The 144,179-nt window shown below is 40.8% G+C and overlaps 3 protein-coding genes across 6 annotated transcripts; all 3 read left to right on the plus strand.

Annotated features, from left to right (window-relative positions):
* Window positions 1-5,147: 5,147 nt before the first annotated feature.
* On the plus strand, window positions 5,148-21,050 carry CPB2 (carboxypeptidase B2). Its single transcript, XM_027720342.2, has 11 exons — window positions 5,148-5,225; window positions 8,915-8,990; window positions 11,627-11,751; window positions 11,839-11,947; window positions 12,475-12,576; window positions 13,111-13,215; window positions 15,773-15,889; window positions 16,832-16,922; window positions 18,110-18,312; window positions 20,138-20,222; window positions 20,350-21,050. Exons 1-11 carry the CDS (start codon window positions 5,149-5,151, stop codon window positions 20,532-20,534), a joined length of 1,275 nt encoding a protein of 424 aa, XP_027576143.1. The 5' UTR covers window position 5,148; the 3' UTR covers window positions 20,535-21,050.
* Window positions 21,051-21,809: 759 nt separating this feature from the next.
* On the plus strand, window positions 21,810-68,149 carry ZC3H13 (zinc finger CCCH-type containing 13). Of its 4 annotated transcripts, none has more exons than XM_027720252.2 (20): window positions 21,810-22,205; window positions 28,043-28,165; window positions 28,602-28,711; window positions 34,165-34,276; window positions 40,883-40,991; window positions 43,151-43,290; window positions 44,033-44,187; window positions 45,511-45,708; window positions 47,083-47,256; window positions 50,238-50,548; window positions 51,535-51,999; window positions 52,883-53,065; window positions 55,167-55,710; window positions 56,774-56,877; window positions 57,285-58,301; window positions 59,272-59,781; window positions 62,802-62,957; window positions 63,639-63,839; window positions 66,907-67,070; window positions 67,658-68,149. In XM_027720252.2, the coding sequence occupies exons 1-20, from the start codon at window positions 21,825-21,827 to the stop codon at window positions 67,826-67,828; spliced, it is 5,328 nt and encodes a 1,775-aa protein (XP_027576053.2). In that variant the 5' UTR covers window positions 21,810-21,824; the 3' UTR covers window positions 67,829-68,149. The 4 variants fall into 4 exon arrangements, with proteins under 4 accessions (XP_027576053.2, XP_027576056.2, XP_039238833.1 ...); XM_027720255.2 differs by having other exon boundaries at window positions 62,802-62,951; XM_039382900.1 differs by having other exon boundaries at window positions 22,126-22,205; window positions 28,040-28,165.
* A 30,429-nt stretch (window positions 68,150-98,578) lies between these two features.
* On the plus strand, window positions 98,579-144,083 carry SIAH3 (siah E3 ubiquitin protein ligase family member 3). Its single transcript, XM_027720322.2, has 2 exons — window positions 98,579-98,970; window positions 143,278-144,083. The coding sequence occupies exons 1-2, from the start codon at window positions 98,836-98,838 to the stop codon at window positions 143,869-143,871; spliced, it is 729 nt and encodes a 242-aa protein (XP_027576123.2). The 5' UTR covers window positions 98,579-98,835; the 3' UTR covers window positions 143,872-144,083.
* The last annotated feature ends 96 nt before the right edge of the window (window positions 144,084-144,179 follow it).

The following is a 144,179-nucleotide window of genomic DNA, read 5'->3' on the forward strand; positions in this document are numbered from 1 at the left end:
GTTAGATTTTAGTCATCTTTTGCTTTATGTGGGAGGGATGCTAAGTGGTTACCTTTGGCCTCATCAGTAATGATAACACACAAAAAAAAGGCAAGGGCCTATAAATGGTTTTCAGATTATTTTGCTTTTGGATCTGAATTTAAAGAAGCAAGAAGGACAGCACAGACTCACTTGGCTTCTGTGTTCTGCTTCAGTCCCATGGATGCATCAGCATGATTACCCATCCCTGAAAGGACTCCCTGATCAGCTGGAAACGAGAGGATTCTGGAGGATCAAAACAATAACAGACCATTCTAATCCCAAACAAGGAAAAGGCTCTGAGGGATGTGACTGCTGATAACATCTGACCTCCCCTCCTTCTGCCCCTTCTGTATGCTTGTTAACAGGTTTACTATTACAAAGAGACAGCAGCAACCTAGCATGTGCTTTAGCACACGCTGAAATACAGACTCAGATCTGAGAATCTTCATGCAGGATGTGACTTGTTGTTTAAAATCTTGCTGCTGGAAACTGTGTAAGCCCCAGGATCAAAGAAGATAGCCACATTTAGGTCCTGGTTGAGTTTAAAGGAAATCCTGTGATGCTTAGTTGCTGAAAACCAAAGGTGCCACTAATAGGAGTCACTGAGATTACTCAATGGCAGTGCTCCAACTGCTTGAGACCATCTGGCTGCAGCAGTTCAAGAAGTTTCTGCTTTATATGTTTCACATAACAGCTTTCTGAGCTCTGGTGCTTTTTCCCCAGAAAGAGCAGCTGCAGGAGCCCAGAATGACAGCCAGGCACAGCCCAGCATCTCAGCATATGCTGATGCAGAGGGTGCTTGAGCAATGATAGATATCCTGGCTTAGCAGGGACACAGGTGCCTGGCCTTCTGCTGCCACCTTTTTGAGCACTGACATCTTAAGCCACCACAAAAAGATGTGCCAGAGCCTGGTCTGGCATGCTGTGTCCAGGGGACACTGGTGTTACATGTGAATGTGCAGAGGGAGAGGAGAGACAGCATCCAGCCAAAAGAGTGAAAAAAATCTCTTTAGAATTGCTTTTCAAGAGTGATTATATTTTAAAAAACAATATAATAATGGCATCAGAAGGCTACATATACTGCCAGTCCTAATTCCCAGATGCATAATTTCAACCAAGAAATCAAGAGAATACTGTGTTTACTATCTGCTCTGAAAGCTAAGACCTGCTCATCCTTTTTAAATAAAAGCCTATGCATTTCCCAAAGCTACACTAAAAGTTAACAGAAACCAACACAAATGGAACCGTTTCCCATTACTGCAAGGCTTCTGGTCACATCTGCTGTGGTAACACTTGCAAGTACCAGGCCACCATAGCCCATGGTCTACCCAGTGGAGAAGGAATAATTAATCCCTGTGCAGGAAAACCTTTGAACTCAGACAGAATTTTTGATCAAGCAGCTCTTCACCAGGGAATGCTGACTCAGCAGAAGCAAAAAGGGTTCCTGGAAAGGATCAGTTTTGATGAATTTCCCAACTAGAGAAAAATAAATTTGTTCAAGAAAGGAAGATTTTAAATCTTCTCAAATTCAACTAAAATCTCCCCTTGCAAGAGTTTCTAAATTCAATCTTATTTCCTCCAAGTCTTAAAAAATAGAGCACTGAAATGCAAGTTAGTTCACGATAAAATTATTTTAAAAGCCTTGGAAAAATCAAACAACAGTTGAAATTACCAAAATGAAATGTTTTTTTAACTCAATTGTTTTTATAGTTGTCCTTCACAGTCTTTTTTAAGACTGCATTTTTCTTGCCAGAAATACTTCCCAGGTTCTCAGAAAATCTTGAAGGCTATTATTACCTACTGCTGCAGGTAGAGCAAGTAAATCTTAATTTATGACTTTGCTAGCCTGGAACATTGCATATTGCTTATGACCATAATAAGGACCTGAAGTGTTCAAGCTAAGGGAGGGAGGTAGACAGAATCTATGGGATACACTGGAACAAATACAGCCTCCTACCTCCAAGTGAGTCACCCCAGTTCCAGTGGCCATGAATAAGACCAGATGCTTCATTACCCTCTGAGATGTCTACAAGAGGTCACAGATGAATTGCTCCCAAAAAATTCCTATTTCTCTGCAGTGTCTATATAAGCAGCATGAAATGGCTTGCTCAGGTGTAGTAATCTGCAGTGGGAAGGGCTAATGATAGAGAAGATGATTCTCTCTTCCTAAAGGATGAGACAAGGGAATGTTGACATAAGTCAAAGCACAAATGATAACCCCTAACAGCTGGGTGGAAGCAGGGCAGTTAATGCTTAAATTTGGTGCCTGAATACATTCCCACCCCATTCTATTATGTTGGTAGTTTTTTAACTGATTCTGGCTGGGCACACCTGGAACGCTCCTTTAGCAGCTCACAAGGATTTGGGGGTAATCAGTGTGCATCTGGTTGTTCGTTAGAGCAAATCACATCAACACAGTATAAATAGATACGACCAGGAAAGGAAATCTGACCCGCTTAAAGACAGAACTGTCATAGAAATTGCCTTTGTGTGTGGAGTGTGCCACAGCACAGATATCTTTGCAATGGGAAATCAGCTCAATTTATGGAGCTCCTTGATGACCAGGAACCTCATTTTAGGCAAGCAGATTCAAACATTTTGGCTTCTGGTGCTGGGGTGGTGGTGCTGGGATGGAGCTAGAGGCTCTAGTGAGTGCAAAGCTGCCATTTAGTCACCCAAGGACAACGACCAGAGATGGTGAGGAGGATAGTGACTGCATTGTTTAAATACTAATGGAAAGGTAAAAAAAGGAGGAAGATGACAGATCCAAATAAACAATGTCCAGCGCACACTTGAGAGAAAGCGGGTTTGTGTCCTACTTTGAGTTATGAGAACTCTGAGGCTTTCAGACAAGCAAGAGGCCTGGGGATATACATTTCTTCCTCCTGCCCAGTCACACCTTCCATTTTATTTTTTGTTTATTTTTAGATCTTTCATTCTACATTTACTGTTTATTGTGTTTTAACCTCTGTAGAGCCTTAGCTACCACAAGACTCTGATTTGTCCTTCCCTCAGAATTTCCTCTATTGCCATCAGTTTCCTCAAAGACCCATTTTTCATTTTTTTTGGCAATAAATATTTCCAGTGCATTCCAGATACCAAAAGCAAGTTGGAAATCAGCAGCTTTCAAACTCCATGTGAACTGTCACTTTACAACAAGCTGGAGAACCCACTGGAAAAGCAACCAACATTCAAAAATACCTTACACCTACCATTTGTCCAAAACTTTCTTCTCAGATAGATAGGAGAAAGTGTTCCCTTCTCCCACTTAATTATCACTTTAAGACATGTAGAGATATGATCCTTTTACTTCCTTCAATACCAGCAGCCCAGCTCCATCAGCTTTTCAATCTTTCTGCTAAATCTATCTCAGTAGGTCAAATTTTTCTTCATATCTATGCATCAGACATTTCCAGAAAAAACAGGGTCTGGATGACCAAGTTTCCTGTCTTTTATCCTATGTTGGCAGATTCCTTTTGCCTATGTGAGGAAAGAGTATCTGAACCTTTGGTTTAAATATCAACCTTCATGGCAGAGCACTGCCCACTGCCCTTTCTGGGAATGCCCTCTGTACCCTACCAGAACTTTTTGTTTGTTTGAACAACATCTAGAAAAGATCAAATAGGAACTACAAAATCTAGGTAAGGTGTTAGTGGTATAGCTTCCCATGAGCCTTTTTCTTCCCTTTCCCTTTGGTATCTGATTTTTGCACAGCTCTAGTTTGGGCATTTTCAGTGTTGGTGTATTTCCAGAGACATTAACTCCAGGGTACTCATTGGGGAGCATGATTCACCTCTGCTGTCATCTTAAACTTAGCTGTCTGGCTTCTTAGAACAGATCTGCTGCCCCTCCCCTCCCCCGAATAAAAAAAAAAAAAAAAAAAAGCCAGGACTGCATTTGAGTTCCAAAGTCCTGATTGCCTGCCTATCTGGAGAACTGGCTCTGATCCAGACGACTCCAGAGCTGTTTTAGAGGATGCTGATGGATGAAATTTAGTTCACATAACCTCAGCTCCAGGGCTTGTTCCCAGGCATTTTTCACCCAGGTATACAGCTATAACCCCATTGTGTGCATATTGATTCACTCTTCAGTCCTCTTCTGGAATGAATTCCCTCTGGCAGAAAGCCATATTGTGTTTCTGGGGACCACTCACCTGAAAAACCTGAAAATCGACAACCAGTTTTATTCCTTCATTCTGCACCTGTACAACATACTCAGCCAAGAGCTAACATCAGGTTGGGTCTGATGCTGAAGATGTAAAGTTTCCTCCTTGTAAGGCTGCTATTGGGGTGTTTTCTAAACAGTGCCATGCCTGGAACTGTTATGTTGGTGCATGGAAGAAGAGGACTTGGACCATGATAATAAGCTGTGTCCTAGTCAAGTTTGGATTTACTGTTCAAGAACAGAGTATAGATGGAAATCATTTATTCTGGACATGTCAAATTCATACAGCTTTTGAGCATGTCCTGTCTGGACAACTGTGGATACAGATATGGGAAGCAAATCTTGAGGTATGCAAAAATTAATAATGAGATGAAGAGTCATTTGTATTTTTTCTTGAGAAGCTAACCTAGTGTGACATATGGAAAATACGTGGATATCAGACCACCACAGAAACATATGTCCCACTTGCTCCTTGTTTTCTCTGCTAGCAAATACCAGCAGAAGAAGGTTACCTGCTCAGGATTTTTCTATTTGGATTTAATAATCTCATTCCCACTGCTCTGACCCAGCTTCATGCTTAGCTGTGATGTCTTATAGGAGTGCTAGATGCAGAGCACGCTGCTGGACTTCCACAAATATTAGAGGTTCACAAAAGCTTTGTGCTTGGTGTTCTTTCTTATGTCTGTGATTCTAGCCACAATGAAGTAACACAAAGACTGAAATGACAAAGTGACTTGTCAATATGAAAATGTCCAAAATGTATTTTATACTCTCTTATGTGAATGACATCAACACAAGCAGGACCTCCTTAGGGAGCCCTGCCATATTGACTTAGCCACCAGGAGCTTGGAGTTGAGGTGAGAAGCAGTATTAAATTTTAACTACTCTTTAAATAACGTTTTTAAAATCAATAATGTGGGTCCTGAACCCTTTGCTTTCCAATTGCATTTAATTGTGGATGCCATGAAGATGAAGTTTTACCTGCTCTTTTTTACCCTATTTATCTGGATTCAAGAGAAGCATGTCTTCACTCTTCCAAGGTAAATATCTGCTAATTGTGCCGAGCTTTTAGTGTGTGGTGAGAAGGACAGGGAAAGTATTGAGGAAAAATAATTCCAACTTGCATAAGAAAACATTTGGCAAAGGCTGACATTTATTTATGACCCTTGTAATTGGATATGTAGTTCAATTTAACATATAGATGGTGGAGGAAATGGAATTATTTTAAGTCTTCTTTGCATCCATAAATCCCATGTTTTTAATCATATTAAAATTATTCTTTTTGGTCTCAGTCCAAATCATTTCTGTTCATTAAGTGCTTTTGAATTATCAGTAAAGGGAATTCTGAAACTTAATGGGAAAAAATAATTTGCTTCATTTGCCTTAAAACAAGTTCTTAAATGGATTACTTCTTGAAGTAGAAAGGGAAACCATTTCAGAAAGTGCTAACAATCTGTTTTCTTTTCAAAGTAGCTTTTATGATTGTTTTTCCAAGCATAAATCATTTTTGAATAACCATTTGGTATTTGTACAATGTTTCAGAAACACTTTATCGTTACCTATTGGTAAACTTCAGAAATGCCCTGAAACCAAATGCTTTCTTAAAACACAAGAACATACGTCAGAGATGAAGACAGGCAAAATGTTTTTATTTTCTGCACGTACAACATTTTTTAATAGGCAAAACTAAAAGTATAAGTTCTTCATGTGGTGATATTAAGCAAAGCTGAACAACCTATGATTAAATATAACCCGCTCCCAGGACTGAAATACCTACACAAAAACTAGTGAATTGCGACTCACAGCCCTTCTGTGACTCTGCACCACATGCCAGTGGCAGACCTGAACACCACTAAGTTCATGCCTTAAAAAGAAGACCTTTCACCCCTATGTTGCAATCATATTTTCTTGTGGATTGCTATGGAGGTGTGAGGATTACAGTGGGGGGACACTTAAATATGGTTTTAGGTGAATTCACTGGAACAGTATTGCTCTGTGCTACTTGAAGGTTCATTTATTTAATGTTTAAATAAAACACCATCTGACCCTCACAGAAGAATATGACATTTCCCATTGGAAAGCATGAGTCTAATCCTCCCAGCCCCAGTTATGAAAATGGCTAAAACAATGAGATTTAAAGGTGATGCATTCTATCTGACTTTTATTTGAATGCTAGTGTCGGAGGATTTCCCAGGAATGTATTAAAGCCTCCCTTGCAAGGTTATAGTGTGATTACCGCATTTGGACTTCTATAACAAATACTCAACATTGTGAGACTTGTGGAGAAGTTAATAACACTGGAAAGGCACCTACCTCACGTGTAGGAAAAGGGACAAGGCTAGAGGCTGAGAGTCAGCAAGGTGGGAGTAGAGAGAGCCCACAAAAAGACATCTGTGCTCCACGCAGATGAACATCTTACATGGTCCAGGAGAACAGGAGAAGATGCTGGCAGCACTCCTCTACTGACACTGCCCCTTAGAGCCAGGGTAAGACATTCAGCTGAAGACAATTAGGGAGGCCTCTCTTCTGGAGATGTTAGTCAGAAAGAATATGCAAGGTTTAAATGAAGCCATGTTATGAGGACAGAGAGACACATCCATGCTGATGCCTTGTTTTTGTGGGCCTGTGTAATGTGATGCTGACAGCCTTTCTAGCAACTAGAAATGCAATGGAGATGAGGGATGAAGAGCCCGAGATTCCTGCAGAAAGCTGGCACAGATTTATACCTATGTATGAGGTGTGGCCCCTGGGTGGGATTCATATGACTGTATGGGATTTCTACATAGTTCTGCATGGGAACAAGTCTACTTCACCTCACTGTACAGTTAGAGGAGAAAAATACGTGTATTTAGGTGACAGTTCATTCCAGGTTTGCACACACACCTAAATTAGCTCCGTTTAACCTGACTCCAAAATGCCTGTTCCTTTATTAAGACAGTGCCTAGCTCAGGTGAAGATATCAAATCCATCTAAACTAAACAGTAATGCATCCCACTCACTTTGTCATAGTTACAGGGTAAGACCTGAGCATTGTAGTGTGGGGATGGCAGTGGGACTTTTATTTTCCCAGAGGTAAAAAGGAGAAGAGAAAGAAACGGGGAATAGCGTCAGAGCCCAGTGGAACCCTGGCAGGAAGCTGGAGAAGAACAAGAGGGATCCTTTTAAGGACAAACTCAAAGAGCAACCAGGGAAGCAGGATGTGAGAACAGAAAGGGAAAGAAAAGAGGTGTGTTTAAGATGACCATGTCCAGCTGTACGGGTGCAGCAGGCAGGGCAAGGAAGCTGAGGGTGGAGGGTTGTTTCTGAGATCGGTATAAAGGCAGTAATTAAAGCTTTTGTCTGAGTGTTAACAAGAGGGGGGCAGAATACAGATGAAAGGGTATAATGCCAAATCAAAGCAGAGGAACTGAGAAACCCAACAACTACAATTTTGGCTGTTAATATTCCCCATGTTAAAGATGACTACAAGTGCAAGGACAGAATTTTAATCATCTTGTTCAGTGTATTCAGGGCCTATTATGAGAGCTATAGAGGAATTGTACCAGCTGAAATATTTGTGCAACAAACAGTGGAGTACAAACACATACCAGCTTTCTCATTTTGGTACTCTCAGGTTATGGGAATCATAGGATGAAACCAGATCCAGCAGGCCTTTTCTGGTCTCCCTGTGAAAAGACTTCCCCAGCTCTGAGAAGACAAATTCACTTTTAACGTAGCCTCAAACACAGACTTCAGAGTGGACTTACCTAAAGAAATAGGCAAACTGCCAACCTTGCCTATCCCTGATTGCTTCTTGATGCTCTGTCAAATGATGATGGAGGCAAAAACAGGGTTGGCATATTGGTTCTGCATGAGAAACAACAGTGATTGCTTGGAGCCTGGCTAAAAGCAAAGCTGAATCTGCTTGCCAGATGCTGTCAGGTTTCTGCTTGAAATCAGTCACAACAATGAGCTGTGACAATCACGTTCTGCTGCTTGAAAACACTAGTTTTGAGACCCCTTCCTGTTTTCTTTTCAGGACAGTTTTTGCAGATAGGGGTCTGACATTCCGTGGAGTCTCCTTCTTCTACATACAGTAATTATTTTAATGATCTATCCAGTGCAATTTTGAACTACATGGTTTGCAGGGCACTGAAGATCAAGGCTCAATTTACAATGCAGAGTGGTATTTTTTCTTTCCAGAAAGTGAATTCCATTTCTGTCACCAACAGTGGGATCAAGCATGGAGTAGCTGGGAAGCACCATGTCATGTACAGCACATTCGGACCACGGTTTTCAAGTAGAAAGGGAATATAAGTTATCAGGCAAAGATGGGGAGGACAGTGGTACAGACCAGCTGAAATGTTACTTGGCAGAGATACACAAATAGGGAATCAGAAAAACTTGACCAGAGTAGGAATGCACATCTACAAAACAAAGTCCACCAGCACTGTCGCACTATGGGGGGTGGGGCTTGTGGCTGTTACGCTGGTGCCAGCTTTTAGTAGCAATCTCAGCATCCAGCAGTAGATATTGGCTACCACAGCCCTGTACCACCTCTGTCATGGATTTTACCGATTTACAGAAGCAGAGGCTGGAACAGGGTCCAGCATCTTCACTCTTGAATCGTCTTTGAGTTCATGGCAGCCAAGCCAGGGAAGATGAGAAAGGCCAAGCCTGCTTCTCTACGTTTGCATAAACTGGAGCTTTTCCAAATACCTGTGTTTTACTAAATACCCTTATTTTTCAGGGATGAAGTTTTGTGGGCTCTCCCACAAACAGATGAACAAGTTGAAGACCTTCAGAATTTACTGAACACGACTGAGGTAAACAGATTCTTCTGTCTCTCCGGTCTCTAGGCCAAACTTTTCCCTCAAGTGCCCTAATACTGCTTCTCCTCCAAAAGAAAGATTTAGCCCACTTTCATTCATTTGTTCTAGTACAGCAACTCAATAAATGTTTGGTTTTCATTGCTCCACTACCTCCTGATTTACACGAGGAGACCCCTCCAAAATGTTACAGTAATGAATTATATCACAGCTCATATTTCTGCAATTGATTTTGTATATTAAGACACTGCCAAATTGGCAAAGCACCAGCACACAGTAAATAGAAATACATTTGCTAGGCAACCTCAGCACTTTTGACCAATGCAATCCTGACCCATGTGTCTTGCAGACCTTTGAAGATTAGGACTGCATTTTTGTGGTATTTTTCTTCAAGTAGCATTTAGAATATAAAAATATCTTAAACAATACTTTTTATTATTCTTACTTCTGTCTTTCATTAGATAAAAGAGTATTTCATTAAATTGAGACATCTCTTCATTTGCCCAATCACACCCTCCCACCGGTTTGAAGCCAACACTCTGCAACAAAGGTGTAACCATTCCTTCAGAATGATTGAGGATGTGTTTCAGACGACTGAGAGCTTTCAATGGTGTCAATACCCTGTCTTATTTTGTCTTTCTTGGCTCCTATTCATTCTATGTCCATCCCAAAATCCCACTAGTCTTCTGTTGTCCCTACTACCATCTTCTAATCCTTCCCTTAAGTTCTTAAAAACCTTTTGATAGCCTTCCTTGCTCTTTTCCATCTCCAGAAGTCAACTCACATATCCATATCTTTTGCTGTACAAATATAAATCTCCCCTCCTCCAACTTTTCCTTACTACTGTAATTCTTCACTTTCTTGTTCACAGGAGCCCCAGGAAGTCAGGAAGAACAACCGCACCACAGTCAGTGCAGAGAGGGCATGTGATGGTTCCTACCAAGTCACTTATGTGAATATACAAAACAAACATTTTTCATGGGTTATAAATTGGGCAATTTTTTTCCCACGGCTATAAATTGGGCAAGTTATAGAGGAAAACAGAAAGGGGGGAATAGGAAAGGGAAAGGGTAAGGGAAAGGGAAAGGGAAGACACAAACAATACCTCCCAACAAATTGCAACGTCTACAATTTAGCAAAAAAGAAGCAACACAAAATTATCATCTTACAGGAGGAATTATCAGGCTAATTATAGGTGCTACTCCTGCAAAAGTTGGGAAGTAAAAACATAAGCCAAAAGAAATGCTTTGTTCTTACAGCACACACATTGCATGCAGCATTCATCAGAAGACCCAGACACAGGAGCACCTACAGGAGCCTTTTGTAGCTGCCCGTGGGGCAGAATTGACCATTGCTGATGATGGGTAAAGAGAACAATAATCATATGCATTACCAAAGTTTCCCATTTACCCCCATTCATTGCTCCTCTGCCACCTCAGCTGTGTTAATCCAGAGTTGCTTAGTTTTCCTTACTCTCAATTCAAAGAATGTCTATGCCAAAGAGAAACTACACCTGAACTGGTGCACATCAGTGCACACAGCAGGCTAGCCAGGGCAACAGGGACAGCAACATCCAGCTTGCTTCTTGGATGGGTTTTCCAAACAATGCTGATCCATGTGATGCTGCCGCTACTCTGCCAATAATGTTTCAGATGACTACACTAACTCAACCATTTGTATAGCACCTTGCAGTAACACATCCAGGGGCAAAATGTTTTACCATTTATTGCTCCAAAGTCTTGATCAAACACATGGATGAGTTTCCTGTATGACTTTGCAGACACGTTCTCTCTGAGAAATGAGGTCAACAGCTGACAGGTGATACATGCCTGGAAACATGGTGCCCTAAGTTGGATACAATATTCCCGGTGCAACTGCACCAGGAAGGAAACAAAATAAACCCTATTGTCTGGTGACTCCATTCTGTATGATGCCATAAAAACGGATCCAAGAGTTATGCTGATTTTTTTCACACTCTAATTTTATGCCTAATTTTCTGCTGTCACCCTTAGATCTTTTTGTATTATTAGTTCTAAAGTTTCAGTCTTTTATCGAATATGTTGGCTTCAGATTTTATTATTGTAAAATATTTAATTTTACCAAGAAGAATCTCATTTTCTTATTTTCCTCCCATGTCTAATCTCTGTATTGCTGCCTCAACTTGACTTATATTCCCTTCTTATATTGCCCTTCTGGCATTTATTTCCTCCCTGATCAAAGTCATCAGAGAATACAATAACTACAAAGACTGGTCTGATCTTCATTAATTCTCCAAATACCCTCAGGGAAAATAACTCTCAGCAGACTTGAAAACATGTAACATAATAACTAGCTAAATATATCTATTATACTAGAAATACTATCTCACCAAAGGTTATGTTCCCGTCTTTGTTCTTGATTTATGAATTTATGCGCAGAAGTCACTATAAACATTTCTTAAATACACGCATTTCATTTCCAGCAGTAGCAGAATGCTATAACACATCACAGGCAACATTAAACTGCTCGTTTCGAGGGGTCTCTTAAATTGCAAACATATGCTTTCATTATTTTCAAAATGCTTATTAAATGTTAGTAAGAATATTTTTTCTTTCTTCAGTTAAAAAAATGAAATGTTTTTGGAAAATTTGTAGGTCATTCTCTGGCAACCTGTTGTGGCTGAAAACATTAAGAAGGACAGAGAAGTCCATTTCTATGTCAGAGCATCCAACATAAATAGCACAAAAGCCCAGTTAAGGCAACTGGCCATCCAACACAAGTATGTATTTTTTATTTGTTGTCATGAATGTTTCTGTAAAGTTGTCATTTATTTAACAGGAGGTTGTGCTTTTCCTTTGTTATTCAGAGTCTTGATAGGAGATGTTCAAGGATTTATTGAAAAACAGACTGTCAATGACACAGTCAACCCACGCAGATCTTCTTCTTATTATGAAAACTACCATTCAATGAAAGAAGTAAGATATTTTTGTTGTAAACATCTGTAGATTCAAAGGGTGAAATTTGTGTCATGATTGAGAATAGAGATAAAGGGAAAGAAAACATCAACAGGTAATAATTATCATCGTATTTCTCAACAATTTAGAGTTTTATTTCTTGCAATGCTTTCATAAAGAAAGAAATAAGCACCAGACAAAATCTCTCATACATGTATTGTCCCAAACTGCCATTCAAAGGCAGTCAATACAGAAGAAAAACGAAGTCAAAAACAAACATGTAAATATTTGAAACATGAAATGAATAATAATTAACCAAATAGAACTAAAGAGGAATTTCAGGCCTATACTTGGACAGTGTTGTGATTGTATCTTACTGTTTGTTTTAAGAGAAATTAGAGTCAGGCAAGTAGTAAGTGGGCTGAATTATTCGTTTTTCTTTCCCATTATGTAAAGAGGCAGGATTTTGAAAGGTAGAATGAATTTAAGTCACTTTCAGAGATGAAGGAAAACAACAGAGTATCTATATACTAACTCCACCCTTGCAGATATACCGTTGGATGGAAGAAGTAGTCAAAGTCCACTCTGATCTCCTACAGAAAATATATATTGGATCATCATATGAAAAGAGACCGCTTTATGTCCTGAAGGTACAGCTGTGACTTACTGCAAAAACTTGCTAAGTAATAATGTAAGCAAGTGATGGGGCTTGGCCAGAACACTTCCTTAAATCTATACTTAAATGCATATTTTTTGTGGTTTTTAGAAGTTTCCTGAGTTGTTCTAGTAAGGTGCATTACTGCTGCAAATGCATTTGATGACATCAGGTTCCTTGTTGGGTCACATTTGGCCATCATCCAAAGGCATGAAATACTGGCACAGTGGATACCCTCCTCTGTTGACTATGAAGCCAATCTAGTTTGCTGCTCTGCATAGCTGATGACAGACTCTCTTGACCTCAGGTCTTGCTGTAATCTTGGTGTTTATGTTAGGACCTTGCAAGCAGACTGAATGTGGTTGTCTGTATGTGAACATAACTGGTGGCTGCGTCCTGGCCCAGGATCAGTCTGAGCTCTCCCTACAAGACAGATGCTTCTTCTTCCATCTTATTTACCCTTTCACTTCCACTTTTCTGTGGGACCTTTTACAATGGTGACATTGTAATACAATTTCTCTTTTGTCAGATTTCTAAAAGCCAGGAAAAATCCAAAAGTGCCATATGGATTGACTGTGGTATCCATGCTAGAGAATGGATTTCTCCTGCTTTTTGCCTGTGGTTCATAGGCCACGTGAGTAGATAATCACATCTGATTACTGTTGTCAAAGCAAAGCAAAAAATCCTGATGCCATTTACCTTTGTCCAATTGCGCTCTAAGCTCCATAAAACCTTAATCCATTTACTTCCACAACACCAACACATGACATTTGTGTCTAAGTTGCATACATAACAGTGAGTGAGTGTGCGCATGTGTGTTCGTGTCAGTAGATAGGAGGGGGTGTGTGTGAGAGAGAGACACAAAGTCACAGGGATTAAATGCAAATGAGCTCAAATGTACTTTCAAGTATGAAAAAAACGTGTGCAGAAAATTCAACAGAGACATTTATACTTAAGAATGGTCAGGGAAGGAGATGCCATGCCAGCAAAAGCACATTTTGATAATCTGCTAGGGTTAAGTCTTCACTGCCATGTGGATTCAAGGAATGGTCTTGGCTATGGATCATGCAGCACACAGTGATTCATGTCCATATTACTGCATCTGGCACTGCCTGGAGTGGATCGGAAGACATCCAGGGTGAGCTCAAGCTGTCCTACAACTCTTGGCTCTCTCCCTAGATGCCCTTCTAGAGCAATAGGTACCCCACACTTGCCTGCTCCAGGCATGGCATAGCTCAACACCAGCATGCACACCAGCAATCTCTGCTAATCACTTGCTGTGATGCATCACCTGCTGCTACTGCTCCTCCTGCCTCTGCGTTTTTTATTTGCGCTCCTGCTTTTTTCTGGATCTGCCTTATGCAGAGAATAAAGCCACACAAGCCACCTTCCAGCCCTCCTAGAGATACCCTCATTTCAGACCTCCAGAACATGACCAACAACATCAGCCACGCACAGAGTTCATGGGAACCAGAAAATCACTGATGGGATGAGCCTGTAGAACAGTCTTAGATCGACCAGTCTTGATGTGCAGCTGCAGACCAATAGTCACATCTATCTTTATATTTTTGATATCTATACTGCTCAGGATAGTGAACAAAGGTACACCAAAAGATATAATACCTACAATTTTCACCTGGATTTTAACATACATTGCCTTAGTCTTGTTGAACCTAAGGCATCTCTGCTCTACTTTTTATGCTGAGCTGCAGGTCCAGTTCCTGTTATGAACTAGGTAAAGGTTCCTAAGGCCTTTCTGGCCCAGACAAGGTTGTCCATCTTGCTCAGTCAATATTCTGAGATATTATTTATTGTTACTTTTTTACAAAAGCAAAGCTCACAGAAAAAATAAGCTAGATGAGATTGAGACTTCACAATCACCAGTACTGTAGTTAGAAAAAACAACATAGATGAGTCCTTGAACATGAATTGTGGTCTGGTTGTGATGGAACTAAATGTTAATGTTAATAATAATAATAATAATAATAATAAAGGAGAAGAAGTATTTATTCCTGTCATCAGTCACAACTATAAAGCCTCAATAACTATAACATTTGAAAGGATATTACAGGAGTTAGGGACAGATACAGCTGAATGTACCTTGTGACACACTGATAATTCCAGCCTTCAAGGTTCCATTTGAGAGAAATGCATTTGCCCTTTTCATGCTGCTCCAAATAATTACCATCTGTGCTGTCACTTTGCCAGTGACACGTCCCTGCAGCAATTTTCAGAAGTAACAAGCTGAACATTTAGGTTCTCCATACCTTTGATCTAATTTACATGTTTTAAATTAAAATTTTATTTCCATATCACTCCATGAAGTAACATTTTAAAATCTGACATCAATACAGATCTGCACACATACATTAAACCCACCATCTCTCTCTAGCAAATCCTAGGCATTGTTTATAATGGGTCCACTCTTTATCATTTAATTTTGTCGTTAAGATTGCAGAAAGATTGACATTTCTCATTTAGACAAAAGAAGACCATTGCCTGAGGAAAACCGAGAAGGATTTAAAATGAAAGAAGGTGGTTTAAGTAAGGTGTAAAGAAAAAAAGAAGAAAATATATGACTAAGGACTTAGTCTATTCTAATAGTAACAATCCCACTTATTTAGGTTAAAATTTATTCCTGCGTCATGGACCAACAACCAGGGTAGGTATCACTAAAGCCTTCAAAATAAGCTGTGAGACAAAATTAGCAAAGTAGATCTTACTGGCTCTTGTCATATGATTGCATTAAACTCATGACACAACCAGAGAAATAATGTTATATACAGAAGCCATTTGAAATGTTACTTGTTATTTTCAGGCTTGCTATACTTTGTGCTACTTTTGTGGTATTTTGGGTGGAAGGGAGGGTTCCTATTATTTATAGAAGCAGCAAAAGCTCAAACCTTCCTATTAATAGGCTTCAATTCTATCTCATGACCACCTATTAACACTAAAGGACTGGAGTGTATCTGATTGACTGTATCAATTCAATTCCTACCCTCTCCACGGCAGTTCCAAGCAAAGAGCTGCTTTGCTATTCAGCAATTTCCGTGATGTGATGTGCCTTATCAGGAGGCAGACTTGTCTGATAATTGTACAATTATTTTAAGCATGTCACCAGGTGCCTTTCTAGGAAGGCAAGAAAAACACTATTATGAATGCTTTTAATAAGTTTCCCCTGTGCTTTATAGGTAATCCATGTGCGTGAGAGAGACCCAACCATGACAATGCTTCTGGAGCACTTTGATTTCTACGTCATGCCTGTGATAAATGTGGATGGCTATGAGTACACATGGAGCCATCCCTCTGTATGTAGACCTTTTTTGACAGATTGTACTGTGCATGCTTAGAACATCATTTTCATCCTGGAACTGCATACCCCAAACTCTAAACCCGTGCTTGGAATTTCCGTATCTTTGCCCCATTTAAATCACAACAAATACTGCAACTATTTGGCATTTTCTCCACAGTACCTTTATGTTTTCCAGTCTGCTAGAAATGCATTTGGAAATGACAGAATCTCATCGTGGTATTTTAATACTTCCAGATGTCAGGAAACACCTGTGTCAGCCTTCAGGAGCAAGGTTATAAATACCAGCACAATCTATCACAAGCTGGAGAGTGTCCTGCATCACCTACAGCACAGCCAATAACTCACTCTTTACTCCTGCAAGGCTGCTCTCTTCTCTGAGTACTTTTTGTTTGAGATAAATGAAGGTACAACAGGTACCTTTCGTCCAGGGTTTTATTTGTTGGCTAGAAATCCCAAGCTGTTGAGATGGTTCTTCAATTTTTTAAATCCTTCACTCAAGTTATAAAAGAAAATAAATCTCCTTCTCCACTCTTACTCATTTAATCTCCAACAGAGCTTGGCTCACACTTGTATAACTATGCACCATCACCTCAACAGCTGCACAACAAATTTCCAACTTTCCATGTGTTCGCAGCAATGCCTATGCGAACTCTTAAACTCACATACCTGGCCAAACTGTATGTCTTCTCCTCTCCTTCCACAGTTCAAATTACATTGAAATCAGACAAGATATGACCACTTCTTATCCTACCCAAACATTTCCTTTTATCATCCAGCCTTGCTGGCAAACAGACTGTGGTTTTAGAATCTTCCTTGGCCTTCATTGGCACATTACTGTGAAACACAAGTGGGAAGTCACAGTTAACCAACCAGGGAGATGGTGCATTGATTTTTCCAGTTTTTTTCCTGAACACGGCTTGTGTGTCTCTTTCATTAGAATCGCCTCTGGAGAAAAAGCCGCTCAAAGCATGGTAACAGCAAGTGCATTGGTACTGACATGAACCGGAATTTTGATGCGCACTGGTGTGGTAGGACATAATTTTCTTCCTATTGTATCCCTGCCTCACTTTTAGCCTTTAAAATTCTTTATTTTGAAAACGTTTTCATTTACCATTTCACAAAGTTAATATAAAGACAAATGTAGCTAAGTACGTGTTACAAACCGGTGAAAACTTTCCTAGCTTTAGATACTTTTTATTGGGACTCTGGATTTTTTTCTCCCCAGATGACAAACCAGGGAATAGCCTCTTCCCAGCACAATAGAGATCCAGGTTCCTGTATCCCGCCCCTTGCATCACACCATGACACATTGGTGGAGGCTGCTAGTGGGAAGGAGGAAAGAGGGAAGAGATGGCCCTTGCCATGTCCCCCAAGGCCTGTTGCACTATCCAGTTGAGTGCTCCACCATGGTGTACAAACTGATCACCTCAGTCATCCTTCCACAATGCCTAGCAGACCAAGATTTTTTGGGTCTTAGTGTTTCTTGTGAAGGCTATATCGCATTTATTTACTCCAGGCACTTTAGTACTTAACAAGTTTTCAATAGTCTGTAGAATAGCTATCTTAAAACGTTACCTTATAGATCAGATCTGGCTTCACTCAGAGCTGACATTAACGTTCTATATGGTTTTCAGTCATTTTAGTCCATTGCTATACTGTCCATGGCTATTACAGGAAAACATGCATTTTTTCACTATACACTAAAGATCCTGACTGCTTCCAGAAAGTTATTTGGTCTTATTCAGAAGACAGCAGAAGTAGTGAATCCTAGTTGTCTTCTTGATAACTTGTTCCAGCGTTTTCTTAAAAATTTTGATTTGTGTTTCTTCAGCTCCCCATTGAGAGCTTGCTTCCCCCCAAGATTAAATAATCACTTAGAACCGCCCTTTTCCTGTAGTTCTCTTAAATTTTAAGACGTGATCTCACAATCATGTGATGATTTTAAATTAAGCATATTATTCCTCTCTTCTTAGACTTTTTATCCAGTCTTTGAACATTTTTTTTTCTACCTTCTCCAACTGTTTCCAAGAGCATAGTAGATGAGAAATCCCAGTAGGTTTGCACAGATTTCTATAAGCATGCAAGTTCTTTCCACAGCATGGCAGAATCCATGATGTCTTGTGTATTTGCATCATACACTGCTCTTTTATTAGATGAACAGAAATGAAGAAGGAAAGAAGTAAAGGGGTAAAACTGTGCATCTTTTTTGCTACAGGTCAAGGAGCATCTCCCTATGAATGTCAGGAGACATACTGTGGACCCTACCCGGAGTCTGAGCCTGAAGTGAAAGCAGTGGCTCGCTTTGTCAGAGACCACAAAAACACCATTAAAGCCTACATAACCATGCACTCTTACTCCCAGTTGGTATTGTTTCCATATTCTTACACTACGAACAGAAGCAAAGACCATGACGAGCTGGTAAGTCTTCCCAGCTCCTGAAGTTTCACATTATTTCAGAACTACTTACCCTGCTTGGTTAGCCTTGTAGTGAGGAAGTCACAGTTTTCTGAGGATCAAGAATTAGAAAACGAGATTTTTCTTGATGCTCTTAACAAATTAGTCTGGGCTAGTCTAGTAGTGCGTAAGTCAGCAATCTGCTTCTGAAGACTATGGAAAAATGAAAATATTTATTCCAGATTGATAACACGTCAACAACACCTGATATGTTGAAGCTGCTGTTAAAAGAGCAGAGTCATGTTGTTTTGGACACCTTGAAAAGACATATATGTGCAAATTCCTCATTATGTTGTACGGTTTACACAAATTCTGAAATTACTTGGGTGTGTAACTCTGAAAAACACCCTTCACATACCTAAGCAATGAGGTGTTCTGGTGGACCCTTGCTACTTTTGTTACGGTTTTTGCTAGGTATACTTCTTAAGATAGTCTTAATGGTAGGATGGAACACATACTCTGCTTATGTAGAATTTTACATTCTTGAGCCACCAAATCATAGAGTAAAAACTCTCCCTGAAGACAGACTGCATTCAAAGCAGAAAAAGTAGCTGCTGTTTTTTCCCACTGATGATAAAACTCTGGGTTTGTCTGGATGTGGAAAAAATATCCAGGCTAAACTGGGATGTGCTAACACAGAGTAATCAAGCCATAGGAGTAGGTGGACAGCTTAGTTATATTCTTCTTATGTAAAGATGTCAAAATCCCCAGAGCAAGGGATTCCCTTTCCAGTACTTCCTAGCCCACTTTCAGTGTTTCCTAAGCTCCAAGTGCGGAGGCAATGAATTCTGCTATTTGCAGCAAGGGCTTCTGCCTCAAAGTAAGAAAGGAGCAGAAATCATGGGAAGGCAATTAGAAAGCAGGTGACAGCTTTGGGATTTGGTCGACAGGTAATTTCATACACTGACAGGTAATTTCATGTATGACATAAGGACAGACAGTAGGAGAGTTTATAGAGGATTGACATTTGCACACACTGCTGTCATCTCAACACTGCTTTTCAATGTCCGCATCTACCATGTCACTTAACATACTTTATTTTTTAAAATAATATTTTAAAAAACATTTTATTTTTTAAAAAGAAATGTTGTATATATAAGAGGACTGTAAAAAGTACACAATTAACTCTTTGGAAGCATCCTACTTCAAAATCCCATACAGTCCAATATAGCATTTCCACTGGTAACTAAGGCCAGTGTGTTCAGGAGACATGAAAAAAATGCAGTAATGTAAATATAGAACAAACTAACTCCTAATAACATATATATTCTGTGATGTCTTGGTTACCAATTAATTTCCTGAAATGAACTGTTTTATATACCACAATTTAAAAAGTGAAGTTTTGAGTAAACAGTAATAATGCATTTGTGACTCTTTCCCTGTAAAGTAGAAAGAGGTGCCCTAATTCTGGGCATTTAAGTTTTCTTTATGGTTTAAGGGTAGGGTTCTCTCAATTAAAATATTTTCCTGCTGTTTTTGTCAATACCACGTAAATTGTCAATGACTTAAATACTGCGGCAGAAAAGAAAAAATTTGAGACAAATGAGAACAAATGGTTTGACAACAGTTTACTGCTATCTATATTTTTTCATCTGTCTACAGCAGAAAGGCAATCTGCAGCATGGGCATATGCTGAAAATTTTTACACATTGTGTGGGTTTTCTAGAACTTTTTATAAAAGTATTTAACTAATGCAAGATCCAGAGCACAGTGTAAATAAATTCTAACTCAATACATACTAACTATTATCACAAGGCCTTAAAGCTAATAATGTTTTCTTTAATTTCAGGACAGTCTGGCAAAGAAAGCAGCTAAAGCTATAAGGAGGACAACAAAGGAAATTTATAGACCTGGTCCTGGGGCACAGACAATCTGTAAGTACGACTTTCCTGCAATGACAGGCATTACAGCATGTCCTTGCTGGCAACAGAAGACAGCTTTTGAACAGAAGACTGAAGTTCTGGCTTCAGGTAATTTATCTATTTTCCCTTCCTGACATAGATTTAGCTCCTGGAGGGTCCGACGACTGGGCTTATGATCTTGGCATTAAATATTCTTTTACCTTTGAGCTACGAGACACGGGAACTTATGGATTTTTGCTTCCTTCTCGAGAAATTAAGCCAACTTGCTTAGAAGCACTTTCTGCTGTGAAAGAGATAGCTAAACATGTTCTCCAAAATTTGTGACGCTGAATATAATTTATTCCAGCATTACTGCACTTAGTTATAAAAGTAATAAAAAAGCTTGCTGCTTTATTATTTCCACATAGGCAGAAAAAAAAAAGAATGACTGCACCTCCTATATTTTAGGATACATCAGTCATTTTCAACCATACCTATATACCTATACCTGCAGTGGTAGCTCAGTGCACCACATATAGAGAGAGCACTCTATAAGAGGAAAATAGCACAGATGTACTACCAGATAGTGGGAGGTCCAGGTGATGTAGCCTCGAATGGGCCTCTGACCAACTACTGGGCAGACTCCATTCATAGAAGAGGTTCCTCCATTTCGGTCATTTGAGCTACTAAAGGATTTCCTTCCAGGAAAACAACCCTACTCATCGTTTCTGCTGTCAAATAAAAAGGATGTTCACATGAGAACTTGCTGCACGTTTTAATAAAGGCAAGGACACACAGGTGGCCAAACCACCAAGGGGCAGCTGCCCACAGGCGCCTCCACTACAATTAGCCAAGTTCATTTATCCTGCAGCCAAGGGGTTTTGTGGCAAAACACGGGCCTTTAGGCTTTATAAGATGTTATAAGGCCCTTATAAGGTAACAGGACAAGGAACAATGGTTTTAAACTGAAACAGGGCAGGTTGAGATTAAGGAAAAAGTTTTTTACAATCCAAGCGGTGCAGCACTGGCACAAGTTGCCCACAGAGGTGGTGGATGTCCCATCCCTGGAAACACTGAAAGCCATGTTGTATGGGGCTCTGAGCAATGTTGTATGGGGCCCCATGTTGTATGGGGCTCTGGTTTAATTGAAGATCACAGAATTACAAAATCGGTTAGGTTGGAGAAGATCTGAGATCATCCAGCCTAACCTATGACTGGACAACACCACCATGTCAACTAGACCATGGTGCAAAGTGCCACATCCGTCTGTTCTTAAACACCTACAGGGATGGTGACTCCACCACCTCCCCGAGGTTCATTACAGTTCATTACAATGTCTAATCGCCCTTTTTGTGGAGAAATTCCTCCTAATGTCCAACCTAAACCTCCACGACGCAGTTTAAACCCATGTCCTCTTGTCCTGTCACCTAGGAGAAGAGACGGACCCCCACCTGGCTACAACCTCCTTTCAGGCAGCTGTAGAGAGTGATAAGTCCCGCTGAGTCTCCTTTTCTCCCAGCTTAATCACTCCCAGCCCCCTCAGCGGCTCCCCACAGCACTCAAACTCCAGACCCTTCACCATCTCCGTTGCCTCCCTCTGAGGCGGAGCCAGGCGCCTCCCCCGCCCTCCCCAAGATGGCGGCACAGCCGCTTCCGCCCTTCCCGCCGCCGCCATCGTCATCGGCGTCACCGTCACCGCCATCACCATCGTCATCACATCGTCATCACCCTCGGCGGTGGCGGCGGCGGCGGCGCGGGCGGCGCGAGGGCCGCCGGGAAGGGCGCGCGGAGGCGGTGGCGGCGGCGGCGGTCCCTCGGCGGCTGTCCCGGCGCGCGGGGCGGGAGCGGCGGGTCCGCGGGGGCGCGCGCCGCTCCGCGCGCTCCTCCCCCTCCTGCCCGCGCCGCTCTGCGCTCAGGCCCGGGAGGACGGACCCCCCCCTCGCCCCCTCCCACCCTCTCCGCCCCGGGCGGCGGCGGAGGAGGCGGCGGGGAGCGGCGCGGCAGCGCAAGGAGCAGGTGAGTGCGGCGGCACGGCCGCGGGCGCGGAAGGTGGGGGCCGGGAGGCGGGACGGGTCCCCCGCCCCTTTCCCACCCGGCCAGGCCTGGCGCGGGGCCGCCGGGCCTCGGGGGCGTTGGGCCCGCGGAGCGCGGCGGCGGGGAAGGGCCGCGCTTCCACCCAGCGCCGTGCGTGGCCTCGGGCCGCCCGGGGGCTCCCCGGGAGCGGCGGCGGTGGGTGCCCGGCGGGGCCATGCCGCTCTGTGCCCGGGGTGCCGTCCCGCCGGCCGGGGCCGTGCTGCAGACTCCTTCCCACGTACTCGGATCTTCGTTGTTCGTGATTTGTTTGGTTTGGGTTTTGTTTTTTTCCCCACTGGAGTAGGGCTCTTCTCCCACTTTCTGGCAGTAAAATAGTTTCTGCTTTTTACGCTCAAGAGGGACTACTAATTTCGCTCGTATAAATTCTGCTATCACCACTCCTTCAGGTAGCGGCTACGGCTAACTCCCATCCGTTCCAGAAGTAGCCTGGGTGTGTTGGGTTAGTGTGTTAGGGATAGTCTGCTTCGGTCCTCACCTTTGATTTCTCAATGGATTCTCACTCCACCGTTGATTTCTTGTCAACCTTCTGCAAGAGGAACAGGCTTTTGGCATATAGTGGGTTAGTGGCCAGGACCGTGAGGGATCTTGGGCCGGTGGTGAAACACTCACGGTGCTTCTGTGCAGACGGGAGTGGACAGACTCGGCCCATGAACGAAGTATCTGAAAAGTGTGGCTCTGTGTGGCTGTGCCCGAGATCATACACACTGCTTCTCAGCATGTTTGCTGAGAAGTGACAGCTTGCTAATGTGGTGATCCAACTCACAGATTGGAGGTAACACGTATCCAGCAAGCTTCACGTGAAAGCTGAGTGAACTTGGACCTGTCCACACCAGTCTGCGTAGACTCTCTCTCAGTCTGGAGAAACATCTTCTTTGAGTATGAGGACTTTGTTAGACATGGAACACTATATACTTCCTAATGCGATACTGGGGCCTAATATTTTTATTTATTCACTCGTAGAAAGCCAACCATGACTGTATGCTTTCCAAACATAGTTAGCAGTTCCTTGTCTCTACCAATGGAGAAATATCATATGTTAAATTAGAGGAACAGGTTCAAGTTAATATGGTGATGGGTTATCAGCAAGGAGTTGTTGAAGTAAGTTTAGAATGCTATTGTTTTGTCAAACAGGCTTTGTGTGAGTATTTGACTGGTTTTTTAGAAGGTTCAACACCAACACAAATTACCATTTTTAGTATTATTTTTAGGCAGTAAACCTGTGGAGTTCCTTCAAATATCACTATTTTATTTGTATTGTGACACGGAAATGTTAACATTGTAATCGGAACCAAAACCTTGTCAGGTAAAAGCTCTTCATTTTGAAAAGTGCGGGGAACCATTCTCAAAGCTGTTATTAAGTTTTCAACACATATTTAGTTTCTCATAGAGTGTTATAATCAGCTTGTATCTGAACTTCTGTAGGACTTTAAAATAATTTTGCTTGTTATTTTAAAAGTCATATTATTTATCTCTTCACAGGTAGGATTTTCTAAAGTGACATAATGTTTAGCTTCTGTGTGGTGTGTGCATGCACAGACATTGACATGCTTACGAGTGATGTCTTGGACTTCTTAAAGAGATTTTATCTCTTATTTTTTTTTTAATTTGCTTTTGTTCTGTTACATCTCAGTTTTTAGTTTTCTGGTAGAATCCTTTAGGATTCATTTTTTTCAGGGGGCTAGATTAGGGTTTTCTACTGGAAAAGTAGGTGTTTCAGATGTGTCTTGATTGTGGCTTATGCAATATCACACTAATATGGAAGAAAAATCTTAAGCATGCTTGACACCAAAATGCAGGAGTACTAGTAATAAAAATGTAACATTTCAGTGAGTACTGTGTCAATTTTACATCATGCTTCATTGATTTCAGGTCCTTGGTTAGTGCCCACTAGGTGCACTCACTTCTCTCAAGTCTGTTTACATTTTAGGTTTATTCATGTGAGTAATACTCTGAAATATATTTTCCTTCAAATGGTAGTATAATTAATGTTATTAACAGATTCTCTCAGTCTGGGAAAGTTACTTCCTTTAAAAAGTAACATAGACCATCTGTGTGTAAGTTATCATAGCGTTATAATATTTCTAATTTATTGCTACAGGTTGTCATGGATCTTATTTATGTGTGGAAAAGTGATACTTTACAGTTAAAATCTTAGTTATAGAATTTATTTTAGGAGGATGAAGTTAATTTCACTTAGTGGTAGTTAGCTGTTTCAGAAGTTGCAGATACTTCAGGGCCCCGAAGTAGATTTGGTAATGCAATATCACGTACCTAAAGTGCATAAATTTCGACTTAGAAATTTTTAAAATTTTTTTTAAATCGTAGTAGTAATTATTTGAACTGTCGAGAATGCTCAAGGCTCGGTCCACACTGATACTCAGTGCTGTCTAACCCACGTGAGTGTTTATTACGGAGATGGTAATCCAGAGGCAGACATTTGATGGAAAGTCATTGTGCTGGCTGTCAGTGTGGGATTGATAGCAGGACTGTGATCATGAGTGCTAAAACAACGTAAGGTGAAAATGTGTGAGAACTGAGCGAGTTATGGGAATCTTTATGGGATGTTCCATTTAAAGGGTTCTTGATTGTCCATTGATGTGCACACTGAGAAATTTGGAAATTAAACATGTAATTTTTTCACCTCACAGTACTTGTTTATGAGCAAGGAAGCTTGTCAGAAACACAAAAACTGGCATTATACATCTGAAATTTTCAATATTGTTTTAATAGTCTATTTATTTTTTCAACTCAATCTTCAAAGAATGAAAATGCATCTGCATTTTCAGATGCAATCTCTCCAATATAATGTTTGACATAGCGAAAATTCCTCAGTTTGCCTCTGTCTGGACTCTAATCCTGCAGCCTTTGGTAACAGTTATATTCACTTAACAGTGAAATGTCTTGCAGTTCTTGTTGCATGAGTGAGATCCTCATGTGATATGTACATACAGAAGTGAATATGCTGTGCACTCACAGCATGCTGGTTTTGTTTGCTTGGAGTAATCTGTCATGAAATATCCCTTCTGTTAATAAAATATCTGTTGTTAACTGCAAACCGGTGGATATGGGCCAGAATAGAAGAATAGAATTGACACAATGCTACTGGAAATAGTATGTTTTTTCATTTCTAGTCTCAAGTCTTGTTTTGTTTGGGGTTTTTTTTAAATAGGGGATTTTGCAAAGATTAGAAGATTCAGGGTTGGATGGTATTCTTCTTAATTTCCCTGTGGGAAATTATTGTCCAAAATACGGGGAAGAATGCAGTTGGAATTAAATTATCTGTTCGGTTATGATGATGTTGCCCCCTTCATCCTCTTCATGCTTATAGCAATCCTTTTAAGCCTACTCATCATCATAACTTCCTATAGAAGTTAATTCCAAAAAGAAATTATATGCTGAGTAAAAAGTAACATTCAAACCAAAAGTTTTGCCTCTGTTTCTGTGAAAATCTAAGTACATTCAAATGGAAAGGCAAAATGAATATAATTTTTCTGTATACTACTACCATGTCAGCGTGTACTGTACTTACATATTAGGTGCACTCATCTGTTCTTCTTGTGTTGAATGCTCTCCTTATGCCATTGCTAGTGTCATTCTTCTAACCCTTTTTATTTCAGATATGGTTATTTTAACTGTAGATATTTAAACCAAATTCAGTAGTTGTTATATGATTGTCTTACTAAAAATGCTTTTGCATGTGTCAGTTGATTTTTATATCTTCTACTAAAGGGTGTGGCTGTGTGAAACTGTAGAAATTTAGTAGGTTTTTTCCTGAAATTCAGTGAGAATCCTGAAATGGAAGGGTGCTCAGCTAGGTGAGACATGGTATTGTTTTGCTTTCTAACTTTAATGGTTTATCCTGTCAGACTTTATAACTACTGCTGCACATTGAGCTGTCCACAATGACTTCTAATTATTTTTCTCAGAAGACTGGACTAATTTGATCTCATCAAATATTTAGATAAAATCATTTCTCCTTGTGTGCATTGCATTGTATTTATTTGCATTTCATCTGCTGTTGTATTACTCAATTCTCTAACTCAGTTAGATCTTTCTGGAAATTTCTGTTCTCCACAGTTTTTACTAACCCAAATAATTTCATACTACAGGCAAATTCTACTGTTTGACTGTCTGCTTCCACTAATTGATGTTAACCATTGTTTTTAATGTTTGGTATACACCATATGGTTAACTTTCACTTTCCCTGAGCATCTTGGTTAATGTCTTGGTTATCTGAACCTTACTTATGAGACAAAATTCTTCAGATAATCAGAGGCTTGGAGAAGCAGTCAGTAGAGTAGAGCTCTACTGAGAAATCTCAAGTACATGGTGTAAGCTTGCTTTCTTCTGTTGTTTATAAAGGAGCTAAAGTGCTTAGCAAGAGCTTCAGCACAACATTTTGTTTGTAGAAAGTGCACAGGTGTCAGACTCCTAAGGAAATATTGTCATAGAAGTAACTGTAGGGTTCAGATAATGAAGTGTCCATGTTTATGCATTGTAATATTTTTTTTCTGTGAAATGTAACCTTACAATCTGAATACTGTGGGAACACATTGCTGATCAGATGGTAAAAATGTGTATTAATCAACTCTGGTGGATGTTAGTTTAAATTTGTATTATTCTGGCTCTATGGATGAACTTCTTGACATTTGTAATCTGTTAGTGTATGAGAAATTAGCTTAAGAGTGTGTGTGTGTGTGTGTTCTAAATGCAGTGACGCATGGATAGGAGCAGAAGAGGCAGCAGCAGAAGGGTAGGAGGATTAGTGTTTGGCTAATCATGCTCTGCTGACTAATGAGAGTGATGGCACTTTGCACTTTAACAAAGAGGTGGTTTTCTGAGCTGTATCTAAATTGTCCAGCACCTGGCAGATGTTCCCAAATTGATTTTATTTCTGTGTAGATCAAGTAGCATGTAAAGAATGGACAATAGATGTTGGGGCCCATTCTGCCCTTTTTATACAACCTATTTCTAGTGCTTAATGTGTATCTTCCTTTTTTTTTTAATATGTTTTTCTTTCTATAAATAACTCCTTTTCTCAGGTAAGATAAATTGTGACTTCTTGTTATCGAAGTTATGCTGTATTTCCTTTAAAATCTGTTTTTCTTAATGAAAAAGAGCTAGTTTTTGAGAACTTTAAGAAATGTATCACTGTTGTGGAGTTTTTTGGTTTTTTTTCCTAAACTCATGTGGTTCCAAAGAGTTGTAGGAATCAAACCAGTAACAAACACAGACTGTGTTTGATATCAAGGTGATTTTCAGTAGGTTGTCATACACAACAAAGGAGGAAAAATGGAGCTCTAAGTTTTGGAAATTTGTTTCAAAAATGGCAGCCATTTTTAGTGGTTGGAACTGGTTTCTGAGAGGTTGGTACAATAAGATTAAAAGTTCTATTCACTTTAAGTCACTTGAGTTCATGCCCCAAAAATACATGATGAAAGAAAGCATCTGTTCTGAGTGGTGGTTGCTGCCCAAATGAATAACATGTCATGTGATCTTTCCCAAGGGGAAGCTGAAGAATACAAATCAGGTCATAAAATAAAAATTGTTATTACTGGTGTTCAGCTGACTAGTTCAAATCAGAGGCATTCCTTGTTATTAGATACATTTCACTCATTTATGACTTCTTTTTCTTTCTTCATCACCTCTGCAGCAACTCTTACAACGTATATCCATACTATTTTATTCATGTGAGTTCAGTGTCAATAGCCCCAAACTGAAGGATTTTACAGTTTTGCTTTTTTTTTTGGTTGAAGTAGTACAAAATGTCAAAAATTAGAAGGAAGGTCACAGTGGAAAATACCAAGACCATATCCGATAGCACATCCCGAAGACCCAGTGTGTTTGAAAGGCTTGGACCCAGCACTGGAAGTACTGCAGAGGTGAGTTGTAAAGTGTTCTTCTTTTCCTCCCCACCCCATCATCTTCTTTTCCAGGATTTATGTGGTGGGAAAGAGTAGCTCACAAGTACCAAATACTGAGATGTCACTGATGTTAAGTAAAGGTGAAAAGAACTCCTTAACGCATGGATGTTCAAGATACTAATACAAGAATTTTCAAATAACATGTGTTGTCCCAGCTTCTGGAGAGGAGCAGTAGTATTTTACATATTAATAGTATTTCCACCAACCTCAATTTTTCTTTGCCAGACCTGATGATCATTGTTGATTATTTTTTTTAATGAGTTATATTACTGGTGGACAGAAATTACAGATAAATGGGAGTTAATGTGGAGTCATTTGTTTGTTCTGCCACACTCACACCAATGGTATTTCCAGAAACGAGTGTGAAATTCACCCAGTAATGTCTGTCTCTTAGACACAGTGCCGTAACTGGCTGAAGACTGGCAACTGCCTCTATGGGAACACATGTAGATTCGTACATGGCCCTTCACCACGAGGTAAAGGCTATAGCAGCAGTTATAGAAGGTAAATCAAGAACTCACTTTGAATTCTTCACATGCTGTAGGAAAATAGCTTTTGCAACTATGTCTTTTGTTTTGTTTTGTTTTCTTTTTTAAGTGAAATGCTGTGGTGTGCCTAATCATATGTTTTATCAATAACCAATTGCCTTGTGAAACTGCTCAAAACAATTAATTTGGCAACGTGCAGGATTTTTGTGTGTATAGAGCTTTAAAAAAAGAGAGTCCACTGGATGCAGATTAACTACTTACATTACTTGAAATGGGAAGTTCAAGTACCTTAATACTTTTTTCTTTTGGCGTAGTGTCACTGCAGCTTTTTGGTATACTTGTCTGTCCTTTTCTCAAATGCTGGTTTGCAATTGCTTACAGCAGTACTCACACAGCCCTTCTGCCTTTGCTATGTTGTTTGATGAATAAGGTGTCTATCCTTTCTCTCCTGTTGTGAGAAAACACTTCTCTTCAAACATAGTTTTGTGACTTTATCTGTCAGATATAGAAAAAATATCCTGTGTCATAGAAGGAGATCCAGAGTTACTTCACTTTTCAAAAGAGAATATTTTTTTATTATCTGCTCTTCATATGTTACTACAGTTTAAATTTTTTTTCAACTGTCCTTTCTGTGACATAACACCTTGCTTAACTGAAACTGAATGTGGCAGTAAGTTTGTAATATTCTTGCTATAAAGGACAAAAATTATTATGGTTTTAGCATAGTACCTCTTTGCTTGAAGGCTTCACATTTTACAAAGAACTGTCCTTCATAATGCTATAATAATATAATGCCAATGCTACCTCTAGATTATGGATGGGCACACTGAAGCATCAAAGTATAAAGCAACAATGGGAAGTGTTGGCATGAGTTTAGGGGTCCGTTTCCAGTTCTTTTTCCTATTCCTCTGGCATCCTCTCAGGATGATATTGACTTTGCTTGTTTGATCTTCCACTGCTTCTAGGGTGGTGACTGCTGGGATACAAAATACATCACTGAGTTTAATATTTCTTTTGGTGTGTAAACAATTTTACTCTGTTCTGTACTGAATGTTCCAAATGGATGAAGTAAGTGATTTGCTGGTAGAGATTAAATTTTAAAACTGATAGAATGTCACTTTCTCCTTGCTTTCAGCGTTTGGAACACTCAGTGCTTAGTTCTGCTTGGTCATTTGAAGAAAGGTGACATTTCTTTTAATGATTAAAACTGTGTTTCTGCTTCACTCTCACCACTGACATTTAAGAATAACGTTGATTTGCTGCTTTTTATTGCTGACTTTTTTTACTAGGACTATATGAAAAAGTCAAAGGACAAATCCTCCTGCTTATTTGCCTGACACATTCAATGTTTAATAAAGGTGTTCTTAAAAGTAAAAAGGGGAAGGAAGCCCACCACCCCTACACACACCCCAAACCAGACAAATGAAAGAAGCCTGCTTGTCTTCAGAAGTTTCTACTGATAGCTCTTGGCCAGGCATAGAAAAAGCTGGTTTATGTACATAATAAAATATTGGCATTTTCATGCCATTTAACGTTAGAGAGATTTTCACAACTGTTATCCAGGCATTTTGAATGCAATTTACTGGCTTCATGCAAGCTGAGCTAATGCTGCTTCCACATCAGTTCAGTTAAAGCAATACTCTTGTTCAAGTATCTGGGATAACATAGTGGCAGCATGTCTACATGTGTTTAGCCAGGCCTGCCAGGGAAGTCACTTGTCTGCAGTTTGGTAGGACAAAGCATATCTTGCTGCCTTTCTCTATTGTTCCTTCTGTTTCATACCTGTCTGCAATAAATCTCATCGTTAATGGTTTTATCTGACTATAATGCGTCCCATAGTTCAGAACATCACCGGCCAGTAGGAAAACTTGACTATACAGTGTGAAAAAGATTCTTCCCTTTCAGCATTATTGCTGCCTCTCACAGCATGAATTTTAATCTTGTTATGAAAATAAAACCTAGCATGTTTATATATAAAGCTTGCCTGATGATAATATTAAGAATTCAGTAATAGACCTGCCAGTCTTCTAGGCATCTCAAGTAAGGAGAGTTAACAAGGAAAGAGCTGTGCGTAAACATGCTGTTCCACAAGGAATTTTGCTGTCTTGCTGCACTGGTACATTGTTGGTTAGCACGTTGGTTAGCAGGTAGATAGTTGCTGGTTCCTTTATACTGTTGTCAGGATCTGTGCCATCGCAGGGTCCCTTTCTTAGTCTGTCTGATCATCTTTATTCAAGATCGTTACGCTGCATTTAAAAACCAAACCAAGCCAGCAGTAATATTAGGAAAGAATGTATGGATTTTGCAAGGTTCAAATACTGTAGTATGGGAAACTGGAAAACAGGACAATGTTTCATGAGCAATTATAATATATACATGGTACACCAGTAATTGTCATCTGCCTGTACACACACGTGTGCTCTCACATGCATACACACGGATGCTCACAGGTGGGTGTGTTGCAAGGGGTGCCTATTCCTGGGTAATTGTTTCTGACACTGTAAGAGGTACAGAAGCAAATGGAGGCACAGTTATGAATGTGCATTTCCTAAATGTTGTTGAACATGGAGAACTGAACTGTTGCAGGAAGTAATGCTGTTTAAAATCATTTAATTGCACTGCTTAAAATTTGAAATGAGGAAATTCTGCATTTTAGGCCTTACTTAAAAGACGGGCCCAGCACGAACTATTAAGCCATTAAAGAGAAATTACATAATGTCTTTAGTGTGAAAGGTTCTACGAGTGTCAGTCTAGCCACATCATCTTAAACTGCAGAGGTAAATTATCATGATCTGTTGAAACTCAGCAGTGAGCATAACCTGGACTAACCAAAGATCCCTTTTGAAGGGGGCTGGTGGAAAGTTATGTAGAAAAGAAGCCGTTGTGTAAAAAATCAAAACTGTGGTATGCATAAAAGAAAAGTCAGCTACTAGACCAGCTTGTTTTTCTGTGCATTAAGCCAAGGCATCTGAAAACAGTCACGGCTTCCTGAGTAATTATTTCTTAAAATTTGGCAAACTTGGTCGTATTTTATTAAAATTTTTTGAGGGTTATGATGTTTTGGGGGAAGGAAAGATAAGGTTATTGCAATAACTTTGTGTTGGTGTTCTCCTAAAGCTGAAAAAAGCTGACTCAATAACAGAAAAAAAACAAAAAAAGAAGACCAACAAACCCCAACCCTGAACATGTAACTTTTTAAATTTCTATGGGCTTTTAGATAACTTTTATAATATTTAAATATATTTCAATGATGTTTTAGCAAAATACCTTTTTTCAGTATGGGAGGGAAGAAAAAAATTTATTCAGAGTGAAGTAGTTTGGATTTTTTATTCCAACCTATAACTTTTTTAAAAAAAGCATTAAAATATCAGTGTGACTCTACAAAGTTTCTCTTGCTTTCTCCTTCAGCTACTGGGATTTTTCCTGAAAGTGTTCCTCTTGAGGAACAATATTACTAGTACACTATTGATTATCTCTCTGCCTTTTAACTTAATTTTCAGTTTCACTAATCCAAATCCTTTGTATCATAGCTTAAATGTTATTAGAAATTAAGGCATTGAATTGCACTTTAATGTTGAAAGACAGTTTATTTGTTGAGGCAGCTGATGGTTGGAATGCTTCAGAGAGTTTTGGTAATGCAAAGGGATTATCTTTCTAATATGAGGGGAAAGGAAAAATACTTTGAATCATAACCTTTACTAAAGTGAGACACTTTAACAATTATATAGTCATGCATGCAAAGAAGATAACTTGTTTATATTTGTATGCTGGATATTATTTGATCCTTAGTGATGAAAGAAGCAGAGCTCTACTGTTTTGTACATTACCTCTGATCTAGGTTGACCTGTATTTACAACTCATGGAGAATTAAATGCATTTAAAACTGAGAGCAGTCACTGGTCTTTTTTTTGTAGATCTTCATACACTTAACCTTATGATGCAATTTAAATAAGTAAATACAGATAACAGTGCTGAGGAAGAAGTGAAAAAAAATTACTGTTCTTCAAATATGTGCAGGTTTAAAATGAAATTATATGAATTTAGATTTTTGTATGCATACTGTGAAAGACAGTTTACCCTTCGCATATTATGTGACAGAGGAAGAGTGAGAGAAACGGCTTTATAAGTGGAAATTTTGATTCAGTCTGAAAAACAAAAGAAATGCAAATTTTGTTATTCATATATTACATAAAACTCTTCTAATCAAATAAGACAGCATCAGTATCTTTTTGTGATTCTTTAGTGTAAACTGATGGGCACAGATCTAGTACTACAACCATTTCATGGAAGAATTTATATTTACAGCTGACAGCCATCACAGTAGTAAACTCAGTATCAAACCAGAAGTATATGAAGAGAAAATTTGTTTTCTTGAACTGAAAGATTATTTGAAACAGTTCCTTCATCCCATTATCTTAGGAACTTGTTTGAATTATAGAGTCATAGAATGGTTTGGGTTGGAAGGGACCTTAAAGATCATCTAGTTTCAACCCCCCTGCCATGGGCAGAGACACCTTCCAGTAGACCAGGTTGCTCAAAGCCCCACCAAACCTGGCTTGAACACTTCCAGGGATGGGGCATCCACAGCTTCTGTGGGCAACTTGTGACAACACCTCACCAATGCAAGGGTTGTTCTCTTTTAACCCGTAGGGAATAAATGAACTTGTGAATTCATACTAAGAGGTGGCAAAATTAAAGTAATGTAGAATGTTCCTCCTCCCATCCCATGTTGTGGTAATATCTTTTACAGAAAATATGTCTTAAAGTTGCATGACTATTAGAGTTCATCCAATATTTTGTAATTAAATAATGAAATAATTATATTGCTGAAAGATAATGGAGGAGACCTCCAAGAGTGAATTGCTGGTTTATGGTCTTGCAACAGTGTTTTTCTGTGTGGCAGCCTCATTGAGGCCATGGGAGGATGGTACCTAGGTCACGTTATCTCCGCTTGCAGACTTCATTCGCATTCAGAGTTGTGTTTCTCTGTGTCTGTCATTGCTAGTCTACAGTAGTTTGACTCTTCATTAATTCTGGTTTAAAATATATGTATATGTAAAACATACATAATATATAATACTTACCAAAATTGGTGCAAAATGTGGAGAAGGCTAAATCTTGAAGTACGTGGTAGGAGTGATTGTGAAACACATTTGCATGATGTCCAGAAAAAGATTATTTGTTCTGAAGAGGATCACCTGAACTGATCTAGAGTAGTAACTGAGTCATGCCATATATACAAATAATTTTTCTTCTTAGAGTCAAGTCTTCCTTGACATTCTGAGTTGGGGTTTTTTTAGAGTGTTTAAGCCCATTAGAACAGAATATTTTCTTACTCATCCACTTGGCTTCAGCGTGGGAGGTTTAGATCTTTCTGTATGTACTAATAAAAATAATAATTAAAAGAGATCATATTCCTTTAAAAATAGTCCCATAGAACTGGTTATATTATGTTTCTGTATTATACAGGTCACCAGAAAGACCGACTGGAGATCTTCGGGAAAGAATGAAGAACAAACGTCAAGATATTGAGGCAGAGCCACAGAAACGGAGTACAGAGGAATCATCCTCTCCTGTTAGGGTAAGAGTGGAGTTTGCAGAACTCCAGAATCCCTCGGTAGCAATCAGGCAGTGTGTCCTAGAAACCTTATCATGGTGACTTGTAATATTTAAAATGTTTTAATGAACTGCTCGTTTTGTACATAGCATATCGCATATTTTGTTATGAAATGTCTTAACCATTGTATTATTTTGCAATTTTATAGCACTTTCTGATCTTCTGGTTCCCAAAGATTTTATAAATCCCACAGATTAAAATATGTTATAAATACTGATAAAAACCAAATATTTAATAGTATTGATTATTACCAAGAAGGTGTATTAACCATTGTTCCAATGGTCTACTATTTTTCCCCAGCACATTCATATCCAGTGTTTACATGCATCCTGACTTAAGTTGTTCATCTCAAATTTGCTTTTGATGAGACCATGCGGTTACTGTGGTGCTGGTTCATTTTGCCTTCCTCCTCATGTACTCATCAGGCTTTCCAACTGCTCACCTTTGGATTTTGCAAAAAATTCATTCATTATTTTTCTCATTTTGTAATCATCCTTGTGCAACCGTTTGCCCCTCAAATATCAAAACTTTGTTATTTTTAAGTTGTGTTATGTGTTCCTGATGTTACAAATAAATAGGGGTAGAGTTGGTAGTGTGACACTGTATCTGTGTAGCGGTAGCACCGCTGTATTCCTGCATCATGTTTAAGACCATCTTCAGATGAATAATTATTAAAAGGTTTTATTTGTGAAAACTCAGTTTTGCTTCTGCAGGTATTAACAGTATTCTATCATTTCCTCTTGGTCTGTTCCTACTTGCTGTGTAAAATGAATTTTTTTATGTCAGCTGTAAATAAATAAACAGCAGCTGCTATCATTAAATTAACAGAATGGCTTACCTTCCAATCATGTTTTCAGTTGCTGTAAATTTGTGTAAGCTTTCAATCTTTTTTCCCAAGTGTGTTTCTTTTATTTTCTAATAGTTTGAATAAACTGTTCAGTTTATTGAGTATATGGTTAGTGGGAAAATTGTTTTTTCCAACCGTTATTAAAAATTTGCTGTAACTTCTGTCCTGATGCAACTCTAATTTTGATGTAATTCTTACTTTTGATTAGTTAACCTTGCTTTTTATAGTGTTCTATTAATGTAATAATAAAATACTTTTAAACAACTAAGCCCCAAGTAAAAGTGAACTGGAAGCAAACATCTAAAGGAATTGGAGAATTAGTGGGTCTGTTAAAGTACCAAAGAATTATTTACGGGTTAAGCACACTGCAGAGTAAGAAATACTCTGTTTCAATCTCATAAAACAGAAGGCTGACGAAAACACTGAGCTTTTGTATTATTAGACGGAGGCAACTCTCAAAATACAGGATGTCGAAAGAAAATTCTGGAACAAATAGATGAAAAGGGGGAATCGTCAAGAGTTGCTTTGCAAAGAACCAGGAGATCTAAAAGAACAGAAGACTCGAGTGACTGAACTACTAACAAAAATCTTGCTCCATCGTTAGAGCTACTGTTATGGTGGAGATCTAATATGTGATGTTTCCATTTCTTATTAAAGCTTTTGGGGAAACAGAGGAGCTGGATAAGAAAACTTGGAAATAATGAAAGGTAGCTTGTTCCGTTTTTAGAAGTTTCATAATTGTGGATTAAAAAGGAATAAAAAAAAAAAAGAGCAGCACTGTTCTGCAGTCAAAATTTGTGCTTCATCAGACTACTACCGTGAAACTTTGAAGATTAGTAGTTAAGAGAGAACTGTCTGACACAGGTAAAAACCTTAAATAACTCCTTTTGAAATAAGGCTTTTGAGGCATAGGCATATGTATAGATAGTCAAAGAATACCAAGCATAGTATTGTCAGGTTTAGAACCTAGCTAAGGGGAAAATTTTAGATTAATTTGAAGATTAATTTGAAATTAAGTTACAGAGAATGCTGTGGTGCTTCATCTAAAGAGCTATAACTTTAAAGAATGTAGAAAAAATGTTGGACATCTCAAATGTTGAACTTTGCAGGAGATATGAAAACAGTAGTTGAGATTACTGAAGTCTGAGGAATGCCATGGGAGTTTGGGAAGTTAGTTTTTTGCAGTACAATGGCAGATGAAACTTGATGTTGGCAAGTGCAAAGTAATACACAATGAAGAAAGTATAACTAAATCATGAATTAATTTTCTAAAAGTAACTGAAACCATGCAGTACAAAAATAAGTTATTGTGGACAGCTCAATGAAACCATCTGTTTAAAGTGAAGTCACAGTTTCAGAAGCAAACACTCAGGTATATAAAAATGGAATAGAAATTGTTACTCTGTAGAAATTCATGGTCCAGTTTTATTTGAAATGCTGTTCGGTTGTCATCATCTGTATGCAAGAAAATACTATGGTCAAAGGTCTTGAAGTGGGCAAAGAGGTGAGAAATAAACTGAAGAGAAGAAAGATCATGGGGTGAATGCATATAATGTATGTTTGGGAGAATGTAAGTTAGATGCGTCATGTTCATACTTTATCCAAGTAGAGAGGGTGGCAAATTTGAAAGTGACAAGGGGAAATGCTATTTACCTTATATATGACAATTTGCCAGAAGATACAGTCAAAACCCCGGATAAGTTCCACAAAAAGTTAAGACATTATAATGAGTATAAAACCTTTTTAGAAGAGATTTCTCGTTCCTTGGAGACATACATAAGTAGTACAATCTGTATGTATTTAGGAAGAAACTTCCTATATGGGCAGCTTACAGATCACATTCTTTATTATTTCTTCATGCTTTGTACTATTATTTTCAGAGAAAATATGCTGTGTTATGTGGATACTTACATTGAACTCAGTTGTGTCTGCGTTTCTCCGATTTGTGTTCAGAATTATTTCAGCACCGTATGTTAGTGCATCAGCTATTATACAAATAATTAGTTAAGGTTCCTGTATTGTTCCCGTTAATGTATTTAGTTGGAAATTTTTGTATTGAATTTTTCTCCATATTGTGAGAAGTCAGTTACATTGGTGTGTATGAAGTATAATTACTTAAAAGTCTTAACCTGGAAGGTGTGTGTGATTTGGGAGAAACAGTGGGAGGAACTTAATGTACATTTAGGAAAGGTTTTTATAGGGGTTGTATATTACTTATTTCATATCTATGCTTTTTGTCACTGTGGCTTTTGACTGTTTCCACTGGAAATGGAAGTCACTTTTGTCTTCCATCTCTGAAATGGAAACAATACCTGTTCCTGTCAAGGGAACTTCTGATTCACTGTCTTATGTGTTTCTGTAACACGGTAATAGTTAACACTAAAAAGGTATTATACCTACACCAAAACAGTACTGTCCTTGCCCAAAAGATTCTAGCTGTAATACATGTAGTTTAGTCTAGATTGGAAGGAATCTGTACTTTTGAATTAGTTTATTTTGCTGCTGCATGTACATGTGCTGATAAGGCTGAAACCAAAGTTTCTGCCATATAAGAGTTGTCAGTTTTAAGAGTCTTCTGTTTTCTTCATCGGTATTGGCCAAATAACACTTCTTGGCTAGAAATATGCTTTACAGACTGGATGAGTCCTTTTGTGCTTGGCCAGGCTTTTCTGGTGGTAGTGAGAACATTTATTCAAGTAGACATCAAATCTTGTGCTGTAGAGTGCTGATCACATAGGGTATGGAACTTCAAGTTAAGTAGGCATTAAATTAAAATAAAATCTCGCAGAAGTCAGCCATAATGTCATTTTTTTTTCCCTTTCTTATGTGGCATTTCTCCTGAACATCAACCTTAAACTGCAATCATCTATTTAACACATGTAAATAGTTTAGCTGGAAGCACATACTGAAAACAGCATGGACAAAGTCTACTAAGTTGTTTATTCTTAGGACAATCTACGATGTATTTTTTTAGTAAATAATTACATTATTATGAATGTTTAATGTTTCTTGACTAGTAAATGGCATTTTTTCAGAGTCTGCAGAGAAATAGTTTACAAGTGTGGCTGAAGTGGGTACAGCATCTTCAGGTACCAGTGAACGACATGCTATTGGCGTTCAAGAGCTTAAGTTGGCTTGTTAAGGGAGAGGAAAAACATGTAAAGTACAAGAAGGTCTATAAGGATATGAAGGAAATATTTAATCTCCATAGTATGAGGGAACTGAATGTGTTGTAAGTGTAACAAGTAAAAGAAAAGGAATATGTCGAAGACTTTTCGGTGAGAAAATTTTAAGTATATGTTCTAAACCATCATAACTTAAATGCTTGGTTTCTATGCCCCAGGAAAAATATACTCAGTTTCTGAACTGAGATTTGTTTTTCAAGATGCAATGTTGCCAGAATCTTTTTTCCTGACAACTAAATAGCATTTAGTGTAAAATACCATGCTTGCATAAAAATAGTCTATTCCCTTCCCCTATATTCAGTAATTCAGTTTGATAGCTGTTTTTGTTCTCAGTTCTTCTGTAGAAATATGATTGTGCCACTACTGAATCTTTCCACTGAAAGGAGAAAATACAGACTGTTTCAAGATGCTTACAATTTTGGGTTGTAAGTTTGAAGAGGTAGGCATGATACATACAGGTTGTGTAGTACTCTTAACATGGGTTATTAAATTGGTCTTGAAGCATTCTGACTTACTGCATGTTCTTTGCTGACAAGTTATTTGATGAGTTGGCTTTGAGAAGTTTTTTTAAATCAGTGTGGAGAGGTTGTCCTAACATTCATATTTCAGTTTGCTAGTAATAAGTAGTGTTGAATTAATAGAAACTAGTATTTGTATTTAGGAAATTATGGGTTTGTTAGTTAATGTTGTAGAAATTAGTTGAAGTGTACAGCAGAAGTACACAGTTTAGTAGAACAGATGCAGCCTTCGTGGAGGGCAGGCTAGAAAAAAAACAGTCTTAAGAAAAAAAAGTGATTGCAGGGGAGGCTTGGTTGCAGGGGAGGCTTGTTGATATACTTAGAGATTTTCAGATCTCATCAGAGTCATTTTCTTTTGAAGTAGTTTGCTTTGGAGCATAGTACAATACTGACTCTTACACTGAAATGCCTTCAGTACATGTTGCAATGATGGCTTAGTGGATGTAGACTTGTCTGCAGTTGATGTCAGCAACCAACTTGACTCGATAGGTTATGATCTTCTGCACCATTTTAGAGATCCTGTCATGAAATGGAGAAATTTATTTTTTTTTCTTATTCTACCAGCTGCTTTAAATTAAATGTGACACAAATTAGTTCTTCGGTGTGATGTTCCGTTGTGTTATGTAGCGAATGCTCAGTTTTTTCCAACCTTTCTAAGGCTTTGAATGTGTATGTGAATGCCTTTCTAAGGCATACTGAATGCGTCGAGGATAACTGTGTTGAAGCATCTGGTTTAGTTCTGTAGGTAAAATAAATGCAGTACTTGTTCTGTGAACATTTATGTCATTGAACTAGAGATAAGATTTTAACACTTAGTGAATAAAAAGGAATAGTTGAATTTTACTCTTTTCTAAGTGACTACCCACAATGTTATGTTATTTCCTTCCTGTGTTTCTAAGGTCATGTTAAGGTTTTAAATTAAGATCTAAGTCCCAATAAGGAATAGCTAGTGAAATTCTCAGGCATCTCATTTTCTTGGCATAAAACCAAAGGTTCCCACATATCAGCATGGAAGAATCCCCCCAGAAAAGAGAAGGCACTATGAAAGGTGAGAACAAAAGGGATATAGGACAGACTTTCATTATTTGCTCCTTCTGATTTACTACTTAGTAAATTAACCTGAGATACTTCTAAGCTTGAATGTTCTTTTTTTTGCTAGTAGCAAAGAAACTTTTTCCTCTATTCCACTTGAGCCCAGGTAGATTATTTAGAGAATGTCACTTCAGCAGATGCAGTGATGGAACACTGCAGCTTTATTACTGGAATTTGTCAGGGGGATAAGAGCAGCACAGCATCAGTTGACTTTTGAAATTCTTTTTTCCTGTAAGGATAGTCTCTGGCTTTCTTAGATGTCCACAGGACCATCTACCACCTAGAAAATGGGTGCTACTGCAGTAGTTAGACTTGTCTCAGGGACAGTGAAAGTCAAACACAAAACTGTCAACAAAACTTGATTCTAATGTGTTGCTTTAGACTTTTTTTCCCCTTCTGCCCGCCACGGGTCTCAGTTTTTTCTTATTTTATTGTCTCCTCCCCCACACTTTCTTTATCCTTTGGAGAGTTAAATAGTTCCACTTCTGAGTCTCATCTGCCTTGCATATAAATATTCTTATTTACAGCTGAGAACTCTTGCTTAAGCTGTTAAAATTATCCTCTTTAAATGTTCATTAAACTTCTGGTTGTAAGAACTTAATCTGTTCTTTCAGAGCCTATTTTAAACTTTATTCTCTGATACGTGCTCAACTCTTGCCCTGACTTTAAACCTTCTTATTTTATGAAAACTTTCTTCTCTTTTCCCCATCTGCTATTTGCATACTGATTATATGAAATCGCATTAGAACATGTTGCCTGTGGAGTCTTTGCTTGTTTAAGAAGGTATTTGTTCAACAGGCTGAAAGGGGAAATGCTTTTTGTACTATGAAAAAGAAACAACCAAAATACCATGTAAAATACACCTGCTTCTTCAGACTTCGTTTAGAGTAAAGTCGTTTACTCTAATGCAGCATTTTTCCCTTTATAGAAAGAATCTTCACGAGGAAGACATAGAGAAAAGGAGGATATCAAAATTACAAAGGAGCGAACACCAGAAAGTGAAGAGGAAAATGGGGATTGGGAAACAAATAGAGAAGGTAAGTATATAAAACTAACTACTGATGCTTCAAAGAATTATGAGATTACTGTACTGTATGTAAAGTGCTTAAAAATTTGGTTTCTAAGCAGAATACTTTCATGCAGCAGCCATTAATTATTAATTTAAATTTTTTTGGAGGTGAGCAAAGAAGTTATCTAAGTTGGAGTGCTACAATAGTTAAACCACCTTAGTTTAAAAACACTTGTATTTTTTTCATTTTGCTATTTTGACTCCTCAGACAAAAAAAAATTATGGGTTCTCCATGGCTGAATCTTTCACATTTAGATCACTAGTTGAATCCAGGTTGCATCCAAAGTAATTTTGAAACTGGTCAGTCTGATAGGGGAGTGTAACTCCTTTGAATTCAGAAGTCAGTAGGTTTTTTTGCATAATTTGTAATGATATGAACTGTCTCATTAACAAGGGCTCCATTAGAATAACAACAGTTGAAGGTAGCAATTGAACTATTTATATTCTGAAAACACTTGAAAAATGCTAAGGGTCTTGCATTACCTTCTGTGGTCCCTTTTGTATGGGTTGGTGGGGTTTTGGTTTTTTAATACTTACAAGGTGATTTCGTGGTCCTTGTTGATAATACTCGTCCCATTACTGTGTCAGCAGTTTTTGTCTTTACTAAGTTTCGCTTGAGTCCAAGTTCACCTCACAGTGAAGTTACAGCAGCTTCTAATAAATCGTGGCGTTGCTGTAGTTTTGTGTCAGTGTTTCACAAGTAGTTACAGTATTGCAAGAAAAGATGGCAGTTCTGCTCCCTTCTGAGGTAATTGAGATATAATGAATGTATTTGCAATAAAATATACTGCAAGTTGTAGGATGGAGCTCCCTGTAAATTTCATTAACTAGGTAGCTTTTCAATACTCTGTGCTATAACTGTTGCAAATAGTTTTACTGTGTCTTGAGCACAATACAACAATGGAAGAGTAGCCATAATAAATTTTCACTCCTTTGTAGATTTTTTTTTTTTGCATGATTTAATAAAAATTAATTTATGACATGTTTCCATGGAAAGTCAAAAAAGTTTGGAACATAAAAACAAGTTCTATATAAACATATAGTATGAATGTCTTAAGTCTTAGTGTTTAAGACTTTCTGCTTGAGAATTAAGCTTTTTTTCAAAGCAGTGATCAATCACTGGTATATGGATGAAGTAGAATTACTGTCTGTTAAGTTCTAGTGAGTGCTATATAAGAAGACAGATGGACTGGGAAAGAACCTGTACTGTTAGGAACTGCACCTTTCTCTAAACTGTTCCCGTTCATTCATGACACGTGAAGGGAATTTGTAGACTTAGTTTAGTTACTGCAAAACCTTTTGTATAGTTCCTGTGTGTAGGAAAGGAGTGAAAGCTAATAACTTTTTAATGAAGTAATTTTTTTTGACACATGTTCCCTAAGTGCTTTTTGAGCATTAGACTTAAATAGCCATAACCAAAACAAGAAATGTCAACAGAGTGAGTAAGCTCAATTTTCAGTAATATTTCGGTTACAAGCATATGATATTAACCGGCCATGACTTAATGAAAAAATGAGATTTTTTTGAGGTTTTTTTTGATGTGAAAACCGAACAGTGATAATATTTTAAAACCAGATACAAACTTCTTCAGTGTATATTTATCTGATGAAAGAGTTCATACAGACCTTATTTTAAAATCAATGTGTGATGTAATTAAATAAGTGTATCAATTGATTTGAAGATACTGTATTAAATAAAACCCTCTAGTATCATGCATCAATATTTATATCTCTTTCATGTAAGATTTCCCAGTTAAGTAGTGTTCTACATATTTTTTTGTCTTTGTGAAGACACACCGTTTTAGGGTTTTTTGTAATTTAAATATAAATAAGTGGTTTACTATGTTTACCTTGCTACCAGCCTCATAATGGATGAACATCCATGAAAGAAGTTGGATGAACATCCATGAAGTTAAAGAGTTTAACTGCAGGTTGTATGGAAGTAACTCAAGTTATTTCAGGTTTACACACATAATTGGAGAAGAGATGTGACTTTACTCCATTGATCCATTTGTGCAGTGCTTAAAAGTCATGGAAATATTTATACTTGGCATCCAGTATACTAAATACTTTTATTTATTTCAAATGAAATTGTTTGCTAATCTGTTCACTTTTTTTTTTAATAAAGACTCTGATAATGGAGATGTTAATTATGATTATGATCATGAGCTGTCTTTGGAAATGAAGCGCCAAAAGATTCAGAGAGAACTCATGAAATTGGAACAAGAAAACATGGAGAAACGAGAGGAAATAGTAATTAAAAAAGAGGTTTGTATTATGTAATGTGAAATAAAAAGGACAAGTCATCAGCCACTTCATAGACTTCTAACTGTTTCCTGGAAGACTTAAGCTTCCTGGGCTACAAATGCGCTGTTGTGTTACGTGATAATAAATAACTGGCACCTATGTAATTAGTAGGTGACTTAGGTATTAGTAGTGAGTATCTAGTCAATCATCCAGCACAATGACCATGTCTTCTCCTTTGTGAAGTCAACTGTTAAATAATACATAGGATTTAATGCATTTTAATATACAAAACTAGTAAGACCTTAAACAGAGAAGACATGTAAAAGAAAACACAAGGCATTTGCCAGTTTCCTTTTCCAGCATGCCTTGTAGTAACAGAGTAAAGTAGAGTGAGAGAGACAAAGCTGCAAGTGTTAGAAACCCTAAAATTTTGGGAAAGATTAAAAAAGATCCTCTAAGGGTATCTTTCTTTTTCAGGTAAATTTGAGTGTTTCTTGTAAGCATACTGATTTTAAACTTTTAATTACAGTGTTTGTAATGTATTGCAGAGTGCATCACCTCTTCCTCCACGCTTTATCTGTTGTCTTTCTTTTATGGGGTTTTTTGCAAACAATGTGGTTAGTTTATTTGAGGTAGAGGTGTACGTGGTTAAGGTCTCAGATATAAACTTTTACTGTATTTGTATATTTGACACATATATCAGCATACAGTTACACTTTGGAGCATCAATATCTTATCGGTTAATTATGTTCTTTTCCTCAAGATTTCTCCAGAGGTGGTTAGATCTAAATTATCACCATCACCACGAAAGTCTAGCAAATCTCCAAAACGAAGATCCAGTCCCAAATCATCCTCTTCAACTAGTAAGAAAGAGAAGAAAGCATCTACTGTATCTTCACCACTTTTGGATCAGCAGAGGTCAGTATGTAGATGCATCTTGCAAGAGAGTGAGAACAGAGAACCACACTAATAATTATTACCAGGATTTTCATAATCAGTGTGTTTTCCATTTTCCTTGCTTTCATTGCCCTTGATTATATAACTTTAGGGGAAGGTCTCTTAATTTTGTGTTGTGAATCATCTTATGCAGAAAACTGTTACATGGATGTTGTTGTCAGTTGATTAATTTCTTGGTTTACAAGCACATTTTTTTCTTTTTGAATGTCCAGAGTCTCTGGGAGGTGAGGGAGGTGATGAATATAAACCATTAAAAAGTGGGAAGCACTTTCATTTGAAATGCTGCAGCCTCTCTAGACTGAATGAAATGTTTAAAATTTGAGCAACTGCACATTCTGTTGGTATTGCATATTACTGGTCAAGAATAGTGTTTGACTTCCAAGGCAGGGAATTTCTCAGAATTCAGGAGGGGATAAGAAGTGATGGGTGTGTGGGGGAGGGAAAAATTAAGGATAAGATATGTAAAAACCACAGGATTTCAACTGTGTGCTGTGCTGCCAAAATCAATCTCTAAAACCTGTTTTTAAGTTCTTGCTTAGGAAGGCCACAGTACCTTTTGGATCATTGTTTGCAGCTTTTAGATAGGAAGGAAATTACTGAAGCAGTATAACCAGACGTCTGCATTTGCTAAGCAAAAATTCTTTTTAAAATAGGAGCAAAACAATTTTATTTCTGCTACAGGAATGTAATATCAGCATGTGCTGGTATGGTACTGACATTCAGTATGCAATGAGACCTAGTTGATAGGGGTTATATTAGGGGTAGATTTTATGAAAAATATACACTATTTCATATTGTGAGATGTGTATTCAAAAATATTTGGATGCTTTATCCTGTGTTGACATTAAATTGAACACAAAATTACTTGAACACCATGTATTATGTGGTTGGGGTATTGCATTGCAGAAATGGGAGACTAAACAGACAAGGTAGTCTACTGAGTTTTTGTTCTCTAATGTGTGCAGTTCGTGTAAGGGTATTTTGTCTTTGAAAATTGGTTCTGTCTGAATGGGAGCAATTCATCAATTCCTATTTTTGTTCACTTGCTTCAGAAGTAAAGACTATAAAATGGAAGAGGTCAACGTAAATTTTTACCATCACTATTCACTCTCCAGTCAAGTACAGCTATTGAACGCTGCTTGCTAATGGAGTTGGTGAATCCTATCCAAAAACTTCAAGGCCTTTTATGTTATAAGTTTCCTGCCAACATCTGAGAAATCATTGTTTGAAATAGTTGTCAGTTCTTTATTTTTTAACTCCTTCACTCTGTTAATTTATCTCTAGGAGTTCTAAAAGTAACCAAAGTAAAAAGAAAGGTCCTCGTACCCCTAGTCCTCCTCCTCCAGTGCAAGAGGAAACTCCCCTAGGGAAAAAACACAAAGAAAAACATAAAGCAAAAGAACGTTCAGAAGAAAAGGCAAGGGAGGTGAAAGAGAGAGGGCGTGACTTCGAAAGGCACAAGGAGAAAAAAGAGAAGCAGAGGTAAGTTATGTTGCATTATTAGCTTTTAATGTAACGTAAACCTTGCTTTTAAAGCTATCTTTTACAGAACACTGAATAATACGGGAGTTATACCTCTTTTGCCAACAACATTTTAGTACTCTAAGTGTTTTAAGTGCATTATGTAGATGAATTGATAGACTATAACTAACAGATGGGTAGATTTTAATTACATAACATAGTAAGTTTGTAAAATGCCCTTTGGAAAGATTCATTACTTCTCAGGAAGTTGGACCTTCACCAGTGGAGCAGGTCATTTGCCAAAATCTTTATCAAAGCCATCCACTTGTCTGATTGTCTGAAATCTTAGAGGACTATTATCTTTATAAATTGGCAGTGGTATGTTTAAACTCTCCGTAATCTTCAGTAGGTTAAAGCATTCCTGAAGTAGTCAAAGACTACTGGGATTTTAGAATTGCTTCACTTTTGCATATGTACATATCTATATATTAACAAAAATGGTGGACTGCTATGACTATTCCTATAATTTTCTGAAGCATAAGCATCCATTTAAGGTGAAAAATAAATAATCTGCATTTTTAAGTCTTGTGTTTTCTTGATGAAAATAGGGTACATGTTTGTAAGTCTTACTTGGTAACTGACGTAGCAAAGAGTGGATGAACAGTGAATTTTGTATTTTTAATTGATTAAATAAATTATACCATATTTACTTTAAAGTATATTATTTCCCTCATGCTTGCACACTCCATTACTGGAAGGAAGTCGCAAGCAGTAGAAAAGAACATTCTAGGACTGAGACAGTGCTTGGCTTGTCACTGTACTATAATCAGGTATTGCTGCGGTGACTACAGCCTTTTGTTTAAGTATTGGATTTTTGTCTTCTTTTTCCCCTACATAATAAAAATGAAGTAGTAATGTCAAATGTGCCTGAAGTCCAGTGAGTGAAATAGTTGAAGGTTCTGACAGATTGCTTTCATTCATTTGCAGCTGGGATTAGCCTTTAAAAATGCGAGTGAGATTGAGGCTTCTCAAAGTTCCCATATTACAGAAATTTTTAAATAAGTTAGCAATATATTTCTCCATTGATGGAATTTCTATTTCACTGTCACGTGAAATATTAGGTAAAATTACAAGAAGATATTTTTGGTTTTACCATATTCTAGTTTTATATTTCACAGTCCAGCATAGCAAGAAATTTAGTGCATATTTTGCCTTCTTGAGTTTTGCTAGCTTAAGTTAATTTCATATGTGAAATTATAGATGGAACAAGTGATTCTATAACATAGTTCTTGATAGCGCAGTCACGAATTCTGTCTTGGAGGTGTTTGTAGTTTCTCAGAAATGTACTAGTGCCATATTACACCTGTTAAACAAGCTGCTGTTTATGTTTCCCAGGGATCCCTCTGAAAACTCCCGTAGACAGAAGCGTTCTCCTAGTCCTGCAGATCATTCTGGCAGTAATTCTTCCCCTTCCAGGGAGTATTCACCACCTGCTGCAAGGCGAAGGCAAACCTCCCGAGCTCCAGCCAAGTCAACCACTCACAAACATAACTTCTCACCCTCTCGCAGGTGGGAGGTCAATTGCATGGATTTTATTACCCTTAGTACTAGTTTGGAGACTTCCTCTGTTGGTTTGACTACTTGTTTATACGTGTCTGTTGTGAATATGTTTGTACCTCAAACACTTGAACTCTGAGACTAGGTTTTTTTTGCCAAGTTACTACACTGAGGGTACCTGTCATGTCAAGAACACAAGTCATGGTGCGGGCTTCTATTTATGAGTTCCTCTCAAATGTTTTGTCTTCAGGTAAAATCTCAGAAGTCTGATGTGAGACAGAGTCTGCCTGTGATTCTTTGGGAACTTTTTTTTCCCTGCACCGTCCCCCTGGCTCTTCATATCTTTCTTGAGAAGCAGGCACAACTGGCTGAACAGTACAATATGAAGCTTCTTGCAGGAAGCTTTAAGGAAGATATCATGCTGCTAGTTCTAGGGACTTCAGAAAAAATTATTTACCACCCAATAAAAAGAATGGAGCAGGCTCCCTATTTTGATCTGAAGAGTGTTAGCTTAGGTTTAGAATGGCAATGCTAAATACTACTGTAGTCCTATGTTTGAATAATAGAAAGGGAGGCATTCTTGCTTTCTGCACTTCTGTTGAAGGGTGGGGGAGAAGCTCCAGATGTCCTATATATCTGCATGCAAATAAAACAAGCAAAATAAAACCCATCCATTAAGCAATCCTAAAGAGTTGTAAGCAGACTCTTTTGCTGCTGTGGTGACTCAATTCAGCTGGAACAACACTGAGTTGTTTTAAGCTAGATGTCACTGATGGACATGGATACTGATGGATTCTTTATAGGGAAGACAGTAGAGCAGCCCATTCCCCCTGCAACTGGCAGTAGTACAGAGTCTGAAAAATACCTCTTCAGTACTCTTTGCTCTGCTTTTTTGCTGACTCTAGGGTCTAACTGACTTATTCCACTGTCCTGTTTTCATCTGGGATAGAGTTAATTTTCATCCGGGTAGCTGCTTACAGTGCTGTATTTTGGATTTAGCATAAGAATAATAAACACACCAATGTTTTATTTGTTGCTAAGTAGTGCTCACTCTTCAGTTCCCCATGCCCTGCCAGTAAGCAGATGCACAAAACGCTGGTGGGGATCATGGCCAAGACAGCTGACCTGAACTGGCCAAAAAGATATTCCTTACCATAGAGTGTCATGGTCAGTATATGAACTGGAGGGAGTTGGTCAGTGCCAATCACTGCTCAGGGATGGACTGGGCATCAGTTCTGGTGGGCAAATGTATTTTGCATCACATTTTCTCTTGGATTTTGTTCTTCTCTCTCTTGTTATCTCCCCAATAGCAGTAAAATTGCTATTATTGTTATCGTCATTATTATGGTTTACTTTATTTCAATTTTTAAACTGTTCTTATCTTAACCCACAGGTTTTTTCAATTTTTTTCCAGTTTTCCTCCCCGTCCTCCTGGGGGTGGGAGTGGGAGTGGGAGTGAGTGAGCAGCTATGTGGTACTTAGTTGCCAGCTGTGGTTAAACCATGACATCCAGTATTTTGCTCATCATTACCTGCTTCTATCAAGTGTTGTGCAAGAGAGTGTTAAACAGGGAAGATAAATGGGCCTTCCACTAGAAGCAGGAAAGGATATTTTAAATATTTTGTCTTCTTACCATTGAAAGCCTTCCATGCAAGCCAATTTTGGTAACCCCCTATTTCAAAATAATGGTTTCACAGGGAAAAGCAAATGTAGTCTCAGTGTAAAGACAGTAAGTCATGATAGTCTGCTGGATTCTGTCAGTTATGACTGACCCTGACAAAATTTTACTCTGATTGCTTTGGAAAATTTTGTTTGACTTCTCTAAGTTGACAAGTCTGAAGTGCTTCAACAATCAAGTCAAGGTGCTTTCTTTAGTGAATATATCTGGTTTTGTAATGGAATCTATGTTGTCTTTTACATAAAAAGCACATCCTTACAGACTTGAGTTCCTACCTCAGTTTGCCACTGATTTCACTTGGTATTCTGTTCCCAAGGCTTTGCTCCTTGGATCTGGATGTTTATTTGAAGTTACCAAACTGTACAGGACATTCAAAAGCAGGGACTTAAAATTAAGCGGAATTTTTGGAGATGTGTTGTCCATGTGTGGCTTTTCTAACTCCTGCTCTTCTCTTTTTGGTCTCTGGAGTTTTGTGAAGTGGAAGGGGGAGTTGGGAGTTAAGGGCAATGAATATTTTATGAGAAAAAGATACTTGCAAGTTACTTTGATGCTGATACGGGGAAAAAAACCCACTGCTGAGCCCAAAGACTAGAAGCGTCTGTTTGTCCACATTAGACTGTGCATGGGATAACATGAAGAAATTTGTTTGCCGTTGTGTAAATGATATTTAATTAAGTGATGGGATTTTGAAGATCAGAGACATTCTGTGTACATTTTATTCTATCAGATATGAGTTTTCCCTGTTCGAGTAAACATCCACGTTTGCTAAAATTTTAAGTAGCTGCGTGTATGGTTTTTCTGGATCCAAGTCTGAATTGGTTAAAGATCGATGCATATAATAAAAGATGTTAAAAGTGTGTAAGAAGGAGACTACTGTTGCTTTCAAAAAAAATTCAGTGCTGTTGTAAACAAAAATTCCTCTTAGTAGCACTGTAAAAGTTATCTGCCTAATTTTACCATGACCTCCAAAAAGCATTTTATATTGAAGAAAACAGCGGTTCTTGATTTGGGGATGGGGGGGGAAATAATGGGTTTTTTTCTGACTCCTCCCTCTCTTCCCCAGGAAAGCATTCTGGTAGCTATGTAATATAATTTTGATTGGACAAATTTGAATATTAAATAATAATCGTTTAAAGATAAGCATATTTTGGAGGTGTATCTGTGGCAACCTAGAGGGAAAACTGGTTTGATGTTTTGTAGAAACATCAGAGGGTAGAGAATAGGCAAATTATTTTAATTGCTTTTTCGTATGGTATATTAAGAACCTATCAAGTCAAATTATTACACTCATGCCTGTTCTAACTCTTTCTTGCAGATCTGCTTCCCCGTCAGGTCAGCATCATTCTCCCATATCCTCCAGACATCATTCCTCTTCATCACAGTCAGGTTCCTCTGTTCAAAGACATTCTCCTTCCCCACACCGCAAAAGAACTCCTTCTCCATCCTATCAAAGGACAACTTCCCCACCTGCAAGGCGATCGTCTTCGCCCTATCCCCCACATTCTTCCTCCCCACCTCAGAGGAAGCGAAGTCCTTCAAGACACCGATCTCCTGGAAGAGAAAAGGGAAGACATGATCGCGATCGGACTTCACAGTCTCATGATAGGCGCCACGAAAGGCGGGATGGTATGAATAAAAAATGACACTTCAGAATAATTTTTATTTGTTGGTAAATTGCATTTTGAAATTCGATTTTCAAATAATTGAAAATGATTTGCCTGCACCCATCCCAATGTCTAGGGGTGAAGAAAATACCAACTGTATTTACTCTTCCTATGCTGTTGGTGCTGTTTTCAGGGACAGTGCATAGGAGTATTCCTGATAGGACTGCTTATGTAGGCTAGACTGATTGTAAAGATACTGTAGGTGTATATCTAGGTCGTTCTTATGTAGTGCAGTGATGGTGTCACTTTGGTAAGTAGTTTTCTCAGCAGGATACTCATAAGTAACTATTACTCTTTTCTGTGAGGTACCTAAATCCAGTCCTCACTGACTGCTCTGTCTATTGTCTTTTTAATTGACATTAAATGAGGTGCGTGCAAAGAAACAGTCATTCCCTCGAGAAATCTGTAGAACTGGTGGAGCAATATGTGATGAGCAAACATGCTGTTTCTCTCAGGAGACACATTACAAAGAGTACATATGTCAGCTTTATTTTATACTGGCTTATCTTGCTGTAGTAGTGGTATTATAAATATGTAATTACAAAAAAACCAAACAAACTTTAGCAGGGCATTGAGGCCTTGCAAGTGGTCTAAATACAGCACAAATTTTCTGGAAGCCTGTGTAGAAAATGAGAGGAACCTATGATTGGAAAAGTAATGATCCTACCTTAAAGTTATTGAAATGTACTTACTCTTTAGTATGTTTAGATTTTTTTTAATTACACTCACTGTCTTTTGAACAGTCAGATATTTGTACAGATTTGTATTCAGTAAGATCTTTAAAGCTTACTGAATGTGTAGATAGATTTCTAACACGATCTTCTCTGATTTACATATTAATTTTGATTCACTGTGTGTGATAAGTATTTTTTACTGTATTATTTTAGTGTTGTGTGCTAAATTTTTGCTTGCTCTGATCAAACTAACATTCTTTTAAACATTTTACAGAAACTAGAGGGAAAAGAGAAAAAGAAAGAGAAACAAGAGATGACCGCGATTATGACCAAGAGCAGAGTACCTCCAGGGATCATAGAGATGACAGAGAGTCTCGTGATGGAAGAGATCGGAGGGACACAAGAGATAACAGAGATCGGAGGGAGCCAAGGGAATCCAGAGATACTCGAGACTCCAGAGATACGAGGGATTATAGCAGAGATACCAAAGACAGTCGTGATCAGAGAGACTCACGCTCCACACGGGATTCTCATGACTACAGAGACAGAGAGAGTCGTGATGCCCATAAGAAGGATGACCAGTATCAAGAGGACTTGCGCAGCTATGGAAGATCCCATGGCAGAGAGGAGAGCTCTCGTGCTGAAACAAGGAATGATTCCAGAAGTGAGTCCAGAAATGAGAGCAGAAGTGATAGAACTGGCAGAAGTCGAGGCAGAGGGCCAGAATTATCTGACAAAGGTATTGTATAATTTTAAAAATTCACGTGTCCCTATCATTAGAGATTGAATATTTGCATTCATACTGCCTTTTTAATATTTGCTATAGAAGCCAGATAGTTCAAGCTTTTAAAATTATGTTCAGTTCTATTGCTGTTAAATTAAAAGTGCTTTTGAAATTATAGCACTTCTGTGTTCTCCATTCATTAAAGTAGCATAACATGGATTTTCTGCCATGCCATTTTAAAACAAACCCTAACCCTTACACCACTCTAATGTTTCTGCAACCCTGAGTTTTCCCCTGGGTAGTGAGGTTTTTGTCTTCTTTCAAAAGCAACCGCGTCTTAATACCTGAAAACCATCTTTCACACGCATCCACGTCTCTCCGCCACACCCCTCTGTCCCTTCTTGATTTATCCCCCGAAAAATGGGATTTTAATCTTTGGCAATATTTTTACAAGTCTGATGCACTTTAAAAAAAAGTTTTGCTTACCACCTTTTAATCATTCTGTAATACATTTTGCTTTTTCAGGCTTATTGTGACATTTTCATGAGGGAGATGACATGCTTTCTCTGATTATTCTTGCTGTGCTATCTGCAAGCTTACATCCTACTCAGAATAAATGTGAACTGGCTTTTGGACTGTTATATTTCTAGTCAGGAGACTTTGTACTATGACCAGGGGCTGGTGATTTAGAAAGTCTTGATTTTGCAGTTTGAAAATAAGAACTTTACGATTAAAACATGAAATTTGATTTCTTGGTTAAGTAGAATTTGACACTACAATCCCTGTCCATGAACTGCTAATTCAAGTTTATTAGATATTATTGCTTTGGTTGGTATAAATATCAGTGGATTTCCTTACATGTGGAAGCTCACGTTTTATGTTGCTACATCTCTATTAGGAAGTCGAGGGACTAGAGGATCCCAGGTTGATGGTCACAGCAGTAGTGGAAACTACCATGACAGCTGGGAATCAAGGAGTAGCTATGCTGATCGGGATCGTTATGACAGTCGAGATCAAGCAAGGGATTCCTCCTTTGAAAGAAGACATAGTGAAAGGGATAGGCGTGACAACAGAGAAAGAGGTATTCTAATATACATTTTTACATGTACATGTGTAGTCAAATGTATATGTATACATGTGTATGTTTCTCTCTCCCTCCTTTTTCCTTTCTTGTTCTTTCTCCACATCACCGATTCATAAATAACTCATTTGACAGCATACACCGACACTAGTCCTGTTCTTGATATAAGTTAACTTCTGTAGTAAGATCTTCCATTGGCAGTGTGTGCATGAATACTGTGTCCTTTCTCCGGATGGCTGGATTTTGGAACCATCTCTGATTATTCATCAAAGTAGTCTTTAAACAAACTATACTTCTTCAAGGAATTTCATTGCTTTCAATGGGTTGTGTTTCCCTTTGGGGGGAAAAATATAGAGAGCTTGAATTGAAAATTTATTGTCTTCTTCCTTAAAAATTTAGACCACTTCTGTAAGAGTAAATCCTTCACAGAATTGCAGTTCAAGACACAGTTTCCATAATTAGACCACAGTTCTAACATTCGTCATTCTGAGAAAAATTGAGATAGATTTGGATTGGTACTTAGTTCTCTGATATGTAAAGAATCTTTTCAGTGTGATTTTAAAATGCAAGCTTGCAAAATTGAGCTGTCTTTCTTCAACTAGGGCAAATATGTAAGTGTTCCAAACAACCACTGAAACAGCACTTCAAAAAGTGAAGTCATGTAAGAAGTGCTGACTATGCACATCTAATTGTCTAATACACTTGCAATATTTGATTCATATAAGACTTTCATATAGATGTTTTTTCAACAAAACTGACATAATGAATAAGAGTTACAGGACTTCTTTATAAAATCTAATACTTAGTATGCACAGTAAATCATGTTACAATGTTATAGGCACCATTAAAAGAATGTGAAACCTGTTCAATGAACCGATTGCATGGATTGATGATTTCCCTTTTTAAAAAAGAAGTGTTATATCCATGGCAGAAATGTCACTCAAGTTGGCTTTTAATTTTACCTGGTAACAGGGGAGCACTAAATCATTGTTAATTCACTCAGAGATTAAAATTGATTACACCAATGGAAATGCACACTTTATTGATTTAGTACTGTCCAGACTCCTCCTATTCCTGCCTGGTTGACATTGTCTCAGTTTACTGCAAAGTGCACTCTCAGCCTCAGAGTAATGGACCGAAAAATACCAACGTCATTCATGCCAATTTTTGCTCTTTTGTAAAGTGCTCTTAATATGTATTGTAGGAAAATAGTTTCACTGATTTGTTGTGGCTCAAATACTACTAACATGAGCATAGAAATTACTATGAAGTGGGCAAAACTTATAGAAAAACTCAAAAAATATCCAAAATGTAATTAATAATATGTAGGTAAGTCTGTGGAGAGTAAGTACAATTAGATTGCACCGTCCTTCTGGATCAGTAATTTTCTACATCTGTTTAGTTTTCCCTTTGACTCTAATCTACTGTTTGAAAAATGAAAAACTCAGATTCTAAAGCTGTTAAGACTCTGCAGTGAATATGTATGAAAAATTTTAGCACTTCTGCTTCCCATATCTCATCCTTGCTTCTCTCTTTCTTGTGGGTTGGTTGTGTATTTCTGTGCAGGGACCTCCTTCAGTGATGAGATGGGCCATTATTTCTTATTTTGCAGAAGCTTTTACTATGTATTATAAATAGTCTGAGTACTTGTAAAGCACATGACTCCTGATAGGTTTAGGAAGTCAGATTTTTGTGCATAAGTCTTAACATTTCGTATATATGTCATTCACAGCTTTTTGAGGTCTTATACCAGATTTGGAATCACTGAGTAATACAATAGTAATAGCTAGGCTCTTAAACATATATTTATATTCTGAAGCCATCCAGAAAAATCTGGTAGAAAATAAATTCCTTTTTTGGTAGAAAATAAAATAACTATCAGAAAGGAAAGCCTCATTCCCTAAATATTGAAAAATCTTTCACAATTAGTTCTGCTTTTTGTCTTCTTTCATCCCCAAAGGGAATTCTCAAGTTTCTGCAGGGAGTTTATGCAAACCAATATCTAGATTGCCAAAACAAAGGCTCTTGTGTTTTTATTAGTGTAGTGGAAGCAGTGTGTATCCCTTTAACACTTGGTAATCCAACCTGCTTCTCTTTGCAGACCAGAGGGCAAGCTCACCGGTACGACATCAAGGACGAAGTGATGATCTCGAGCGGGATGAACGAAGAGAAGAGCGAAGGGTGGATCGGTCTGATGATAGGAGAGATGAAAGGGCCCGGGAGAGGGAGCGAGAAAGGGAGAGGGACCGAGAAAGGGAAAGAGAAAGAGACCGGGAAAGAGAAAGGGAGAAAGAAAGAGAGTTGGAACGAGATCGTGCTCGGGAACGGGAGAGGGAGAGAGAGCGGGACAAAGACAGGGATCGCGAGCGGGACCGAGACAGGGACCATGACAGAGAAAGGGAACGAGAGAGGGAGAGGGAGAAGGAGCGGGAGCGGGAGCGTGAGGAACGTGAAAGGGAGCGAGAACGAGAAAGAGATCGGGAGCGGGAACGCGAAAGGGAGAGAGGTCGAGACAGAGATAAAGAAAGAGACCGCCAAAGAGACTGGGATGACAAGGAAAAAGGAAGGGAAGACCGCAGGGATAAGAGAGAAGATATCCGAGAAGAAAGAAGCTCAAGAGATGTCCATGAGGAAAGAAAATCCAAGTGAGTGGATCTAAGAGTTACTTCAGTCAAAGGAGAAAAAAAAAGGACAGTCTTTTACTGTTGAATTCTTTAAGTTAGTAAACAGGGGAGGGTCATAAGGAAGAAAACATCCTGTTTATGCAGAGGCCTGGTCTGGAGCCATGTCTCCCCTGCATCTGCGTGGCACATACTGGTGGCCCCCAAATCAGTACTATACTGGTGAAGTCAATCTGATGTTTTGTTAGTGCTGAATCATGGAGCTACTCAGGAGCTAACAATGGTGGCAGACGATGTCATTTTCCCTTCCAAGTCTGCTTGCATGGTCTTGTCTCTAGTAATGCTTGCATTCTTGGAAACATAATAGTAGACTGTGGTACCTTTTGAAGCCTGAAAGTCAAATAGCAGCTAACTAGGTCAGGGTTTGTGACTTTATTCATCAAATTTCTGTGGAACACGCATTACCCTTTGCACTACTATATTTTCAATACCAGAAGGCTACCAGTGAAGGCCTGAACAATATCCCAGGTTCATGTGTGGTGCTTCCTTTAAGTGTGTAGCACTGATTTGCTTTTTACTTTTTTTTGATTTAGTGCAATAAAATTCTCATTGTTCCATTAGTAATGAGCAAAACAGTGTAGCCCTTGTGATTGCTTTGCTTGGAAATAAGTAGTAGCTTTTGTGTGAGGGAACTGTGGATTCCTATAAATAATCTAATATGGATTCTCCCTCATTCCTCAGGGGGATGAAGTAAGCAAGCACCTGGGTGGGGACTTAGTTTCCAGCTGGGGTCAGCTTGCTGCAAGGATCATTGCCGCAGGAAAAATTGACCTTTATAGTCTTTTGTAACTTTTTGGCAAAAAGGTAGTTGCCTTAAATCTTTGAATTTTGGTTTAAGGTGTCTTACACTATGCTCAAAAAACTGATCATACTTTCAGTTTTGGAATAATAGCTTAAAAAACTACAAAACTTCCTAGCATCTTTAAATGTATTATCTGCTGTATGAGGTGCTTAGACTTCAGGGATTGTATTGATGATAAATTCAGAGATTCCTGAAGAACTTTGATGGTACATATTTGTTCTGCAGGAAGCGTCACAGAAACGAAAGCAGTCCAAGTCCTCGTCAGTCACCCAAACGTCGCCGTGATCACTCTCCTGATAGTGATGCTTACAACAGTGGAGATGATAAAAGTAAGTGGGAGTGGGCTGTCTCTGCAGCTGGATCCAGCTTCCCCTGTGTCTATGGAAAATAACTTGCAATCTGAAATAGAAAAACACGGGGAAAGTTTTTGTAAGTGTCCTCCCCGTATTTTTATGAGCACTGCCATTTGTCTGAATCCTTGTTTGTCTTCTATTTTGTCACTGTGTGTTGTGTCTGTCAGGTGATAGTGTCTTCCACATCTGCTGTTTAAGATGCATGTTTACCAAAATGGAAATAGCCTGTTACTGCTGCAGCAGTAGAAAAAATTTAGGAAATCTAACTGAAGTAATGGATTATATGTTTTAATTGACACTTTATTTGGCATGCAGAAGATACCAAATGCTCATACTTTCTCCTTGCTAAACAATAGAAGTACATTCTTTTTCACATTTTGTAGATGAAAAGCACAGACTGCTGAGCCAGGTTGTGCGGCCACAGGAATCCCGGTCACTGAGCCCCTCTCATGTTACAGAAGAGCGGCAGAGTCGCTGGAAAGAAGAAGAGCGAAAATCGGACAGAAAGGAAAGTTCCCGGCGTTATGAAGAACCGGAGTTTAAAGAGAGGGTTTCTTCAGCAGATAAGCAAAGAGAGCAACCAGATGCTTCAGAAGGCTCCCGGTCCAGGGTTCAGGAAAATCTTGGACACCGTCCCTCTGAAGAAAGAGATGCTTCTGATAGAATGCATGATGACAGCAAGAAGAAGTCTAAGGTACAGAAAAAGGCCACAAAGAAGAAGAAAGATGATGACAGTGGGGTGGAAAGGTATGCTAATGAATCGACAACTGAGGAAAGCCAGGTCTTTTCACCCAAGAAAGGTCAAAAAAGGAAAAATGTAGAGAAAAAACGGAAGAGATCCAAGGGTGATTCTGAAGTTTCTGATGAAGAAATTGTTCCACACCATAAAAAGAAAAAAGGCCCAAGAACCCCTCCTGTAACTAAAGATGAATTGGTTGAAGCACCACCTGAGAAAGCTGTGGCAGAAGTCCCCACAAAAAGAGAAGATACAACATTTAGTGACTGGTCAGATGAAGATGTTCCTGAACGTGGTGATATTGTTGTTCCAGAAAGAAGCACTGATGATTCCCATAGAAAAAGTCACAGGACAAGGGGAGAAAAGGTGGAAGCCCCTCACGTTACTATAGAGGATGGACCACACCGTAAACCTGTGGATCAGAAGCGCAGCAGCAGCCTTGGTAGCAATCGGAGCCATGCCTCGAGCAGACTTAGATCCCCTTCCAATGAGTCAGCACATCGCAGTGGAGATGACCAGACTGGACGGAAGAGGATCCTGCACAGTAGCTCTAGAGACAGGGATAGGGACAGGGACAGAGAGAAGAAAAGCTTAGAAATCACTGAACGGAAGTCCAGAATCGATCAGTTGAAACGAGGGGAACCCAGTCGCAGCACATCTTCAGGTAAAAAGATACATTTTAGTGAGACTGACTGTCATTCTGTGTACAAATCCCAGATCATGCTTGCATGGCTCTAATTAGCATGACAGGAGAGGGAGGTGCCATTCACTGTAAAACTGAATGAATTAAGAGTCCTGCAAGTGTTACCACACTTGAGAAGCTGATCCTCAGCGGGCAGGATTACCATTTTGTTTATACCAAAACATTGACTGGGATTCAGTTCATTCTGTCTGGGGAATAAAGTAATTTGTAGGACAAAAAACCTCATGGAAAGAGAAAATGCTTGTGCTAACAGAACACTGAGGTAGTTTTATCATCTAAATTATGTGCTTAAATTCATTATTAGCGTTACCTTTTATATGGAAATTCCTGAAATTATGCAAAATTAGGTAAATCTGTTGTGGTTCTTGTTAGGCATACTTTCAATGCACATGGAAATCATCTTTGTCCCAAATCAAAATAATGACAGTTGGCTTGTTTTATTTGTGCACTTCATGTATAAAAAATAGGTAAAATATTTTAAAATTTAAACAGCATCACTAGGGAAATATCTTCCTCCTAAAGCATTTCTGCTCTCTGTTCTCCTCATGGTTACATGCCTGAAATTATTTTTCTGAATTCATCATTTGCTAACTAAGGCATTCTTAGCTTTTAGGAAACATGTTTTGAAAAATATGACCTTTGAGGTGATTCTTTATTTTTTCCCTTGCCTAAATTTCTGAGTTAAGATTGTGTACCTTCAGTTTGGCTTCTGTCATAGTAAAAAGTAGTCACTGTAATTCTTTTTTGGAACTGGGAGAAGTTACCTCATGTTTAAGTGATTCTAAATCTATAGGGAGTTTGAAAGCATTATTTGTTTGAAGATGATGCTTTTGAGAAATATACTTTCATACTTGAATATTTAAAACGTTTTGGGTAGTAAAATTACATTTATGTGTCATAGTCATGCTTATATTTAAAATATTTTATCCAGATCGTCAAGATTCAAGAAGCCACAGTTCAAGAAGAAGTTCTCCTGAATCAGATCGTCAGGTCCATTCCAGATCTGGGTCCTTTGATAGCAGGGAAAGGCTTCAGGACCGAGATCGACATGACCATGATCGAGAACGAGAGAGAGACAGGAGAGAGGGAAGACAGAGAGACTGGGACCGAGATGTTGACAAAGACTGGCCAAGGAGCCGGGAACGAGAGAGACTCAGAGAGCGAGAGAGGGATAGGGAGAAAAGACGGGAGCTGGAGAGAGAGAGAGACAGACAACTACCTGATACTGCTGAAAGAGAGAGAGAGAGAACTCTTGACATCTCTTCTCAAAAGGAATCAACAAAGCATAGTGAAACAAAACTGGACAGAGATCATGAAAAGGAGTTTGATGGAGTTTGCCGGGATTCAGCAGCTTCAGAGAAGGAAAAAGCAGACAAGGATTTAGGACCTTTACAAGGTTTTGAAGATGGAAATGAGGCCGAAAAGGTAGAGAGTTTAGAAGGTGAGATATTCTGGGAAAGAACCCAGGCTGACAAATATTTTATTCTTTCTCTGTTAGCATTGTGCTGAACTGAGCTATATCAGAATAATTTTCTACTCAAAGTTTTGTTGGCTCCAGCTTCTCTACTGTGGAAGCAGACACAATAAGAGAAATCTGATGAGCATCTTCCATACTGTTAATTGTTGTTAGTGTTGTCTGTTAATTTCTAAAGAAGTCTTGAGGAAAAGAAGCATAAGTTATCTAAGATATAATTTCACCAAGGTGTAATGTTTCTGAATAGGCAGTTTGCTAAAGGATAACATGAACATTTGATTGCCTGGTTATCTATTGTAAGATCTATTTCTTATTTTGGAAGCGATAGGTAATGAGCGAAGGGAAAAAAAAAGTGTTGACTTGGAACTGTTCTTTGGGGTTTTTTTCTGCAGAACCCTATTATCGTAGAAATGGTTGTCTGATTAGTAGGTGAAACATATGTATGGCGTGGCACAACAGTCCAAAAATAGCTTTCCTGAGGTAAATGTGGCTTCAGTTTGCTGGCCCTACTGATCCTGGGGAAGATGAGTTTAGGATTGACAAATAAAGTAAGTAAGGGGCAAACAATTGACAGACTTTAAGAGTTTGTCACATGGATTAGAAGCTTGAGCTTTGCGTGGATAGGAAGTTGGGAAGTATTTCTAACCCATATCAACAACAAGAAAGAAATGAGTCTAAACCCAGAGTAACTGGTATATGGTATGGTTATGCTAATTGTGTTTGCATTCTTAATAAGAATTATCTGTAGTGTTAATTGTTAATTTGAGCAGTTAAATGCTGTCTCAAGAGGATGATGAGAAGTATTTGTTACTTGTGTCCCCTTTATGCTTACTCACAAAGTGGTCATTAGGGGTGACCAGTACAATAGAGAAAATTCCATTTATGGAGATTATCTGTGAAGTGGAAGCACTTGACAAAGATGGTATTTAGAGTGAACCTCAAAAGATATGCTCTGTCTTGCTATAATAGACAGATCAACTATTTTTAAGCTAGAGGAAAGGAGTGGTACATGAGTAAATCTGAGAGTACGGTGTGGTAGCTTCAGAAAAGAGATAATGAAAGGCTATTCTTAGATACATTACCTGTTTCCAAGAGGGCACCTGTAACTAAACAGGCTGTGGATGTTAAATGTGTTCTTAGGTTCAGCCTTTCAGCAGACTTCTGAGTATTTTAGTGTGTATTCTTTTGTCTGGTTTTCAAAGATTGTGTTCTAAATTCTCTGAAAATTATCATCTGTGGGAAGTTATGGTATATTTAGGATTTTTTTTTTTTAGAAAAATATCTCTTGTAAAGTATGAGATGGCATTCTATTTTATTAAAGCATGCTATATATAGCATGTTTATGATTTTCTAAGGTTTAGTGTATTTCATTGTCTTTCATTAGTTTGTAACTCCTGTTTACATCGTTCCTTTTAGCTGAGTAGTGTGTTGAGTGTTTAACGCAGAATTATTATGAAAGTATATCTCCACAAAAGAGTGGTAAAAGTAATGATAGGATTATAGTCCAGAAATTATCAAACTTTGACTCAAAGTTAAAATTTTTATGTATTTTACAATTATGAATTATTATTTTTAATTGCTTAATACACCAAATTTTTAATGGGTCCAAACAGGTAGTACTGGTGAGCTGGTGTATCTGGTAGATTGGTGTGGATGCAGAAGGTGGATCATACAGGCAGTGAATATTTCAAGTTGTAAGACACAAATTTAAATCTGGTGCAGAACACCTTACTTTCCTTTCTAAAAAGGAAAATCTTGTTAGAAAATTAAATACAATTTCCAAGTCTGATAATGTTAAGGAGGTATCTGGTATTTACTTGGATGAATTACTGTAGTATATATTCTAACAAAATGCATCAGGATATAATAAAATTATTGTAATGTTTTGAACCTTAATGTGTTTGCTCTAGGAGTGGGCTTTAATAATGAGTAAGATGCTATATGCTTCCTCCAAACCATTACCAGGTGGTCTGAGTAGTTAATTTATGTTCTGCTAACATGTATTTTATTTGCTTTTTCCATGCTGATTTTTAGGTTAATTGAGGTGATTTTATTTTTTTCTTCTCCCTCTGTAGCTTTTATGAAGGCAAGCCAAAAAAAAGTGAGGGAGGAACTTAAAATGGAAGCAGGTTCCCTTCTGGCTAAGGGAGCCGGAAGATATTAGAATAGCAGTAATCCACAGGGGAGGATCCTGGTAATTTCTGTCCAGTTTGTGTGGCACAACTCATTGCCAGTACCATGGTGCAGAACCATAGGAAAGCCTGAGTTTAGAACAATAGGATTTTTGAATGCTCGAGTCAGATCTTTCAGTCTTGGAGGTGACAGAATTCCTTCAGATGTTCCTTTCGTGAAAGGCAAAATACAATGTTTGAGTGCCTTGTGTTCACAAGTCTTAAGGAACGTTTCCACGTACAGCACTGGTATCTGTAATACGTATATACTGTCTGGATGGATGGGAGGGTAACAACAACTAGAGGAAGTTGACATGGCTTAAAAGCTCTTTTTGTGACTGCCACAAAGAGTCTAAAAACTTTGCATGATTTTTTCATTCAGGATATCTATTACCTTTTTGTAAAAGTTTGGAGTTTTGTTACTTCTCCTTGAGCCTTGGGACTGAATCTTGAATTTAGATTAATGTGCAAAAGCACATTAATCTAGACTTTGTGGCACTAACTTAGATTTGTATTATAAATTACTTGTCAGATACCAGATAATCAACATGTTTCTTGTGAATATGGCCATCTGTGTGCAGTTTGACTAGTACTGCACCAAAAAAAAATGACTGATGTATGTAAAATTCAAACTGTCACATTGTGTATGAGAGAAATAACTTCTGTGAGTTAATGCCTGGTTTTATGTTGAATATACTTGTCCCTAAAAGCTAACAGTTTAGTTTACTAAACCTTTTTTGTCTTCAGGCAGCTTAAAGTGTGTTTAGAAAACAAATATGATTGCTTTAAAGTGACAGTATATATCTGTCTCTGTAGGAGGAGAGGATGAAACAAAGACTAATGATGTACAGTCACTGGGTTCTGGTGCTGGAGAATATGAGCCAATCAGTGATGATGAACTGGATGAAATTCTGGCAGGTGATGCTGAAAAGCGTGAGGATCAACAGGAGGATGAGAAGATGCCTGGTAAAAGTATATCAACCCCCCTTTATGATTATTTGAATATAAAGAATAGATCAGTTTGTATATAATGCTGTTGTGGTGTTGACAGTATTTCTGAATTAGGAGTGCGGTTTATGATCAGATTCTATCTGTGCTTCAGTGTTTTCCAAATGGATCAGGAAGCATGGGATCTTCTAATTGTCTTAAGTTCAGTTGGGTAATCTGGGCTGTATGATCAGTGTTTGTATTTTCTATGATAAATGTACTAGAGAAACACAATAAATAGTATATCTTTCTTTTGAAAAAAAAAAAAATCCAGCATCCAGAGTTGAAGTAGTAACTAGTTTTTTAAGCATTTAATTTCAGTCTGTTTTAGCATGTTTAGTTGTACTGTAACTTTTGTGAATGTGTCAGTGATATGTCCAAATCTGCAGGCTAAGCAGGGTCTGAGCAGCCTTTTGCACAGGGATTACAGTAAAAATTAAGCAGATGTTAGTGGTAGTTTGTTTGGTTTGGTTTTTTAATCCACAAAGCTTTATATTTTTATGCTCCTTTTTTCCACCTAAGTGAGTTTTGGCATTTTTACCTTCAGAGTCCAAGAGAACTAAAACAATGTTCATCCAATATATATTTGTTTTAGGAGGCAGTGATGTACACAGCATATGAAATTAATCAAATGTGATAACTTATTCTCTGTCGATGTCTTTGCAGATCCAGTGGATGTTATAGATGTAGATTGGTCCAGTCTTATGCCAAAGCAGCCAAAAGAACCACGTGAGCCTGGAGCTGCTCTCTTAAAATTTACACCAGGTGCTGTTATGTTGAGAGTTGGCATTTCCAAGCGATTGGCAGGACCAGAGCTCTTCACCAAAATAAAAGAGACTTGCCAGAGAGTGTTAGAAAAACCTAAAGGTAATTTCTGCAGGGATTAAACTGTCTTTTGTGCTTAGTGAAAAAGTCCTAATGAAATGTGCATTAGTTCATTATTTTAGGTTTCAGAGACTATAGAAAATGTATAATGAGTATTGTGTGAAAATTATGGGATGTAATACAGCAGCATGTCAGTCAAATTAGTGTTTTCATTCCAGCAGTGATGAGGAAGTCTAGACTAATAACCAAAACAAAAAAAATTTATCTTAGCAGAATATTCTTTTTGTGAGACCATTCATGCTTTCCAGCCCAAAGTGTATCAGTAGTGTTTTAGAGAGCTAAATATCTTTTTCAGTGAACCAGTAGTAATGTCGCAAAAAAGAGATAAGATTTCTTATTTTCTCTTAAGGTCTACTGCCCATCATCTTATTTTTATTCTGAGGATCCTCTCTAGAATTCATAGATAGGAGTTTTGGGGTCAGAATGAAGGCACTAAGTGAAATTTTTATATTATACCTCTGCTAGAAGTGGGAAGTTCAATACACAGGTTTGGAATTTGGACAAAGTGTGTCATAAGACATGCATAATAGATGGGATGGGCAGGAACTGTATCAGTGCTGTTTACTGCAGTGCTGTAGGGTAAGCAGGGCTTTTGCATGAGAAAGAATATTGATTTTTCTCTTTGCATCACAGGAAACAGTTGAGCTGCTTGCAACAAATTGCATGGTAGAATGGTTGTTTTAGGGCTATGAAATATTTGCTTTCTCTAAGATCTCTGTGCAAATTATTGCATGATTTAAATGTTAGAAAATTATGGCTTATAAATAATAGTATCTATGGAGCTCATGTTCTTTTTGGTTTTTTTACTCTGTATATTCTAGTTCTTAATTTGAAACAATACTTTTCAATTCTTTACATTATTCTTCATGCAGTTGTCTTGTTAACCTCACAGTCTCAGATAAGTGGGAAAAAAAACCCCTAATCCAAAACTTCTCCTAGTCCTGCTAATCTCCATCAATGTCACTGCTTGTTTGAGCCATTTGAGTTGTATAACTATTAATCCTGGGCTGTTGCTAGTGCTTCTACTTTTTTTTTCCTCAAGTCAATAAATATTGAGTCTTCCTGAGGATACAAACTGATATAATAAAGGTATGACTATGTCTCTTTCCCTGTAAGCTTTAATTTTGCTATATAATTGAATGCTTTTTACCAGGGATTCCTTGCACTGCACTGCAGAATCACTGTACCTGGCTGTTTAAAATGATACCCGAAATAATCTCAGTGATCCTTGCATGCTTCCCTAGAAATAAACAAAGTCCTTAGTGATAATAGGAGGCTGTCCAGCACTGCCTCTGGACTGTCCTAAGTGTACTCAAATTCAGCAGAACTTTGTTCTGGAGAGGAAGGGGGATTTGAAGTACCTCTGTTGATGCCCCTTTGGTGTGCGTGCAGTCTCGTGCATTGAAGTTGCTACACATGGAACTGCCAGCAGGCTTTCAATGTATGCACTTCTTCTGTAACCTGCCAGGTGAATGTTCTTTGTGTAGTGATTACACAGCCACAGCACGTGTATTCTAAAGGAAGGCACAGATATGATGCCCTAAAAAGTGAATTAATTCAAGCTAGATATGTTCAGCGTGTGTTACAGTGAAAACACAGCATTTTCACTTTGGACTTCTTCATGGTGGTATAATTTGTTTCCCTGTCTTATTCCTGAGTTTCCTGTTCCCATCTTTGTTCTTGTTGAGGATGAAAAGTTTATGGTAATACTCTGAAATGCAGAAAGAAAGGAAATGATAGGTTGTTTAGGGGTGGGGGTTTTTAATTATTTTTTCTTTGGAGACAAAAATCTGTAGCTGACTTGTCCTCTATCTATTATATTCAATTGTTTCCTCTAAGGATATGGACAGGCTTACTTGCCAGATACGCTCAGCAAGCATCTGGCACCCAGGAAGACTCTGCAAGCTGTCTGTGTTACCTTTGAAGTGACCTTTTTGTGTCTTGTCACTTATTTCCATTTTTTGATGGACCATTGAGGTTGTCTTGATGATTTCAGTGCAATTCTCTTTAACCTGCCCTTCGTTGCATGTAACTTTTTTGTTTCTTTTCACCTTGTTTAGAAAGTAGTCTTACTGAGCTTCATCCAAATTCTGAGTGGTTTAAAAATGCATCTTTGTCCTCTTCTGTATGTATACTGCCAAACTGCTGTAGCAGTTAGATGCTATATTTTTCCCAGGTTTCTTGGCATCTCTGATGAAGTGTTAAATTCCCTGCTGAACACCCAGTTACTATATAGAAGCAGCTGGATTGGTCTTAGCCACATACCTTACCTTTTTTTTTTTCTTTCTATTATATCATAATCTTCCTATTTATTGTAAAAGGGTTATAAATCAGTGAGCTGTGGTCCAGCCACTCTTTTTGGGTTTGTCTGCGTTTCATAGAAACAGACTTGTTGCAGAACAAGATTCTCCTCAGGATCCATCTCTTGTAGAAGTGTTCGATCTGCTCACTGTTTCTCCTGGTAAATGTGCTGAGGGGCTGTCACTTTGAGTATTGTTCACAAATGCATTAGGTGAGCTGGTAGGAAGGGGTAGTTCATTAGCATCTGTTGACTTGTTCTCTAGTTTCATCCACCACATATGAAAGAATTATTCTAGATAGTTCTATTTCACTCCTGTTTAGCCATACAGACCCTGTGTTGATACTGGTACAGTTATCTGATGTCTTGCAGAGAAGTGAAAATTAGACTACTTTATGATTAATGCAAGTGGTAAACACCTTTCTTCCATCACACAGGTCTGACCATAAATCATACCCTGTCTTCTGTCCGGACCTGTCACTTGATTTTTAGGCTTCTCAGTGATGGCTGTCTCAAAATTGCTTCCCAGTGCTGAAGCTAAATAGAAGAATACCCATCCTTCCCTTTGAATGGCAAAGGATTTGTTAATGCTGTTTTATAAACTCTAACATCCTTTTTTTTCCAAACCTCGGTATTTTTTAGAAGGCAGAAATACAAATAGTAAAATTTTAAGGAATTTCATACAACTGTATATTGCTGTTCAAAAATACCATGTATATGTTAATCTCTGCAACTATGAATTCTTTCTAGATGCAGAAAACCTTTTTGAACATGAACTGGGGGCATTGAACATGGCTGCACTTCGACGAAAAGAAGAGAGAGCAGGTCTTCTCAGTAATCTGGGTCCTTGCTGTAAAGCTCTGTGCTTTCGGAGGGATTCTGCAATTCGTAAGCAGCTAATGAAGAACGAAAAGGCAAGTACTTTGCTTACAGTGCTTGGTCAAAGTGTGGATTCCACTAAGCAGAGCATTTCTCTTAGGAGATAATTTTTGTGTTTGTTGTTCTGAAGTAGACCTAGTCCTATAAATAATTAAGAGACTATTATTTAGAGAGGTTTTAGGGTGTTTATTTTTTACTTAAAATGAGAGATTAAGTATGAGACAAGGTAAGTTCTGTTTCTTCTCATTTGGGGATTTAAATTCTGGAGATACATTTTCTATATCTAGAGAATGCATAATAAAAGTAGCTGGGTAAAATACAATTTCAAAGGCAATTGTTGAATAATTCTCCTACTTAAGATTCCGTATACTTTTATAAGAATTTTAAGAATTCAAGTTAAAATTGAAAGAAAAATTACTTTAACCATATTTGCTACTGCAGTGGAATTTATGATCTTTCATGCTAATAGAAAAATCATTAATTCTCAAAGTCTTTTCTAGTGGAAATGTATGATTTAACCTCTAATTATTGAGAGTACTTGAGAGTAATTTCTCAGTTTACATGTTAAAAGCCATTGTTTTCAGTTCTTTCTTTTTTTATTTTTCATTTTTCATTTCAACAGGGTGCAACAAAACAAACTTACACAAATTCTGCAGCAATGGACAGTGACTTGTTACGGTTAAGTCTACGGTTATTCAAACGGAAAACTGTCTGCCAGGTTCCTGGGCAGGAAAAGACAGAGGACAGTAAAATTCCACAGCCAACTATCCAGCAAGAAGTGTGTGTGACTTGAGCAAATGACTGCAGTGGCACTTACCAGTTGATTTCTCACTACGAGTGTTGGTGTTGCTGTTTAGAACTGGTTGGTTGGAAAGTGACTGTAGAAGATAGAAGAAAATACTCCATTTGTACACAGATAAGAATTACTGGCTTTGGATGCCAATAGGAGGAGTAAAAAATAAAGACTTGTGTGTGAAGGTCTCTGCAACTTTTATAATAGTGAATCTTACACTGTAACATAAACCTGTTTTATGGTGCATCAAGTGTAATAATGTGAAGATGTCTGGGTTTAGCAGTTTATAACACCACTTGATATTAAACTGAAGAAAACTAACTGGGTATCTTTTTCCTTATTATGAATGGGTTTTCCCGCTACCACCTTGGTCCCTCAGTACATCTGGAATTTCTTAAGTAACTTCTTTCCTAGGAGTCTGTCTGTCTTCACTTTCCAAATCCCTTTCTTGTCACAGTAGCCTCTGGTATGGATTTGGGCCAAACTCTAGCTCTTTTCCATCTTTAACATAGGTTTCCTTTACTGTCATTTCTGGACACAAAAATGTAGTCTAGTCAGTTAAGGCTCCCCTTCTTGTTGATGAAAAAAGAAAGTATAAAACCCAAAAAACTTTAGGAAATGTTTTAGGACCAGTTTTAGGTGCCTATATTTAGCAGACTAACTGCGTTTTGGAAATGCTGGTGGCTTACAAAAAGAACTAACACATGCATTTTGAAAAACAGCTGAAGGACAACGCAGTCATCGGTCACAGCCAGCACGGCTTTGAAGGAAAAGTCCTGCTTATCCAACCTGATTTCTTTCTATGACAAGGTAACCCACCAAGTTGATCAAGGGAAGTCAGTGGATGTAATCTTTTTGGATTTCAGTAAAGCTTTTGATACTCAGAATCTCTGACAGGATCCTTCTGGACAAAATGTCCAGCCCACAGCTGGATAAACACATCATGTGGTGGGTGAGCAATTGGCTCACGGATCAAGCACAGAGGTGAATGGGGTGACATCAGACTGGTGACCAATCACTAGTGGGGTTCCACAGGGCTCCATCTTGGGCCCTGTGCTCTTCAACATCTTCGTAAATTACTTGGATGCAGGACTGGAAGGGATACTAAGCAAGTTTGCAGATGCTACTAAATTGGGAGGAGCTGTTGAGTCTCTGGAGGGCATAGAGTCTCTGCAGAGAGACCTTGACAAATAAGAGGGCTGGACAGTCACCAACCATATGAAGTTTAACAAAGGAAAGTTCTGGATTCTGCACCTGGGGTGGGTCAACCCTCTATGTATGTACAGGCTGGGGAACAAGAGGGTGGAGAGCAGTGCTGTGGAAAGGGACTTGGGGGTCCTGGTTGATGGCAAGTTGAACATGAGTCAGCAGTGCCCTGGTGTCCAGGAGGGCCAACCATGTCCTGGCAGGCATCAGGCAAAGCATCGCCAGTCGGTCGAGGGAGGGGATTGTCCCGCTCTACTCTGCACTGGGGTGGCCTCACCTTGAGTTCTGTGTGCAGTTTTGGGCACCACAATATAAGAAAGATACTAAGCTCTTAGTGTTCAAAGGAGGGCAACAAAGATGGTGAAGGGCCTTAAGAGGAAACCGTATGAGGGGTGGCTGAGGGCACTTGGTCTGTTCAGCCTGGAGAAGAGGAGATTGCGGGGAGACCTCATTGCAGTTACAACTTCCTCATGAGGGGAAGCACAGGGGAGGCACTGTGACTAGTGACAGGAATGATGGAACAGCCTAAAGCTGAGTCAGGGAAAGTTTAGGTTGTATATAAGGAAAAAGTTCCTTACCCAGAGAGTTATCAGGCACTGGAACAGGCTCCCCAGGGAAGTGGTCACAGCACCAAGCATGTCTGAATTCAAGAAGCATTTGGACAACGTTCTGAGGCACATGGTGTGATACTTGGGGGTCCTGTACAGGGTTAGAAGTTGGACTTCGATGATCCCTGTGCGTCCCTTCCAGCTTGGGATATTCTGTGGCTGTATCATATATTTTACATTCTGTTAATTTTCAGGGCAGATCAATCCCATGCAGCAACTGGGGTGTGTTTTACAGTTGATGAGTTTCAGGAGGTTTTGGATGTAAAGGCAGTGACCAATGATGTTTTTGCCCATTTCATGGGCCCGATTAGAGACTCATCAAGCCTTGGCTCAATTTTGTAAGAATTGTTTTCAGTTTGAGAAGTTAATATCTTGTGTGGGATCTTTGGATTATACCAGTAGAGTGTGTTTAGGTAGTCTATGGAGTCCTCCATGTGAAATTGAGACTTCTAAAACTTCAGACTACGTCTCTGTATGCACCTCTATACTTTTCCTGCATTTAAACCTGAACTGTTGCTTTGAATTCTGCTCATAGAGGATGAGAAAAAAAATCCATAGTTATGCCTTGATACTGGCTTGCTGCAAAGCAACTTGCTTTTGTTTTTCTCATTCAGGTTGAAAATGAGTTATGAACCACTAAATTTTTTGACAGTTGGTTTATATTAGCTTTTTTAACCTTTTTGTTCACTTGGAACCAGCATGTTGAAGTGGGATGCTGAGTGTGCTGTTGAACAGCAGGTCTGTCTCACATCTCTTGTGATTACTGACAGTTGTATTGGCTTCAAGCAAAGGCCTAACTATGAATAGCAATTCACTTCAAATACAAAGATTTCTTATTATAATGCTTTCTGTAACACCTAGTACATAAATGTTCAGTAAAACGGTTAAAGAATTGTTAAAGAAGATCTGAGAGGGGTTTTATTTCTATTTTTGTAAGAACCCACACTCCAGTATATAGTACTAGTGTAAAATATAAATTACATAAAAAATCTACCATTTGTTTGATTCTTATTAAACTATATCGTTTGGACAAAACTTTATCTTCTGGTTTTTGCTTGCTGGACATTTTTAACCTGCTAATGATTATTTTTAATGTCATTGGTAGTTTCATATATGCTTATAAAAAAATAGTGTGTCTTAAACACACTAGTACCTGAGCAAGAGTTAACAAACCAAGTCTATTCAACATTTAAATGCATTCTCACCTGTTTTATAGCTACAATAATGCTACCTTTAAGCTGAAAGTATTAGATCATTGCCACCAATTATGTTAAGGCCTATTTTAATCTCTGTCTCTAGAAGACATAAAAATGTTTGATAGCTAGAAACAGCCTTATCTAGTACATAGATTCATGGTGTGGCATTTAATTACACTGTGCTTACTTTAAACACTCTTCCTGTAAAACAGTCAAGGTGTATATATGCACTTAGTTTGCAGAAGAATATTTCACACTGCCCTAGAAAATGAAGAATAAAGTAGGTTTGATGGGCTGCTTTGGGTATCTCCTGAAGTGACAGTGTTCTTTCAAAGCCAGTGCTGATCTGTACCATCATTTGTTGGGATTATACAAAGAACAGTGCTGAAATTACCTCTTACACACCTTTGTTTTGATTCAATTTGCAGCACCGAATGAGTGCAGAAGTATGTTACAGCACTGGCAGAAAACATGCCTGTTCCTCTGGGAAGCACTAAGATTTTTGCTTTTTTTCAAGCAATTTTCCATCACCTATCAGGAATCAATGTACAGGTAGATCCCAGTAAGTGTGAAATTCCTGTATATGAGTATTTTAGTCTCTGTCATTTTAACTAAAAATAGTATTTAGTTTGCAGGGAATATAAGTTAAAAACTGTCATTAGGTAATTTTACAGTAGTTTTAAGAAAAGGACAATTGTTTACAATAACTTTAGAAAAGTAGGATTGCCCACATCCCAGTTTCAGAAAAAGGCATGAAACTTGTCTGAATTGCATACCTTGCTTTAGAACCTCTCATCCCCTTCCCTGTGTTGATCATCATTTCTCTGATGGGGTGTGCTTGCCCTTTTAGCCTTTGCATGTCTTTCTCCCTATTTCTCCCCTAGTTTGATTTTGTGTGGAAAAGAGTACATGGAAGAATTTTATTCTGTTTCACATTTTGCAAGGCTTCAAGAGGGTGCACAGGAGCCTGTAATGTTTCAGGCAGTGGGCCATGGACAGGGCTGAACGTGTGCCTTCAGTGCCCTTGTGTGCTCCGGCTCCAAGTCTGAAAATGTGGAGAAGCATCTTCCCCACTCAGTTTCTCCTTTTAGGCTGTGGCAGCAACTTTAAAGCGGTCCCTGTACCAAATCAGAGATGTCAGTCCTTTCTTCTGCTCAGCCCATGCTGTGCCTAGTTGGATGATAAATTAGTTTTAAGCATCCCTAAAGTGCGGTGTGGAACGTGGCGCTGCAGAACAACAAGCTGCCGTGTGTGCCGGTAAGAGGAAGCAGGCTTTCACCCAGGTGAAATGCTATGCCCAGCTTTTGCAGCCGCAATGGATACACAGACAGAGCAGATTTTTAGAGCCTCAAGACACGAATGGGACTATGACCTGTATCTTGGGATATTGTCATGTTCATTATCTCAAATAGTACTTTAGGGCTATTACCGCTTCAGCTAGTGGAGGGAGATACAGATTTTGACAGTGGGCCATCTGCACAGTGTACTCAAAAGACTGAGTTTAAACAATTTTACTAAATTAGGCTTTTATTTGAATTGCCTCAATGCAGTTGTACTCTCCCTTTTCTGAAGGGATGCCCTTCAGCAGGGAGCAAGCTGACTGGAGCTGTTGTGCCTGTATGAGGCAGGACACAGCATGTGTGTTCAATTCTAACAGTTGCTACCAACTAGAAGAATTCAGGAACCTCCTGTTTTGCAGTAGCAGTCAAAGTTTGCTTTTCAAAGGGTCTTTGTACAAAAAAGTTGTTTTTACTGTAGAGGTCTTTGCTTTAATGCAAAGGGGAAGCCCGAGGAGATGGTACCAAATGCTTGGGTTTGGTACACCATGTTGTATAGGAGGTAAGGTATTGGGGGCAGCGTGGGCATCCGAGGTTTTTTGGACGCACTTCCAGGTAACACATGGAGAATGGCAAACAAATTGTTAAAATATTAATAAAAAGTTCTAAAGAAAGCCCTAAACTCAAAGCAATGTGACCAGACACCAAAGATGCAAAGGGTTTCTTAAACTACTATCCTCCAGAGAATTTGGAAATTAGTCCTATCAAAATCAATAAGGGAGACCAATTGTGTGGGAGAGACAAGTGCATAGCATTCAATGGCCAAGTGCCTAAATTTTTATGGAAAAAGACTGTTTTTATACTCAACAGCCAGTGTTATTGCCTCTGCCCTATCAGTAGGGATCAGTCGATGAAAGAGGGAAGATAAATGTATTCTGGGAAAGCTTAATTTCTTGATATCAGCTTTCACTGATGGGGATGCACCTGCCACAGGCTTACTTGTTCTCCTTAGTGATGAAGTCGAGGTATTATCTATGAAGACTGAAGTGTCAGAAGACATGCTAGTACAAACTGCTGTGGCACAGAGCCGTGTGCTGCCAGATTTTAAGTGTATGTTCATGTGTGAAAGGATTGTGCTGATTGTGATGGTTGCAAGCTTGCAGTTCCTAAACAAGGGATGATTGAAGAAATGGGGTTTGGATGAGGATTTCAAGAAAGCTTGCAGCTTTAGGGGGAATGAAAAATGCTCTTTCTCATTAACGTCGTGATTAAATTTGTTGTTTGAACGTATTAAGGGTATGAGGAGTGCTTGAGGCACTGCATGGAAAGTATGTGAGGAAGGGAATAACAGAACTGGGGCACAACTGAGTAGCACAAGTTGTAGTTGTCAGCCAGGGAGTGTGGCTTCACACTCCTAGAAGCCAGGAGCTCGCTCATCAGAATGATGGAGACAAAAGGATGTAGGTATGCTAACTGAGCATACCGTGCACTGATGAAATACTCTGGAAGCAGGCTGTGTAACCATAACATGGTTCAAAATGGGTGTTCCCAGAAGGGAGAGGAGTAGTTTTACTACTCTCTCTAGTACCTGCAAATTCTCGCCTGGTCTGCCCTGGTTTGTTTCCCTCTGCTTACAGAAGCTGGATTCAACCCACAGACACAAGGAGCCCTGAAAATGAGAAGCATGGAATATGAATTCTGTTGTCTGAAAAACTGAGAAAGTGAGAAGTGGGGAGAAAAAACTCAAGGTCAGCAAAAGAACAGGTGGGCCTAAGCTGCTTATATGTACTTTTAAGACAGTAGCCCCCTAAGGACCTGAATAGATGCACACAAGATTTACCTTCTCTCTGAGTTGCAAAGGTGCCTTGTGCCAGCAAGAAACCTGCAGTTTGTTCTATCTTAGACATCATTCCTTTGTCTCTGTCTTCCATGCTCACAGAAAATATGTTATCAAGAGGTTTCAGAGGACTTTTGAAACGTCTCACACAAGGTTATGAGAAAAAAAATCAAGCTGTAGCAAGTGAAGAATGAAGAAATGACATGAATTTAAAATTAACTGGGAAACAGAAGGTAAAGCAGAGGATTAAATGATCACATCTCATCACAAACAGCTCACAGTGGGTGACCTCCCTGTACATTTGTGATGTAGGAAGGAGTTGACTGAGAAGCAAGATGAGAAAATTTGCAAATTACAGTTACAACTGGAGTAAAACCCAAGGAGATGCGTTTGCTGCCTTGTGGCCCATTCATTTGGCTCATTTCAAGTCCTTCTGCCAAGCGAGCATCAAGATGTCCAATTTGATTCTATTTGATTTGCATGGCAAGGGTTTGGTAGCAGGAAGGGTTACAGGAATGGCTTCTGTGAGAAGCTAGTAGAAGCTTCCCCCATGTCCAACAAATCCAATGCCAGCCAGCTCAAGATGGACTCACCACTGGCCAAGGCCAAGCCCAGCACCAATGGTGTAGTGCCTCTGGGAAAACAGAGTTAAGAAGGGGGAGGAAAAAACCTGTGCCTTTTCAGATGGAGAGAATAGTGAGAATAGATAAGAGAAACAGCCCTGCAGGAACCAAGGCTAGTGAAGAAGGAGGGGCAGGAGGTGCTCCAGGCACCAGAGCAGAGATTCCCCTGCAGCCCGTGGTGCAGACCTTAGTGAGGCATCTGTGCTCCTGCAGCCTGTGGAGGTCCATGGGGGAGCAGAGATCTACCTGCAGCCCATGGAAGAGCCCACGCTGGAGCAGGGGAATGGAAGGAACCCACACTGGAGTAATTCATGAAGAACTGCAGCCCACGGGAAGGACGCGTGTTGGAGAAGTTCAAGGAGGGCTGTCTTCCGTGGGAAGACACTGGAGCAGGGGAAGAGTGTGAGTCCTTCCCCAGAGGAGAAGGAAGCCCCAGAGACAATGCTGATGAACTGACTGCAGCCCCCATTCCCCAACCCCCGGTGCCACTGAGGTGGGGAAGGTAAAGAATTTGAGATTAAAGTTAAGCCCAGGAAGAAGGGAGGGGTGGGGGCAAGGCGTTCTGAGATTTGGGGTTTATTTCTTGTTACTCTACTCTGACTTGATTGATACTAAGTTAGATTAATTTTCCCCAAATTGAGTCTGTTTTGCTCATGACAGTAATTGGTGAGTGATCTTTCCCTGTTCTTATCTTGACCCACAGGCTTTTCATTATGTTTTCTCTCTCCTATCTAGCTGAGAGGAGTGAATGGAGCGGCTTTAGTGGGCACCTGATGTCCAGCCACGGTCAATCCACCACATCAACATATCACTGAAGCAGAAAATTTAATCAATGTCCATACCTTATAGTGCCTGCCATACGTTTGCAATATCAGTGCCAGAAAGAACATTATAGTTCATGGAAAAATTCAACTTGATGTAGAGAGATGTGTGTCAAGCCAAAAATAGAAGAATACACAGAAAAGATGATGTACACAAAGGTAGAAACTGCACTATGAGTAGGTTCCTAATGCGGGAATGGTTATCGCAAAGCAGGTGAGAGAACTTGGGGAAGGCATGGAAGATCCTATATCAAAGAAATTAAAATTCTTGGGACTGTGTCCTTAGAATGGAAAGGAGCAATAGTAGATATTATTAAATTTTGTGAAATAGTGATCCAGAAAAACGAGCACAGAAAGTAACTTTTTCCTGCTCCTTATTATAGAGCTCAGTTGTAATTCAGTAAAATTAAAAGTGACAGAACTAAATAATAAAATGGAAATTCCTGTTTTCCTCACAGTGCCTAATTAGCCTTATAGTTCAAGTTATAGGACATTGCAGAAGTTAAAACTTACCAACATTTTCAAAAGGACTGAGCATGCTGTGAGCATATACAGCTGTTCCTCCTAGGTAAACTAAGTCTGCATCTAAGACAGCTTATATTATATGAATTTTTACATAATGGGGAAGGCTGTCAGGCATTGTGAGCTTCTGGTACCCAGCAGTTTGTTTCTGCGTGAGCAAGCTGTCCTAGCTCCTGCAATAGGATAGCTGCCTGTTGGGAAAAACCTCTGACCCAGCTGCCAAATCACATGGGGCATTTGCTTGTGGAGAATTCAGATTGGGATGGGCCAGGTTCCATCACACAGTCATTCAGACTCGGACAATCACGTTCCTGTGTTTCAGAACCCTCCTGGGCATGTGTAAATCTTTCAGTGTCATATGTGTAGGCTTAAACTGCTCATCTCTTGGAGACTGTAAGAGCTGCTGAGCAGGCTATGTCAGCCTGTGTCTAATTCTGGTAGAAAATAGAAGACTCTATCTGATGGCTTTTGAATTTCCCTTTGAGGTGTCTGGTTAGGACCACTGTAAGAGGGAGACAAACTGACAGGTAACATGCCTGACTGTGACATTTTTCCTGCATGATCTGAATTTCTATTTTTTTTCTTTATGGAAAAGTCTTTTTTGCCAGCTTATCCAAAAGCAAATTGCCCAAATAATAAATGCACTGTTAAATTCACACTTAGCAGCAACTATTCTGTTCTTCACTTTCCCCAGGCAGTGGTACCCCTCTTTGCAGATCTCATCTGATGCATGAACTGTCAAAACATAAATGGGCAACTGTGACTTCTCTGCTGTCTGCTCTGGAATGATAGTATAATCTGTATGCTGTATTCATGCCTTTAACTTCCACTTTTATTGCTGTAGTGTAACCCACTCTTTTTTTCTTTCTTGGTGCACAAATTACGAAGATGGCCTTGCCTATTTGTCAGTAGAATCTAAAGTGTATGCAGGGTGTGATGCACAGTTCTGTCTTGTTGTTTGGTCTAGTTAACACTGCATTCATAACTACACATAAAAAATGAGAGTGCTGTCTAATGACAGCTTAGCATAAATCATGGCATCCTCTGGCCCAAGTGGAAGCATGGAATCTTAGCAGATCTGAAGCTTAAAAAAAAAAAAAAGAGTGATAAACATTGCTTTAAAAACATTTCTAAACCCGTAAAAAACAGAGCTGTTCTGTTCATTGTACATGTTTGTATGGGCATGTGAACCTTTTCCTGAAACATAGGACCAATGGCATCACCATCTACATTGAAATGTCATCATGAGAGTGCTACATAACCTCAAGATTCGCTTATAAGGAATTGCTCAAAATAGGGTCCCACTTCAGCACTGTTTTAGGAAAAGCGATTTAATACTGCTCAAATATCATAAGAGCATAAAACATTCTGATTTTGCTTAAATTGCTGGAGCCTATAGCAAAATGCATTGGATAGTTAGTAAATAAGGCAACTGGATAGAGAATTTGAGAGTCAGACTTTTTCTTTCTGGCAGCAGACATGTATCAGTTCCAGGCTCGGCTCAGCCATGCATATCTGGACAGAAAGGAAAGATCACATTTATGTATGGGAGATTCAACTCTTAATTTTCACCTGTATAAACCAATGTGAAGTGTGAAGAGAATGACATGATAAAATTGATGTACTACCAAAGTGATAAATCCAATGTCTGAAAAGATGTTTTCCTTCCCTGCTTGCTTCTGAACCATAGAAATTGGTTTTCAGCTTTTCACCCGAGAACAAAAGAGGAGGATTTATCAGGTGGGTTTTTTTTTCTTTAGAAATATTTTGTGTTGCTCTGAAAGTACCTAATCATTGTTGTATTGTTTTTTTGTATCCAAAAAAGGAATGTTAGTTAAAAACCAGGAGTTTTCTTAGATTTGTCCCTGATTATTACTGAAATACATATATATATATGTTTTTTACTACAGTTTACAGAGGGTAATTGTTCTGGTCTGGCCAGGGGACACAGGCAGCAGAGTTTCTGCCATCATGCAAAAGCCTGTCAGGTGCCTCTGCTGTAGTCTCTTGTGTTGCTCCTGGCCATGAGCTAGGGACAGGGCAGCTCAGATGAGAAGCATCAACATGTTGGCCATGGCCAAATGGGGCTGGTCACACCTCAGGCTTTCCATGGGCAGAGGTGTCCTAAATGTTTGCAATCAGCATCTTTAGGAGGATTTACATGATGCCATGGTTTTTAAGCAGGGCATAAAAGTACGAGGTTTGCAGCTCCAAAAGAAACACTGTAACCAACTTTAATCTGATAAATGCTGACACAGTCCCATAAGGGAATGGAGGAGAAATCAAATTAACCCTAAATTAATTTGAATTATTGGGGTTTTTCTCCTCTTCCTTCTTCAGTACTAGGGTAGCTTTGTGATTCACCGATCAAGACCTGCAAAAGTTTCTTTCCATGCTTACAAAATTAAATTTCATGCAGCTTTTGACCTGGATTAGTGGTGGACAGAGAAATATATAGCCTGATTCCAATTATTTCTTAGCTGTCACCCCTGACCCACTCCATCCCTCTGCTGCTGGCACATGCTGCTGTTTGTGGGTGGGCAGCTGCAAGAAGGCTTGCTGGAAAAGGAGTCACGGAAGGGTTATTAGATGGCAATAGAAAGCTGTTGTAAGTAAAAACATTCAAAAAGCCAACAGAAGTGTTAGGCGTGTTTAAAAATACATTGTAAAGAATATTGCAAAGACCATTGTAGAGATATAGTTATCTTCAACATGGCCTAGTTTCTAATTGAGTTTTAAACCCCCACTGTTTAAATGACTAATTTTCTGTCTACATGAATAAATTTACTCTTTTTTTTCTTGGCAGATAACAATTTATGAACACTGGTCCCGTTAGAAATCCTGAAGTACAATTTACATTGACAATAAAACCTTTAACAATTGCTAAAACAGTTAACCAGCTCACCAGCACATTTCCAATCACAGATCTAGCCTTAGGAAGTTAACTAACAAACATGTTATTAACCACTGATGAGGAGCTGTTTGGAAGAGATCATTGCTTAATTAATCTCTGTACTGAGCTAATAAGAGTGTTAAATGGGCCTCTCTGTTGAATTGGGTTGTTAATACAGATTGCAAGTTCCCTCAGGGGGAAATCTGAGGCCAATATGACATTAAAGTTAGCCATCCAACAAAGATATTTTAGGCATTAAAAATAACAAAGCCAAAAAAATCCATTAATAATGTCATAAGATTCAGTGGCTGTGTATATATGACTGAGTGTACGTGCGTGTGTGAATTACTGTGTGTTTTCCTCTCCTGGTAAGAAAGCTTTATCAATAATCTTATTTAGATTCAGTGTTTTTCATCACTGTTCTGTTGCAGTATAAATTAAACTTGTCACACTTATCTGTAGTAAGCAGGTTCCACTGATCAGGAAGGCAGAATCTGACGCAAACTCTAATGTCATCTGCTTATCCTAAAAAGACAAACAAGATCAAAAATCTCTTCGTATTAATGAGCTGGATAAACCTTCTGCTTGATACAATTTGATACCCCAGTAAAAGGCAGTGTGACCAGATTGCCCTTGTGCTTCATGGCATTTTTAGCAGTGTGTGTTCAGGTATTAACCATGAAGCAAGAGGGCACATACTTTATATTAAACATTTGTTTTGGAAGGTGTTATAATTCCCTGCACGAGAAGCTACCTACTGCCTTGAACTCCCTTTTAACACACACGTTACATCTTTTGGGAGAAGAGAAAGACTCCATAAAAAGAAAGGCTGGAAAGGAATAATTTGCCCTTGAATGTCTGGTGTTAGTAATTCAGAAGGGATATTGTTCTGTCACTACAGTCACTTCCACGCCAGTCCCTGTCCCTCATGAGACCAAATTCCATCCTTACACCCAACTTGGAGCTGTTGACTCTGTATGCTTACATCCCATGTTCTGAATATTATACTCAATATGCAATTACATTTATTTTGTATGAAACAATCTCAGAAAAGACTAGGCAAAAAATTTATAGCAAAAAAAACTAGACAAAAAATTTATAATGAAAGTAGCAATATGACAAAAATGCATTCCTGCATACCTGTGTTTTTGATGTTTGGGTTTTATCTTGTCTGGGTTTTATCTTTATCTTTATTCTCTTTTAATATATTGCACACACACCCCTACCAAAGCCTGGGTATGTCTAGACGAGGTGAAAGCCTCATTTGCCTGACTCCTCTGTGACTAGCCTTTGACATCTCACAGGTTTCTTTCATGGTCTTTTGCTAGGCACACTTGAATATTGATAAGTCTTTCACTTAGGGAATGTGGTCATAGCACAGATCATCGCTTAGTGGTCTGTTGACTGGTTTCTCTATGGTGTCCATGCTGTCTCTAATGCACCACATTGAAACAGCAAGGCAAAACCTTCATGATTAACATACCCTTGGAGGCCTCTAAATATTGCCTCACTTCATTAATACTGCAAAATGATCAATATGCCTCACCAAAATTAACTGTACATTGGACATCTCCCTTGCCTGATTACTGTGCATATTTTATTTGTCAAGGATAATGGAGGTTTGTTCCTGGCCAAGATGTTATCCTGGTTGTACGCACAGCTGCAGAGTCTCTTTGTCCCTGTGGTCTTTTCAGGAATAGGCTTTAGCTGCTAATCAAAAATAGTCTGTACATGTGCTCGTGATTTCTGTTTGATGAGTATGACCTGAAATTCATAAATGGGATGTGAGTGATTAGAATAACATATCCCTGTGCCTTTTTAAACATCAGGATGAGGGCTGGAACATCTCACTCCTGACCGTCCACAGCATATGTTCATGAACCAGAGATGTTGTTTTTCTACCCCTCATTTCATGCTGACCTTTTAATGTAGTAACCAAAGCTAATCCTATGTGTACAACAGCATATTGGCTAGACGGTTTTGTTACAAATAATTAATATCGCTCTCGGCAGACATCTACTCATTTATTATTTCCAGTTGCTTCATGGTTATTAAACTGCCACATTTCAAGTGCGGACAAGTGTCCATGATGATATACAGAGGTCTGTTAAGTGGAAAACTTAGAGGTGCCTTTCTGTTACTCAGATCCCCAAGGAACACTGCTGTGGTCATGCTGTCTTCAAATATATATTTGACCTATGCTTGGTATGCACTTTTAAAGGTTGTAATAAGTATGCGTTTTCTCTGCTTATTAAGCAAAACTCTAGACATTAGGAGAACATCAGAGGAGGTTCCACTGGTCTCCCAACTAACATAGTAAATTGCTCATGCTGGATGCGCCTGTCTGCCTCAGCTCCACTCCACTCCTCCATGCTGCTGTTTTTCTGTACATGCATTCATAGAAATCCATTTACATGGAAATACAGCTCACTAGTTAAGCCTTTGCATTGTAAATCCAGCTTTAATTTTATCAGCAGTGCTCCCAGCTGTACATCAAGGTCCAGTAAGCCACTCCTCTGGGTTGTGGGACCCATTCCATGTCCTGTGTTTTCTAGGCTCTTGCTTTCCATTGTACCTTCTTCCAGGTCCCTCCTGCTGCCGTGGAGGCCAGTTGAGCTGCTGCTGTAAGTGCAGGAACCTCTCAGATGCAATAACACGCTTGTCCATGTGTTGTCCTTGGTAAAATCACCTTACAAATGCTATTCTTGCAGGATCCTCTCTGTACAGAAAGAGTTAGATCCTGAGGGAGTGTGAGCTTCAGTGCGGAGGTCTAAGTGACGATGTCAAAGAGTGCAAAACCTCATCCCCTCCCACCTCACCACCACATCTGTGGTCCTGATCACTATCAGCTGGGGTCTGAACAGTGACAGTGCTTGGGAAGAACATGAAGGAAAGCTGAAAAGGAAAAGCAGGGGGAAAGAGTACAAAAAAATATCTGAAAAAAGAAGCATAAGAGCGAGAAAAGTACAGAACGGATATGTTAAATCTCTATTCATCAGGTAGTTAAAAATCTCATCGCTCTCTACAACTACCTGAAGGGAGGTTGTAGCCAGGTGGGCATCGGTCTCTTCTCCCAGGCAACCAGCAGTAGGACAAGAGGGCACGATCTTAAGCTCTGACAGGAGAAGTTTAGGTTGGATATTAGGAAGAAATTTTTTACAGAGAGAGTAATCAGACATTGGAATGGGCTGCCCAGGGAGGTGGTGGATTCACCGTCCCTGGAGGTTTTTAAGATGAGACTGGATGGGGCACTTTGTGCCATGGTCTAGTAACCACGGCAGTGTTGGATCAAGGGTTGGACTTGATGATCTTGGAGGTCTTTTCCAACCCAGTTGATTCTATGATTCTATGATTCTATCTCCGCACTACATAGTAAAAAATCGTTTGCTTTCCAGGACAGACTCAGCTCCCAACAAAATCATGTTGGATTAGGGATTTGTCTTTCACAATATTCTTTCCAAGCAAAAAAATGTTGTGGCTTTTTACTGATAAAAATCTGAACACCAAAAGTGATCAGGAATCCAGCTAAGGATAATCTTCAACTCCAGTAGTCCTGTTTGTCCAGCACAGGTCTCCCTCTTCCTCTTTCTGCTGTTAGATCCTGATATTTCATTTTATCACGGTTGCTCAGGAGACTTTTTTGTTCCCAGCCGCAGCCCATCCATTGGCCCCACCTCCTTTCCCATCTGTGGTCTGTTCCTACCACTGCTGTGACCTTCAGAGCTAAGATATGGATCACCCCTGCAGGATTGTTCTCTCTGACACTGAGCACGACGCTGGGCAATAATATGAGGAATTATCAGGCATTTACATTCTGAAGTTAACAATGAGGAGTGTGAGCTTTCTGAACATCTGTTTCCCTGGTTTTCAAGGTGGCCTTCAATTTACTCCTGGTTCTCATCCACATGGCTATTGCCATTAACCGTAAGTCAGCAGTGCCCTGCATCCTCAGGGATGAGTTGTGGAATAAATTCCCTCCAAATCATGGTACATCTCAGTTTTGGGGGGTCGTTTGTAACAGCCATGAGGTTACAAAACAGTTGGAGGCCACCTTTGAGAGTGATGAGAGAAACACAGGGAGAGCTATGCTGTCATCAAGCCTGAAGAAGGACTCAGGGCTCCACAAAAGGAAATTGTTCTGCAAGAGACTGTGATCTCTTCCCCATGTTACCAATCTCCTGTCTCCTCTACCAGCCTGCTAAGTCCCAGGCTGGGAAGAAGTCCCAGGGAAGAACAAAGACCTGACCCAAAGGTGAGAGAGGAGGCAGAAATTCCAGAAATTTTCAATTTGCAGGGGAATATATAGTAAGAGAAAAACCCCAGGATTGAGTGTGTATGGCAAAAGAAGTAAGGAGGGATGGATGAAGGGAAATGCTGGGTAACAACCACTGTTCGGAGATGAACTCGATGGACATAGGGGCAGAATGCTTTTCCCCAGTGAAACACAGTGAAGTGTGAAGCTACCAAAGAGCTGTCATCTCCTGATCCAGGGAGTGAAGCGGGCAAAGGGGGTGCCCTGGCATATGTCAGGGTGTCAGAGCAAAACACAGAATGGACCCTTTATGGAAGAAAATGCCTGAGTGGATTATAAAGGCAAATATAACAACAAATCTTCCTGGTGCCTCTGCCTTTGATTCTCAAAGGCCTGTAAGAGGGCATGTTTTTTAGCTATTACACCCCTTCCTGCTTTAGTGGCACTGAAGTAGAATTCCCCTCCCAGAGTCCCCCACTTCATTGCCTTTAATAACCTTTTGAAGAGTAAATGAAGCATTTTAAGTGTTGCGTCAAGTTGACTGGTGTGGTGGGGGTGGGAAAGGGGGGCTTTGGGGATTTGGTCAAGGTTTTGAGAAGCCTTTAAGAAGGGGCCTGGGATGGGAATGAGGCATCCCAAGGCTCAGCCCTAGGGTTGTGGTCCTGCTTCTGCAGCAGTTTCACCTGAGAGCTGCCTCCCATGATCAGTGCCAGCTCCTCATCCTTTTCCAAATCCTCCCTAGTCCCTCTGTGACTTCTGTGTGCAAATCTAGAGCTGAGACAGTACAAGGGTGCAGGATGGAGGGAGGGGTTGTCTGAGCCTCACACCTGCTGCCCACTCACAGGCAGAGCTAGAGGTGGGTTTTAGCATTCGCTCTTGTCAAAAAAAGTTCCCCCGTTTCAAAATCTAAGCACAAAAATAGGTGGGGGGGCTTTAAGAGTCTGATGCCAAGAGCGACTTTCATTATATATCGTGCTGCTTTCAGTCATCCAAATGCTGCAATGCTGGTGCCCACCCTAAATTATGGATCTCTGACAGCTGGATTCAATGTGGAGGTGTGGGAAGCCTCTGTGGTTTACAAAATAACAGGGAGAGACAGGAAAATCAACTTCACACAGTGTCTGCTGGCAGTCTGACATATTTAACCAGTTCCATGCTTTTTAGCATTTGCGTTGAATTTGCTTGGCTTTTAAAAAACAGACTTTCAGGCTTGCAGCCATTTTCAGACCAAACATCCCACACCACTCCTGTACTCATCCTCTTCTGAGATACTTTTTGACTGGCACAGGTTGTCTGATGACGATTTGGTTCCAAAATATATCCAAGGTTATAATAGAGTTGTTTGTTTGTGGGTTTGGTTTTTTTTTTTTTTGGCTGTTTCCCTTTTAAGCAAGGTATCCAAGAAACCCCAATTTGCACCCAGGAATGCTGATTGCATTAAGTAGTTAAGTCCATCAAGTTCCCAGTGACATTTTCTGTCTGTGAGTTTCAGATAAAGACCAGGAACTAAAGTAGCTTAGTGGATTAAAGGAATTGCCTTCCCCACCTAGACACCTCAGCTGGAATCAAGTGTGATTGCTCATTTGCTCTGAGGGAGGAAGGTGGGGACAGATCACCTAAATCACCCTGGTGGTGAAAAGCTCCCATCTGGCAGCCTAGGGGTGCCTGTCACTGGGACTGGAGCCATGACAGGTTCCCTGCAAGTTGTTCCCCTGCCACATGCTCTCCCCATATGGGATTTCCCCACTGCTAAAAATTTAGCCCCCTTTGGCATGGAGTAACTATCCCTTGCAGCAAATGTGGAGAAGCTTTTCCTACTATCGACTGTACTGTGACAAATTCTGCTGAATTCTCATTCATGGAAAGTGGTGTTCAGACAGAGAAGGTGGTAAATGTTTAACCTTTCCATCAGACCGGGGAGAGGCTCTGGCTGTGAAAGCACCAGTAATTTGCCTTCCATTAAGATACTGCAGCTTCTCATCTATTTGAAGGCTGCTAGAAATTGTTTTCTAAACAATAAGACTTTCTTTGTAAAAAATACCATAGGTAATGGAAAGATTAAAACAGGGGTTGAGACACCACCAATCTATATATTCAATCAATGCCAAATGTTTTATGCAGTCATACTCTGCTTCCTGCTACGTTACTAGGACTGTACCAGAAAGCTCAGGAGAATTTCCAGGAATTGCTGCTATTTTAGGTTTCTTTCTGTATTATTATTTTTAGTTCAGCTTTGAGGTCCAAAAGGGAATAATTGAAAATTGTCAAAGTGACCGAGAGATTGGTGGAAAATCTTGTAGAGAACCCATGACTTTTTGTTTACAATCCTAGGGCCACTTCCACAGGAGAAACACACCTCTCAGGGCTGTTGCTTTTACTCTCCACTGTGACTGTAATAAAAGTGAACTTCCTTAAGGGATCTGTTTGTTTCTGTGTGCAGCTGAGGCCCATCACTCCAAGACAAGCCAGAGCACCTAAGTGTCCTGAAGGGTCATCTCTTAATTACTGTCTTCTCCAAGGTGGAACATCAGAATTTTGTCTTATGATAGCACACTGCAATTTTCACAAGGAGAAAATTTCTCTCAGACAGTCAGATTTTGATTAGGAAGAACAAAACCAGCCAAGCTGAACCTGAACAGTCAATGTCCCAGTTATGTAGACTTCCTTTTCCCCCTGTAATATATAGGAAAACAGTCTATGAGAGCAGTAGGGAAGAGGAATCCATTTCTTACCTCTGCAAACAGAAGCTGATCCCACATTGCTGGTTGAGGCACATATGAAACAGTGTTTCACAGGAATGATGCATCTCCTTGGTAGAGGAGAGACAGAAATACCATTAAATGCCAGATTAATCCAACACGATTTAATAATAAGGTACAAAGGCACATAGTTGTCATTTACCATCAGCTCTAAAATGCTTTGTGTTAACCACATTTACTCCATTGGATGTAAGCTGTCCATTTAAACCCTCTTGAAATGCTAGCATTTACTACAGGTCCTAGTTTTACTGCCCCTCTCTTCTGGGCTTTTCCTGCCCCAGCTTCCAACAAAAATGTGATTCAAATAGAAAAATGGCTCACAGGCTGCTACAATGGATGTCCATTTCTCTTCTCTCACAATATTTTCTGTAGGAGTCTAGAAGAAGACTGATCTTGACATAGGACGTCTTCCTTGTGCTACCTCTACTCCCTCTTGTGATGGTGCAGGAGGAAGCCTGCTCTGCAGCCCTAACCAAGGGAGAATTTTTCCTTGCCAGTGAATTGAGCAAATAGGATAGGAAATTGCTCCCGGGTCCTATCTGCATGTTTGATTCTAGGCTGCAGCCAGAGCTGATAGAGGTCTCTTTTCCCCAAGGAATTGGGGACTTTTGTTGTCTGTGCTGATGTGTTTTCAAGTTTCTCCATGGGAAAGCCATAGTTTACAAAATGAAAACATCTGGGAATTTCTTGGCAATTAAAACTTTTCAGATCATGGAAAATCATTGAAACAATCATGTTCTTGATAATGTTTATTGAGTGGAAAAGCTGTTTTTTACTTGTAAACATCAGGGCAATTTTCTTCTCAGTCTAGCAGATCTAGTCATACCTGAGCCTTATCTCCTTTCTTACACTGTTTCATTTCTGTTTATTTCGCCTCCTTTTTCCCTCTTCCATCGACAGAGATGGTGCTGTGGTTGAAGGGTCAGCACATGGTTAAAGGTGAGCATGTGGTCAAAGGGTCAGCGTTACCTGGCTCAGCTCCTGCAGAAGGCTCACAGCATTGTTTAAATATCCTGGTAACCAGTGGGATTTTATGGTGCTCTGGTGTCAGGAGAAAACCGACTAATGGATTTCTCATTTACTTTTGACTCTAGGAAGTAGAAGGCTGGAGCTGGAAAGAGGAGTAGTGCACTGAAGTCTGGGAAACTTCCAGGCACTGCCCAAACTTCTTCTGCAGGCAGTGATGGGTCACTCTGCTCCCATGTCCATCTGCAGAGGGACACTCTCATACTCACTGCTGATCCACCCCACTGCCCTGTCCCCTGTACTGTCACATAAGGATCCCAGGGATTCTCAGTTGAAATATCATAGTTCAATGGCAGTATTCCTAGGATATGTGTTTTTCATATTTATTCATATCTTGTTAGTTAGAAGGCACTAGCTAAAGAAATTGCTATTTGCCCCAGTCAGCCACTGAATGCAGTTTATTTAACTTACAAAATGCAAATATCCTGGTGGTCAGAGGGTTAAGAGGAAGCATCGACTAAGTACTTGTAAATTGATGTAGTGCCCTGAGGGTACCTCTGCTGGTAATAAAGTGCATCTCATGAACAGATCTGACTCTGTGCTACAGCCCAGCAAAGCGAAGTGGAGTGGATCTGTCCCAGATTAACTGTAAATGAGACTGACACTCTCAACACAAATTGACGTCCATCAGGACTATGATCACATTAATTACAAGGCCTTGGAAAACGATCAAGGAGGGCTTACTCTTCTCCAGGAGAAATTAATTGAAGGGATCTGCCAACAGTGTAAAAATCATATGTACAAGAAGAAAAAGCCATTTAAATTCTTTTATTTGCTCACCTTGCTCATGATGGAAACCAGTAATATTAGCAATAGCTGCTAAGTGTAAATTAATCTGGGTTCTGTGTTCTTCCTCTGCCACTCTCCTTGCCCTGGCCTTTGAGGTGGAGAAGTCCATCTCATCCATGGATGTATCCACATCCAGACAAGCCACAGGTAGCAAGGAATCACCACTGTAAGACTGACAGTGGGAGATAAATGGGGCTGTGAGAATGAAAAGTGCATGGACTGGGAAAGGCTGGGCTTCCCAGGGAGCTTGAGGACACCCACGTGTTGTATGAGCATCCTTACAGCTGAGATTAGGGTGCCATGAGTGCTTCCCACCCCTGCCTCGCCCTAGAGCACACAGACGCCCTCTGTGCCCAATCTTGCTGTAGGAACATGCCCGTGCTGTCCCCAAACTGACACGTCTGCTCTCTTGCCAAATGGCTCCAGCTCCATACAGGCTCAGCCAGGGACCAAAGGGCCAAGAGACACAGAGTGGCCAAGCCCCCTTCACTGATGTTTCAGAGGAACCAAAACATGCTTATTTTCTTTGCTAGAGGGAAATGGATTTAGCACCCAAGATGTCAGGTCCTCCTTTATTACTTTGTACCATTTGTGCTTGTGCATTGGAGCATCTCACCCTCAGCAGGCACAGCAGAAATGCAGATGAGGTGGCGATGCCTGGGCAGCACACTGGATCAGGGGCTGAATGAAATTGGGATTAAAAAAAAAAAAAAAAAGAAAAAAATCCTGGTCTGAACTTTGTGACTGCAATCTGTCACAGCTCCTCCTTTCTTTTGATGGGCCATGGGCCAGGGTGGGTGGTAGGTGTTCTCCGAGGCAGGATGACTTCTCTTGAGCTTTAAATCAAAGCCACCATGCCAACAGGCAGAGGGGTGAAGGTGCTGCTTCATGCCTTATCCTCCAGCTCTGCTACTTTGCATTTCAGATGTAGGGGCATGGTTTATAATCTAATTCCAAAATACAAAAGCTTGGCATCTATTTTTTGTGCTCTGTTAAGCAACTGTTTGGATTTTTATGATTCAACTAGTATTTGTGGGGGTTTTTTGTTGTGCACAAACATCCAATAGTAACATTAAATAAAAAGTGGAGTCTCTTTATTGATTTGCTCTTAGTTAAAAACAAACATGTCATATATAATTGAGATGTACACTGCTTGTAGATAGTAGAGAGCACATTTATAAAGCTATCGAAAGAAATAACGAAAGTGAAAAATATATCACAGCCACCTTTCCAAATCATTCAAATAGGGTTGTTTACACCCACAAAAGGTTGATAGTCCTTCTGGCAAACTTAATACAATCATTTGCTTTGTACTTTAAATGCCTGGAATATTTTAACCCTGGAGAAAAATGAATCTCAGTGGGATTGCTGAGAAATTAAGAAAAGTGTGTCCGATGAGCTTGCTTCATACAGAGAGGTGAAATAACACCAGGAGAGTCAGCTGATCATTTGATATCTTTACATTAAAAAAACACAAGGCAAACCCTGAGGCATGCCATTGTTATGCTGTGTGACAGGGATTGCTTTCAAACAAGTCGTGTTTTCGACATTAGCTGCATCATGGTTTTATAAATTGCCATTTAAAATGTAAACCAGTGTGCATTCGGGAAGGGAGCCTCCTGAGACCCCCTGAGCCGGAGTGCGGTGGCCTCAAGGCTGTGGGTCAGGGCTCATCTGCTCAGTGGGGCTTTCCTTGATTGAGGGTGGGTAGGAGGCAGTGGTGGAAGGGCTTGGGGAGGAGTGGGTTGCTATCCACTAGCTAATTGCTGGCAAGAGTTATGCAGGAAGTTGTTTGTTTTCTGATAATAGGTCAAGACATAGTCAGAATGGTCTTGATAGCTTGCTTTTGGGTTTCATGATGAGCTATCTGGATGCTCACTTTTACTGAAGGCCCAGATATTTGGTAAAAAATGTCAAAAAACAGTTGAAACACTGAGCCCCCAAAGAAAGGAAATAAGGCTTTGAATTACTGCCTGACTCTGATGTGCCATGATGAGCAATGCATGCAGTTTTAGTCCCAGTGCTATTACACACAAATCACACTGGGAATGCTCCCTCAGCTATTATTGCCAGCAGAGGGATGTTTTCACATCAAGATGTTTAACTCAAAGCATTCGCTTTGCTGGAAAAATCTTGGAGACCAGGCTTTGGGAGTTTTCCCTTCAGCGTAAAGCAGCAGAGCTATATCCCAGGCTGGAAGCTTTCAGCTTTGGTCTTTGCTGGCTGCGCCAAGGTCAGGCTCTGCTCACCTCTCAGGAGCTGGCTGTATCACAGCCAGAAATGCGTGGTGTCAGCTGGGATTTGCACTGACAATATTGCTCTCGGTTTCAATGTGCATCCTCCGGCATGAAAAGCATTCCAGGAAGGAGGTGGCTGTATCCCCAGAGATGATAACTGATCTCATTTGAAAAACATTAGTTATTCTCTGGAAAACAGAGCCGAAATTAAGACATCATGCAATTAGGACTGTTGTCCCTTCAAATGATTATTTTCCACTAAAAGATGTTGTTATTATTGGTGGAGAGGTGGCTGCAGGAGCAGTCCATTTGACAATTGTGTGTGACACCAGGAGAAAGAATCACCCATTTATTTGCTATATAAATCAAATTAATTTAGTTAAATTTACAAACACAGGAAGAAAAGCAATAAGGTCTGTCCTGTGGCTGTGCCCTAAAACAGGCAACACTCAGTATTGAAACTGCTCTCCTCAGGGGAACCAAGAATGTGATGTGGCCGCAAATATTCATTTGGTTGTTGTCATTTCCAGTGCTATGTATTTTAAATTTACTTCAAGCACTGTAGAAAACCTATACTGGTGAGAAACCACCTGCCCAGAGGGACTTGGTGGGGTGACATGCCCACCAGCATGAAGGGAAGTTTTGCTGTCTTGCTCCAAGAAAAGAGTGAAATGAAGGTTTATAACTCTAGACATACCTCCTTCTACCACACAAGGCAGGTTGATATTTATAGGAACATCTTCTGACTCCCTAAATCCCGCCTTCTGCCCCCCTCCGCTGCTCTACCAGCATCCTCTGCCCTGTCCATGCTTCCAGCTGAAGCACTGCACAGCATTACTCTTCCACCTGTGATGCAAAGAGAAGGTAAAAAGAGGTCATACATGGACAACACTCCCTAGTATTTCTTGCCTTGGTATTTGCTGTGGTAGCCAAGGCAAGATGGGCTGTGATGTGGATTCAGGACACCACAGCCTGTCTCTCTGGCTCACAAGACACTAGTCCAGATGCAAAGAAACAGTCACTGCAGAATGTAGCCGAGAGGGAGCTGGGTGGCTTTCACCATGCTGGACAGATGGCAATGGCAGGCATTGGTGTGCTTTGTCTCTACTGACATCAGCATAATTACAAGAGCATATTGAGCTGAAGGACAGCCCAAAAATTCATTTCAGGGAGGACTGAAACAGAGGAGAGCCACCTCTGTTTTTAGTTCCTGAGATTATCTTTCAGGGTAAAATAAATAGTCTAAGTAAAATTCTGCCATCAGATACCTGTCTATAAATGCCACTGATGTCATGGGAGCACCATGGGGGAACATGGGAAGAGGATCTGGTCCTCCAGGTGAGGCCCTTCTTGCTGAGCAACCTTTTTTGTGTGCACTTTCTAGGCAGATGGGTCCCTGCACCATTGCTGACCAAGGTGGGCTCAACCTTAGTTATCTGTGGGCTGAAAAAATGCTGCCGGCTGCCAGGATGCCTTTGGTACATGTGCAGATGGGAAAGGACGCATTCCAAGCTGTTACTGGGTGCAGCTCATGTGGGATGGGTGCCACTGGTGATACACTGGGACACATTAATCTTCTTAACAGCACTCGGCACTGAACACTGCCTCTCATTCCACATCAGTCTGAATCTCTGTGCCATTAGCTAATTGAACTTTGCAGAAATGCCTCAGAAACACTGGCATTGGCAGGCACATTTTTCAAATTATTAAATACAGATTTGGAAAGACTACATGTCCCACTTGGCCTCTGGTCATCAGTGGGATCTGCAAGCCTTTAGATGGCAGCTTGCGAGACCTTCAGATAGTGATGGTGGACCCCGGTTTCACCAGGGACCAGGACTGCACAGAAAAATATTGCTGTAATCTGTCCCAGGGACTCTCATGTAAAGGGATTGGAAATTTAGAAAAGGGGTCTGAAATAAAAACACTTGTTCAACCATTCCCAGCCTGAATAATTTATCGTTCTTGTGACCCAGAAGAGGAGAGACTTCATTCTGTCTTGCTGGGTCATTTGGATACAGCCCTCCACCTCTGCTTTGTCCAGGCCCTCCTCCTTGGTGGGGAAGTGAGGAACAGCAGTACCTGGTTCATCAGGGCTCCTTTGCACTCCCAAAAGTTTCTCACCCTTTGACATGAGCACAGCAAGTCTGTCTCATTCCTGCTACCTGTCTGTCCTTCGCACATCCCCTTGTGTGTGTCTCTGTGTTTATTTTAAAGCAGTTGGATTGAAAAAAAAGCCCACTGGGACTGTGGCAGCTCCTAGGGAGGCCCCCAGCCTCCTGATTATAAACCAGCGTGTGTAACTTAGAGCACACTAAGGAGATAAAAGGGCGTCAACTGCACTGCCACTTCCCTTGGCTGAGCGTTCCCTCTGGGAGCAAAGAGAGGGGCCAGAGACAGCCTCTCAGGCAGGTTTCCCAGCAAATGAAAAGCTCCCCATCCCTTAAAACCTACTCAGCATTAGAGGCTGCCTCTGAATAAGCCACTGCCTGTGCTTTCAGCAGGAAAAGGAGCCTTCTCCATCCATTTCTTCTGGCTGCTGGTGTTTTTTCTCTCCAACACAAGGCAACTGAGGCAGATACGGTCCATCCACCCAGGTGATATGGCCTGGGGAATCAGGAATCTCTGGTGGACACTGTTAGGCTGGCAATTGAAAGCAATAGGTCCTTATGGTAATTTAGGCACCAGACAAGCACTATGAATAGGAAATGATGGCAGTTATTTTATCTAGTAACAGCATGAAAATGTAAAGTGTCTTTATTGAGCTGCTGGCTTGCTAGTGAGCGCTAAAGGAGATGATCTCTCGGGTATAACATTTGCAGAGAAGTGGCATGAGATATTGCCATAAACTCTCCCGTTAATAAGCGAGCAGAGGAAGACAGCGCATACCTAATGCAGCCGTGTGAAGGGACAAAATTAAGAAGGTGGAGGCAGAAACCTTTCTCTCTTGGCAGCAAAGGTACCCCAAGGAGAAACTAAGAATTCCCCTCCTGACCCAGCAACTAGAAAACTCATGTACTGCTAATATCAATGTAGGAAGGATGGCTTTGAAAGGAATATTAGTGTCCTTCAATACCAGAGGGAAATGTAAGTTTCTGCCAAAGGGAGATTAACAGGAAAGCCCAGCTCAGCAGCTGTGCAGTGATGATGCTTTGCAGGTGGCCAGAGGGTGTAGAAATGACTTTTGCTCTGTGACAGATGGGGGAGACATGGCCCAAACATGTGAACAGCAGCAGCATGCATCCCCAGTTATACCAGTCATGGTGTTGGATGTGCAGTGTTGCAAAGTAGCTCAGGGGGCGATGACCACACACGGTTGAAAGCGAGCTGTCCAGAGGGAGGAGGAAGGCAGCACTCAGGAAACGCTGGGAAGAACCTCTGAATTGCAAAATTGGTTCAAGTTCAGCAAATTCTATTTTCTCTGTAGTTTCATAAGACTGTCTATGGCATTTGTCACTGATATCTTAATTGGCATGTTATTTAACTGCTTCATAGATTGCTTTTGATAGTTCTTGTCCAATGAAAGCTGTCCTTTGGAGAAAACAAAAACTGTTGAGACATTTAAGATCAGTTTCTGCTGATGTGTACAATTCCAGTGCATGTGTACAATTTCAGAACAGCTATGGCTTATATTGCTGCATGCAGTCAAAATAGATTTCTGAAAACATATGTGGCAAAATAATCCACCACAGATAAAGTATTTTGGTAAAGCCAACAACTTTTGGCAGTACTTTGCTTTTGAAAAAACAGCTGATTTTTAAAAAACAGGAAAAAAGATCTGCTGATGTTCTCACCTCTCATCATCATAGACACTAAAAAAGATGAGAAGAGGGAGTACCTCCATGCATTTTCCAGGGAGATCTGCATTTCTCCTCCCTGTCCACAAGCAGCTCTGTCTCCCTTGTGGCTGCACTGAGTGGTGTCAAATCTGCCCTGCATGTGAAGTGGAAGCGTGGGAATGGAGACCCAAAGGAGCAGACATGTCACACCTGTAACCAGAGCACCATGACACTGTGAGCCAAATGGGTCTTTTTGCTTCTGTACTCATTGGAGGTGAGAAGCGGACAAGGCTTGACAAGAGCGGAGGAGGAGGTAGAGGACATGCATGGAGAAGCTGCAAGAGTGACCTGATCTTGGTCAAGAAAGGTGCTTTGCAAAGGAAACCCTATCTGTCTATTGGGTTTGCTGATGGAGGTTTTAGGCAAAACTATGTCTTCACATGGAGAAAGTCTGTGACGACAGAGGCTGCCCCAGTTCACAGTGAGGGAAAGCACAATGACTTTATGAAGGCAGAAGCTCATGCAGGAAAATAATTCAGACTGGAAAAACAGATAAAAAATGCTAGTGATGAAGATAAATAATCTTTGGAAGAACTTAGAACTTAGGAGGAGGTACCACTGGTCTCCTTCAAAGGAATCTTCAAAGCCAGGCTTTTTGGAAAGGATGGGCTCCAGTCAAAGCACAAAGCAGTCAGTATGAAGTTACATGTACTTTACAGGGGGCAGCCTGGAGGGCTGCAACTCTTCTGCCAGTTTTAAAAGTTGCTTCTTCTTCCAAAAGGTTCTGCTTCTCTAGAGATGTGCCCTGTAATGTCGCAAGATGACAGTTGTAAGTGCTTAGGAAATACCAACAGAATGGACAGCAGATGGTGGTCCCTGCCCATGAGCCAGTTCAAAATGGCATCTCCTGTAATCACTGCTGGGGACAGGGGGCTGGGCTGGAGGGATCATTGCGCTGAACTAGTGAGACTTTTTCTTATGTTCCTGCTTAAAAGACAACAGAGGAAAATGATAACTAACAGTGCAAACATCTCTCCTCAAAAACTGCTGTGAGACCTGGGAGAACACAGGAAGCTTTGTACATTGTTTGCATTCAAAGGATGCAGAAACTGCCTGATGCCCCAGTCAGGTCAAAGGAAATGCACCCTTAGTGTGCCCTATTCCCCCCACTATAAAGAACTATAAAAGGAGCTGGGCTGATGCACTCAGATGTAGACACGCAAGGGAGCAGTGCCTAATTGGCATGGATCCTGCTCCTCCAGCCCCTGGCAGAAAATGAACCTTAGCTAGATGGAGGCAGTGACACATTTAAACACCCAGTTAACATCCCTAGAAGGCAAGGATGAAAATGTAAGAGGGATCCTTCCCTGCACCAAGGTGCCCATGCAGGCTGTCCCTGCTAGAGGGCAGTGGCCGGTTAGATTGGTCTGGCTCCTTTCCCAAGGAAATATAAACAGTGGAGCCAGAGTACATCCCACACCAGCCAGCCTTGCCAGAAGTCCTACCAGCAGTCAGAAACATGGACACACAAGCAGGCTGGTTAGCTGCCTGAATGGACACTTGTGATACCCTGAGCAGCATCTGCCTCTCCTGTTCTTGGGATAATGACTAGTGCTGATGTTGTCCAAGTCAGGTTACATTTCTCCTATGGCTGTTGGTAATGGAGAGCACCCTCATATCAGCTGCATGGGAATCATCCCATGGGTGTCAGCAAAATATACAGATAGGATGAAAAGGAGCTTGGGTTTGCTATGTCTGCAATGTCTTGCAGAGCAGGAAGGGAGAGAGAGTATCATGTAGGATGGTCACCCCTACAAGTGCCCAGTCAGAAAGATTAAAAAAACTCGTTGAAACTCAAAATCTCATGCTGTATTTGGACCGAGCAATGCATCTTTCAGGCTATCATCCTGCCAAGTCACGCAGTGCTTAGACACTTGAGGGTTTCCACAAGCATTTTCCTTTCACCTGAAAAACCGGAAAACTGAAAAACTGGAAAGCTATTGCTGCTGCAGTCAGTTTTTATGTCTAGCTGATCCTATTACCATGCAAACCTGATGCAGTTGCAGCAGCAGCTGAGCTGTTAGAGCACTGTAATCCCATGTGTATTATGGTGATGCCACTTGAGCTGCTAATTTGGCAAAATCTGGATCCTAATGGAGATTTAGCCTATGGACTTCCGCCACTTCACACTTGTCTGTTACAGAATAAACCATCTTGGAAATAATGGCTGCAGTCACCGGAAATTTGTAACCAGCAATTTAATGGGATTCACCACGTGCCCCTTGCACATGAACTTATTCCTCGTCTCTCTGGCTGCCCCCATACAGCTCAATAATGCCATCAAGGACACGCTCCAAGGTTTGAGGCCTGGTAGGGTAGCAGACCTTGCATCCCCAAGCCTGGATGAGACCACCATATACTCCAGTTAATGGGGTTATGCTGGTCAAGAGCCTCTGTTTGCAAAAGGAGAAGAAAGAACTGGATCCATCCATGCATGCGAGACCACACTGCTGAGCTTTTGTTTGCAAGTGAAGCTGTGTGCACAGCCAGCTGCTGTGGCTCAATGGATGTTGGGTCCCTTGTCAAGCAGGTGCTAAATCCTGTGTTGAAATGCTGTAAGCAGGTGCGGTGTGTAGGCCTCTGGACAAAATATGGGCAGTAAAACAATTTCAAAAAGTGCTCCCATGAACGTGAACTCATGTGCTGAACAGGAATTACCTTCAGATGTACTGAACACCCATTTTCATCCTTTTTCACAAATATTGGTGTCAGAGAGTTGTTCCTTGGAAGGTCACATATAGCAAGCAAGATGGGCACAGATGTATACAGGGATTTGGGCATTGCAAAGGTCCCTCACCATCCCTGAAGGTAGTCTTTGCTTTGAAGAACAACAACCCGTTTTGTATACTAGCCCAGACGCATGGATGTATATTTAGATTGAAGATCCTCCTATGCACCTGTGGGATCAGGGACACCTCTCCTACCAACCCCCAGAAAGTAGCTGGGTCTCAAGGGGGCTGGACTGTGGAACTGCCAGAGCCGTGAGACTATCTGGACAGCAGGGATAAGGGGTTCAATCTCTGTTGCCCATGGATATGGGGGTGCCCCCTAAGTCTAGTCATTCAGTTGAGTCAATCAGTCAAACAGAATTAATCTCCAGGAATTCAGGTGGCAATAACCAGAGTAAATAGCGAGGACGTTTTGCTCATTTAAGGCAGAATACTTGCACTGGTAACTTGCAGACTGAAATTTCCTAGTATAAAGTATTTGTGCAGCTACCAACTACAAATCAGGAAGAAACAAATAATAAATAGCTGGATGCTCACAGTTACTTTGGGAATGGAAAAAAAAACACATTCTCAAAGTGTCACTCAGCACTGCAATAATTATCTCCAGTTCTCATTTACAACCAAATGTTAAGAACTGAGAGATACATACTCCTTCCATCCTTAATGTTTTTTGGGGGACTTGTGTAATCAGCTGTTCCAGCATTCACAATTTTCACTTATTTATCTACTCAGGCCTCCTTTTTTTTTTTTTTTAATGCACAGGTTCTCTGCAGTCTGGCAGAACCAGAATTGCAGTATTGATTTAGGAAGAGGCAGTTGTGACAATACAGTCCCAGGCTAATTCCTGCGCTTTACAGGGGCTGCTCTGTCCGCAGCAGCAGTGTCGCCCCCAGCATGGGGCTCACATTTAAAAAGAAAAAAAAAAATTAAAGAAAAGCTACTTTTCTCTGTTCTGCTTTGAAGGGAAAAAGGATTACCAAGGCTAAATAAGCCATCGGAGTACTTAGCTAGCAAGCCTAAATAGCACCCTGATAGGAAGTTCTGGCAGAGAGCTAATTAAATTAACTCTCTTTGATTTATTAACAAGCAGAGCAACATATCACACAGGATTGTCCCATGAAATGAATGTGCTGTCTGATTCCCTCAGCTGCAGTCACCTCCTGGAAAACCCAGTTACAGGGACTCAAGTTTAATGAGACTCAATGGCTCGAGAGGGATCCCTGCCCACCAACAGAGATATGCACTGGTAATAATATGTAAAAGCATGTTTATTTTTGTTACACTTCCCTAATTCCTTTTTAATGCCTAGGACTATCTAATGGCTAATTTGTAATTTCCTGCTCACCGATATGCAGATGAGTGACAAGCAAAAGCCTTCTGCATGTTTAATTATTCTGTTGATTTAGAAGTCACTTTTCCCTCAGTGCAAGTTTCTCTCTGTGTGCTCTCATGCATCACGTATTTCATTATTTTTAGAAGCATGCTCTGTGCCTTTTTATGCTCTCATAGTTCCAGCATCCAGTAATTACCATGTTTTTTGTCCAACAGACCTGATCAGACCTGATTTACACCAGCAAGTGTAAATCAGGAAAACATCACTGACTCTAAATGTAGTTATTCCAAGTTGCACCAGAGCAGAGATGTGACCTCTCCTATTTTTAGTGATGGGGGAAATGTTATTTGTGTGCTGAGACCCTTGTAAAGTAGCAGAATATAAAATTCAGAAAACTTCAGAGTGGTGAAAATCCAAATTGAAGCCTGTGAATGCACAGACGTGAATCTATTTATGTAGCAAGCTCTACTTCTGCTTAACCGCTGCAAGGAACTGTGACTCTCTTTGCATATTTGATTTCTCTCCCTCAGTAAAACATAGTCTGCTTAACCTATTTTTGCTACTTTCTAACAGTTTCACTGGTAGGGTTCTTCCTTATGCCTTACATGTAGCTTTGGTATCCAACTGCTCCTTTGTTAAATTAAGGCAATTAATAAATGGAGATGTTAAGCAATCAATTTTGCCTGCATATCTCCACAGCCTTACGTATGACTGGCTGTAATCACAAGATAAATGCAATGTGCTGATGTATGGTAATGTTCAATAATACATTCTCCGCCAGGCTCAATTCATCAGGGAGTTTCTGGAGGGGAGGCATTTGTTATTGGCTGTCTCCGGACCTCAAGGATAACATTTCTGTCCTTTCCATTGGCCGCCCCGCTGCTGCAAACCTCTTCCCGTCTTATTTTGATGATGAATATGAAGGCATGCTAAGCTGTGCTGGAGAGTAGCTCTCTCCAACTGCACTCCCTCCCCGGGCTCAAGGACTCAGGGGCTCCCTGACTGTTTCCCCTGCCCACTGCCAGCAGCAGCAGCAGCAGCAGCAACGCCAAAAGTTGTGATGCTTTTCTTCACCCAGTGCTTTGGGGCTGTGTTAGATCTTATTCACCTGCGGTTTCAGCACTACAAGGCAAAGAGGGTTTTCTCAGCTGCCGGGCAACTTGTCTGTGTCGTCAACCCAACACATAGCCTCAAGGTGAGTTAAAAATATATTTTTTCTTCTAACACCTCCTTGTCTTCCCCACCACCAGCACCCGTGTTTCTCCATAGAGAATGAAATTATGCTCTGGCAGCAAGAGGAGAATGTTGTTAACACATTGCAGCCCTGGCAGAGAGGATGTTTGTATTGTCTGAATGCATGATTCCCTTTGGAGCAAAGGAGAAGCAACCCACTGCTCTGAGTGATTGTGGGAAGTCGCTGCTCCCTCTCCCCAAAGTTTTCTCATCCCTTTCACCCACATAATGAGCAGGCATGTTGCAAGCATGTAGTAAAAAATTATTGGAAAAGTTACTTAGATTAATTAACATCCCTTTTTTGGTGAAAGGATGCTGGGTGGTCTCCCAGGATGGCAACTAAGCACAGAGGGATGCTACCAGGCAGTGGGGAAAAGGAACAGGGGAGGTGGCAGCAGAGGCATTTTCACTGCTGTTGTTTGCTCTTTCAGGGGAAAAAGGCTGTTTCTGTCTCCTGAGGGGAGTCTGAAGGTGTTCCTCTGGTGCTGAAAGCGTCCTTTAGCTGTTTGCAAGGTGATTCTATTTTAGGTGGAAGAATACATTTGCTTTAATGCAAAACTATTTATAGTCCCCATAAAACATTTCTCTTACTCAGACAGCTCTGGATTTCCACTGACAAAGTGTCAACAGCTCCATCTATATCAGAGCCTTCATGTTTCTAGTAGAAAAGAAGCAGCAGGGGGAGAAAGCAATCAGGAGGCTTTAATTACTTTAAAGCTGTAGTGAATGACCAACTTTAATGAAGTGGTTTCTGTTTTGTGGTCAGTCCTTGTGGTCCTGACCTGTGAGGTAGCTCTGCTATCCTGACACAAGCTCAGAAATTAATTTAATTCAGGACAACTTATTTTCGTCTCTGCTACGGTCCCTGTGAGGTACTTGGAGGGGTTGCAGGGAGCATCTTTCCTGAGCTACAGGTCCATGGGAGGTCTATTGATGGGGTAAATCCCTTTTCAGAGCAGCATCGCTCCCCCAGAATGGCATGTTTCCCACAGTTATATTTCCAGTTTCAGGCTGCGCTCAGGCAGGAAGAGGTCATTTCCAGCAGAGTGCCAGCTCCAGGAGGATTTCCCCGCGAGGCTGTGCTCTAAGCACTGCCGGCTGGGGCAGGCACTCACAGGGGATGAACTGCTTGAGTGCAGGCACTCCTCTCCCAGCATTGCACTCCTCCGTCAACACAAGCTGAGTTAAAACTGCACAGCCCTCTCATTATCTGAAAGAATCTGATTGTCTGAATGGATAAAAGAAATAACTGCATTCCTAAGTACATGGGGGGATTTTGTAAGTGAATGCTTCTGTGCTCAACTCCTTTTATGTGACTGTCTCCTGCTACTTTCATCTATAATTTTAATTAATAAAAAAAATTTTGAGCAGAAAAAAAGGTTATTGAAGGTCACAACACAGTTTTAGTGCCAGTGGAACTGTCTGATGAGACACCAGAAGCACACTGAGGGGTGACTACTGCTCCACTGGTATCTAAGACTAGACCTGAGTTTATCATTTCAGGTCCTCCCGAGTTGCAGATTTCATATTGTAGGAGCTGCAGCATTTTATCTTTGAGCATACAAAAAAAAGTTGGTGACTGTTACTCAGTGTTAAACTCATGGGGCATTTCGGTTTACTAAAATCCGCCATGGCCAAGCTCTTCACTGCTCAGACCCAGAGCCCAGTAGAGAGATGAATAATCCTGATACTGCCTTGGATTTGAATAATTTGAATGCAGACATTGGACACAAAACTCTCCTGGAAACAAACAAGACCCTCTAGGAAAAGGTCTGATGTGTTAGCGAAGCCCCAGTAAGAATTATCTTGACCTGGGTAGGAATTGCTCTCCTGATAAAGTTACATTAGGAACCCTACAGCTAGTGTTTCTTCACAGGAGCCTGTTGAGACACCCTATAGATAGACAAGCTGACAAGAAAGCTCTCTGCTCTGGAAAACCCATCTCTCTGTAAAGTGAAAGATGCTTTGAAAGTACTCCCAAGTTACCCAGCGCACATCAAGCTACATAAATACAGTGGGCTTTAGCTCTGATCTACTCCCCAGGTGTTCAGTTTCGTTTCCCATGAGCTCTGTAAGGAATGAATCATCACTTTGTGGCAGGACCCAGAGAAGACGGGTGGATTGGACCCCTTTGTGCCCAGCGTGACAGTATCAGTTCCCACCCAAAGCAGCCTGTGGGCCAGCATCAGCTGGCTCTGAGTAAGCAAGGCACCTTGTCCAAAACCTGGTGTCAGACACAAGCCAGATGAGCCAGCTTCTCTGGGTGCCCACTTCTCCCCCAGGGATACACAGGGGGGCTGTGGTTGCTCTCAAATGACGCCTGAAGGACCATTAAACATGGAAGGGCCAAATGTGTTCCTCTGTGCTGCTTTACAGTATTATGGCTGTATGTTTCATAGTCTATTATTTCTACCTGGGTCATTTCAACTGTAACATTTTGTTGACAGTCCCCAAATCTATCTTAACAATTGACAAGTGGAGTGAAATCTGTATTAAGGTTTGCAGTCGATGAATACAAGCCTGCTAGGAAACAAGGGCTAGAAGCAATGTCATTTCTCTCCCTTCTCTTCAAGGCTTAAGTGTTTGTGCTAACTCCAAAACTGTAAGCTCTTTGCAAAGGGATTATTTTATTCTGTATCTCTACAACACTGGTGCAAGGGGGCTCCTGGTTGATTGGTGCAAATGATAAATGACAGGCATCATACTCTGCTGTGATGATGCTCACTGACATCCTTCACGCAGGTCAGGTCTTCAGTCAGTGCCAATGCACATAACTCCATTAAAGTCAAATTGCAGCAGGACCTCCATTCTTGCTCCTTCCACTTCCAAGGGAGTGTTCAGGGATGATAGTGGGATCCAGCCCACTCTGGAGGAGCCATGGTTGGTGGTCACATATGTATGTTAGAGACTTGGCATCACGTAAAGCATTTGGTGAGCAGCAGAGGGCAGGGTACCCTCCAGGGAAAGGTTGCACTAGCTTCTGCTGTCACAGACCCACAGCTGGACCAAGGGGACTCTCTTGTAAAGTTATGTCAGCAAGCTGTCATCATAATCACAGCCTGGACCTCTGACCATGACCAGAGCCCATCACTTACTTCTTCTTTTAGGAGAGGTCCAGAGGTTGGTAGAGAAACACACACTTGGAAAGAAACCCATGTATTTCTTCCCACTGAAAGGCTCATTAATTGGGAAGGCTGATGAGCGTTTCAGTGTTTTTTAAAGGGCAAGACGGTAGAAGTGTCAGCACAGACACCTCTATTGATCTGCTGCTGTTTTCCCTGTGCACAACAGCCTGACACAGGCTAAGACAATTCCTGACACAAGAAAGACAATTTTGCAAATGTCTCCCACTGTTTCGATGGTTTGTCAGGAGTATGAATGAGGGGGGGAGGTATTCCAGAGCCTCTTTGTCCTTCTTGCCGCTTTCTGCTCTTTGTCCTCCCATGAGGTTTCCCAGACATAGCAGCAGCATCTTACAGCACAATACTACACTGGGATCAAAATTCACTTGCCAAGCAGAGAAAACCACTTATTTACCGCACTTCCATAGGTCACCTTCGTCCTCGATCATATTATATGCATTACCTTGTAACCTGTTTCCATTCAAGTGTGTGGTCAACCTGACATCTCCCCTTGGAGAGACACAGTCAGGCAATAGAGCTCCTCAGCCAAGTGGATGCTCCCTCCAAGGCTGTATTAATTGAAGGAACACCGTTTATGCCACTGGCTGCAGGTCCCAATGTGAAGCGAAAGTTTTAAGGTGCTCCATGTGCATGGAAAAAATGAGCAGGGTTTGCTGATCCCGCAGAAATGAGGCTCAATGAATTCCTGCACACTTCCCCCTTTGTTAATAGCAATTCTCCCCAGCACTGCTAATTGCACCCTGCGAAGAAGCTGAAGGTGTGGGAGGTTGTCCTCACTCCTTAGCTGGCAACAGTCCCTGTCCCCAAAACCAGCCGCACACAGCAGGGGACTGCAGTGCAATCACAGCTCAGCCAGGTGCCGATGCTTGGCAAGATGCTGCATACGGCTGGATAAAACAGATCTTCATTCAAGGAGTTACTGGCTTTTTACACACAACTTTAACTCTTTGGGGAGTGTGAAAAATGTTCTTATAAAGAGTAAAAATGTGTGTTTACAATGCTCTTGTAAAAAACACTGATCTCCACCTCTGTAGAACTTCAAAGAACTTGCTGAATTACAAAAGAAGCATATTCAAATGAGGATATAAATAGTTCAATCTTATATTTGAAAAGGATCGTAACATGGTTTATGGGGCCAAGATGTCATTTAGCAATTTTTTAAATCAAAAAGCAAATCTGCTCTGACTTAGGGAAGGGATTTGAATCATGTTACAACAGTTTGGCTCTGCATGCAGTGGCCAGCTAAATAGCATTATAATCCACTTTATCCCCAGTAGGATTAAAGTGCTATGATGCATTACACCCCCATGAGATTTATTTGTTTGGAGGGAGGAGAGTGACTTTGAAACCTGTTGCTAACAACCCCCAGATGTCCTCTGCCACCATCTCAGCCCAAACACCCTCAAATCTCCCCTGCAGGGCTATGATTTGGGGACTAAGTGGCATTTGGCCCCAGTGTCCAGCAGGGTTGTGACGGCTGTGTCGAGAGGACCTGCAATACCCACTGCTGCCTGCAAACCTGGGCTCCTGGCAAGGTGCCTATGTCCCATCCTGGCTGTAGGACAGGCTGTGTAAGCACTGGGCACCTCAGACTTTTAAATCCTTTTGTAGGGATGTGAATAGCAGCAGGTAGTGCTTTGACAGCCCTCCTTCAGCCCTGCCTCTGTTTGAAGGGCTTTCAGCAGGCAAAACTGGAACTTGAGTTGGCCACGAGCACTCTAGAAGCCTCAGTCTGTCCTGCAGATGTGAGCATAATGGTGCTCTGCAGAGGTGAGGCATAGCATGCTCTGGCAGCTCTCCTCAGGAACTCTCCACTTGTTGCTGCTACCTGGTCCCAGGAACTCCTCTATCCAGTAAACCATTAACCTTAAGCCTGCAGATCCCTGCACCTGCACAAGCCATGGGACTACAACACAGGGCAGCATGGACATTACTCCAAGCATGCTGCAAAGCAGGACAGCTCTGAGCTTCAGTGTGGTCTCACAGAATATCAACTACAATGTCTCCTTGGGAGAAGGAGGGAAAGAGCTCCCACTTCAGAAGTTTCTGCGTTAATAGGCTCTGGCTTCCTTCTCTCACCTCCCACCCCAAACCCACTGCCGAAAATTAATTCCCACTGTTAACTGGTCCTGCCTGTTATGCTGCAGCTCCAGAGAAGGGATACAGTGGGTAGGCATTGAGTCCTTTCCTACCCACATTTGATTTTGAGGGTGAATTTGAGGCAATAGCACAAGGGCTAATGATTCTAAACTGAAGAAGGATCAATTTAGATTAGATATAAGAAAGAAGTTTTATTACGATAAGGGTGGTAAAACACTGGCAGTTTTCCCAGAGAGGTAGTGGATACCCGATCCCTGGAAACATTCAAGGTCAAGTTGGACAAGGTTCTGAGCAGCCTGACCTAGTCAAAGACATCCCTGCTCATTGCAGTGGGATTGAACTAGATGACCTTCAGAAGGCGCCTTCCAACTCAACTATTCTAGGATTCTATGACTTGACAATAAATCCCACCTGGATGCAGGACTTTTGAAGACAGATGTTATCAATGGAAGATGGTGCTGTTATTTTAATAGTAGAGAAATCTCTCTCCCCTTGACAGGATGTTTGACAGCAGGGTGAGAAGTAGCCATCAGATATTGCCAAATATCATTTTGTAATCCACCCACTCTGATATGGCTCAGTATATCAGGAATTTCTCAGTGCAGCCTCTGGGTTAGACATAATGGCCCAAATAACTCCCTCAGGAGAAATACTGCCCCAAATGAATTGCTATGGCTAACACAGAGGGTGCAGAGAAAAGAGGGGTGTTTTAATATAAGCCTTGATTACATGAAATCAGCAGCAAGGTCTCAATCAGCTTCCCAGCAGATGGAAGTCACCCCTGGACATTCCCACAAGCCCTCAAGTCCTATAAAGTCCTAGTCCAGGTTCCCAGCTACCATGGATTTTGCCTCAAAGTCAGAATTTAAAAAGAGTATAATTTTTTGTTTAACCATTAGGATTCTCTCCTGGTATCCAAGAACTCACAGCACACTTAGCTGGGGGACATAGAAATTTCATTTTTTTTCTCAGAAAAAATCTGAGGTTCTTAAGTAATCCAAGCAACTGTGTTTAAAGAAGCATATCAGATCCCAAAGAGCTCTGGTAAAATGAGGGAAAGGAGCTACTGTGTCTGTGCCCTATCTTCCCAGGGTTTTGGCTTTCCTATGCTGTTTAAAAGCCATAATACTTGTCCTTTGGAGGCAATATGCTGGACCTGCCTCTGTTGTGATTTTTGCAATAGAAGTGGGCAGAGTTGAGCCACCATGTTCAGCTTCTGGTGGAGCTGCGTAGAGCCTAAAGTTTCCACTTGGGTATGGCTGAACATGACAGCAACTTCCCAGCCAACCTACGTATGCATGGTGTATTTGGAAATGGAAAGCATGGATGTTCAGACAACCACCTTATCAGACTGCATTATTTTTCTTTCTTTCCATGGCTTGCCTCTTTTTGTTAAGTACCTTTTCTTCTGTGTTATTGTTCCTTCTCATGCTTCCCATTCCCTGCTGTACCAAAGCCTCAAAGCAAAAGATTCTCCTCATCTGTTGTTCAATACGCTAATTTGGGGCTTTTCTGCTCCTGCTGAAAGGAAAGCATCACTAACTTTGGAACTCTTATTTTCCTGTAAGCTCTTTCAGAAGAAATTACAATCATTCAATCTTCAGCTTGTTTGGTGCCACCAATTTCCCCATTGACAGACAAAGTCTCACTTTAAAACAGTCATTGGCAAGATAAAGAAAGCTACAAAAGGCAGCAAACCATTGCTTTCACCACTTCTGGATGTAGCTCAAGCAAGGAAGTCAAGTGTTCTACATGCCTACAAAACCTAGTTGCCATTATGCACTGGAGTAGGGCTCGAGCAAGCAGGTCCAACTGAAGGAGCCACAGCACTTGCTGTCCACCCAGTATAGTGAACCATGATAATGATCACACCATCTGGTAAAAGAGAATATCTTCCCTCTGCTTTGGTGTGGCAAAGCAAATCCACTTTCAGTGTGGATTTAAGCTGGCAGTCTGTTGTGTGCACTGCCAAAGTAGGCACACATCCCTTCTTCAATGCAGCAGGAGCAAGCAGCTGGGCAGGGGCGTGGCCTCAGTTGTTTTTCAGAACCTCCCGCAAGGCTCTTACCCATTGGGATTATTGAGGGCTGTGCTGAATGGAAAAATTTCAGTTGCATCTGGAGATCTGAAAATCTCCAGGGTGACCTGCTGCTAATAACCACCTGCAACACTCCAGCTCAGCTCTCCCACAGCATTCTCCAAAGAGGGAAATGTGTCCTGGCACTGCCAATAAATTGTACACATACACAGTGTACAATTAGAAGCACTTTTATTTATTTAGAGGCACTTCTGAGCATCTTATATAACATTAATGGATTTATCTTTAGCTCTCTCCTTTAGTCTCCTCAATACCATGAAAGCATCCCTGTAGGAGAACAGCAGAGACCTCCGAGTACTCTGTGTGTTTATTTTGGTGGGTTTTTTTTAAAGGCAGAAATGTTTGAAACAACTTTGTGAAGATATTAACCAGCTATTTCCATACCAGATGAAATGCTTTCAGTTCTAGCCTTTTCTTCCATAGCAATTTCATTCTGAACTGATCCAAACTGAAACTCTTTTTCACTTCCAGATTGGCCTCCCCAGTAAAAAAAAAAAATCATTTGAAGAGCTTTAGTGATGTTATTGGTATTGACGCCTTAGGCATCAGTATTTCACACGCGGAAATATTAAGCTCCAGAGTGGCTGTTGAAATGCCCATCAACCCCTAGTAAATGCATAGTGGAGAAGAGACACGTGTCCTTGTGAATATCTTAAACACAAGATCACACACTCTTTCTCATCAAATGCCAGCTGAAATGTAAAACGAAACAGAGAAATGGAGCATAAATAAGACAGAAAAAGATTAAATTGGTAATGTCTCCTTGTGCAGAAAACAAATGCTATAGATGAGCAAGGAGGCGGATACTACAGACCAGAAAACCACATCAGCAGAGGATGGAAATGTTCTTCCACTCTTAGGAACTGCCATGTGGAAAATAAGCAAAGTAATAAGCGTGAAAATGGAGTAAATGACCACCACACAATGATTACATAGGGCAGCTGAGATAAGGGGAGACTTATGGTCACCTTCAGGCTTTGCAAAAATGAGAGGGTGAAATGGGAACAGCAGGATGGTGGCAAGTGGGGTGATCATGGCAGTACCTTGACCTCAGCAAGAACACTCAGGGGTTCACTGTCAAGCACGTGCATAGGCAGAAAAAAATGTTTTGCAGGAGCAGACTTTTAGTCAGACATACTTATTCTGGAAATTATCGAACTTGATCCAGCAAAAGACCATATGGAAAACCTGATGGACTTCAGCAAACTTACCCATTTCTTTTGAAGAGGGAAGCCCAAAGACATCCTCTTCAATAGGAATGTCTGACTGCTGCATTGCAAGGACAGCAGTATCACCTGAGGATACTTCGTTGCAAGCAGAGATGTGCTATCCATGCTGGATGGACTCCCATGGTATGAAAAGGCACATCACAGGTTAGTGGAGCCAGGCTTTGCTTGTGGGGCAGTACTGTGAATTCCCTGTTTGTCCTACCTGAGACCTGAAGATCCCTCTGTGGTGCAACATCCTTTCAAATCTACAATTAGTGAGATTCATTGTTCTCAAAGACAGACTGTTTTTCTTGCCACCAACAATCAAGGGAGGCAGAAGACTAGCTTGGAATGGATATGTCATTTTTGTCTAACTGAAGTTAAATTAAATAAACTCCACTGATACTGTACAGTTCCTTTGACTTATGCAAAAGAAAAACCAAGTATGATAATTGTCTCCTTAATATAAAGCCAGAAAGGTTGGGCACAGTACCACCAAGTATTCATTACTATTTTACACAGGTTCAGGTAACACAATCTTCTTTCCACTCCCAAAAAGGAAACTTTCAAGGAGATTTCTAATGCTGCAGTACTGTATAAAAACAGAACGTGATGTGTACAGAGAGGCACAGCAGTCTAAAGGTGTCAACAGCAATCTTCAAACATTTGCCTCAACAATGACCAAACCAAAGTAATATCAGAAAAACATATCTGAAAAGAACAAAGAAGGCAGACAGAAGGTCATGTGGGACACACTTGGGAATCCAAGGATCAGCACAGGGAACTGACACCAGTGAAAAAGTATGGAGCTATACGAGTTATACAACTATCTGGTAATTTAAACTCATCAGAAATGCAAATCCTCATAGGTGGTCCAAAGCCCAGGGATATTACCAGCTAATTAAATCAGTCCAGACTGGAAAGGAGGTCACTGTGGCAGATGAGGGATGGCAAAAGAGAGCAAGACATACTCCAAAATACGCTTTGGGATAAGCATGCTTATTGGTAATTGCAAGCAATACTAAATAAAATCTGAAGGGTAGAGGACAGATGTTCAACATCTATCAGAAAGGACTTTGCACTGTGGCACAAGTGTAAACATGTTCCTAAAGAGTGCTGAGCAGAGCAAGTCACAAGGAGAAAATAATCCACTTGGGCAAATCTGCCTTTCATTCTCCTTATGGGATGGCTGCCGGCAGAACAAACTTTTCCTGGGCTTATTCAATTAACTGCTTCATGATTGCTTCCCCCCTATGGCAAGATCCCTAATGCTTCAGATCCGCTTTTGGACATGCAAGCTGTGTTAATTAGCTGTGCAAAGAGGCACAAAGCAGAGATGTTACTTAGGTAGTGTTGTTTTTGTTCCATGCCTGGATTCTGTGTCTGCTCACAGGCTCTGGGAGTCTCTTTCTGTTTCTTTGATGACTGAAAGCCAGAGGCGTTACACAGATTTTGGTAATTTAGGATGAGATAGCATCACTAGAGGTGAGGAAATGCCTTTTTCACCCAGCTTATGGTTTGCAGTATGGAAGTCTGTGGGTGATCTGTATTTTCTTGGGAGATCTTAAAATACTGCCATCCCCCATGAATTTTTTAGTCCCTTAAAAGGTATCACAGTCCTGGTGCAGCAGCAGCAGAGGGGGAGACAAAGCTTGGTCCTTATGCCAGCCCCAACCCACTTCACAGGCCTTTACGGGTTTATTAAAATAGTTTGCATTAGTATGTCAGACTAAAGAGGCAACTGAAATGCAGGCACATGGTCTCCTTTGATGCCTTAGCAGTGGCTGTGCAGGCCCTGGAATCAGGAATGGCCTAGGCTTCACCATAGGATAGCTGACAGGAGCCCAAGACACAGGTCCTTGAAAAATCTTGTGTTTAAGGTTTGTTGGCTTTGGGGATATGCTCATATTTTATTTTCTCTCCTCACATTCTTACAAAATAGTTGTGATGTGGTCAGGGGCTTGTCTGACTCATTCAGTTTCCTCTCTGCCATCATTCTGGAAAATGTTTTTTTGGGATGTCTTTATCCCTGTTCAATCAAGCAGTATCCCATATAAATATTTCCCTCAAGACATGAACCCAGGTTTAAACTTAATATTTGCACTTCAGGGAGTCATACAAGTTTTCCACAGGCACATGCTGACCTCGGCAGAGTGCAAACTCAAAGAAGGCAGCAATGCAGCAGGAGCACATTCATTACAAACTGGCATGTGTCTACTTGCAGACAATTCACAGCTATGCCCAGGTCAAGATTTAAACTGTGGCAGGAAAACAGATGCAAATGTTTGCAGTAATTCACCATTGCTTCTTCTGGTTCCCCCTATACAGCCAAACTGAAGCCCTTTGTCCAATCACAATTCCTACCTGGAATCTCAAGGGTCTAAATCATACAGGAAATTATATAACTTAAAAAGAAAACTAAACTTTTACTGAGTTTCTTCTGCCATAGAAAATATTTCAAAAAAGAGACTCAAAAATGTTAGGGTCATGAATGGTTGCACAAACATGACCACCAATTTGTAAATAACTGATTATAAAGACTGAATTTTCTTTCGGGTTGTTGGTAAAAGATGAAGGCACTATCAGAAAACAGATCTGAGACCAGCTTAATCTCCAGAAGCTTCACAAGGCAACTGGAGATAATTTAGACTTGCAGCTAAACACGAGCATACTGGTGAGGTATGTCATAACAATTTTTAAGCTTCTGTTGATTTTTCAATAATAAGCTAGTGATTAGGAAAGAACATCCCAGTTCACAGATAAATCTGGGCTGTGTCTGGGTATTCTGCTTACTTTCTGCTTTAACTAAAGCAACTTTAATTTGCCAGAGGCCAATCAACAGCCGGTTGCAAGAGAACTCAGTCTGATGAAGCAGATGTTGTGGAAGGGAAAACCTTTTCATTACTCACTCACAGGGAAAATGTGCCAAAAGCAGCCTTTCAGCATTTTCTGTAATAGTAACTTTTGCTTCTTGACTTTCACAACACAGAAGAAACTTGCAGATCAAGTAGCTTCTGAACTGTTTTTCATGGAAAAGGACCTTGATACTCTTTACAGGCAAGTCACGCAGTGGGTTGCAGCTACCTCCAGTTCTGGATGACCCAAAATTACAGCTCCAGTGCTCCAGTAAGATCTGTGCCACCTGGTGCTTGCAAATAGCTAAGTGTTGAAAGTTGAGCAAGAATCTAGACCAGCCCTCTGCAACCAAGTTCTGCAGCCTAAGTCTGGTTTTGTGGATAACTTTTTTCTCTCGTAGGGAGCAACCCTACATCTTGGTGGGTATCATCCATCTGTTCCTGAGTTCATGGGTAAAATCAGACTGACCTCCCTGGAGAGCACTCTGTGTTGACTGACCCAATGCTCCAAGCCCAGGCTACAGCTAACGATGACAGAGAGTTTGCTGTGCTTACCTCTGTACCCAAACTACCTTTTCCCTCCATGTACAAACAGAGCCTTTGAGCACACCAACAGCCTCAGCAGGCTGTTCGTCTCCTGCCCCCCTTGACCCTGGACCCAGAGTGCAAGAATGGATGAACAGAGATGCAGCCAAGGCTGGATATGAGCCAGGCTGAGCCTACGGGATAAATGGGTGTGTTAGGCGGCTGCTGTGCCTGAACTAATAAGCCCTGCAGGAAGCAGGATCCATTCAATACAGCATCCTGCCAAGGCCTTGTAGTCTATCTGCCTCGAAGCCTGATGGGCATATCCAGGTGCTGCAGCAATCCATTGTGCTGCCAGAGCTGCAGGGGGCATCATCTAGCTGGGATGCTCTGCAGGCATCTACGCCTTTGGTTTCTCTCTCTTTAAATGAGGTGAGGGACAGTGTTCTCTGACATCAGTTAAGTGGTTTGGGGTGGATGCCAAAATACTTAAGTCTCCTGGTGTAGGTTAATCTTCTGTATGTGTGTGAAGGACCCGTCTGCAAAACTGGTGCAGTGCCATAAATAGCGTAAAGCTGCCAATTTTTTGGTGTCAGTAAGGCTGGAAGGATACGCTCTTCTGCTCTCGCCACTGTAAATAGGTAAGAAATAAAATGAGGATGCTGAAGCTTAACTGTAGCCACCTAAGTTTAATTTTTTTTTTAATCTTAATCCCTTAATGATGATTATATTGTAAGTAGAAAATATAAAGCATTTTAGGAGCACTAAGTAATACTTAGAGGGCTCACTAATCCACAGTTAATATGCAGCCACCACTGAGAGGGAATGAAGCAATCATGCCACCTTGGAATTACAGAGTACACTATCTCCTCCTGGCTTCAGGAGGGAAGCAGAGGATGTCTGCTTAGCCTGGGTCTGTGGGAGGAGGCAGAGGTGGACAGAAAATGATGGTCTGAGATAGACAATACAAGGCATGAACAGCCCCCTAACCTCCCTTGTCATCCTGCATTAAGGTTTCGGGGCATTTCTGTGCCAACATCCTGAGTTTCTCCCTAACAAAGATAGCAAAGTCGGCACATTTTTCTTTCAGCTTCCAACCAGAGTAAAATTCAGCCACCTAGGTCAAGGTCAAAGGTAGTGTTTTAGAAAAGTGTGTGTCAATGCAGCAACCTCTGTGCTTCTCCCTGGCAAATGCTAAAGCCTTGGGAGGGCAATCATAAATCATCTAGGCTTCACCACACCAATGACCTGATTAAAAAAAAAAAAATGTGTGGTAGTATTCACCAGCCTTATCTTCACTGATAAATAAAAATGCTCTTCATCACTTTGAGTTTTCTTGGTGGTTCCCCATGCACAACAGTGATAAGACTGTGCCTCATCCAGTCCCAAGTATGGTGAGTTTCCAGCAGAGGCAGAAATCTCCATGTCTGCGGCACAGCCACCATAAAGTTTCTGGGCCTTAATTCTGGGGGGGGGGGGGGGGGGAGTTAATTCTCATACAAAATGTCCAGATGTCAAGTGGAAAATAATAAAAACTTGTCAGCTCGGTGATATTCAGGAAGTTCTTAACTGGCATAAAATTCAAGGGTGTACTGTGCACTGCCTCAGGAAAGGGCAGAATGAGAATGGAGGGGCACGTCAGGCATCTGTAGATGATTATGTACTATGTAGTCAAAGGCAAGGTCTTCCTTTGTCCTAGTAAGGAACTTGATTTTCCAGATATCTGTCACCATAGGAAATGAGCACTGAGGCTGTCACAGTTCCAAATTATTATTTTTTTCCCCACATATTATCTTCCAGTGTGAGAGATAAGGCTAAGGCTATGTGACCAGCTGAATTGCATCTGGGATGCAATATGGTGTCATGGCCAAATCTGCAAAAAGGCTCAAATCACGTCAGCTGGAGGTGGTTGCCCTAGCTGGAAAACAAAGAAAGGAGCAAGAGCAGGAGGCTGCTTGTTTTGGTGGGCTTGCCTCTCAAACCGAGTCCCAAAGCTGAAGAAAGAAATAAATACATGAGCTCAAGGGAGTAAATCCTTCTTTGGACAAGAACAACAGGGGTGCAGGGCCCCCTGAGGTTTCAAGCCTGCATCTGTGCTCTGTGGCTCACACGTGGATGGTCTCCTGGTGCAAAGTGACTTGTGGTGTACTGCAGTATTGGCAACCACCCCAGACTTCATGTCAGGAAACAGGGGGTGTGGACAGGTCATCTTGCTGCAAATCAGCCCCCTCCTTCCTAATGTGAATTTATCTTCTGCACCTTGTCTAATCCAGAAGCTATGCCCAGGAAAGCAATAAATGCCATATCTTTATGTGATGCTCTTGCTTTTCCAAAATTTTTATTCTAAGAATAATCCATTGATGTTATTTAATTACCATACAGCAGATGCCTTATTGCATCCAGAATACATCTATTTGCCTTAATTTTACAGTATGGTAATTAACTACCAACGACTTATTTAAAACATATTTACAGATGGAAATGTCAGAGATGCATCACTTTTTCATGCCCAGCAAATGCACTCACAATAACCACTTTGGTATTTAATTAACTTGCTTATGAGCTCACCTCTGAGAAATACTATTTCAGAGGACATGTTAGCTATGATGCTTAAGCAGGTTCTCATAGAGAGGATGCACCAGCTGCAGGTCCTCAACGATTTTTGCTTTATTATGTTGAGGTGTTTTGCTGCTCATATGGATTTACCATAGTTATGGCCTTCACATCATTTTAAAGTTAAGCTATTAGCCACACAGAAAATCAATATGTAATAGAACAATATTCATTAAGCGAACCATAAGTCAACTCGTCTGTAGACACAGCAGGTACCAAAAGCTTTCATAAAGCTGCTGGCCTGTCATGATCAAAGGAGCTGAGGTGGTTACCATGAACAACATATTTCTGTATATCAGATCTGAGTTAAGTGATACACACATGCTAACAAATATTAATTAGAAAGGGAATTTGTACCTGTCAGGACCTAGCAACAGTGTGGTCCTTCAAGGGTTCCATCTGCTGTAAATCCCTGGATAACATGGAAATTGCCAAGCTAAATGGCTCTTCCACTTCTGCCTTGTACTTGGGATATGGTTTTGGGAAGTGCAGCACTGGTCCCTTAAATTAGGGTTATGCCAATGTCTCCTAGGATCACTGAACTGTCTCTCAGCCACCAACCCCAGGAACCACAGGGCATTACGCTCCTGTCTTCCTTGGCCTAAATGAAGAGTGAGCACAAGGCTGAGGATTTTCCCCTGCTTGTCAGACTTTGTCTACTCACAGCACGTTCATCCATCTCTGATAACAAGCATCTGGAGGGACCCTGCGAAGCTGGCAGCAGGGACAGGGAAAAGGAGGGATCCCATTTGAAACATCACTGACATAATACAGGGTGAAGCTTTGATGAAGGTACAGTGAAATTTTCTTGCCTCACAGACATTAATTCACATCCTTTAAAGCTAGAAGAGGCTCTTATGGCAACCTAACCAGACTAGCTGCATAAATCGAAACCCAAGGTCCTTTCTCAGGAGCTTAAGACAATAACTTCAGCTGCCAGATGTCCTTCAGAAAGACCTCTAGTTTGGACACAATGATTTTCATCAATAAAGATCGCATGTCTATGGACAAAATATGATATTTTTAGAAATGGTACTATCAGCAGAAAAAAAAGAAGGCTACATTTGATTACCTTGGAAGGCTCTGGGGAAGCTGGGAAGACGTTGTTCAGTGTTTTCTTTTTCCTGAATGTTAACAAAATAGCACCAGCTTGAGATCCCCCACAAAAAACAGGAATTATCCCCTCCCTCCTGCTTGGGAGAACTTTGATATCCCTGCCAAAACACTGCGTCTGTTTTAAAAATAGAGTAACTTTCCTAGAGGCTGGAAGGGAGACAATGAAATAATCCCAGAAAAACAGATTACAGCTGATTCAAAATAGAGGCTGTATCAATTTGGTGAGATTCTCCTTCCCCAGGATAGTCTTGCAGTAGGCTTACATTCCCTCAGTGCTTACCACGTGAGCCTGCTCCCTCCACAGCACCTCTTCCCTGTGCTCCTCTCTTTATCAGCTTTTGTAGGTGCAGTTACAGCTCTTCTTGGCTGCTAGATCAGCACTTTCTGCCCTCCAAGGCTTTGTGAAAGTCACCCCACCTTGTAAAACCACTGACTGGTGCTTCAGCACTCTGTAAAAGCCAGCAATATCTGCACACACCACTTACCCCCCAACGGCAGAGTCCCAGCTCTCTCCACTGCTTTCCCACAGTAGCTGCAGCATCCTCCCCCTGCCCCATTTTGCCAGATTGCTCCTTTACTTTTCCTTCAGTCATGTCCTGATCAATCCAGCTAGTTTCACCATCCAAGAGCAGGTAGAGAACACACTCCCCACAGAGCATCTGCTTCTGCAGGCTCCTGAAGCAGCCCTGGTCATCCCACATCAGGAGGATCAGCTGTAGGCTTTCTGCTCCCTTAGCCTTGACATTACTAGCCTGGTATCGTTAAAATGCCTTAATGCCACTTCTGTTCTAATTAAGTATTGAAACTCCTGTTTCAGGGGATTAGATATTCTTGTACCTTTTTTTTTATACCTGCAGTAGAGAGTCCATGGCTCATTGGTCTGGAAAATATCACACTTGTCTTTGGAAAATAGCCAGGCTTTCATAAAATGTTCCTCAAGTAGAAACTCCCAGTCTGCTTATAAATACTGTCACCTGTGTTTTAGAGCTGAAGAAACTAAGGCCTTTCTGAGGTTAAGGCAATGTCTGTGACACAGAAAGAAGAAAGTTTCAGTCTTTTCCCTTTTCATTAAATGCCTTTCTCAGTAATTTTGCTAAATGAGAGATGGAACTTCTGAAGTCAGGGAAAGTCTCATGGGCTCAGCACTTACAGGTTCACACCTCCCATCAGCAGAAAGAAAGGCTTTTTTTTTGAAGTTGATCAAAATACATTTGATTTTGAAGTTACGGAAAGCCATTAATTACGCTGGTTTTGGAGATAATCAGTCTAGGCACTTGTCACGTACAACAACAGAAATGCAGTTAAAAAAAAAAAAAAGAAAAAGTAAATGTAAGCTGATAGCATTTATAGTTGAGAAAAGGTGCCCGTTGAAGGACAGATGCTATTTCTTATCTCACCCTAAAGTACATGAGCTTTGTGAGAACATCTCAGCTCCTGGCAGGGCTGCTGTGCTACCTTCAACAGTCCAGAAAATTAATTAAGAAAGTTACTTTCAAGTCTGCACTGCATTGTCTCAAGATTATACTAAACTTGTTATACAAATCATATTAAAAAATGAAGACACTGTTGAGTTCTCAGGGGCAAAAGTGCAAAATTCATGCAAGATGCCTTCTGTTTGTCCCCAAGGGTATTGCTTGGGCAGTGCCTGTGGGATGCTGCCTTCCAACCATGCCTCTGCTGGTGATGGTCAGTGCGGGGAGACCTACAGCAAATGCCTTCTGCTGATTATTTAAGAGGAAGAGGGAAGTTTTAACTAAATTAAATCTGTGGTAGAATTCACTTAGCAATAAATTGCGGCGATGTTTTTATGCCCCTAGTCTACAACCGGGAGCGTATTGTCCTTGTTTCCTAGAGTTTTTCCATCCACCTTTGAACCAGAACTGGAGAATGGAAAGTCAAAGTGGGAGATGGTTTCAATGCCAAAACATGGGGACTGGGTTTTGGTATCTTCCCTGTGGATGGGCAGGTGACAATCCCAAGGCAGGAGAGGTGCATGGCAGCACACTGCTGGCAGCAGTTCTGAAGCTCAGCCTGGCTCTTTGGCCATTCTGCCAACTGAGCTCCCTGGAGAGCAACAGGGTAATTGTCCTGCAAGTAGACAAATCTACATTTTTCTCATCACTCAAATTCACACCAAAACTGATGATAATGCAAGGTTTGTACTTTTCTCCTGTCTTTTTCTTCCTCTTGGTATAACCAAGTGGTCTGCTATTAATGGACATGGATCAAACTGCTTGATGCAGCATGTTCAGCACTGAGAGCAGGAAATGATCATTTCAGGGCCACTGCTAAGAAAACCTTTCAAAGTGTCTTGGGGCAGTGAAAATCTAGTGCTTGGGGATTAATTATCTGGAATTTAATGAGGTCAAAAGCCAGGTAGCAATTAAATGTCTGCAGATGGAGAGAATAGTTTCATAATAGACTTTGGTGGTGAAGCTGGCTTAAAAAGTTTTTTCTCTCTCAGTCTGTTACTGTTATTACTTGTTTTAGAGCTGTGCCGCGAACCAGACTGCTGAAGTGATCTGCATTGCAAACTCTTTTGGGAGATTACATTTTAGATTTGGCATTTCAAAATTTCAAAATTTCAAAGCAAAGGAGATGTGTGTGTGTGTGTGTGTGTGTGTATGTGCAGCACATGTGCACTTACACACATCAACATAAATGCACCGGAAAAGTGATGTTAGCACAGAGGAAATCCAGTACAAACATCTAAGACTGGTGGGTTATGTCTATACTGTTAAATAAAAGAGGGATGAGAAGTAATCTCTTTCCTGAAGCTACATGCAAATGACTTCTTCAGCTTCAGATTAGGGTTAGCTTTTGCTACAACAATTTCACCTTGGAGAGATGTAGCAAGGGTGGTGTGAAGAGAGCCAGGGAGTGAGATGATTGTTCAGGTATGTGGATGACCAGAATTCCAGTACTTGGGTTCAGTACCTGGTCTTCTTTTGATGGATATTGCCAGCTCCAGATACCAGCCTTATGGTTTGGACCCATTTGTCTCATGTAATCAAATTCAAGATAGTGTTATTTGATTTTTTCCAATCTTAGTTTTATTTTTATATGTAAACATATGAATAAAAGGAGGGGATTTTTGTAACAGTAAATTATACTTTGATAAGTCAACTGGAAGTCCTGGTTTCTTCCTAATTTATGTTAAGATGTGATCATCCCCTGTACTTGGCACTGGTGAGAGAGCACCTCACATCATGTGTTCAGTTTTGGCCCGCTCACAACAAGAAAAACATCACGGTGCTGGAGCGAGTCCAGAGAAGGGGAGTGAACCTGGGGAAGGGTGTGGAGCACAAGTCCTGTGAGGGGCAGCTGAGGGAGCTGGAGGTGTTCTGGAGAAGAGGAGGCTCAGGGGGCCTTATCACTCTCTACAAAAACCTGAAAGGGGGTTGTAGCAAGGTGGAGATTGATCTCTTCTCCCAGGCAACAAGTGACAGAATGAGAGGAAGGGGCTTTGAGTTGCACCAGGGGATGTTTAGATTGGACAATAGGAAAATTTTTTTTCCCTGAAAGGGTTTTGTAAAGCGTTGGAACAGGCTGCCCAGGGAAGTGGTTGAGACACCATCTCTGAGGGTATTTAAAAGACGTGGTATTCAGCGACACAGTTCAGTGGTTAATGGTTGGACTCAATGATCTTAGAGATCTTTTCTAATCTAAAAGATTCTGTGATTCTAAGAAATATGTGAACAGTTCCCATTTATTGCTTTTAAGAAAAATATACTGCACAGTAAAACTCCTGACCACTTTGTCATCTGCCATATAGTGTCTACTTTGCATTAGCCAAAATCCAGTCCTATTTCCTGTTTCATCCAGTCCAGTTTTTCTGCAGAGCTTGTGTTTCTCTCCTAGTACAATAACAATATCACTTCAGTTATTGCTGTCACAGCAAGCAGATCAGACACGCTCTGTAGCATCTTCATACAATATATTAATTCTGGTTATGTAAAATATTACAATAATTGATTGCATCAAACAAGATGCAGACAACACAATTAAAATACTACAGTGTAACACATATAATATGAAATTATAGATGCATTACATGACTAGGTACACATCTATATATTAGTTGGCATATGGGGCCTAGGAAGAGATTTGAGGAATTGAAGATAATTTTATTTTTTAAATCAAGAATCAGAATATAGCCACTCTGGGCTTGAGCAGAGCCCATTCTTGCCTCTTACAAAAAGACTTCTGGTTTTCTTACAGCCATGGACCAGCTTTCCATCACATACTTTGTTTTTTAAAGCTATAATGAGATCAGACATAGCTCAGCTTTCCTTAACTCTCCATGGGCTTGTATCAACGCAGATGTTCATTAAGAAGAGATAATGGTTTAAAAGCTCTAATTTTCTTACCCTCTCTGCCGTCTAAACTGATCCTAATGTGATTAGGAAAGTCCTTTCTTACTTAGGCAGGGTCAATTTGTCTCAGAGGAGGTAGGGAAAGGAGACATTGAGGGTGCCAGTGCTGGCTCCGTGCTCAGAAATGTTATCATGGCAGCTAGGAGACTTGTTAATGCAGTGTCCTTTGTCACATCCAAAGGCAGGGGAGAGCAACCCACTTCAGTCATTTTTTATTTGTCTGGAAGCAATGAACTTCCACATTTCCACAAGTGCACTTTATACAAAAAGAGGCTTCCAAACCTGGTCATTGTAGTTGCACCCATAATGTCTGACTTATCACAGCTTCACCTCAGCGCTGTGAGGACCACAAGAAACCAGTGCATTGGGAGAAAGCTGCCAAAGTGTTGGCACAACGTGTTTGGTTGCCAGAGCTCCTAAGCATTTCATATCATACACAAACTGATCAGAAATTAAAGCAACAATAAGGGAGTTTAGCTTAAGGTCAGAAAATACCAGGATGCTCCCAAACCACAAGGAGCCTGTGTCAAATAATACGTAATTGAAACAGGGAGAAAGTCCTAAAGACATGTTGCTGTTATGTTGGCCAATGGGCCAAGATTTGGCTACATGCATGGGGAGCACCATGGGCAGCAAGTTGCAGACTGGAGGATCAGAGTGGGCTGTGGGGGTCATGCTAATTTCAGAGCTATGTGCCACAGAGTGGGGAGGGGGCAGCAGGGAAGGAAGGGCAGAGCTGTATCGTGAAGTCCATCAGAGGAGAGGCACGTAGTTATACGTGATGCTGAGTGTGCCAGTGGTCAGGGCACACCTGCACTGTGTTTTGAGACAGCCTCACACCAAGAAGGTATATGGAAAGATTAAAGAGAAGATCACTTCTCCCCTTCTGCATTCACCTACGTCAGGCCTGGGTGGAGAGAAACACCGCTAAGATTTCAAACGGGCACTCTCATCCAGCCCTGGGGTGTAAATTACCACTTCCCTCCTCTGTAGTTCCCTACCAGGCATCGCAGACAAACAAATTTTCAAAAGATGGTGTTACCTTATTCCTACAGCAGCTGCTCAGCTACTGTCTTTGCCATCACACCTGAAATGAGCAGGCTATCACAGCGCAGGTTAACCTTCGTCTGCAGGGGCTGAAGACCATGTGACCAGTCTTCACTACCAGCTTGGTCCATTTTCTGACAGGCCTCCTTGGACAAAACTAGCATGCCAGTCTTGGCTGCCCTGACCTCTCATTTCTTATGCACTTCTTTTCTGGTCATCCTGATGCAAATCACAAAATCAGTCTGGCAATTCCAGCTGCTGGCACTCTACACTGCTTGCTCTCCATGCAGTTCCTCCAATGCAGACAACTGGAATATGAGGTGCCTCAACTCTTCAAACTGTGTAGGCGAATCTTTCCTACTGTTTTTTCCCTAGTGCTGTTTCTAGTGTAGGTCTGGGGGCTGTCATTTGGGCTCGTTTCACACCCTGTGTGTTCTCTGCATTGTTGTGGTGGATGTCATGGACCAGCTCTTCTGTTGTTTGTCCCTTGCACCTTATCTCAATATGGCATTGCAAGGTCTTTCCCTGCTACTAGGTTAAGTGCAGAGATGGCTCAGCATTGTGGCCTATCTTTTCCATAAAAGGCGCAAACACAAGTTCATTTCCAAATGTGTCATTCTCTATATCTCAGAATTTTTCACTTTGCTGTTTTGGTCTGAGGTTTGGGTCATGCTTCAGCTTTGTTTGCCAAGCTGTTCTTTCATTGACTCTGCGTGCCCCCACAGCAGGCATTGTTCAAACAGAATTTTCAGTATTACAACAGTAACATTGCTGAGACTTCATACAAAGTGGGGTGGGTTTTTTTATATCTGTTCAAACAGATGTTATAAACTTCCAGAAAAATTACTACTTTCAGGCTGTGGCTCCTTGCCTGTTCTGTGACAGCAGAACCCTGGAAGTGCTGTTCCCATTTCCTTTGTGTTTTAGTAATGCTGTCAGGGGACTACAGAGTTTGGTTTATTTTATGCAAACATCCATTTTCTAGTTTCCTTTCCCTTCAATCTTCATTAAAATTTCTTGCCCCTTTTGCCCTTTGTGGTGGGTTAATCCTGTCCACCTTGCTTACTCCCCACAAGCAGGATGGGGGAAAGAATCAGAGAAGCAATAGTGAGAAAAAGTCAGATCTTAAGATACAGATAAGTGAAGAAAAGAGAGAAAATAAAGAACAAGTGATGCAAATGCAGTCACAGACCAATGTCAGCTGATCTCCAGGCAAAGACTACTTTTGAAAGAATACCCTCCCCCCAATTTATTGATGAACATGACATTTCAAAATATACATTTGATCAGTTGAGGTCATCTGTCCCAGCTGTGTCCCTTCCAAAGTTCTTGGCCATTCTTCAATAAACTTGCGGGGGGAGGCAGAGTGAGAAACAGAGACCTTGATGTTGTGCAAGCTCTTCTCAACAATAACTGAAACATTCATGTTTTATCAACACCATTCTGGTCACAAATCGGAAGTCCAGCACCATGTGGGTTTCTGTTAAAAAGTTAGTTCCATCCAAGCCAGCCCCAGTGCTCCTTATTTTATTTCACTCCACACCCTCCGTGACTCCTGCCTTCTTTCATATTGTTCTTTTCTGGTGCCAACTATAAAAGATATCTGACTAAATGAAGAATGTCATTTTACCAATTGAAGGGAAATAGGCATGGCTAGGGTAGATGCAAAAGCAGATCATGAAGCGAGTCCATGCTATTTTCATTGATTTTTGAGAGATCCTATATTGACTAGATCATATGCAGATGTCTGTGAACCTCAGATGTTAGGTAAAGTAAATCAAACTTTTTGGTTTTGAAACCTTCCAGTGATCTCAAAACTTTGAGCTCAAGCACAAAACGTTAACCAAATTTCTCTTTTTGAGATCATAGACACTCTAGCCCAGCAAACCATCACCTTCCGCTACCTAAATGGCCCACATCTTCAAAAGTATTTTGTTCTGTGGCTCTTTCTAAAATCTGAATTTTTGTCCTTAAAGACAACTCTTTTGTCCCTAAAGAGTCAACACCATGATATATTACATACACCACTTTCCACTTGTGTAGAGGTGGAAATACAACTTTGGCTGCATATTTTACCCCTGTGCCTCTGTGGTAACCCCCAACACCAACAAATAACGATAAAAGTGTGTCATTCTCATTACCTGCAGGGATAACAAAGATTAAAAGGGAGAACAAGAACAAAGAAACTGGATTTTATCCTATTGGTCATGCTGGCTTTATATATTGGAGAGAGGAAACTGGAACCCTCATTTTCTAGGTCGCTTTGTTCAGGTACCTTTTGCTATGCACAAAGAGATTCTGTAAGCAGGATATACACAACTTTGAAGTATAACACAGTTATTTATTGGTTGACACAGACAAGAGATAGCTAGGATTTAATGTGTTGCCAGGCTAAGCATCAGAATGCTCAGTGTCCTCCATAAGACACCTGAAGAGTCCTTGCTGGGCAAGCAATCAGCCATTAGATGGGGAGGGTTTGCTTTCTCCTGCACTTGTAACAGGTTCTCAGTGCTGTCGAGTTTCCAGTTTCCAACTCTGTATGTTGCTGTCTAGGATTTTATATCTTCCCATGCTTGTGTTTTTCTTCTTGAATCCTGGAGTTGCTACCTATCTACCTGCCCCTAAGATCAGAGTAAACTCTCTATAGTCAATGGACTGAGATACCCCAGGTTTTCAGTGGTCCTCCAGTAAGTAGGGGATGGACAAATTCCCATGATGGATGGTGGCTTAGCCAGTGTAGGAGAAAATTGTGCCATTTCCTTTACCTGTTCATGAACATGACCTGCTGGGGACTTGGGGCAGGATCCAGCTCCTAAAATACAGTTAGGCACCATTTGTTCTCTAACTCCAAATCGCTTCGACACAATAAGAGTCTCTATATACCAAAGCTGTCACTGAAAATGTGCTAATGTACCTAGTGTACCTCCTCGCCCTCAAAGGGCTGATGTCTTTGGACTATCTTGTTTAGCTCTACGTCTTTCACTTGTACTACTCTGGGTGGAAAATCAGATAGTCCTATGCTGCCCAATGGACTAGATTCTGTATTTATTTTGTGAGTGTACCCTACACAAACTGACAGTACACAGGGCAGGAGAAGACACAACTCCCTAGCAGCAGCTTTCAGTCTGTGTTTCATCTACTGCTTACAGAGCAACCTAGCAAACAAGAAGTCTCTCCCAAAAAGGAGGGAACCACATCTACTACTTCCCACACACGTGCCCTAATGGTGGAATGGATTGGAGTAGGAATCACCCTCCACTCTTTCTGTTGAAGCAAGGCAAACATGCAGGCAAAAACATAAGCATCTTGGCATAGAAGAAATATGATTCTATATTTATGCCTCTTGTGCAAAGAGTAAACCACATACTGGTTTCTTTTAAATAATGTCTCTTGTAAAACACAATCCACAGAAACTAGGACTGGATCCTAAATTTATCTTCCTTCACATTGGCATGCAAACTGTGAAAGCCTCTGCTGTCCCCGTGTCTCCCTGCTCCTAGCTGTAGTGGCAGTGGAATGGCTGCACTGCCGTTGTCTTGGCTTTGTTCAGCTAAGAATTTGGGTTTACAGTTGTTCACCCTTTATGTATGGTGCTTTTTCAAGGTACTTGTTATGTTCAGTGCTGGAGAAAAAGAAATAGCAGAAGTAATGAGGGTTGCACAACGGTAAAGCAGCAAAGTGAGAAATGCACCACTCCAGTGCAAATGAGTCTCATTCTGACCACTCAGCATCTGCTCTTCTCCCTGGAGCCATGGTTCCTCTATTAGCAAAACCTTGAGGTGCCTCCACTGAATCGGGATGCACACAGCTAATCATGTTCAACTGAGTGTGACTCTTCAACAGGTGTCTGTAGTTGTGTGGTTGGGATTTGGATGTATAATGAGAAGCCAAATTTACTTGAGATACCCTTGCTCCAGAGTGCCAGTATCAGGAAACAAATGACATGAAAGCAAATAATGTACTCCTGTGGTCATAGTATATACATAAAATTAATTCCTTGTAACTGAAACTGATTGTTCACATAAATCTCACTCTGCTTTTAAGCTAGGACGTAACCTCTGCTTAATTGATATTCATACTTGAAGACAAAGAAATCAATTTGGCACGTCCAAGGAGCCTTTAAGTTTTTCACATAGAAAGTCTTTCACGGGCACATGAGTTTAGCTTTTTACAGGCTCAGGTTTGTGAAGCTGAAGATACACTTTAATAATTACCTGCATAGATGTATCTCCCCTTGGCAGGCTTGGAAATAAAACCACCTTCTAAATGCATCCTTTCCATGGTCAAATGCCTAGGCATATGTAAACTTGCAGAGATAGTTCCTGTTCTTTCCCTCGCTGTCTCACTACTGCAGGGTAAGGTGCCCATTTATAATTTTTTTATTACTGTGTACACGATCAAGCCCTGTGGAGGCACCTACTGAAATGTGGCTATGACACTTCCATTCCTGTTTTATTGTTCTTTCACCACTGTCCATCCAGTAACATCCTCAGATTCAGCCAAAAGAGCACAAATTAGGTGGGAAAGCTCATTTTAACATCAAGCCTACAGTGTGGGCATATCAGCAGCAAAAAAAATTATGATGTGTGAGAAAGTTCAACCCCATTTCTGACTTACTGGAGCTTGGATGGGGTTAGCCATGTACCCTCATAAGCACACTCTTCCTTAAAGCTCTGAACCAAGCAAGCGGAAGAGCGAGGAGTCTGTGCTAGATTTTGAAATGAGCTTGTACAGCAGGTTCGCTGCATGGTTATCATGCCTTGTTACACACATTGCCTTGTGTCCTACAATTTATGTGCTAAGTAGTTTTAATATAGCACCCACATTGATTTCAAGGGCACTTTCCAAAGTGGTGTGACTCTTCAGCTGACAGGGAAGGTAAAGCCTGAATGCCCTTTTCTAGACATAGAAGAGCTGCAGTACAGCTGAAGAGTTGAAATCAGTCCAAAAGAGCTGCTGACACAATGTGCACTTGAAGGAAGAGATGTTTTTTTACATCGTGCCTTGTGAAAACAAACACGCACCTGACATGTAACTGCATCTTGACATAAGATGTCAAAAGAAAAGGCCTTCCACAGGAAAATGCTTATTATTTTCATTTTCAAATGACTGAGTGCTTAGGAAAGGTGCCAAAAGATGTCCCTTAAAGCTGACAGTCTCTGTGCAACCATTAACCTTCAAGGGCTTGGGAAGCAGCACATGAACTCCCCGATGTGAATTTCTACCTCTTGCCTGCACATGCTGAGCAGCCACCTCTGGGCGTGGGAAATTTGTATACGGCTGTACCCACCAAGCCACAGCAGGCCAAGGTCACAGCAGTGTGATGGGCAGCATTCTCCCTGGATTTGCCTCATACCAGCAAACATTTTCCTTAATTGCCTTGGAGAGACCAGAGGCTGTTTCCACCAAGCACAATGCAGAAGCCACTCTGTGTGAGAGGCAAGTTAAACCATATGGACAGAAGATGTGCCACTTGTCCTCAGAGCCAAGGAATGACTCCTGACCTGTTTTATTCACCTATATAAGGGTAGACTAGGTTTATAAGTTAGGAATGAGGTCTGGTTGAGGTCCGGACCTTGATCACCTGCAGAACTTTTTAAATGGCATAGCTTCAAGATTACCCTGTCTCCCCACAATGAAGGTATGTCTGTAAGCCAGGTTGTGTCACCTGAACTTGAGACAAAGATTTGTCCCTTGAACTCCTTTATTTGGCAGTTTAGGCTTTGTACATAAGACCTGCATATCATTGCCCTTTAAAGGCTACAAGCCATGGTGAAAACACAGATGCTTTGTCACAGGGAGTCTTTCACATGAGGGACCAGGTGGAACAGAATTTATCACCTGGATGGTTAGTGTCAATGTACATCTTCACATGGCAAAGAGAGGGCACAGAGTTATTCCAGCTGGCTAGCTGAGATCCTGAAAGCAGTCTAAGTTTAGAGTGGGATGTTGATGTGTCATGGCTCAGTTAGGGCAGAGTTCAAGGAAGAGCAGTGATGTTATCAGGAAAGCCTAAATTCATAAAAACACTGATCTAGAAAAGGATATAAAGACAACAATAGGACCCCATTACACAGAGTATTCTGAGTTGGAAAGGACCCACAAGGATCACTGAGTCCAACTCATAAGTGAATGGCCTCACCGGGGATTGAACCTATGACCTTGGCACTATTAGCACCATGCTCTAAACTTGAGGCAACGTGGGGACAAGCCAGTGTGGAGCCAGACTGATGGATAAGGAAGAGACAGACTCAAAGGGCTTGAAGGTGACCAGGTAGCTCAGAGGTAGGAGTAAGGTAGGATTCATCTCCAAAAACCAGATATCTGCATCTGAGCTCAGCTTAGTCACTCTCAACTCCTCTTATAGGCAGTGGAGAAAAATAGCCAAGCAATACCAGAATCAGGACAATGTCAGACCAAACTGGGAAGTAAGCTAATCTGTAACTCTGCCACTCTACACCTTCAGATGGTTTAACTCAATCCTGATATTATTTAATACAGTCTTTTCTAAATTTCCAGCCTGCATTTCTTTAACTGAAGTCACTTTTGTAAGGTTAGTAGAAGGAAACTCCAGCAAAAGGACATTTGCAAGTCACTTTAGGTTGATACTGCTGTCAGTGATACCCATTTTCACATCTGACTGTTAAGAAAGAGTTGTAGTTTACCTTTCTCCATATTTTAATTAAAAATTTCTTCTTAAAACTCTTTTTAACCTCAGTTTCTCATCCTGAAACTTTCACTTTCCTCTCATCTTCTACCAGTGTCACCTTAATGTCCACCCCCTGGAGTTGCAACTGTATCTCCTCTTTGCTCTTCTCTTACTGTCCTTTCTTCATTGCCCGAGTTGCATGACTTGACATATAGTAGCCAGCCGTCACTTTCACTAGGGCACCTTTCTAAGTAAAAATGAAATTAAATATTGAGCAATAATAAGTACAAATGAAACTCAGATCAGTATGGCATATCACCACAGTGCTGAGGGTCTTGAATTGCAAGGTTTCTTTTCCTTAAACCATTCTCATTTCACAAGACCTTTTATGTAACTACTCTGTACCCAAGGGCAGTACCAGGCCCACGGCATATAACACAACACCTAGTCTTCTCCATAGTCTAATAATTTGGACAATCTCTGGCCAGTTTCAGATCTCGTACAACTCTGCTGCTGCTGACTACCATTCTGATAAAAGAAGAAAAGCAGCATGGGCCTGTTCCTCCATTTACTTAATGTATGCTCAATAGCATTGCCCTGTAATATATCTGTGACCAATCAATATTTGATATAATTTTAGCAAATTGTACTGGAGCAAGCCCCAAAGCTAAAGCAGATCTTCATGTAAAACAGGCAGCAGGAATAAATGGGGAGAAAGCTCATGTGGAAAACAAAGTAGAGATGTGACTTGCAGGTCTGCCTTTGCAATGCTGATGTCACTTCCTCAAGTCCACCAGAGACACAAAGCATCTCTAGGGAAAGAGCATTTGTGATCCTTAAGTTGGGACTGCAGCAACAGAGAGGGGGTGGGAGGTTTCCCATTATAACTGCATCAGCACTTTCTGTGGAAAAAGGTTTTCCACTACCTGCCCTGAAGTCAGCTGCTCTCACCTGTGTGACAAGACCCCAAGCAGGGATGAGGCTAAGCAGGGATGAAGTTAATGATCTTCATTCCATGCTGCTCAGTACTGGGTTTCTCTGGTTTGTAGTGGTGGAGGATCTATGTTCATACATTTCTGTTCTGTGCTGGAGTGGACTGACCTGAGTGACTGTGGATGGAGGAAAACAGTGAGGTCTTTCACTGATCATTTATCTTCTGGTCTAAATCTGAAGCAGGTCTTGCCATATAGCTTCCCACCATAACCTTGCAGAGCCTCCTGTTTGTGCTTCCTTGAGCCCACAAAAACAGGGCAGTCAGCTCTCCTGCTCTGCTGTAGAAAAAAGAGTTATAATTTCAGATTTCCTTCCATCCAGTGCCAAGCTGCAACCCCAGTTTAGAAAGGAAAGATCCTTAATGCACATGGTAAGAGTAGAATACTGCTCTGGGTACTTTCTCTGTGGATACACTCTGTAACAGAGTGTGGACAGACTTCTATGAGTGAAAGAAAACGGGTCAGTTTTCCATCTTATGACTGGGACAAACAAGAACAACAAGTTAACTAATGGCTAGCTTGTAGTTTAATAAATGGCAGTCAATTATTACAATTTTCTTTCCTTCAATATATGAGACAATGCCAGGGCACTGTGTTGCACGATGGGGAAAGCCTGGTGAGTCAGGGCAGGTTGCAGGGAGGAGAGCAATGTTGCTGGGTCGGGGAAGGTTGATCCAGAGTGGACAGGCACTGTGGTGCTGAGGTGCACAGGTGTGATGGCTCCACAGTCTAGGGGCAGAAGGATCTAAGCAGAAGCCAAATATGTGTGTCTTGAGCTTGAGACTCTGCAGAACTACGAGGGTATAATTTTGCCTTCACACAGCTCAAAGTCAGGTTATCTGTGCCATTCTTCAACATTACTCCTAAAACTTCAAAGCTATTTGTTTCCCTGCACTGAGGATGCTTTTGAAGGAGATCAGCTTTGTTACCTGGCAGCAGGGACTGGTCTTCAATCAGCATCGGACTAAGTACACAGGAATCTATCAGGGTGGCTGCTGTTCGGAGTAAACTATCCCTAGTAAACTGCAGACAATGATGGAGGGAAAAGGGCCAAGCAAGTACATGGCTAACTGCTCCTTTGTCTCTGTGAATTCCACCGTGTGGCAGCTAGATTGCACTTCCAAGTAGCAATGGGAGGAAGCCTGTGCAAGTGGAAAGTCCTACTAGGCTCTGTGATTCAGGTCCACAGCTTAAGGTCCTGTCATCACTGAGCTTTTCCCATATTTAATTCTAGAAAGAACCTCTGGTAAAAGCAGTGTTCATCTCATTATCAGTTCAATTTTTGTGACAGCCCTGCTAGGGCTCTTAATTCCTTGTGTTCAAACAACAAATGAGATGACCCAACTGCAATCTCTAAGAGGTATCATGGATAAGAAATCATTCATTTGTTATAGGGCCTCTCACCCAAAGGACAGAAATGAAAATTTGTCCTCCTAATAGAAAGAGCTGTAAATTAGTTTTATTTCATTGTTAAATCTAGAGGACTGAAAATTAGGATGACCATCCCTTAGCTGAGAAGAAAATGTGACAGCTCCAGGGATTTTCTGCATTAGGCAAATAGGCAGCTCATAATCATCCATTGAACAGTCACAGTGGCTGTGTCCTGATACCCTTGCTACTCAGAGTTGTGATTCTCCTGATATAGTGAACATGAGGAAACTTCTCAAGTCTGATGTCCAGTGCTGGGCCAGTGACCCCAACTCCACTTCTAGACAAGGAAGAGAGGTGAACATCTCCTGCAGGTGCTCTCAGTAATTTCATCTCTCCCTGAAGATGAACATGTTCAACACAAGGATGATGAATAACTTTGTGGAGGTACATCTTATCTCCATTATTAAGGAGATTAAGCTTCATGAGTAGGTCAGATTTGAACATGTCTATCTTTTAGATAAATACATTTAGACAAGACAAATCCCACCCAAAATTTATCCAGTTGTTTGTCACAGGTATTTATTCTGCCGAGTAATGTTATCTTTATCCTCAAAGTCTTTGCAAGCCCCCCTATCTAAAAGATGTTATCCTGAATTACCATGGACTCGCTGTGGATTTGGAAATTACGGAGTAAGCCATCACTGCATGCTTATAGGGTGGAAAAGAAGGAAATGAAGGCTTTGAAAGACAGATGGAAGCTATGTTGACAGGGGCATGAAGGTGCCTAACAGCCTTCACTGAGCAAGTAGCTGCTGGTGAAGTTGAAGAAACACTTGAGTTGTTCCCCATGGGAGAACGTGTGTCTCTCTTGCAGTTAACTTCACACGTGATTCATGCCTTTGGCATGGCAGGCTGCATAAAACATTACACAGACATTCCTGTTTGTTAAGCCTGATCCCAAAGGGCTTCCCTGAGCTCTTCTAGCCCTTTATGAAACCAGAAGGTGGTGTAACGCCCACTCTGATTGACTCAGGTTGTCACAGGGGTGGACAGTTCCTTGCAACAAACCCATGCTCTTCACCCCAGAATCATAGCCCAACATGGAGCAGGTACTGCAGCAGGAATCTCTATGGACTGAGGGCACCCTTAGAGGGCAATGAGGCTGTTTCCCTCTCTAACATGGTGCACCCTGCCCAAGGGGCAGGTAGGCAGCACTGCAGTGTGAGAGACAGGAAGAAGATCTTCCCTCAATCTCTCACCCCTCAGATGCCACACTTCCTCCTTGCAGCCCTTTGGGAAGAAGGAAAAGAGTTTGTCCTGGGAACACCTTTGATGTGATAAAATGAATGGTCTGTCATCTTGTTCAATAACATCACACAGAAAGATCTATAAAAAGCTCTCTATAGAAAGCTGAAAATAAATTTAGAAAATCTACTTCACTCTCAAATCCTCAAAACCCATAAGTGTATCAGAATAGTTGTAAAATTATTCACTTTTATGATGTGCAAGTTATGCAGTATTGTACAGCCAGATAAGTTTATAGGAACACGTGTTAAGCTGCCTGCATGGGGAGGACCTGACTGAAGTTAAAACATAAAACCTTCCCACAAGACAAGTGAGGTTGTGAGGAGGGACACTAAAGTGTGAGAATGGCTTTGAATAAGATATGTGGCTCCTCTTCCCCCTTTCCCCAGTGCTACACTTGCACTGAAATAGGAAATTTTAAAACAGAGAACCAGGGAGACCAGAGCTGACAGAAAGGGCCTATGGTGCTGCAGCCAGAGCTGCACAGTCTATGCCAATGGATTTCCAATTTTAAAACAACTAGACTCTAGGGACTGCAGCTCTACTGCGTGATGGGTCTCTCACCTCTGATTGTTCATGTTTTACCCATGAACAACATCATCATCCCCTGGTAAAATCCAATCAGTCAGCCTCCCCTCAGTGTCTGGTAATATCATGGAGCAGATCCTCCTGGAAGATGTCAAAACATGAGGAAGATGGGGATGTGATTAGAGACAGCCTACATGGTGTCACCAAGGACAAATCATGCCTGACTATTTTAATAGCCTTCTTCAATGTAGTGACTGCATCACTGGACAACAGAAGAGCTACAGATGTCATCAACTTCTGTAAGGCCTTTGATACAATCCCCCACAATATTCTTACCTCTAAATTGGAGAGAGGTGGGTTTGATGGATGGACTGTTAGATGGATAAGGAATTGACTGGATGGATGGTGGCATCCAAAGAATTATAGTCAATGGCTTGGTATCCAAGTAGAAACCAGTAATGAGCAGTGTGTACCACAAGGGTCCATAATGGGACCAATACTACTTAAAATCTTCATGGAAGACATAGACAGTGGGATTGAGTGCACCCTCAGCAAGTTTGCAGATGACATCAAGCTGAGGGTGCAGCTGATTCACTTGAGGGAAGAGATGCCATCCAAAGAGACCTTGGCAGGCTTGAGGAGTAGGGCCTCATGAATCTCAAGAAGTTCAACAAGGCCAAGTGCAAGGCCCTGCACCTGGGTCAGGTCAATCTCTGATATCAATACAGGCTGAGTGGTGAATGGATCTGGAGCAGTCCTGTGGAGACTTGTACTTGGGGGTACATGTCCATATAAAATCAGATATGACTTGGCAATAGGTGCTTGCAGCCCAGAAAGACAACCATATCCTGGCCTGTATAAGAATAAATGTGACCAGCAGATCAGAAGAGATGATTCTGCCTGTCTACTTCCCTCTTGTGAGACCCTATCTGGAATAGTGCATCCAGCTCTGGGGGTCCCCAACATAAGAATGATGTGAACTTCTTAGAACAGATTCAAAGGAGGGCCACGAAGGTGATCAGAGGGCTGGAGCGTTTCTCCTATGAAAACAGGCTGAGAGAGTTGGGGTGGGAGAAGTTTCCAGGAAGATCTCATTGCAACTTTTCAATTCATAAAGGGGCTGATAAAAAAGACAGACACTTTTCACCAGGGCCTGTAGTAACAGGACAAAGAGTAACAGTTTTAAACTGGAAGAGGGGAGGTTTAGATTAGACATAATGAAGAAACTCTTTACTATGAGGATATTGAGACAGAGGAACAGGTTGCCCAGAGAAGCTGTGGATGCTCCATCCCTGGAAATGTTCAAGGCTAGCTTGGATGGGGCTTTGAGCAACCTGGTTTTGTGATAGATGTCCCTGCCCATGACAGAGCAGTTGGACTTGATAATCTTCAAAGGTCCCTTCTAACCCCAAACCTTCTGTGATTCTCTTGAGGGTGACACACGAGTCAGAGGGGAGGTGCCAGCAGGCTAGAGGATGCCAGGGGATTCCCTCCCCAAAAGGGCAGTGCTGCAGGAGGCACAGCAGGGAGACTGATTCAACACCTCCTGGATAGGATAGACAGTAGCTTTCTGTAAGCAGGAATTTTAACTAGAACATTGTTGTGGATGTTTGGGGCTTTTTTCCTTCAACAAAATCCTTTAAATTTTCACTCTATTAATAGGGTTGGAACATTGTCTTCTCTGGCTAAGCTGAGCCTCCTTTTCTGTTCTTTCTTTACACCTGCATCCTCCCCATGTGAATAAAACTTCTAGAAGAACTATCTTCAAAAATTTGAAGGGGAGGAAAAAGAAGAAAGAAGCCTATGATTTGCACAAAATTAAAAGAAGTATTTGTGACACAAGCCAAATGTTCCCAGAGAAATTTCTCTTTCCTTACTGCAAAGAATATCTCATTGAAACATCTGCATACATTACACAAACTAAATAAATTTACCCAGACTTGAAGTTTGTTTTTCATGCCCAAAGCTAATGGCTCACACAGGTTTTCTGGGTTGTTTTGTGTTTTGTGGGTTTTTCCCCTTTCTTAAGCCTGACTGCACAAACTCAAGACACACTTTCAGCTGATAGTACAATAATCATGAATTTTAGGTTGTCTTTTTTTTAGGTAGACTTCTTCATTCAATGCCGCATTCACATTGCAGGTACCCAGAGCAAGGGCAAGCTGAATGTCACTAGTGGAGAAGGGGCAGAGATGTGTAGGGGAATGGAGAGTTAACCCTGAGCCCAGAACAATCTGTTTTCCTTTCTTCTCTTCCTAGTGTTCCTGAAACCTGAGCTTGACTCCACATACCAGGCCATTGTGGATGGGTTTGAGATGCTCATCACTTGCTGGTACTAGCAATGCCTCAGCAAGAGGGAGACAGGCATGATATTCAGCCACTCTTGTATTTCCTGAGACACAGCTCTTAGGAGAAGATCTTAACCAAAAATGAGGAGTCTCTTATGGCTCATTGCTCAGTCTCTCATTCCTCATTGCAAGGGGTATCTCATTGCTCAGTGACTGTTACAGAGACATAGGCACAGGCACAAGCTATGAGACAGGACAGGGAGACAGGGTTGGCAGCATTGTGAGCCCTGTGCTCCCTTGTCACCCCACTTACATGGCCCCAGCACAGCATCTGCACTCAGCTGTGACCTGCCTGGTGCAGGCTTGGTGACACATTACCTTGTGACAGTTGCAAGACCAATGTGACATAGACCACAGAGCAGATCCTTGGCCAGAAGGGGTATGTACATGGGATTGGAGACATTGGTCCTACCAAGAGAGTCTGTGGGCTTGCTTAACAATCACTACCTCATCCCTTACCTCCTTCCTTTGTGACATCCTTTGGCACTCCCAGGGTGCGTTTCTGAAAGAGCAGTTAATGGATTTATGTGTCATGTAATTGTGATAGCTGGAGGTTGTCTGGTGGAAGGGAAGAATTTCAATTGTCTCAGGGTGGATTTGGTCTAATTATCTCAGATGACTTAAGCAAATCTGCTTTCTTGGAGACACGCTGTTACTGTAGTAACTTGTAAATGAATATCAGATGATGAGTTATTTAGAGGCAGTCTGAACTGGTAAGTTTATCAGCACAGTGGGCAATCATTTCTTCTTCCTTTTTTTTTTAAAAACTCTTTTCCATATTAATTTCTTTCTCAGTGTGAATGTAAACCAAAAAATCAACAGGCCAGATACAGGGCTCTTATGAACTCTGCCTTCCCTATCAGACAGAGCAGATGCAGCATGGAACTACTTTATCATTTTGCTTTTAATTAAAGCCTATAATGGTTTTGCACTTTATTAACAGGCTTTATCCAAAATACAAAGTGGATAAAGGATGAAGTGAATCTTCAGATAATTCTGCATTTTTTATTATCTCTTTTTACATATGCAGGCTGTTCACTACATCACCCAGAGCCACAGTCAGCAGTGCCTCATGAGCGGTCTGGTGATAAACAATGGTTGCACCCTGCCCTTCTGGAGAAAGAGCTGATAGCGTGTGCCTTGGCTTCGATACTGGCCTTGTGTGGCCAAAGGGGATGGCGTTTAGAGGCATCACCCTTTCTTAAAACAAGGTATAAAATCTTCTTCTGGTCCAAAGAGAAGAGGGTAAACATCTCCATGCCCCAGTGCATCAGCAGTTGCAATGCAGCATCAAATATACTGCACTATGGCTTACTATCACTGCATTGTATCCAGTCCTAAAATGCAGCAGAGAGAATACAAGTTGAAATTTGGAAATTATCTCCAAACTACCAACAGAGGAGGAGAACTGTTTCTGACCTGTAGCTGTCAATGCTTTCCACCTCTATTGCTGACAGTAGCTGTAGCTCAGGATCCAGGATCTAGATTCATCCCCAGTAACCATTTACCCTTCAGGGAATCTCCTCATGACAGCGGCAGAGTCTGTCTCCACTCCCTCCATGGTATGCATCAGCTCCTGCTCCACCTCAACAGCTTCAGTTCAGCTCCTCTTTTGGGTGCCTCTGCAAAGGGCTTAAATTGTACTGGCAAGAGCACATTAGTGGGCTTCTTCTTGAGGAACAGGAGTAGTTTATTGTCCTCTATTGTTTCACTTCATATGAAAAGCTCTTCAAAATGCCTAGAAAGCCACTTTTCTATCAGAGGATTTCAAGTAGCAGAAAGGAAATGCAGGAGAGGGTAGTGAGCATGGGTGCAGCACCTTGCACTGAGCAAGGATGCTCTCTCAGCGCTATGAACATATCTGGTCCTATTTGTTCCCAGAGTCAATGTCTCATACTGTCTTTACCCAAAGCCAGGATGTCTTTTTTTTTCTGTTGTTACAGCTTCATCCTTAGTTAAGCCCTTAGAGCAGGCATAGGGCAATCATCCCAGAGTAGGTGATGTGTATCAGCTTGCCAACTTGCCAGATCTCCACAGGTGCAGATGTTTCCATTTCACCCATTTCATCTCCATGCTTTTCATTTATTTTGTCTAGCAAATAACTACCAGATGCTCCACAGAAATTGCCCATGCACGTGGTTTGCTTATATCTACTCAGTGTCTTTTATTCCTCAAAGAGAGCACAGAAAGTGATGTCAAGTGAGATCCATCAAATGCAGCAGCTAAAGCTAAACCAGGACCATTTGCCTGGATGTCCCTGACCCAGCTGCAGCTTTGGCTGAGAGACGGCAAGGTGGTGTGTCTCCATTCAGTTTGAAACACAAGAAGTTTCAGTCTCCTCCTATCTGGGCTGGGAAGGGTTCATCAAACTTTGTTTCAAAGCAGAAGAGCTGAAGAGCATGACTTTGCTCCACCCTGCCCTTGTTTACACAAGTGTCTCTCAGAAAGCATCTATGGAACTGAAATGCTTTAGTATGAATCCTGTTTATATTTCATTATCATTACATTGTTTTCAATATATTGCAGAATGTCGAGTTTCTTGAATTCTTTTGCTTGTACTTCAAGACTGCATGGCAGTTTATGCTGAAAAAACTTATTTTTGAAAAAAAAACAAGGGAATTTAATATGGGAATAATGTCTTTCTTTCTATCTGGGATACATTTAAAATGCTGTATCATAGTCTTGCTATATCTACCACGAAAACACTTTTTTTCCCCTAAATACTTCTACATGTGGCTTTATCTAAAATTCAGGGTTGTCTGATAGAGAGGTGTGTGTGCTACAGTGTGGATGTGTACTAAAGTCGTAGGTATTTCTGCATGCTCAGAGGTGTGTAATTAGCATGAGGACAGCCATTAACACATCCCCTATGCTGTGTCACCAAATCACACGTGATTATGTTGCAAAGTGAGATTAGCAAAATAAGCTTGAAGTTGTCCTCTTGCTGTCATTTGATAGTAGGAAACACAAATCCTCCCACAGCCAAAGCTGCAACTAATATTCAGTACTTAAGAAATTCAACTGATGCGTTCATAATGAACAAGATTTTGTGTAATTAAAATTTTAAATAAATCCCCAACATAAGCCCTGGCTTGGATTTCTTAATTTCAGATATGAAAGTATAGCTTTTGACAAAATAGGTTCAGGGGGTTGTTTTTCTTTTTCTTCTCTTTTCTTTCATCTGAGAGATTTAAAAAATCTTATTAGCATATTAAAAAAGAGCAGGAGATAAATTGAATGGAGACCAGGATTAAAAGACTCACTACTTTCTTCATGTCACCTTTATAGTTCTTTTGAGCATCTGTCCCTAGGCAGTGGATGTAAGTAAGGTGGAGGTGGATGTTAGTGGGTGGCAAGGCTTTTGTGAGGTAGAAAGAAGCTGAGAATTAGAAAATTATTGGAGGCAGTTTCCATACAGATGAGAAGAAGCAATCAGACCCTGAGAAGCCCAGAAAGAGGAGGAAGACAGTAAGAAAACTGAATAAATGGTACATTTCTCCAGCAAAGAAATTGCCAATTTGTTTCAACTGAAACCCTGAAAGTTGCCATGGTTGCTTAATGCTGCTGAAAACCCTGAAAGTTGCTCACTCAAAGCATCTCACAGCTGCAGGCCTGGGTCTCTCCTTGTCTGTGGAAATCTTTAGGACACAGTAAAAAATCCACTGAGTTCTCAAGGCTCATTTCTAGGCTGCTTACCTACCTATAGGGTGACTGCATCTCTTGTTGTTTCTTGTCACACACAGGGCAGTGGAGGAGATGAGGTAAATAATGACATGTTATTAAGGAGTTCCTGTAGCTGTGAGGAAATCCACATTGCCAAATCTTGGACCTGATCTGCAGATAGTTTAATCACTTGTAGCTGCATCTGAGGTTAATGGAGGCTGGATTTAGAAAAATCTCAAGTGCTCTCAGAGGCAATTCTACTATGAAAAATCAGGGGCTGGTTGATATAAACTGGACAAAAAAAATATGGTCACAACACTTGGATCTTTAATCCCTCCATGCCTAAATTCCTTGACCCAACAGTGAGAAAAAAATACTGCTGTTGTTCTTCCATTCAACATCAAGGGTATCAGCTGACAAGTGGCTGTTATGCACAGAGACAGACACAGCAATGAGCCTCATAGAAGAAAAAATTACACAGCAAAAAGCACCCCTCTCAGAAGAAGGTTTAATAAAAAATATGCGTTCTAAAATTTGGGACTGTTTTCACAAGGAGAAATAATAAAATAAAATTTATAAGAGAAGCTCATCATCAAGATGCATAGGCTTCCATCCCCCCAGATCCCACTATTTTTTGAACAAAAAAGGTATCAGAATAGTCTAACCTGGACAAAAGTGTGTTTTCTCCCACTGCATTATTCTCAGAAACTTTTGAAATGGATATGTGTTACGAGTCTATATATAAATATGTGTATGTGTGTTAATGCAAGTGTATATGTGATTTAATATGTGTTTTAAAGTCAGCCTGAATCAGGTATTTCCCCAAACAATGTAAGTTTTACGAAGTTGTACACAATAAGAAACTATATCTCATAGTGGAGTTGACCATAGGAGGAGGCAGCCTCAGCACAGTTGGTGGGTTTGTAAAAAGGGGTGTTAGCACAGCCCCTCTCAATCCCTGGCTCCTGCCAAGGGTCACAGCTGCCATGAACATATACAGGTCCTACCAACTCTCCTGTAATCCAGCCAAGAAAGCTGAGGATGAAGAGGAAAGAGTTTGGATACATGGAAGGAGCAGTTCCTTCTTGGGAGGAGGATTAGGTTGCAGTGAGACTGGGGTAGAGTGGGAGCACTGTCTTCTGTTTTGGGCTGGCTGGCATGTCCAGTGGCTTTATTTTCCTCTTTGCTGTTTTCTATGTGACCCTCCTCAATAGCCCTACAATGATGGCCTCCAGACTACACCACTGACTTCCCTAAGCAAATAGCCCAGCACATGGGTGAATTAATGAGTGTTTGCAAAGTGTGTGTGATCACTGGAGAAAATACAGTTGCACGGGCATGAAGTGTCTGGAAAAGGATGATTATTTGCAGCACCTGTTCTGCTGTCAGAAACCCTTATTCACTGGGCAGTGAACTAGTCCTTGTCCTCCCTCCTTAGGATATTCTCAGCACACACTGGTACTGTTCACAGGCTGATTTTTGCACATTATGTGGATTACAGTAAGTAAAAGTATGAATGAGGCGTCCAGACTCCCAATATAACACTGGCGAATGCTGGAAAGTGTGGAAAGGTGACACTTAACCTTCTCTCTGAAGACCTGAGCCTGTTTATTCTTTTGCAATGTGGTGGTGCTACTCACTCTGCATATACTGCAGGTCATCAGTGTCTGGGCCCCCTCCTGTGGGATGGGAGGACTGGTTTCAACCCTTCCTCACCCTGCGGAGTTTATCTTGAGTAAATTCACCATTTTCAAGTCAGAACTTTAATGGCAAGGCATTTAGCTGCTCAGGGAAGCAGCCACACTTGCTGTCCCTATTGAAACTGTGCCGATGTGGAGCAGGGAAGCAGGGCTAGAGGGATGGTGGTGTAGCCGGTGTCTGCAACCCACAGGGCCATGAGCTCAGCCAGCAGACGTGCAGTGGGGGTTGCTGCCTCTGTTTCCACTATTTGTACTACAATTGACCTGAAAACTTTGTTAGTTCGAATACAAAAGGTCTCTCAGAGCATGAGGAGCAATACCAAAGACCTTTCTCCCAGCTGGGTGCCTCACCTTTGCAGCTGCAGAGTCAGAAATGTACTTGTGGCTTTTTTACCTCTTGGAGATCTCTAACTCTTGGATCTACTCTTCATACTTCCCCTGAATGTCAGGAGACTTCTACCAAGTCACTGGAGGTGACTTGAGTAGTGTACCAGTGGTAAGGAACCAAGGATTTACACCTTTATGTGAATAGGCATCTGCTTCTCTCTCCACGGGCTGTATTGTCTCCAATGCAGTAGGAGAAGCCCATGGTGGTACAGCTCTTCCCTGGCTAAAATAGGGTTGCCCTTCTGCTCTTTGTCTAGAAACTGGTAAAACTGCACTGAGGATGTGTTTGGTCCTGGCTGCATGTAGAGAGCGGTGTCCAGGGGGATGTTCCTTTGGCACCTCTTGGGATCAAGTGAATTTCATTCTCCATGGGCTCTGCTGTAAAAGGAACTGATATTCTTCAGAGTTAGCCACCCACTCCTCAGACATCAAAGGTAAAACAAGTGAATCACATCTAATGTGGTTTGTTGCATTTTTAGCAGAAAGCCTGTGTCCCAGGTCCAAGTATAATCATGGTTTGTATTTTTTTTCCATGAAAAAAGCACCATGTGTTTATAAATTGCTCTTTGCCAAATTACTTGTTCTTAAAAAGAATTACACTGTAATAAGCTGCATCATTAAAAAGAAATTTTTCTGTGAGCAGCAGAGCCTGGTTTCCTGCAGTTTGGTGCCTCATGGTGGGATTATGTTGCGTCTAATGAGGAGCACTCTGGCTGAAGCCTTTTCTCCTGTTCACAAAGACACTGTCTCATGTGGGTTTGCTGGTGTCTATAATACATTTGGGATCAAACTGCCATTGTTTAGGTTCTCTCTTGTCTGCCAATGTAATACTGCACACGTGGCAAACTGTTCCTCCCTGGAGACGTGCAAGGGTCATACATCTCTACCCTGATGCCTCTTCTCATAAAAATGATTGAAAATTAAAGCATTTGAGATTTCTATCCCACAATTCAGTTTGACTAAAATTGGCCAACAGGCTAAAAGATAATTGAGAATAATATTGGACTGACACAACAATATAATAAACCTAATTTTATTAGGTAATCGGGCAATAAATGATGGAAAGTAAATACTGGAGGAGATTAAACATGAGAAAAAATGTTCATAAATATTTATTCAAGCATTTAAATACACTCAAGGTGACCGTTTTATGCCCATTTTGCATTTCAATTTTAGTGTTTCAATTCACAGTCATAGGAATCACCAACAAGGGCACAGACACCCCAATAGTTACATTCATACCTCAAAAGTAAGAGTAAAGTAATAGTTTCCTCTGAGACTTTTTTTTTACAGTGACAGAGGATTATTAAATGTTTATTTAAAAATACTACAAATTTAGAGTTTAGAAACAGGAATGTTGAATAATTCAGAAATCAGATTTTGAAGATGGTTCTCACCTAGTCAGAGAATAAAGATAGATCATGTGGTTTGTCCTGGATTTCAGAATTTTCAGTAAACCTGAAATGAACAAAGTCAGACCAGAAATCCTTTGCTGAAGTGGTTCATGGAAAGGTTTTGAGAATGTTTCAGAAATATGAGATGTGAAAGAGAATTCACAATTATTTATGCACATACACACAAAATCACAGATTAAGGAAAGAAGAAAGATACATTGAATAAATTGCTCATTGTAATTTATATTCCTATTCCTAAGCCATAGAAATGCGTTCATCATAAAGAGATTTTTTGAAGGTATTTCTATTTTCTTACCTTGGATGCAGTTTAGATGGATGAGCTACCATTGGTCTCCATTCTTATCAAATTAGGAGAATGCATTTCTAAATTCAATTACATCCTCAGTGGAAGTGGTTTCTCTGACTCTGGTAATCTTTGGAGAAGAATTATACACAGTCTATAAAGCTTCACATTTCAAAACCTAATTTTGAATATTATTCAAGAGGTTAATTTAAGATTCATCTTCCAAAAGGGGAGTTAAATAAAACTGATAGAAGGCTGGAACTTGTTGAGTGGTTGAGAGGTTTATCAGCATGTGAGTACGAGTTCATTAGTTTTAATTAGTATAATCACTAATGTTGCATTAACAGTTTGGTGAGAGAAAGTAATTGCTCACACCCACTGTATTAGATTGGGAGATTAGAATTCATTTTATGAGGCAATTAGCATTTCAGGGATTTTTTTTTTTTAAGGCTTTTATGATCTTCCATTGCAATACCCTCCTTCACCAAAAAGAGTTTAAATTAACCATAACTTTCATCCTAATGGGATGCAAAAATTAATGCAGAATTAACTGTGAACCAGTAATCCCACTGCGATAAGCAGGCAGCTAATGCCACAAACCTTGATTAGTTTATAATGACCTGTTTTATTTCCCAGACAATGATAGTCATTTATCTGTCCTCAATTCATTATGTTCCTGGAAAGTTTATATTCTTGAATTTTACACAGCAAAACAAATAAAAAATGAGGAAGGGAAAAGTAGAACTGTACTATTGAAGTAATAATTCTCCAAAGAAAAAGGAAGTTTCAGTAATAGGGCTTAACTAGTCAATTATTCTTCACATCAAATGCCAGAGGAAGAAGAAACAGCTCCCTTTGACATCCAGTGCCTTGGGAGGAAACATGAATTTCACAGCAGCAGCAATCACAACCTTGCCCTGCCCATCACATTCCTGGGCATCTACTGACAAAGTGAGAATGGAGATCCAGGACTTGTCATCCTGGTTCGCAAGGAAGCCTTGGTCATCTGAGACTTAGGATAATTCACCCAAGAAATTGCCTTCCAAAACATCCTGGAAAGCAAAATTGCTTACAGCAAGACTGTAATGAAAGGCACCATGATATCCATAAAGAGATGAGAAATACACCATTTGCAACAAATTTAGCACCCATTTTATGGGATTATGCTTGCCCCTGATTAAAACAAGTCTCTGCCCAAAAAATAACCGAATAAATCCCAAATCTGCTATGTCTTGGATGTGGTATGGAAGAGAACAACTGTTAGATGTTAGAACTATGACGTAGTTCCTGAAATTTTGGATAAATGTATTAAAATGAGTGGATGTGGGGCAGTATTCAGGGAATTACATGAATCTTCCAAAAACATATGTTTAAGTGAAATGTACATACATATGTATGTACTCTTATAAGAGACATTAATGGATATATGAGACACGCTCTTAGAAGAGGGGTTCAAAGACAAAAACTTATTAAACAGTCAAAAATTAGGTACAACTAGACAGACTGGATTTCAGTCTGTCTGGTATCAGCTGATGTCACCTTTAGAATGTGAATTACTCCACCTGAGGTCTGCATCCTCTGCTGTAAGGGCTGCCGCACCCTACAGACTGCAGAGGCAGTCCAAGGTGGCTTGGTTGGCTGAAGTAAATGCTGAAGTAAATGTTGAAAATTGGGTAGAATGAATCATGACCAGCATGCCTGTGCTTTAGGGTTTGTCTATGCACAGAGTTACTGTGGAAAGCCATTACTCTTCCTGAATAGCATTACTTGTGAATACACTTTTGGTTGAATAAGACTTATTTCTCTTCAACAGCATCCACTTGACAGAGGCAGAGCAATTTGCTTTCTAGTCCTCATGTGGAAACCTTCTGCAAGAGCTACTGCCTTTTTAGTGAGCAGCCCTACCTTAATCCAAATTTACTTTATTGCAAAAATGCCCTAAATTTGCCATCCATTCACCTTTGAGAGTAATTTAAGATTTATGGAGGTAAGTGCATCTATTAGGCACAAATATATCGACCAAAAAAAAAATAATGAAGGTGTCGTATACAATAAAAACCTGACTTTTATTTCACAAATTATGGATGTTATAAAGCTTATTGTTTCAGGAAAAATGCCTGTATTTGCATGTATGTTTCATTAAAGAGTAATAATGCCATACATATTTCATTTCCTTGTTCTGAGCAGCAAAAGCCTTAACTATATAAAATGCCCCATGCTGTTCTTGCTTTGTTGTTTTTTTTTCTTTTAATCAGATTTTTCCCCCTAAACTAATGAAATTGCTCTTTAAACACATACATCATTTTCATTTTAAGTGATTTACCATGACTCAAACAGTTTCTCTCTTCTGGAGAACGAGGCACTTTTTGTTGTGCAGATCCAGGTCAGAATTGCCTCTGATATCCAGAGTGCTGAGTTTCCTGCAATCCCACTAGTGCTGTTTTAGGTGGAGTGTTAGATGACTGATATCTGCAGGGTCTGCACCTTGCATATCTACACTGATTCTTGGTCCACCAGCTATCACATGTAATTTCTCTCTTCTTGTAGTATGCACCGACCCTCTGTGCAGCTGCGCAGACGTCCACGGAGCGAGGCATCCTTCCTCCCTGCCATCATCACGAAGCAGTGCATGACCCCCAGCTGGTTCCCTGCATGTGCCCACTCTTTTCCTGCCCATGGGAAGGGCACTTGGAGGTGGTGGTGTCCCACCTGAGGCAGACGCATCACATCAACATCCTTCAGGGTGCAGAGATTGTCTTCCTGGCCACGGACATGCACCTGCCCGCACCCACAGACTGGATCATCATGCACTCTTGTCTTGGCCACCAGTTTTTGCTGGTACTCAGGAAGCAGGAGAAGTATGAAGGCCACCCGCAGTTCTTCGCCACGATGATGCTGATTGGCACACCGACCCAAGCTGACAACTTCACCTACCGGCTGGAGCTCAACAGGAACCAGAGGCGCCTTAAGTGGGAGGCGACCCCCAGGTCGGTACTGGAGTGTGTGGACTCTGTCATTTCCGACGGGGATTGCCTTGTGCTGAACACTTCCCTGGCTCAACTCTTTTCTGACAATGGAAGCCTAGCGATAGGAATTGCAATAACGACCAGCAAAGTTCACAACTCCGAAGCTGAAATGTGAGGGGGAAGAGGAGCAGGAGGAGAAACAGCAACAACAGTGGTGCTCTAGCTGCCTTGTGAGAGCCAGAACTTGCAGACTTTTCGGGGGGGTCTCAGGTCTTTTATGGTATTTAGTACTTGTCCACAGTGGGCATTATGTAAACATCCCGTGGTTACAGTCTCTGTGTAATGTATTTACCATTTTGTTAATACAATTTTATGATAAATTTTAAAGAGGCTAATCAATTTATTGTAGCCCTCCAGCAGCACTGAAAACAACACATGTTAATGAAAAGTGCACCCAGGGTGACTCACAGAAACCTTTGCTCT

Source organism: Pipra filicauda, unplaced genomic scaffold (genome assembly GCF_003945595.2).
Source record: "Pipra filicauda isolate LSUMZ 115617 unplaced genomic scaffold, ASM394559v2 scaffold28_size6257848_pilon, whole genome shotgun sequence".
Classification (NCBI taxonomy): Eukaryota; Metazoa; Chordata; class Aves; order Passeriformes; family Pipridae; genus Pipra; species Pipra filicauda.

Bases quoted from the DNA above. Each gene is read 5' to 3' on its own strand.
- CPB2 (XM_027720342.2), top strand. From the start codon at position 5,149: ATGAAGATGAAGTTTTACCTGCTCTTTTTTACCCTATTTATCTGGATT. The intron at 11,948-12,474 runs GTAAGATATTTT...CCACCCTTGCAG, and splicing joins ACTACCATTCAATGAAAGAA to ATATACCGTTGGATGGAAGA. The intron at 15,890-16,831 runs GTATGTAGACCT...CTCTTTCATTAG, and splicing joins ACACATGGAGCCATCCCTCT to AATCGCCTCTGGAGAAAAAG.
- ZC3H13 (XM_027720252.2), top strand. From the start codon at position 21,825: ATGGCGGCACAGCCGCTTCCGCCCTTCCCGCCGCCGCCATCGTCATCG. The intron at 44,188-45,510 runs GTCAGTATGTAG...ATTTATCTCTAG, and splicing joins CCACTTTTGGATCAGCAGAG to GAGTTCTAAAAGTAACCAAA. The intron at 45,709-47,082 runs GTAAGTTATGTT...TATGTTTCCCAG, and splicing joins GAGAAAAAAGAGAAGCAGAG to GGATCCCTCTGAAAACTCCC.
- SIAH3 (XM_027720322.2), top strand. From the start codon at position 98,836: ATGCTTTTCTTCACCCAGTGCTTTGGGGCTGTGTTAGATCTTATTCAC. The intron at 98,971-143,277 runs GTGAGTTAAAAA...CTCTTCTTGTAG, and splicing joins ACCCAACACATAGCCTCAAG to TATGCACCGACCCTCTGTGC.